Raw genomic sequence first — 144179 nt, forward strand, 5'->3', positions numbered from 1 at the left:
TCCACATCTTCAAGGGAAGAAGAAGTGGAATCATCCACATCTTCAAGTGAAGAGGAAGAAGAGCAATCCAAGGAAGAGGAGATCTTGGAAGCTCAACCCTCCACCTCAACTACCAAGAAGAGCAAAAAGGACCACATCAAATGCTTTGAGTGTGGTAAGATGGGGCACTACAAGAGTAGGTGTCCTTCGCTCAAGAAGGTAAAGGAGGTAAACCCTAAACTCACTAAAGTTAATTTAGAAACTAATGTGAGTTGTAGGAAGAAGAAGGAGAAGAAGCACATTAGGTGCTTTACATGTGGTGAGTGGGGTCACTACCACACAAAGTGCCCAAGGAGAGGAGAGCTCAAGAAATTGGCGCACTTGAAGAAATGGGAAAAGAAGAGGAGCACAAGTCAAGGGGGAGCTTCAAAGGTAAAAGGGAAGGTAATTCCTATTTTGAAGCTTGATCCAAGCTCTAATTCTTATATGCTTGTTAGAAATAATGTAGATTATTTACCCAAGCATAATCATGGATTTAGGTATAATGATAGGAATAGGGTTAACACGGTAGATAACCCTAAGAAATCATACACTAAGGGTAGACCTATTAAGACCCAAACCACTTTGCCTAAGGGAAGGAAAGTGGGTGAAAACCTAAGCATTAATCCCAAGAAAGGGAGACATATGCCTAGGAAGGTGGGTAGGTCTAGGCATGTCCAAGGTGGACATGTTGACTTTAGGGTTAGAACCCTAGAATTAGAAAATCAAGTCTTGAAGGCAAAGCTTGAGGAAATGGAGAAAGTCCTAGAGAGGTTCATTATTGGACCTAAAGGACTTGACATGTATTTGGGTAGTCAAAAACCTAAAAATGTCAAATTAGGTCCCTCCAAGACCAAAAAGAGGTCAAGTGCTAAGGTAGCACATGACATTGGTAAGGGAGGTGTGACCAAGGATAAGGGAGAGTCATCTAAGGCCAATAAGAAGGAATATGCTAGGGTGGCATATAATTATGGCAAGGATGGGATGTCCAAGGTTAAGGACAAGAAGAAATTAACCAAAGACAATGTGTCTAAGGTTAAGAAGGTGAGTTTTGTAGGCCAAGTGTCACCCGAGGTGCACCGAAGTGGCCTAGCCATAGTGGATGAATCACCAAGGGAGGTGACTAAGGTTAAGATTCCTAAGGTTAGGAAGAGCCTTTGGGACCCATGGTAGATGGGTTATCAAATGTGCCAAGTGGTTAGGAGACGGACTTAAGTCTCTAACATAGTGGGTTGGCACAATTGAGTTGAGTTTCATGCATAGAAATATGAATTGGGTTCATATTGCATGAAAATTAGTTTTTGATGTAGAGATGCCATATAAACTAATGCTAGTAATGCATTATGGTTTAGTATGGGCAGATACATCAAGAGGAAGCCAAAACTAGGACTTTAGGTCAAGGTTTAATTGAACCATTTAGCTAGTTTTGAATTTTGTGTCAATCTTGGGATCTGTGATAAATATATTTTTATATATATTTTCCCAAGTAGACATGGGTACAATAGACCTCTCCACAAAATTTGGAATTTTTGGAGATCTGTGGAATTTCTGGTGCATTTCTGAAGGTGGCTGAAAAGGCTGATTTTTCAAATAGGGTACCAGTCGACTGGTACAGATACCAATCGACTGGTAACAGTGTTTTGAGCACAGAATTTTCTGTAAGCTCATTTTATCGATACAGTCGACTGGGCCGATACCAGTGGTAACAGTAGATTTCGACCACAGAATGTTTCTGTGAGGTTCTGTCGAAGGGGGCAGTCGACTGGTACCTAGTTCAGTCGACTGATACCAGCCTAAAAGTGTTTTTCGACATTGTTCTTGACCGTGTTAACTCGTTTAAATGTATGAGATCAATGGGGGATAAATACATGAGTTTAGGGTCAATTTGGATGACATGTTTTCAACAATTGGGATATTGTTGGAGCTCTTTTTGATGTATGGCAAAGGGGGAGAAGTCTAGGTTTAAGTGGGAAACCTATACACCTTTGCAAGAAATCCTAACTCAAGGGGGAGCTCAGGTAAAGGGGGAGCGATTGTTTAGGCAAAGGGGGAGAAGTTTACCTTTGCGAGAAATCCTAGCTAAGGGGGAGCTTAGGTGAAGGGGGAGCCTAGGGATTTAGGTTCCCTTATTTATGCATGAGTTGATTTGCATATTTATTTGCATATGTATTGCATTTATGTTTCCCTAACTTAAACAGGTTGCCAAACATCAAAAAGGGGGAGATTGTTGGAGCAATCTAGGTGCCCTAGGTTTTGATGTTTGGGCAAAGGTTTAAGTTAGGTTTATTGTTGTATTTGATATGCATTGTGAGTGTGCAGGATACAAGTACAACAAGAAAAGTCCAAGTGTGATCTTGGCAAAGGAGGAAAGTCCAAGAATGAGTCTTGGCGGTGTAAGTCCAAGCATGTAGTCTTGGCAACGTAAGTCCAAGTGTGACTTGGCAATGGATGAAGCCCCGGAGGTGAGGAGCCTCTTGGCAAAGGAAGACCCGACAATATGGACAAGGCCGAAGGAAGCTCCAGAAGGCAAGACGTGAAGGATGGGGAGACATCCGAGGGACGCGAGGCTGATGGAGGAGGCTAGAAGGCTAGGTCTAGGTTGGTCGGGCGAGGACGAGTGCATGAGAGATTGTACTCGGAGTAAAATCTTAGTTTTAGGGTTTTACTGTAGCGCACTGTAGCAGTTACTGCAGCGTTACTGTAGCAGTCGACTGGTGCATAGACCAGTCGACTAATGCACTGTAGCAGAGAGTCGTTGAGATAGCCGTTGGCACCAGTCGACTGGTGCATTGACCAGTCGACTGGTAACGGGCAAATCAGCTTTCTGATTTGCTCCAAGCTCTATAAGAAGGAGCTTGGGATGGCCGGCCAAGGTGACGAAATTAGACTTGGTTAAAGCCTAATTAGTAGTCACCAAAGTGCTCAAGAGATCTTTGTGTGCCAAGAGGTCTTGGTTGGAGTTGTGGTGAGGTTTCTCCACCCACAAGGAGGTTGAGCTAGCCGGAGTTTGCCGGGGACTAATCCACCGACGGATTGAGGGATCATCCACCTTACGGACACGCCGTGGAGTAGGAGCAAGTTATCTCCGAACCACGTACACGCCTTGTGTTAGGGTTTGTGTTTGGTTTGTTGTCTTCTTCCTTCTTGTTTTAGGTTAACTTTCGTATTTGTTAGTTTGCTTTTGTATTCCGCTGTGCACTAACATTATAGGAAGTAAAGTTTTGGGTGAGACGCTATTCACCCCCCCTCTAGCGGCCACTGATCCTCCAACAATCCTGACTGAAGACCTTGTTGGTCAGAGTGGCAGGGATATGACCACCGCCCTTTAGCTGGTCGAGAGTTCCATCGATGGTGAGGTTGAAAAGGCCCTCCAGGTCGGTGGGCCGATCATTGAAAGGGTCCGAGCGGAGGTAGTCCCGCTTCATAAGCTCAAACCAGCTTGACTCGGTACCTTGATAAACCTCTAAAGCCATTCGGGAGGCCTCTAGTTCGGCATTCATTGAAGCTAGCGCGACATCCTTAGCGTCTAGCTTTTCTTGCGTCGCTGCTTGTTCAGTGGATTGGCTCTCCCACTCAGTGTTTAGTGCCGCCTCCGCCTCCTTCAGACTCTAAGCCAGGATGCGAGCTTCTTTGTTCTTGATCTATAAATCCTCGATGGCTCGGAGCTTTCTAGTGTTGGCCGAGTGGATCTTCGCTTCGAAAGAGGTAGCCTGCTTGTTGAGCCTCGCCAGCTGCGTTGTCTGCTCGGCGCGCTTTCCCTTTTCTGCCTCCAGTAGCTCGGAGATCCTCTACAAATTGGCCTTTAACTTGGCCACCTCGATGCTCATCTGCTCTAAGCGCGCCTGTGAAGTAGCAGGTTGGCCACTCGGAGCACGCAGCTGCTAGACTTTATGCTCTAAATAGGCGTGCCTATGGCACATGGTCAGACTCTCTACCCAAAACTATAGCAACAAGAAAATTGTAAGGGTCGAACGGATAAAAAGTAAATACAAAAGTAGCATACATAACCCAGTGGACATCTGGGTGTGACTGTTAGCAAGCTCTCCCGGAGAGATGATCGCCACACGGACCCGGGTATCGACCCATATTTGTGCGAACAATCCTTGGATCCTTATCTGGTGCTTAGGGGTGCAGGACGCCGGGTCATCCACATCGCGATACTCATTGGTCGGAAAATGGATAATCACCATAATTTGCGTCTTGTTGCTCAGGCCAGAGGGGTCTGAGGTCACCCTGCCCTTAGACCAGGATGTGGGAACTAGTCGAATATGGGACACTTGGGCCGTCGGCAAAGATTGAGGCGACATGAAGGCGACCGACGGTGCACAAATGGTCCCTTACAACAGTCCGGACAAGGACGGTCTCCGGTCGGATGAAAGGGGGGGGGTGTGAAGCGCTGCCTCTGCTTGTTCGAGAGGAGCGGGCGTAGATGTCTCGCCCAGCTCAGAGGAGGGTTTCAAACCGCCTCGTGTTGGAGTCTTCAAGGCGGAAGTGGCAGAATGGGAGGACGCTTTCGCGCGACGTCTCTTGCGCTGTCGCAGGGGTTCATCGGAAGTGGCTGACTCTGAAGCCATCGTGATCGGAATCATCGACGGTCGTTTAAGAGGAAGGTCCGCTGTAGCAGCCGCTCCACTAATAGCTGTCTGACTGGCACCTGAAGGCGCTGGAATTCCGTTCTATTTAAATTTCCCTGTACAAAAATTATACAAGTACAGAACTATTTTTAGCAACCCACATGTTTGATCAGACATGTGTTTGATCAATCAAGCAAGTTCTTGAATGATCAAAGAACACCTTGATCGAAGTACAAGATTGCTGGCCTCTTGTATTGGTATTCCAAAAACGATACAAAGAAAACTAACTAATTATGTAGCCGAATTAAAGAACTAGTTGTACCTTTTCTTTGTAGCTAAAGACCTCTTGATCATCTGCCGTATTCCTCTCCTCTTCTTGGACGTCGTGTGGGCGACGATCTACCAAGACAACACCACCCTCCTTCTCTTCTCGGTTTACAAACTGCTAGCTACAAAAGGAGGCTCTAGGATGGTGCACCTTCTAATCTTCTTCCTCTTCTTCAAGTCGTTGACCACCAATGGATTGCTAGGAAGGGGCGCCGACCCTAGCTAGGAGATGAAGGGGGAAAGGGGCGCCGACCCTAAGCAAGGAGGAGGGGGAAAGGGGCGCCGACCCTAGAGGGAGAGAGAGGAGCCGCCGACCACAAGCAAGGGAAAAGAGAATTAGGAAAATTAGGTTTTAGGAGCCACCACCTACTTCTTTTTATAGGCTTGCCGTCGGTTACAAAGAAAGAAAAAAAATAACAGAATTCTATTTAGAAAAAAATCTCTCTTTCTATAACCAAATTCTGTTTAGAAAAAATCTCTCTTTCTATAACCAAGTTAAACCAAACCAAGTTAAGTTAAACCAAACCAAGTTTAGTTAAACCAAACCAAGTTTAGTTAAACTAAACGAAGTTTAGTTAAACTAAATCAAGTTAAACCAAACTCAGTTAATGATGGGTGGATGCGAGGTTTTATATAAAGGCTACAACAGGGACTTAGAGGAGGAATTGGTTTAAGCCTCCCTATGGGGTTGGGCTTCCTATGTTCGTCCCGAACACCCAACCCAAGTCCATCAATAATAACACATACCACTAAAGGGTTATTATTGAACTACCGCACCAATCCCATATTACATATGAGCTCCTTCTTATCATGAGTGCATTAATCTCCCCGTGTTTAAGATATCGTATGTCTGTTAATTAAATGAGTTACTGACAACTCAATTAATTAACATCTGATTCCAAAAGTAGTACCACTCAACTTTATTATCATGTCGGACTAAGTCCACCTGCAAGGTTTACATGATAATCCTTATGAGCTCTTCAAGGGGGCATCATCAGCTTAAATAACTAGGACACGGATTCTTTCTATAATCAACAACACACCATATAAATAATACTATCTCCCAACTCATCGGGCCTATTGATTTAACGAATAAATCTCACCCATTGATAAGTTAAAGAAATAAATACTAAGAATGCGTGCTTGTTATTATATAGGGATTAAGAGGATGCACACCCATAATAACAGAGGTTCTGTTCTTTTATGTAGTCAATATAAATCGAACAACCTCAAATGGTCCTGCTCAATACACACATAGTGTACTAGTGTAATTTTATAGTCAAGACAGACTAATATCAAATTACACTACAACCATACCAATTGTTTGCCCCAATCCATCTTGGTTGTGAGCTACTATTTATAATTTATAAGGAATCGATAACATGATCTTTTGTGTGGCACCACACACCATATTATCTACAATATAAATTAAATGGACAACTGCATTGACATATATATAAATATAAAATACAGACATTTGACTAAAGTGATTCTCATTTCAAAATATTTCAAAATAGATGTTTATACAAAAACTAGGCTTATAGTATACATCCCAACAATCTCCCACTTATACTAAAAGACTATGCTGCAATACATCTGATTCTCATCTCCTTAACATGCCTATCCAAAGCTCTTGCCAGAAGGGCCTTAGGGAAAGGATCTGCCAGGTTATCTGCTGATGTAATCTTGGCGACAACAACCTCTCCTCGTTTTACGATGTCTCGTATCAGGCGGTACTTGCGCTCAATGTGTTTACTTATCTTATGGGCTCGTGGTTCCTTCGAGTTTGCTACTGCACCACTGTTGTCACACTAAATTGTGATAACTTTGAGCAAATCAGGAATCACATCTAAGTCTATCAAGAAGTTTCTGAGCCATACAACTTCTTTGGCTGCCTCAAAGGCTGCCACATACTCAACTTCCATGGTGGAGTCTGAAACACATTTCTGCTTAACACTCCTCCATGCTATAGCTCCACCTCTCAAAGTAAACACATATCCTGAGGTTGATTTACTGCTGTCCCTATCTGATTAGAAGTCCGAATCTGTGTAACCCATAGGGAGCAAATCATCTGCCTGGTAAATCAGCATATAATCTCTAGTCCTTCTCAGGTACTTTAATATATGCTTTACGACAGTCCAATATCCCTATCCTGGATTACTTTGATATCTGCTAACTATGCCCACGACAAAACAGATATCCGATCTCGTACATAGCATCACATACATTAGGCTTCCTACTGTTGGTTGCTACTCGGAAAACCTAGAGGTTCCACTGTATAAAAATTTTGTACAAAGGTCTGAACCTTTTCCTAGCTACCATGTGTTCTTTTAAATTAAATTTTGGATCGCCTGCGGAACTTAACACGTTTGATCCAAAACTTAATCTATTTGTTCTTTTAGGTTTTGACTTGGATCTCCTGCGGAACTTAACACGTTCGACCCAAATCACCTTAAGTTATTAATTCCATTAAATATTAATTTTCCCAGTACTGACGTGGCGAGGCACATGGCCTTCTTGGATATGGGAGCAACCACCACCGACTAGACAAAACCTTTTATAGAAATCTAATATTTAATTTCCTAAAATAACTTTAGGTTAACCGAAAAGAACAATCAAATCACAAGGAAAAATAAAATAAAAGAACACAACTTCGAAAAACATATTCGAAATACTAGAATCGTAAGCCTCTTGTATTTGGTATTATTTCCATAAATAACTAGCATGATGCGGAAAGAAAAATTACTAGTTATACCTTTTAGAAAGACCTCTTGATCTTCTACCGTATTCCTCTTCTAACCTCGGACGTTGTATGGGCAACGATCTTCCGAGATGAGAACCACCAAGCACCTTCTTCTTCCTTGCAAGTTTCGGCCATCAAAACATCTTCTAGGATGAAGAGGTTTGGCCACCACCACCATGCTCCAAGGGATGCTAGAAACGAGGCTTGCTTTCTCTCCTTCTTCTCCTTCCTTGATCCGGCCACTAACAAAAGCTCCACCAAGAGATAAGTTTCGGCCAACAAGAGGAGAGGAGAGAAATAGGGCCGGCCACACCAAAGAAGAAAAGAGAGGAAGAAAAAGAATAGAGTTGTTCCCCATGAAGCCTCCTCTATCCCCTCTTTTATAATCCTTGGTCTTGGCAAATAAGGAAAAATTAATAAAACCTTCCTTAATTCTTTTGCCATGAAAAAGAAAAATTAATTAATTAAAAATTAATTTCCTTTTTCCAACTTATTTGGCCGGCCACCTTCAATCCACAAATCAAGGAAAGTTTTAATTAAAACAAAAATTAAAACTTCCTAATTTGTTTCTAGAAATTTATAAAAATTTCTCCAATAATTTTATCCCTTCATGATTGGTTAATAAAAAGGAAATTTTATAATTTAAAATTTTTCTTTTAAACATGTGGATAAAAAGAAAGTTATCTCTAAAAATTAAAATCTCTTTTAATCTACAAATAAGGAAAGATATCAAATCTTTTCTTAATTTTTTGTAGAAACTTATAAAAGAGAATATTTAATTTTTAAACTCTCTTTTAAATCATGAACATGGTTAAAAAGGAAAGTTTTCTTAAAATTTAAAATCCACCTTTTAATCAACAAATAAGGAAAGATTTCAAATTTTAAACTCTCTTTTAAACATGTAGATGATTTACAAATAAGGAAAGTTTTTACCAAAATTAAAACCATCCTTTTAAACTACAAATAAGGAAAGAGATTAATCTCTTCTCTTAATCTTTGTAGAAAGTTATAAAAGGAAATTTTAATTTTTAAACTTTCTTTTAAAATCATGATATCCACATAAGAAATAATTTTAATAAAAATCCTTTTAATATTCTAGTGGTCGGCCACCCAAGCTTGGCTCATCCACTTGGTCTTGGCCGGCCCTAGCTTGGGTTCCAAGCTAGCTTGGTCGGCCCCATTGGATGGGTAAGAAGGTGGGTATGCGGTGGGTATAAATCTCTATATACTAGAGGCTACGATAGGGACCGAGAGGAGGAATTGGTTTTGGTCTCCCGATGAAATTAAGCATCCCGTGTTCGCCCCGAACACACAACTTAATTTCATCAATAATAATTCATTCCACTAAAGAACTATTATTGAACTACCGCACCAATCCCAAATTACATTTTGGGCTCCTTCTTATTATGAGTGTGTTAGTCTCCCTGTGTTTAAGATAACAAATGTCCACTAATTAAGTAAGTTACTGACAACTCACTTAATTAATATCTAGCTCCAAGAGTAGTACCACTCAACTTCATCGTCATGTCGAACTAAGTCCACCTGCAGGGTTTAACATGACAATCCTTTTGAGCTCCTCTTGGGGACATTCTCAACCTAGTATCTCTAGGACACAGTTTCCTTCTATAATCAACAACACACACTATAAGTGATACCATTTCCCAACTTATCGGGCTTATTGATTCATCGAACTAAATCTCACCCATTGATAAATTAAAGAAATAAATATCAAATATATGTGCTTGTTATTATATCAGGATTAAGAGCACACACTTCCATAATAACCGAGGTCTTTGTTTCTTTATAAAGTCAGTATAAAAGGAACGACCTCAAATGGTCCTACTCAATACACTCTAAGTGTACTAGTGTAATTATATAGTTAAGATAAACTAATACCTAATTACACTACGACCTTCCAATGGTTTGTTCCTTTCCATCTTGGTCGTGAGCCACTGTTTATAATTTATAAGGAACCGATAACATGATCTTCTGTGTGTGACACCACACACCATGTTATCTACAATATAAATTAATTGAGCAACTACATGTAGACATTTGACCAATGTGATTCTTATTTCTAGATAAATGTTCATACCAAAAGCTAGGCTTTTAGTATACATTCTAACAATCTCCCACTTATACTAAAAGACTAAGCTGCCATATTTGCTGCCATACATCTGATTCCCAAGCCTTTCAAAAAGCTCTTGCCTTAAGGACCTTAGGTTATTATCTGATGCAATCTAGGCGGCAACAACTTCTCCTCGTTATACAATTTCTTGTATTGGGTAGTACTTGCGCTCTATTGTGTTTTCTTGCCTTATAGACTCATGGTTTCTTCGAGTTTGTTACTGCACCATTATTATTACAATAAATTGTAATAATCTTTGGACAAACTAGAAATCATATCTAAGTCTATCTTGAGGTAATTAAGTCATTCAACTTTTATGGCTACCTCGAGGCTTACCATATACTCAGCTTCTATGGTGGAGTCCAGAAAAACACCTGTGCTTATCACTCTTCCATAGTTATGACTTTTCCTCCTAAAGTAAACACAAAACCCCGAGGTCGACTTATTATTGTCCCTATCCGATTGAAGTCAAAATGTGTAACCCAGAGGGACCAAATCGCCTAAGCTAGCATATAATCTCTAGTGCCTCTAAGGTACTTCAATATATGCTTTATCGCAATCCACCGTCCTTGTCTAGGTTACTTTGATATTCGCTAACTATGCCCTTGGCAAAACAGATTGATCTCGTGCATAGCATACATTAGGCTTCCGACACCGAAGCATAAAGAACGCTTTATTTCCTTTATCTCCTTTGATGTCTATAGAGACATATCTTTAGATAAAGTTACTCCATCCTGAAAAGGTAAGAAACCTTTCTTGGAGTTTTGTATGCTTAAAACGAGCAAGGATTTTTCCGATGTATGAAGCTTGGGATAAGTAAAATATTCTTTTCTTGCGATCCCTTATTACTTTGATCTCAAGAATATATTCATTCTCCCAAGTCCTTTATATCGAATTGTTTGGACAACCATACCCTTACTTTGACAACATTTTGATATTGTTTCCAACTACCAAAATGTTGTCTACGTATAGTACAAGAAATACCACCACGCTTCCATCACACCTTTTGTATACACAAGACTTACCCGGTTACTAAATAAATCCATAGGTCTGAATTACTTTGATAAACCGGATGTTCCAAGACCTTGAAGCTTTGCCTCAGTCCATAGACTGATTGAGCTTTACACAAGATGCTCTTAGCCCTTTACAATGAACCCTTCTGGTTGCTTTATATGGATGCTTTCTTCAAGACTTCCATTAAGGAATGCTGTCTTGACATCCACTTGCCAAATAGATAAAAGAATCCGGATAGACTTAAGCATGGCTACCAGTGAAAAAAGTTTCCTTTTTCATCAAGCCTTGCTTTGAAGGTTTCTACCTCCCTGTCTATCCCTCTTTTTTCCTATTATGGACCTTTTACACCCAAAGGCTTTTACACCACTTGGTGGTTCTACAAGCTTCCAGATTTTATTAGAATACATATATTCTAATTCTATTATTCATTACTCTTTGCCAAGATGCTGCATATTTATCTTCGTCATATGTCCGGAGATCAGGTTCATGTTCTTCAGGGATCAAGTTCAAAAACTCTCCCAAAACATGAATCTTTTAAGGTTGCTTAACAACCCTCCCACTACGACAAGGCATTTTCTGCAATTGTGTATCATTTGTGATACGTGTTGCAGTTTTCTTGTGGTATCTCATCTTGTACAGTTGGTACTAGATTAGACATGTCTTTATTATTTCCTTAAGAACAAATTTACTTATGAGCACGTGGTTCATTATATAGTCCTTTTAAAATCAGTCATTGATGCTAACAATGACCTTCTGATTTTAAGACTATAAACCTACTTTTGTTTATCTAGGATAACTTACAAACAAGTGAACTCCTATCCAACTTATTATTATCTCTCTTTAACATATGTGCTGGATTACCTGAATCCGAATATGCTTCAAAATAGGCTTACGCCTATTCAGCAATTCTATATGAGTAGAGAGTTCTAACTTGGAAGGTACTATGTTCACTTTCGTTTTCAGAGTTTTATCCTTAAAACAAATTTGGTAATTTTCTGAATAACTCATCATCTATCTAATTATTCCATAAGAGTTAGTCCTTTACCTTCTTTCTACTACACCATTCTGTTGGGGTGTACCAGATGCAATTAGTTGGGATTGAAATCCAACTACTGATAAGTGACTCCTAAAATCTCTCAAGAGGTACTTGCCACTACGATCTTCCATAGTGACTTTTTACTTTAACATTTCTCCGCATCAACCTTGTACTCTTTGAACTAATCAAAGTACTTAGTCTTGCGGTACATTAAGTAAATTTATTTGTATCTTGAATAGTTGTCTATAAAATAGACAAAATATTCAATACTACCTCTTGTCCGGATAGTTATAGGATCACATAAATCAGAATGAACCAATTTCAACATATCTTTGACTCCATACCCCTTGGACTTAAAAGCTTCTTGGTTATTTTCCTTCCAAGTAAGACTCGCAGGTTGGAAATATTTCCACTACCAATGAACCCAAAAGTTCATTAGCCACCACTGAATCCTACTCAAGTATAACCTAGCTTTTAGATGCCAAAGATACAATTGGTTCATTTTCGAAGGTTGCTTTCTCTTAAAATTAGAAGATGTGTTACTAATTTCCATTTGTTGCATCGTGGGAGTTATTGGATTATAAATTGTCAACCATCATACCGTAATAGATAACTTTCCTATTTTCTTGATAACAACTTTATTATCAAAATAGACACAATATCTATAATAGTTTAGAAACCGAAATCAGGTTCTAAACTTGGTACGAAAGACAATTACTTAAAATCCAAATTTTATTCTTATCAAAGATAAACATCTCCCACTGCAACAACCACTTTTACAGAAGTGCCCATGTGGATGGTGATTTACCTTTCATTTAGTTGTCGGTTTCCTGGAACCCCAATGAATTGCATACATGATTAATGGCATCTTGTATCTACACTCGTGTTCCGTAGATAACACCACTAGACATGTTTCAACTAATGAATTAAATACACCTAAATTGTTCTTAGTTCTAAGAAGACAGTCTACCTTAATGTCCAAGTCCTATTTCCAATCATTACAATTGGGACTACTATGTCTTTTCTATAGTATGACTACTAGGGATTGATAAACATCCTAAGAATCACAAAATATTTGGTCAAGATCAACTCCTTAAAATCTCCATAAATTTTGCGTATACAAAATCAAAGAGGAGATTTTATTCATTAATTTTATTATCTCGCCAACTTTACTTTATGACGAATAAAATTAATAGTTGATCTCTTTGATCAAATATTTGGTCAAAACTTTGAATTTAAAATAACATTGATTCCTCAAACAATATTATTTAAATTGACCAACACCTAAAACCGTGAATTTTGCATGCCACGTTAGTGTGGACGATGCAAAATTTAAACATTTATAAGAGGAGGGTTTTACCCATTAATTATCTTGTCAATAAATTTTTATGACAAAATAAAATTACCTCAAACACCGTGAATTTTGTATGCCACGACAGTGTGGACGTATACAAAATCAAACATTTGTAAGAGGAGTTTTTAATTTTATTATCTTGTCAACCTATTTATTTGACAAATTAATAGTTGGTTTTCTTCGGTCATACAAATAATAGCAGTGATTCCGATGGGGAGGATACTATTAGACGTGTCTAAGTGTATACCATTACTTGACACTAAGTCCATTAATAAGATTGTGCCCCTTCCGATGGGGAAGATCACACGCTATTAATTAACTTCCTATAGTCATTCAAAATTGGAAGTCTGCTCTAGTGATCCACAAACAAGCTCATCCATTATGGAGGAAGGCACTCAGAGCCAACGCGCAAGCTTGTTTGCATCACTTACAAACCAGTAATGGAGACCATGGGATTTACTTAAAAATCCCTCTCCCACTTAGTTATTTATAAATGAGGAATTTTAAATATGCTTGCCTACTAAATATGTAAACTAACATGCACATACAACATAATATAAAAGCAATAAATAGAAAATCTAATTTTCAACTATTATGGCTTTTATCTCTAGTTGTCCTCCGTGTTGTCATCCCAAGTCACTGCCATATTTGGCCACCGCCATCGGGTCTAGTCGCATCCATCTTGCTCCTAGTTCCGCCACGCCTCGGTCCTCGAAGGTTCCACGCTTTGCAAGATTCGATCCATGACATAAATAGAATTTTACATTTTTCGATCCTATATTCCTCGAAGGAATGTACATGTATCTAGATCAAAAATAAAATCCTAATAAAACTAAATACGCTCCTGCTGTATTTTAATACAATCATGCACACACATATAAATGCCCTTGACATGTCCAAGGGTCCAATCACACACATAAAACTATAAGCCATAATAGTTGGATCCTGCATCCACAAAGTTAGCACATCCTACTATTATCCCGCCTAAATTATGTATGACATGTGCATAATTAAACTAATACCAAATACACAGGCAAAACCCTAGCTCGATACCAATTGTTGGTTGCTACTCTGAAAACCTAGAGGTTCCACTGTAAAAATTTTGTACAAAGGTTCGAACCTTTTCCTAGCTACCATGTGTTCTTTTAAATTAAATTTTGGATCGCTCGAACTTAACACGCTTGATCCAAAACTTAATCTATTTGTTCTTTTAGGTTTTGACTTGGATCTCCTGCGAACTTAACACGTTCGACCTAAATCACCTTAAGTTATTAATTCCATTAAATATTAATTTCCATAATTGGTTCCCAAGACTGACGTGGCGAGGCACATGGCCTTCTTGGATATGGGAGCAACCACCACCGACTAGACAAAACCTTTATAGAAATCTAATATTTAATTTCCTAAAATAACTTTAGGTTAACCGAAAAGAACAATCAAATCACAAGGAAAATAAAATAAAGAACACAACTAAAAACATATTCGAAATACTAGAATCGTAAGCCTCTTGTATTTGGTATTATTTCCATAAATAACTAGCATGATGCGGAAAGAAAAATTACTAGTTATACCTTTTAGAAAGACCTCTTGATCTTCTACCGTATTCCTCTTCTAACCTCGGACGTTTTGTGGGCAACGATCTTCCGAGATGAGAACCACCAAGCACCTTCTTCTTCCTTGCAAGTTTCGCCATCAAAACATCTTCTAGGATGAAGAGGTTCGCCACCACCACCATGCTCCAAGGATGCTAGAACGAGGCTTGCTTTCTCTCCTTCTTCTCCTTCCTTGATCCGCCACTAACAAAAGCTCCACCAAGAGATAAGTTTCGCCAACAAGAGGAGAGGAGAGAAATAGGGCCGCCACACCAAAGAAGAAAGAGAGGAAGAAAAGAATAGAGTTGTTCCCATGAAGCCTCCTCTATCCCTCTTTATAATCCTTGGTCTTGGCAAATAAGGAAAATTAATAAAACCTTCCTTAATTCTTTTGCCATGAAAAGAAAAATTAATTAATTAAAATTAATTTCCTTTTTCCAACTTATTTGGCCAACCACTCCTAATCAAGGAAAGTTTTAATTAAAACAAAATTAAAACTTCCTAATTTGTTTCTAGAAATTTATAAAATTTCTCCAATAATTTTATCCCTTCATGATTGGTTTATAAAAAGGAAATTTAATAAATTAAAATCTTTCTTTTAAACATGTGGATAAAAAGAAAGTTATCTCTATAAATTAAAATCTCTTTTAATCTACAAATAAGGAAAGATATCAAATCTTTTCTTAATCTTTTGTAGAAACTTATAAAAGAGAATATTTAATTTTAAACTCTCTTTTAAATCATGAACATGATTAAAAAGGAAAGTTTTCTTAAAATTTAAAATCCTCCTTTAATCAACAAATAAGGAAAGATTTCAAATTTTAAACTCTCTTTTAAACATGTAGATGATTTACAAATAAGGAAAGTTTTTACCAAAAATTAAAACCATCCTTTTAAACTATAAATAAGGAAAGAGATTAATCTCTTCTCTTAATCTTTTGTAGAAAGTTATAAAAGGAAATTTTTAATTTTTAAACTCTCTTTTAAAATCATGATATCCACATAAGAAATAATTTTAATAAAAATCCTTTTAATATTCTAGTGGTCGGCCACCTAAGCTTGGGACCCAAGCTTTGGCCGGCCACCTACATGGCTCATCCACTTGGTCTTGGCCGGCCCTAGCTTGGGTTCCAAGCTAGCTTGGCCGGCCCCATTGGATGGGTAAGAAGGTGGGTATGCGGTGGGTATAAATCTCTATATACTAGAGGCTACGATAGGGACCGAGATGAGGAATTGGTTTTGGTCTCCCGATGAAATTAATCCCGTGTTCGCCAACACACAACTTAATTTCATCAATAATAATTCATTCCACTAAAGAACTATTATTGAACTCCGCACCGATCCCAAATTACATTTTGGGCTCCTTCTTATTATGAGTGTGTTAGTCTCCTGTGTTTAAGATAACAATGTCCACTAATTAAGTAAGTTACTAATCTTAATTTATCTAGCCACGAAATACCACTTCATCGCGTCGCGGACTAAGTCCCCGCAGGTTTAACATGACAATCCTTTTGAGCTCCTCTGGGGGACATTCTCAACCTAGTAGCTCTAGGACACAGTTTCCTTCTATAATCAACAACACACACTATAAGTGATACCATTTCCCAACTTATCGGGCTTATTGATTCATCGAACTAAATCTCACCCATTGATAAATTAAAGAAATAAATATCAAATATATGTGCTTGTTATTATATTAGGATTAAGAGCACACACTTCCATAATAACTGAGGTCTTTGTTCCTTCATAAAGTCAGTATAAAAGGAACGACCTCAAATGGTCCTACTCAATACACTCTAAGTGTACTAGTGTAATTATATAGTTAAGATAAACTAATACCTAATTACACTACGACCTTCCAATGGTTTGTTCCTTTCCATCTTGGTCGTGAGCCACTGTTTATAATTTATAAGGAACCGATAACATGATCTTCTGTGTGTGACACCACACACCATGTTATCTACAATATAAATTAATTGAGCAACTACATGTAGACATTTGACCAATGTGATTCTTATTTCTAGATAAATGTTCATACCAAAAGCTAGGCTTTTAGTATACATTCTAACAATCTCCCACTTATACTAAAAGACTAAGCTGCCATATTTGCTGCCATACATCTGATTCCCAAGCCTTTCAAAAAGCTCTTGCCTTAAGGACCTTAGGTTATTATCTGATGCAATCTAGGCGGCAACAACTTCTCCTCGTTATACAATTTCTTGTATTGGGTAGTACTTGCGCTCTATTGTGTTTTCTTGCCTTATAGACTCATGGTTTCTTCGAGTTTGTTACTGCACCATTATTATTACAATAAATTGTAATAATCTTTGGACAAACTAGAAATCATATCTAAGTCTATCTTGAGGTAATTAAGTCATTCAGCTTTTATGGCTACCTCAGAGGCTTACCATATACTCAGCTTCTATGGTGGAGTCCAGAAAAAACACCTGTGCTTATCACTCTTCCATAGTTATGACTTTTCCTCCTAAAGTAAACACAAAACCCCGAGGTCGACTTATTATTGTCCCTATCCGATTGGAAGTCAAAATTGAACCCACAGGGACCAAATTAACTGCCTTGTAAGCTAGCATATAATCTCTAGTGCCTCTAAGGTACTTCAATATATGCTTTACTGCAATCCACTGTCCTTGTCTAGGGTTACTTTGATATCTGCTAACTATGCCCTTGGCAAAACAGATTTCTGATCTCGTGCATAGCATACATTAGGCTTCCGACAGCCGAAGCATAAAGAACTGCCTTTATTTCCTTTATCTCCTTTGATATCTATAGAGACATATCTTTAGATAAAGTTACTCCATCCTGAAAAGGTAAGAAACCTTTCTTGGAGTTTTGCATGCTTTAAAACGAGCAAGAATTTTTCCGATGTATGAAGCTTGGGATAAGTAAAATATTCTTTTCTTGCGATCCCTTATTACTTTGATCTCAAGAATATATTCATTCTCCCAAGTCCTTTATATCGAATTGTTTGGACAACCATACCCTTACTTCTGACAACATTTTGATATTGTTTCCAACTACCAAAAATGTTATCTACGTATAGTACAAGAAATACCACCACGCTTCCATCACACCTTTTGTATACACAAGACTTACCCGGTTACTAAATAAATCCATAGGTCTGAATTACTTTGATAAACCGGATGTTCCAAGACCTTGAAGCTTTGCCTCACTCCAGACTGATTGAGCTTTACACAAGATGCTCTTAGCCCTTTACAATGAACCCTTCGGTTGCTTTATATGGATGCTTTCTTCAAGACTTCCATTAAGGAATGTCTTGACATCCACTTGCCAAATAGATAAAGAACTGGATAGACTTAAGCATGGCTACCAGTGAAAAAGTTTCCTTTTCATCAAGCCTTGCTTTGAAAGGTTCTACCTCCCTGTCTATCCCTCTTTTTCCCTATTATGGACCTTTTACACCAAAGGCTTTTACACCACTTGGTGGTTCTACAAGCTTCAGATTTTATTAGAATACATATATTCTAATTCTATTATTCATTACTCTTTGCCAAGATGCTGCATATTTATCTTGGAGTGCTTCGTCATATGTCCGGAGATCAGGTTCATGTTCTTCAGGGATCAAGTTCAAAAACTCTCCCAAAACATGAATCTTTTAGGTTGCTTAACAACCCTCCCACTACGACAAGGCATTTTCGCAATTGTGTATCATTTGTGATACGTGTTGCAGTTTTCTTGTGGTATCTCATCTTGTACAGTTGGTACTAGATTAGACATGTCTTTTATTATTTCCTTAAGAACAAATTTACTTATGAGCACGTGGTTCATTATATAGTCCTTTTAAAATCAGTCATTGATGCTAACAATGATCTTCTGATTTTTAAGACTATAAACCTACTTTTGTTTATCTAGGATAACTTACAAACAAGTGAACTCCTATCCAACTTATTATTATCTCTCTTTAACATATGTGCTGGATTACCCGAATCTGAATATGCTTCAAAATAGGCTTACGCCTATTCAGCAATTCTATATGAGTAAAGAGTTCTAACTTGGAAGGTACTATGTTCACTTTCGTTTTCAGAGTTTTATCCTTAAAACAAATTTGGTAATTTTCTGAATAACTCATCATCTATCTAATTATTCCATAAGAGTCCTTTACCTTCTTTCTACTACACCATTCTGTTGGGGTGTACCAGATGCAGTTAGTTGGGATTGAAATCCAACTACTGATAAGTGACTCCTAAAATCTCTCAAGAGGTACTTGCCACTACGATCTTCCATAGTGACTTTTTACTTTAACATTTCTCCGCATCAACCTTGTACTCTTTGAACTAATCAAAGTACTTAGTCTTGCGGTACATTAAGTAAATTTATTTGTATCTTGAATAGTTGTCTATAAAATAGACAAAATATTCAATACTACCTCTTGTCTGGATAGTTATAGGATCACACAAATCAGAATGAACCAATTTCAACATATCTTTGACTCCATACCCCTTGGACTTAAAAGCTTCTTGGTTATTTTCCTTCCAAGTAAGACTCGCAGGTTGGAAATATTTCCACTACCAATGAACCCAAAAGTTCATTAGCCACCACTGAATCCTACTCAAGTATAACCTAGCTTTTAGATGCCAAAGATACAATTGGTTCATTTTCGAAGGTTGCTTTCTCTTAAAATTAGAAGATGTGTTACTAATTTCCATTTGTTGCATCGTGGGAGTTATTGGATTATAAATTGTCAACCATCATACCAGAATAGATAACTTTCCTATTTTTCTTGATAACAACTTTATTATCAAAATAGACACAATATCTATAATAGTTTAGAAACTGAAATCAGGTTCTTTCTAAACTTGGTACGTAAAGACAATTACTTAAAATCCAAATTTTATTCTTATCAAAGATAAACATCTCCCACTGCAACAGCTACCACTTTTACAGTAGTGCCCATGTGGATGGTGATTTACCTTTCATTTAGTTGTCGGGTTTCCTGGAACCCTGCAATGAATTGCAGACATGATTAATGGCATCTTGTATCTACACTCCAGGTTCTGGTAGATAACACCACTAGACATGTTTCAACTAATGAATTAAATACACCTAAATTGTTCTTAGTTCTAAGAAGACAGTCTACCTTAATGTCCAAGTCCTATTTCCAATCATTACAATTGGGACTACTATGTCTTTTTCTATAGTATGACTACTAGGGATTGATAAACATCCTAAGAATCACAAAAATATTTGGTCAAGATCAACTCCTTAAAATCTCCATAAATTTTGCGTATACAAAATCAAAGAGGAGATTTTATTCATTAATTTTATTATCTCGTCAACTTTACTTTATGACGAATAAAATTAATAGTTGATCTGTCTTTGATCAAATATTTGGTCAAAACTCTTTGAATTTAAAATAACATTGATTCCTCAAACAATATTATTTAAATTGACCAACACCTCAAAAACCGTGAATTTTGCATGCCACGTTAGTGTGGACGTATACAAAATTTAAACATTTGTAAGAGGAGGGTTTTACCCATTAATTATCTTGTCAATAAATCTTTATGACAAATAAAATTACCTCAAACACCGTGAATTTTGTATGCCACGTTAGTGTGGACGTATACAAAATCAAACATTTGTAAGAGGGGTTTTTAATTTTATTATCTTGTCAACCTATTTATTTGACAAATTAATAGTTGGTTTTCTTCGGTCACACAAATAATAGCAGTGACTCCGTTGGGGAGGATACTATTAGACGTGCCTAAGTGTATACCATTACTTGACACTAAGTCCATTAATAAGATTATGCCCCTTCCGTTGGGGAAGATCACACGCTCTTAATTAACTTTCTATAGTCATTCAAAATTGGAAGTCTGTTCTAGTGATCCACAAACAAGCTCATCCGTTATGGAGGAAGGCACTCAGAGCCAACGCGCAAGCTTGTTTGCATCACTTACAAACCAGTAATGGAGACCATGGGATTTACTTAAAAATCCCTCTCCCACTTAGTTATTTATAAATGAGGAATTTTAAATATGCTTGCCTACTAAATATGTAAACTAACATGCACACACAACATAATATAAAAGCAATAAATAGAAAATCTAATTTTCAACTATTATGGCTTTTATCTCTAGTTGTCCTCCGTGTGTTGTCATCCCAAGCTGCTGCCATATTTGGCCACCGCCACCGGGTCTAGCTGTCGCATCCATCTTGCTCCTAGTTCCGCTACGCCTCTGGTCCTCAGAAGGTTCCACGTTTTGCAAGATTCGATCCGCGACATAAATAGAATTTTACATTTTTCGATCCTATATTCCTCGAAGGAATGTACATGTATCTAGATCAAAAAATAAAATCCTAATAAAACTAAATACAGCTCCTGCTGTATTTTAATACAATCATGCACACACATATAAATGCCCTTGACATGTCCAAGGGTCCAATCACACACATAAAACTATAAGCCATAATAGTTGGATCCTGCATCCACAAAGTTAGCACATCCTACTATTATCCTGCCTAAATTATGTATGACATGTGCATAATTAAACTAATACCAAATACACAGAGGCAAAACCCTAGCTCTGATACCAATTGTTGGTTGCTACTCGGAAAACCTAGAGGTTCCACTGTATAAAAATTTTGTACAAAGGTCTGAACCTTTTCCTAGCTACCATGTGTTCTTTTAAATTAAATTTTGGATCGCCTGCGGAACTTAACACGTTTGATCCAAAACTTAATCTATTTGTTCTTTTAGGTTTTGACTTGGATCTCCTGCGGAACTTAACACGTTCGACCCAAATCACCTTAAGTTATTAATTCCATTAAATATTAATTTCCATAATTGGTTCCCAGTACTGACGTGGCGAGGCACATGGCCTTCTTGGATATGGGAGCAACCACCACCGACTAGACAAAACCTTTTATAGAAATCTAATATTTAATTTCCTAAAATAACTTTAGGTTAACCGAAAAGAACAATCAAATCACAAGGAAAAATAAAACAAAAGAACACAACTTCGAAAAACATATTCGAAATACTAGAATCGTAAGCCTCTTGTATTTGGTATTATTTCCATAAATAACTAGCATGATGCGGAAAGAAAAATTACTAGTTATACCTTTTAGAAAGACCTCTTGATCTTCTACCGTATTCCTCTTCTAACCTCGGACGTTGTGTGGGCAACGATCTTCCGAGATGAGAACCACCAAGCACCTTCTTCTTCCTTGCAAGTTTCGGCCATCAAAACATCTTCTAGGATGAAGAGGTTCGGCCACCACCACCATGCTCCAAGGGATGCTAGAAACGAGGCTTGCTTTCTCTCCTTCTTCTCCACCATCAAAAGCTCCACCAAGAGATAAGTTTCGCCAACAAGAGGAGAAGAGGAAGAAATAGGGCGGCCACCAAAGAAGAAAAGAGAGGAAGAAAAGAATAGAGTTGTTCCCCATGAAGCCTCCTCTATCCCCTCTTTTATAATCCTTGGTCTTGGCAAATAAGGAAAAATTAATAAAACCTTCCTTAATTCTTTTGCCATGAAAAAGAAAAATTAATTAATTAAAAATTAATTTCCTTTTTCCAACTTATTTGGTCGGCCACCTTCAATCCACAAATCAAGGAAAGTTTTAATTAAAACAAAATTAAAACTTCCTAATTTGTTTCTAGAAATTTATAAAATTTCTCCAATAATTTTATCCCTTCATGATTGGTTAATAAAAAGGAAATTTTATAATTTAAAATTTTTCTTTTAAACATGTGGATAAAAGAAAGTTATCTCTAAAATTAAAATCTCTTTTAATCTACAAATAAGGAAAGATATCAAATCTTTTCTTAATCTTTTGTAGAAACTTATAAAGAGAATATTTAATTTTAAACTCTCTTTTAAATCATGAACATGATTAAAAGGAAAGTTTTCTTAAAATTTAAAATCCACCTTTAATCAACAAATAAGGAAAGATTTCAAATTTTAAACTCTCTTTAAACATGTAGATGATTTACAAATAAGGAAAGTTTTACCAAAATTAAAACCATCCTTTTAAACTACAAATAAGGAAAGAGATTAATCTCTTCTCTTAATCTTTTGTAGAAAGTTATAAAAGGAAATTTTAATTTTAAACTTTCTTTTAAAATCATGATATCCACATAAGAAATAATTTTAATAAAATCCTTTTAATATTCTAGTGGTCGGCCACCTAAGCTTGGGACCCAAGCTTTGGCCGGCCACCTACATGGCTCATCCATTTGGTCTTGGCCGGCCCTAGCTTGGGTTCCAAGCTAGCTTGGCCGGCCCCAGTGGATGGGTAAGAAGGGGGGTAGTCGGTGGGTATAAATCTCTATATACTAGAGCCTACGATAGGGACCGAGATGAGGAATTGGTTTTGGTCTCCCGATGAAATTACGTGTTCGCCTCGAAACACAACTTAATTTCATCAATAATAATTCATTCCACTAAAGAACTATTATTGAACTACCGCACCGATCCCAAATTACATTTGGGCTCCTTCTTATTATGAGTGTTAGTCTCCCTGTGTTTAAGATAACAAATGTCCACTAATTAAGTAAGTTACTGACAACTCACTTAATTAATATCTAGCTCCAAGAGTAGTACCACTCAACTTCATCGTCATGTCGGACTAAGTCCACCTGCAGGGTTTAACATGACAATCCTTTTGAGCTCCTCTTGGGGACATTCTCAACCTAGTATCTCTAGGACACAGTTTCCTTCTATAATCAACAACACACACTATAAGTGATACCATTTCCCAACTTATCGGGCTTATTGATTCATCGAACTAAATCTCACCCATTGATAAATTAAAGAAATAAATATCAAATATATGTGCTTGTTATTATATCAGGATTAAGAGCACACACTTCCATAATAACCGAGGTCTTTGTTTCTTTATAAAGTCAGTATAAAAGGAACGACCTCAAATGGTCCTACTCAATACACTCTAAGTGTACTAGTGTAATTATATAGTTAAGATAAACTAATACCTAATTACACTACGACCTTCCAATGGTTTGTTCCTTTCCATCTTGGTCGTGAGCCACTGTTTATAATTTATAAGGAACCGATAACATGATCTTCTGTGTGTGACACCACACACCATGTTATCTACAATATAAATTAATTGAGCAACTACATGTAGACATTTGACCAATGTGATTCTTATTTCTAGATAAATGTTCATACCAAAAGCTAGGCTTTTAGTATACATTCTAACACCTACAGCCGAAGCATAGAGAACTGCCTTCATCTCCTCTATCTCTTTTGATGTTTTAGGACACATCTCTTTAGATAAAGGTACTCCATGCCAAAAAGGTAGAAAACCTTTCTTGGAGTTTTGCATGCTAAAACGAGCTAGGATAGTATCGATGTATGAAGCTTGGGATAAGCACAACCTCCGTTTCTTGCGATCCCTTATTACTTTGATTCCAAGAATATGTCCACATTCTCCCAAGTCCTTTATATCAAATTGCTTGGACATCCATACCCATACGTCTGACAACACTTTGACATTGTTGTCAATTAACAAAATATCATCTACGTATAGTACAAGAAATACCACCATGTTTCCGTCACTTTTCTTGTATACACATGACTCATCCGGACACTGAATGAATCCATAAGACTAAATCACTTCATCAAACCGGATGTTTCAAGATCTCGAAGCTTGCTTCAGTCCATAAATGGATCGATTGAGCTTATATACTAGATGCTCTTTGCCCTTCGCAATGAATTCTTCTGGTTGCTTCATATAGATGTTTTCTTCAAGACTTCTGTTAAGGAAAACTGTCTTGACATCTATTTGCCAAACCTCATAATCCATATGTACAACAATAGATAAAAGAATCTGGATAAACTTAAGCATGACTACCGGCGAAAAAGTTTCCTCATAATTGATTCCTTCTTTCTGAGTATACCCCTTCGTAACAAGTCTCGCTTTAAAGGTTTCCACCTTCCCGCCTGTTCCCCTTTTTCTTTTGTAGACCCATTTACATCCAATGACTTTTACACCATTTGGTGGTTCTACAAGCTCCCAGACCGGATTAGAATGCATAGATTATATTTCAGAGTTTATCACACTTTGTCAAGATGCTGCATCTTTATCTTGGAGTGCTTCATCATATGTCCAGGGATCAACTTCATGTTCACGAAGGATCAAATCCGAAAATTCTCACAAAAACATGAATCTTTCAGGTTGTTTAACAACTCTCTCATTACGATGAGGCACTACCTGTAATTGTGTATCATTTGTGACACGTGTTGCAGTTACTTGTGGTATCTCATCTTGTACCATTGGTACTAAAGTAGAAGTGTCTTCTCTTATTTCCTTAAGAACAATTTTACTCATGAGTTTGTGGTTCATTACATAGTCTTCTTCTAAAAATCGGGCATTGGTGCTAACAATGACCTTTTGATCTTTAGGACTATAAAACAAACAACCTTTGTAAAATATGGTACCCAAATAAGCACTAAATAATAGAATCATTGAGAAATAATCTTATCGAGATTTTTAGAAACTTTTTTGGATTTAATCGGAGTCCATATGACGAGTTTAAGAGGGGCGGATTGGTTAAGTTAGATAAAGCCTAATTGGAATACCCCTTAAGTAGGAGTTAATAAATTTCATTGAGGCTGAATTAACCTAAGTGTTAAATAAAACCCTAAGTTCCTCCCAAATCCCCGCTGAACTCCCTTTTTCCCCGAGCCCTCTCCCCTCACGAGTTCTCGCATGCAATCAGCGATCTCCTCCCCCTCCTTCGCCGAGCCTCTTCTCCCCAAGCCATCGCCGGATTCTCTCCTCCATCGAGCAACAACCGCCGAGTTCGTGCACCTGAGCCGACCTTTCTTCCTTGCTCGAGCACCACACACAGCCGTCGGCCTCTCCTCACATGAGCACCGCAACCGGCGATCTTCCTCCTCTTCTCCCTCGAGTCACGACCGCGACTCTCTTTTCCTCAAGCGAGCACCAGAATCGTAACCCTTCCCTCTCCTCCCATATCTCTCGGGTCAGCCCAAACAGAGCCCTGCCGCCAACCCAGTCATGCACTAACCGATCCGACAGGTATAATCTCTCCTGTAGGTATGTGTTTCGGGAATAAGGGATAGGAGTAGGTGTATAAACGGTTTCCGTTGATGTCCTTGTTTTTTTTTCCTGTGGTTTCTTTCGGTTCTTCTTGGTGCTATGATGTCTAGAAATAGGAATAAGTTGCAAGTTATTTTCCTTTGACGTTATTGCTTCACCTGGTGAGTTATTCGGTTTTCAACTACGGATTGAGGTATTTGTAATCGAGTTTGGTGTTGCCCTGTTTCCCTTGGTTGGGTTGAGTTCTGGATAAGATTCTTGTGAATTCGTTTGGGTTTGGGAAGATGGTGTTTTTCCTATTACCAGTCCGATTTTAGTAGATTAATCTTGATTGATGATGCTTTTGCTCCTCTTTATGGCTTCTAGAATTTATGTACAGATTATGGGTAGATTAAGCTTCGATGATTAGAGGTTTTGTTCTTTTGGTACCTTCCAAAATCTTGGATATATTCGGTCAGTGGATTTAGCTTGATGATTAGTATTTTGCTTCTCCCTAATCCTTCCCTAAATTTCTGGGCATATTAGTTTTGATAGGTTGGGCTTCGATTGATAACACTCATACTTCTCCCTGTTGTGTTTCTAAAATTCTAGTAAGATCGTTGGTACATTAGTTTATGGATGATAGTGTTCTTGCTTCTCCACGTTGTTTCAGAGTTTTGGATATATTTATGGGTAATTAAGCTTTGAATGAGGCTGCTCTTATTTCTTTTTATCGTTTTCGAAATCCTGGACAGATTTGATTTGAGAGTTAGTAGTTTATATTCGATGTTAAACTAGGTTTCTTTTGATAGTGAACTGTTGGAACAGAAGATAGCTGATTTGTGTGCGCTAACGCAGGACGTTGATTGAAACAGTTGACATGACGGGGCATGATTTGGTTCAGACTACCTAGTAAAGACGGGTACTTCTTGCTTTATTTCTTTTAGTACTTTGACCTTGGTGCATGAACTATTTTGGATAAGTAACTGTTTTTACCTTAACTCCACTTTTATTTTCCTACGCTTGATACTTCCACTCAAACCTTTGAGTTATTCGTTTCTATACCCATATAGTCTCTTGTTGTCATCTATGATATTTAGCAGATATTAGATATCAACCTTATATGCTTCGATTGTCATTTATTTATGTACCGTATTGAGCATGCTAGTTTCATGTATCATACCTGATTCCAGTTTATATTTATATGATGACTGTTGCATTTGGCGCATCATATCATGACATGCATTTCAACGACCAATTCTCCCTTGCGGTTGAGAGAGTCATTGACCAGGGCCGCATCCTCGGCCACTCGAGAGAGTGGTAGCTGGAGTTGATGTCGCTTGTCCTGTCATGCTTCTACTCGGTCACTCATAGGTAGTGATAGTTGGAGTTGCGAGCAGCAGGGACCCCTGTTGCAGATGTAGCTAGTTAGCTACTATGAAACTGTCCACTCGGTCACTCGTGGGAGTGGTAGCTGGAGTGTTGTAAGTCTGTCACTGACCCGACCTCTCGATCATACAGGGGTCACGGTGTAGAGAGGTGGGCGGGAGTGACCATCAATGCATGCGCTGTTATTATACTTGCTTTGGCTGCTGCTGTTTACATATGCTATTATTGCTTACTTATGCTGCTGTGGTATACTTATACTGCCATCGCTTACTACTGTTGTTCACTTATGTTGATATGCCTACTTATGTTGAGATATACATCTCACATGTTACCCTTATAGTTATGAGTAGCTCTGTAGCATAGTTGTATTACTCCTGATCTTTTATTACCTAGCCTAGGATATGGTTTCAGGTATAAGCACATATTATGATTTTATTTTAGTATATGCTATTTCCTTTATGAGACTGTATACTCTTGGCTCACTTTCTACTTGGATATTATGTTCATGCACTATCTTTCCTTACTCGCTGAGTCCTAGTACTCACCACCCCGCAAAATGGTTTTTCTTTCGTCAAGTAGCAGGTAGATAAGTCATGGATGCTTGGAGAGTCTCGGCTGCCAGTCCCACGTCACCCTTGAGGATAGTCTTCTTTTTGTTTTGTTACTGTTTGGGTGGTATGTTGATTTTGCGCATTTTGTTTTCCAATAAGTCGATGTGGATTTTGGAGTCTAGTTTGGTTGTTGCAGGTATTTTAGTTAGTGACTTTGTTGGTTTTACATTCGTATTATTTTTTGATTTTCTGCTGTGTTTACTTTCACCCGTGTGGGCTATTATTATACTGCATGGTTGTGTGTTTACTATTAGCCGTGTGGGCTTATTATATTGTGTGGTCGTGTGTTTACTTTTGGGTGCGGGCTTATTATACTGCGTGATTGTGCTTATATCTAGCCGTGTGGGCTGTTGAATATATATTATGTTATTTGTGTATGTATATTGCTTCATATTGTCACCGGTATAGAGGAGACGCTGTCGAAATTTTGTCGGTAGAAACTCCTCTGGGGGCGTGACAATTTTTGGTATCAGAGCGGGTTTGTGATGCTTGTTTTTCATAATTTGGATTTTCAAGTTAATCTGATACCAAATTATTGGTATCAGAGCAAGGTCCGAGTCAAATGTTGGGTTTTGTGTTTGGGATTTCGATCTTATTGTGATTTATGACTTTCGAATTAATCTGATACCAATTTTTGGTATCAGAGCAAAGTGTTAGGATGTCTATTTTCGGTATTTCAGTTGTTTTATTTTCCCTTTGTAATTTGATTCCTCGATGTGACTTTCGAGTTTTGGGACCAGACAGCGGTAAGGTATCTCCGAGCTATAGGATGTAAGTTGTCTACTGCTAAATCATTTTCCTAATGACACTTATATACACAGGAATGACACGAAGAAGGTCAACTGCTATGCGCAATCGTGGACAAGGTCGACCATGAAAACAACCCACGGTGTCGATAGGTCCCGAACCTACTGCCCAAGAGATGGAGTTTATCAGAAACCCGAATGAGGTTGATTCAGGTAGTAGCGATCGGAATCCTCCAACCTCTACTAGGGAGCATGAGTTACAGACCCCGGGAGTACCATCCTCTATACCTGCTCCAGGCACTACTGGTTGGGTGATGGATAGAGCCCGAATACCCTTGTTGGCGAAGTCTGTAAAAGATCGAATTACTCTATTCCATGGTGCTGCTAATCCTTGGGTGGCTCGTAGCTGGTTGAAGAACTTGGAGGGCACATTTGGGTACATGAAGTGCACAGATGAAGAGAAGGTGGAGTTGGCTGCATATCATCTTCGGGATTAGGCCGTCACTTGGTGGGACATGCAGAAGACGATCTTTAGGGAACAACACATCACGTGGCAGATGTATGGGGAGGCGTTTGAAAGGCAGTATTTTCCGGCTACATTTTGTCTAGCTCGTCGTTAGGAGTTTCTGAACCTCAAATAGGGCGACCGTTCTGTGATGGAGTATAATACAGAATTTGTTGGCGCAATGGAGACCGAGAAGAGGGGGGTGAATTGCTGAAAACAAAAATAAAAATACCCTCCTCGGATTTCAACTCAGAATAAACGCAGTAGTAAAATAATAAAGACAGAAAATTAAAAACAGAAACAGGAATTTAACCTGGTTACAACCAAGGAGGTTGTTAATCCAAGGCAGTGAAAAGCGCACTAAGAAAATTCTCCTTCTCTGAAGGCGGAGAAGCCTTTTACACTCTAATTGCTCAGAACTACTGCTAGGAATTGCTTACAGATTGATTGCTTGAGTTGTTGTTCAATTCCTAGCTCCAGGGGCCTTTATATAGCTCCTGGAAAGTCTATCTCGAGGGTCCAAGGCGCCTCCAACAAGGTTCAAGGCGCCTCCAGCTCGGTCAGCGGATAAAACTTTATCCGCAACGCAAACGGTCAAATCTGACCTGTTGAAGGCGCCTTCATGATGGAGGCGCCTCTAAGCCTGCTGGAGGCGCCTCCAAGCTGGTAGCACAGATTCCAGCTCGGTTTTTCCAGCTTCCGACGCTCCGTTCTTTTGGGTGATTTCGGCCAACCAGAATAGGGCTCACCCAAACCCAATTCCCGGCCTTTTCCTCGAGCAGCCTTCCGTCCCGGCTTCACGTCCCTTGAACGCCGCGCACGCTCTTCACGCCCACCGGAGTACTCTTCCGCAGCACTCTCGTCCTTCGGACGCACCGAGCCCGTCGGCTCCCTTCCCGTGTCGTCCTTCTCGCTAGCTGCGTCTTCCGCTTGACTTCCTGTGTTCCTAAGCTCCTGCACACTCAAACACAGGGATCAAACACAGCAGGACCTAACCAACTTGGTTGATCACATCAAAACTACCATTGGATCCAACAATCTCTCCCTTTTTGATGTGCATCAATCCAAGTTCAAGTTAGGGTTAAAAATAGACATAAACAGTAATTTTAAAGAAAAATTACTAAACTAACAAGTTAAAAATAATTTTTGCAATTAGTAAAATTGCAACACTTTAAAAAAAAATTAAGTTTTCTCTAACTCCCCCTAAACTTGTACTTTTATCTCCCCCTTTGATCACAGCAAAAATGGAGTCTTAAGAGTTTTCAAGTAAGATTGAAGTTTTTGAAAATTTTCTAAGTTAAAAATGAATTTTTGAAAAAAAATTGCTAAGTTAAAATAAATTTTCCAAAATAAAAAAATTTCTAAGAAAAAAAATCCAAAGTAAATGTTCAAATGTTCCCAAAAAAAATTTCTAAGTCAAGTGAATGAACTTTTAGAATTTTCCAGAAGAAAATTTCTAACCCAAAAAAAAATTAAGTTAGAATTTTAAGGAATTTTTGTTTATTTTAACAAATATTTGATGAACTTTCAAAGCATTATTTAATTCTTGTTTAATGCTTTTTCAGAAAGTTAATTAAACATTTTCTTTAAATATTTTAGCTTCCAGGTCATGGCGAGGCACTAGGCCTTCTTGGTTATTGGAGCAACAACCACTTCCTTAGACAAAGCTTCCATAAAGAATTTCAATGTTTAATTTTCTTATTGTAAGCTTTTAATTTTTGAAAAATTAATTAAGCACAGATTTTGGAACCCAATAGAGGTTCCTTCCTACAGGATTATTCAAAAATCTAGGGGGTATATAGTTTCTTGGTATTTTCCTAAGTTGACCTTGATGCTTCCTTATGTACCAATTTAATTTACCATAAATTCTTAATTTTGAATTTGGAAATTGATTTAAGCATGCATCAGATTTCAGTTTTTCAATTTCTAATTTCAAATTTTCATTTTCTGATTTTAGATGATCATACATTTCTAACGGGCATGCTCTTGCTAGGTTCAACTTTAGTTTTGCATTCTCTTTTTCTAATTGATCTAACTCTTTAGAAAGAGACTTGATAAATTTAAAAGATTGAGTTGGGGTTAGATTGCGTACCTGACTTACCTGGTCTGGTGACGCTCCCCCTTCACTGCTGCTTTCTTCTTCTGATGTTCCTCCCCCTTCATCGATGCTCATCTCTGAGCTTGAATCTTCTTCCGGTTGATGGTTCACCAATAGCGCTAACCCTGAGAATTCTTCGATGTCCGACTCAGAGGTTGACGAATCTGACCAAGTAGCCTTCAGATTCTTGTACTTGGAGGGTTCTGGTTTCTTGTATTTTGGTTTTTCCTTTTCTTTCTCCTTTCTCTTCAATTTTGGGCAGTCCTCCTTGATGTGCCCTTCTTCGTTGCAGTTGTAGCAACGAACCGTCCTCTTCTTTCGATGATGCCTCTGTGATTTAAATTTATTAGAACTGAAAAACTTATTAAAGCGTCTTACCAGTAGTGCCGCTTCGGATTCGTCGACTGAGGCTTCGGAGTCAGAATTGTTCATCTTTGCCTTTAAGGCAATGTTCTGACTTGTCTTCTCTGCTCCATTGGGTTCTGAAACTCGAGATTCGTGAAGTTCAAAAGTCGAAAATAATTGTTCTAACGTACTTACCTCGAGGTCCTTAGAGATGTAGTACGCATTTACTAAGGAGGCCCACTCTGGAGTTCTCGAGAAGGCATTGAGCGCGTATCGAATAGAATTCCGGTTGGTTACCTCTTCTCCAAGGTTCGTTAGTTGCGTTATCAGCTCCTTGATTCTCGCTTGGAGTTGCGCTACCTTCTCGCCTTGGTTCATCCGGAGGTTCGTTAACTGGTTTCGCGCTTCGGAAGTACCTTCGTGAAGCTCCAGGAATTTCTCCCAGAGATCTTTCGCTGAGTCGTAGCTTCCAATCCGATTTACCTCCTGCGGCGGCAGCACACTGAGCAGGTGGAACTCTGCCTTTCCGTTGGCGACGAAATCGGCTTTCTCCTTCTTGCTCCATGTGTTTTCTTCTTTGTCTTTCGGCGCTGCAAAACCATATTTCATTGTAATAAGAATATCAAAATCCGTTTTAAAAAATACCTCCATTTTGCCCTTCCAAGTGGCGAAGTCTCCGTCGAACTTCGAGGGATGGATGTTCGCTCTGGCCATCGTCTTGATCGTAGTGCTTCAGTTGGCGGTTAGTCCTTCTGAGGCGATCAGGCTCTGATACCACTTATTGGCGCAGTGGAGACCGACAAGAGGGGGGTGAATTGCTGAAAACAAAAATAAAAATACTCTCCTTGGATTTCAACTCAGAATAAACGCAGTAGTAAAATAATAAAGACAGAAAATTAAAAACAGAAACAGAAATTTAACCTGGTTACAACCAAGGAGGTTGTTAATCCAGGGCAATGAAAAGCGCACTAAGAAAATTCTCCTTCTCTGAAGGCGGAGAAGCCTTTTACACTCTAATTGCTCAGAACTACTGCTAGGAATTGCTTACAGATTTATTGCTTGAGTTGTTGTTCAATTCCTAGCTCCAGGGGCCTTTATATAGCTCCTGGAAAGTCTATCCCGAGGGTCCAAGGCGCCTCCAACAAGGTTCAAGGCGCCTCCAGCTCGGTCAGCGGATAAAAATTTATCCGCAACGTAAACGGTCAAATCTGACCTGTTGAAGGCGCCTTCAACAGGGTTGAAGGCGCCTTCATGATGGAGGCGCCTCCAAGCCTGCTGGAGGCGTCTCCAAGCTGGCAGCACAGATTCCAGCTCGGTTTTTCCAGCTTCCAACGCTCCGTTCTTTTGGGTGATTTCGGCCAACCGGAATAGGGCTCACCCAAACCCAATTCCCTGCCTTTTCCTCGAGCAGCCTTCCGTCCCGGCTTCACGTCCCTCGAACGCCACACACGCTCTTCACGCCCACCGGAGTACTCTTCCGCAGCTCTCTCGTCCTTCGGACGCATCGAGCCCGTCGGCTCCCTTCCCGTGCCGTCCTTCTCGCTAGCTGCGTCTTCCGCTCGACTTCCTGTGTTCCTAAGCTCCTGCACACTCAGACACAGGGATCAAACACAGCAGGACCTAACCAACTTGGTTGATTACATTAAAACTACCATGGGGTCTAACAGAATTCAATAGATTGACTGAGTTTTGCCCTCATCTGGTGGCTTAGGATTATGATCGGATGCATCAGTTTACTCAAGGACTTGCGACATACATACGACTCAAGATGTCAGGATTTCCAGGTAGTTCTTATCGAGAGGTTTTAGATCGGGCGTTATTCATTAAGATGACTCAACAACAGGTGAATCTGAAAAAAAGTAATAATAAACAAGTGACATAGAAGAAAGAAAAAAGAGGTCAGAGCTCACAGGATACTTCTGGAGGGTCCTCTCCACCTCAAAAGATGAGGCGAACCTCGGAGCTCACTAGAATCCTTATCAGGCACGCTAGGACAGACCTTAAGAAGTACAAACTTGTATTCTTCAACAGTTAAGACAATGTCCAAGTTCCGTTTCTAATCAATATAATTTGGACCAGTAAGTATATTTTCTTTTAAAATAACAGTAAGAGGATTGAAAACCATTTTGAAATTCTGAGAATCACAAAATAAAATATTTGGTCAAAACTTTAGAATTTAAAATATATTGATTTCTCAAATAATATAATTTAAATTCACCAACACTTCAAAACACCGTGAATTTCGTATGTCACGATAGTGTGGACGTATACTAATTCAAACATTTGTAAGAGGATGTTTTACCCATTAATTTTATTATCTTGTCAACCTAACTTTATGACAAATAAAATTAATAGTTGGTTCATCTTCGGTCACACAAATAATAGCAGTGACTCCGATGGGGAGGATACTATTAAATGCGCTTAAGTGTATACCATTACTTGATACTTAGTCCATTAATTAGGATTGTACCCCTTCATATGGAGAAGATCACACATACCTAAATAATTTCCTATAATCATTTATAGAGGAAGTTTGATCTAATGATCCGCAAGCAAACTCATCCTATATGGAGGAAGGCACTCAAAGCCAACGCACAAGTTTGAATGCATCACTTACAAACTAGTAATGGAGACCGTGGAATTTAAATAATCCCTCTCCCACTTAGTTATTTAAATTGAGGATTTTTTTAGCATGCACACACATCACAACACATAGCATCACAACACATAAAACAACATATAAAGGCAATAAATATGAAAATAAAATTTTCCAACTATTATGACCTCATCCAACGCTGTCCTTCAATATGCCGCCAATGGATCGCTGTCCTCCAATGTGCCGCTAATGGATCAAGCCGTCGCGTCTATCTCGCTTCCTTCTCTGTTGCGCCTCCGGTCCTCAAAATAGCATCACGCATAGCAAGGATACAAGCCGTAAAAAAAAATTACATTTATCGATCCTATATTCCACAAAAAATTTACATGTAATTTAGATCGAACAGAATATAAAAATAATAATAATACGGCAACCGGTCATATTTAATTATTACAATCATGCACACAAAACAACCTCGACATGCTTGAGGGTTCAAATCATATACAAACACACAAAGCCATAATAGTTGGACTTAAGACGTCTGCAACTACAGAGTTAATCTATCTTGCACATCCTACTATTATCTAACCTAAACTTATGCACGAGCAATGCATAATTTAATCGAAAACCAATCACACAGAACCAGAAAACTTGCTCTGATACCACTTGAAGGCGCTGGAATTCCGTTCTATTTAAATTTCCCTATACAAAAATTGTACAAGTACAAAACTATTCCTAGCAACCCGCATGTTCGATCAGACATGTGTTTGATCAATCAAGCAAGTTCTTGAATGATCAAAGCACACCTTGATCAAAGTACAAGATCGTTGGCCTCTTGTGTTGGTATTCCAAAAATGATACAAAGAAAACTAACTAATTACGCAGTGGAATTAAAAAACTAGTTGTACCTTTTCTTTGTAGCTAAAGACCTCTTGATCTTCTGCCGTATTCCTCTCCTCTTCTTGGACATCGTGTGGGCAACGATCTACCAAGACAACACCACCCTCCTTCTCTTCTCGGTTTGCATGCCGCTAGCTACAAAAGGAGGCTCTAGGATGAGACACCTTCTAATCTTCTTCCTCTTCTTCAAGGCGCTGACCACCAATGGATTGCTAGGAAGGGGCGTCGACCCTAGCTAGGAGAGGAAGGGGGAAAGGGGCGGATGTTAGGCTCTCAACGTCGTCCCTATCGAATCTAGACTGGGTGGAAGTATATCAGAGCCCAAGGATGAGGACGGGGGGTTGCGAGGAACTGACCATTGAAAACGGGGTCGAGGAAGAACAACGAACAGATTCAAATGAGAAAAAGTGAAAGAGCTTACAGGAAAGATCGTCGGAGAAGAAGAAGAAGCAAAGCGTCGCGGAGAAAGCTTGAAGACGAAAACCTGAGAAAAGAAGAAGACGACGACGCAAGTGAGGTTTTATAAACCTCATAACTGGTAAACCTGAATCATTCGATCTAAGGTTGCAAAAAACTAGAAGAAGATCTTGTTGTTGAATTTAAAAAGGCACCTGTCACATCGCTAGTGGATATCCGCATGTCACATCAAACATGCGGCGACAAAAAGTGGAGCACGTGGCATTCAGCTAGCGAAAGACATTAATGAAGCTTAATAAAAAGGTATGATCGCGTGCTCGGCCATAATGTCAGAGATTTGCATAGTCTTTAAGAAATTTAGATGATGTTAGGACGCTCAGTCGGGGGAGCGCAAGGAAAGGAGAAAATTCGCCAAGTATTGTCACTCATCGTCCTGACCGGGCACAGATAATAGATTATCACACAGCTGAATGGCGAAGACGTGTGCCGATCATAAACTAGGGAACATATGTAGGGTCCGATCGACCATGTAAGACGCCGGAGAAGCTACTTGTTCAGTCAGTTGGACTTGTAGCCTCCTTTGATTAGACTTGAGAGGGGAGACTTGTGAAGCGGTGATATAGGGAGGCCCACCTGGTCAACTTCCAAGGTGGAGGTCAAAGTCAGGGTGGTCAATGCTAGGGTGTCAAAGGGTCAAACTGAGGACAATTGCAACGGCCGGTCGGGGCATTCAGTGCCCAACCGGTGGGAAACATGTCCGAGTGGACCACCTGCCCAACTCAGCGATAATATGATAAAATGATCCGACGTTTAGTGTGGAGCAGTAGGACGTTGAGGAGACCGGATAGCTTGTTCGAATGGGGGAGGACATGTTACTACAAAGTTACCGCAGGGAAGAGCAACTAAGGCCGACAGAGCAAAGGAGTCCCGGACCCGTTCGGCCAAGCAACGGGACCACTGTAGTATCTCTCAACATCTTTTTGGGAAATAGTGCCACTGACACGAGGCATGATCAACAGGCGGATCATATGAAAAAAACTTCTACTGTCTTGTCAGAGATATGCATGCCCTGTTAAGGTATGGTGTCAGAGGTACTTTCCTGACAGGTTGTTGGATCGAAAGCGCTAGAGGGGGGAGGGGTGAATAGTGCTCGTGGCTATTTCGTTCATTTCGGAAAACTCAGAATAATGCAGCGGAATAAAGAAAAGAAACCAACGCAATCGTTAACAAGTTCTTTTACTTGGTTCAGAGCCTGTGGCGACTCCTACTCCAAGGCTCATGATCGTGGAACGTTTACTTTGGACAATCACTATAAGCTCGGAAATTTACACTTTGAAATACAATCAAAGCAGTAATGAAATTATATCGACAATGGAAAACACTGAATTTTAAAGCTCCGAGTTGTCGGTGTTTTGTTATAACTTTATCATATCGTCCTTTGAGTAGCACACGGAAAAATGGTTGTGAGTTCTTGTTGTATCTTTGCTGCTGCTTGAACTGGGCTTAAGTAGCCTGTGGAGGGCGCCTCCAACACCATGGAGGGCACCCTCAATCCTGCCAAAAACGCAACGTTGATAAACTTTGACTCCTTTATCGCTTATTTACTTGAGGGTGCCTCCAACCGCATGGAGGGCACCCTCCACCAGCGTCTAGGGTGCCCTCTGCCCCACATCCAAGGCGCCCTCAGCTCCATAGAGGGTGACCTCTGCCCTGCTGCACGGAGGTGTTCGGATAGTGCACCCGAGGCGCCTCCAAGCTCTATGGAGGGCGCCTCGGGTACTGTTCATCCGAGACTTTACATCTTTTTTGCTCCTTGCAAGATGTGTTAGTCCAAAATACAAAATATATCCTGCAAAACAGATTTAGGCATAATTTAATAAGGTTAAGATAAATATTTGACAAACATCGGACTGTCCGGTTTTGACTTCAGATTTCTAACTAAAAACCCTAGGTCAAACCAACGCCTACTGTTCCCTCACAGGGGAATGCGTCCTCACCTACTCCACTTAGGAGAGTTTACCTGTTGCAAGTTGATCCTCCAGACCAACTGGACTTTTGCTCAGCGTCCGAAGCTTTCGGTCTTCATGCTGGACATCCGCTCCACGACCCGTCTAGTCTTCCACCCGATTCGCGACACCAGGATTTCAACCTAAGGTTACCACCTCCTAGGATTTTTCCCAAAGCTCACAACCCTCCAAGACTTTCCGCTTAGGGTTACCACCCTCTAGGACCTAGGGTTTTCTCCTCCTAGGGTTTTCCTTTTGCCTAACCGCAGATAGGACTTTTGTCTAAGTACATTTAGGGCTTTCCTGCAATCTCATCAAACTTGTTAGATAACAAAAAAACTTAACTTTGGACCCTTTGACATAATCAAAACATAGGTTCGACTGTCGGATACTTCCCGCACCAACAGTCCTTTCATAGGATATATTGGAGAACGTGCCTATACCTCGAGAAGTATGCACGTCGTCCACCAGGACTCTATATAAAGGGGGGGGTTCATCACCAGTGAAGGTACGCATTATTCATTGTTTGCGCTAGAGTAACTATTGCTTCGCTTTCTTCCACTGTTCCGGTGATTGACTTGAGCGTCGAAGGACTAATACCAGAGACATCTTCCCTAGCTCGGCACTGACATTACCTATTTTATAGAGCAGAGCGAGGTCTATAGCCGGATAGTGAAACCACTACATCCCCAGCTTTCCACTTTCTCACTCTCGGACAAGATCAAATGCCATAGTCGAATAATCGGAAGGTCTGATCGATCATTATCTGGTTGAAAGCCTCTAACGAAGGTACTCAACTCTGAAGACCTCTAGTCGACTGGGCTCCTCCTCCTTGAACTTAGTAAATTGGGCCTTCTACACATCCAGCTTGGCCTTCAATGATTGCAGCTGAGCATCTTGTTCAGTGATTTCCCTTTGGTGTTCCTCGATCTAGAGCTCGCTAGCCATCTGTTCCACCATGTGGCTAACTTGCTCTATAGCCAGAGCTGCCTCCGCCTCTTCAAGATTTTTTGCTAGAAGCTGGGCCTCTTTATTTTTGATATTTAGGTCTTCGATGGTTTGAAGCTTCCTAGTATTGGTAGAGTTAATTTTCAACTCAAAATTATGAGCCTGCTTGGTTAGCCGGCCAAGCTGAAGGGCCTGCTCATGATTCTTGTTCTTTTCCACCGTCAATGCTTGCTCAGACCCAAGGAGTTGTTCAGAGGTCTTCTCCAAGTCTTCTTTTAGCTAAGTCACCTCAGCAGTGAGCCGATCGACCATGTTTTGCTAGGCGCTCGACTTCCCAGTCGGAGCTTGCAGCTGCTTGTTTTCATGTTCGAGGAAGGACAGTCTTTGGCATATAGTCAAGCTTTCCACCCAAAACTACAAGTAAAAGAAGTCAGTTACAGTCCATCGAAAAAATGAATAAGAAATTCCAGATAAGCTTATCCCAGTGGATTTCTAACTAAAGATGTCAGAAAGCTCCCCAGGCTGAATTGTTGCCGCCTTGGCCCTAGCATCTACTTAGGTCTGGGCTAGGGGACCTTGTATCCTAATATAGTGTTTTGGGGAGTGCAACTCGACATCATCTGGATGGCGTCAGTCATCAGTTGGTAATCTGATGATGGCCATAATATGTCTACGACCGCTTGGATCTGAAGGCTTCGAAGTAGCCTTGCCCTCGGACTTAGACATTGGGGAGAAATGGATAATTGAAGTAGGGGCCACTAGGTCGGCTGGTAGCGGCATTAGGTAGGAAATCAGCTGTGCTTTTGTCATCCTAGCTAGTAGTTTAGACAAGGAAAGGGTCTGATCGGATGATGGAGGTGTCGACAGGTCGATCATTCTCTCAAGGATGGCGGATGAAGAGCTCTCGCCCTGCTTTGATGGAGGTCAAGGAGACAACACGACCACAGATTAGAGACCTCCGAGCGGGAGGAAGCCTCTAATCGGAGCCTCTTCCGGCATTAGCATTGGATCAGGGGCCTCCAATCGGAGCCTCTTCCGGTATTAGCCCTGGATCAGGGGCTTGCCAGAGGAGGTCGACTCGAAAGGAACTATTACTCGGACTATGGAGGGTCGGGTGAGTGGAAACTCACCTGTGGTAGCCGCGGCGTCGCTTCTTGCCACTCGGCTTGCTTCTCCGGTCTACTCCTCTGATGTGCCGACCGGTAAGCGTCCACGACTTTCTAGCTCGGCAACCCCCTAGTGTTGATCTCGACAGCGGTTAGGTTGCCCCTGCTACTCAGCAATTCCTTAAACATGACTTGGGCTGCAAAAGAGAAAAGAAAATCAGTTAGATTCAAAAACAACAGAGAGAGAAATGGCTTACCAAAGGAGTCAGGTAGCCGGGCTCAGATGCGACTCAGCTCAAACATATACAGAACACTCTCCAATAATAACTTATGGATGTGATATTTCTAACCTGTCAGGTGCGCGGTTGCTTGGAGGTAGGTTGGCTCCCATCGATATTTTTCCCAACGAGGGGGATTTTGGCAACTCCATTTGCCAATCGATCGCAAAAGCTGGCCAGTCGAGAAGTCATACGAAGAAGTAGTGATCCTTCTAGCCTTGATTAGATGTGAGCATCTTTTCAAAGTAAACATCACCCACTCGAGCTTGAAAAAGGAATGTGTCCAGCTTATACAGTATGGGATAGTAAAGATAATAGAAAATATTGGATCGAGACATATGCGGGAGGGGTGGGGGGTGAAACTTGTTCTTTTTTGGTTTAGAAAATAAAGTGTGACAGCTGAAAACTAAGTAAGAAAGTGAAATAGAAAAGCAAGTAAAAGAGCACGCGTTCAGTTTTACTTTGTTCGGAGCATTTGATGATTCATACTCTAAGACCCAAATCCCGCGGACCTATCGATGGATAATCCACTAAATGCCTCTTATGAAACCGTCAGAAGAGGAGATCAAGTACAATGAAAAAATAAGAAAGAGTGTAACACACTACACTTTGCTTTATGCAATAATTAAGTACAATATTAAAATTTCGTTACCCAACACCCTTGAAGATGATCGGATCAAGCTTAGTGTTGGATGGCTCCTCAGCAGTAGTCGGGTGTAGTAGCGTCATAGTAGAGTAGCAGCAGGAAGCTGGGGTATTCGGAACTCCAAACGAACGCGTATAAGCTTATAGAAGAGTTGTATTTTGAATACTGCTCAAATAGGGCTTATATAGGCTATGGAAGGTGTCTTCAACCTCCTCTAAGGCGCCTCCACAAGTAAATTTTATCCCATATCTTCGATGATGATAAAATCTACAAATTTCAGGTTTTATCCTCTGGAATGCGCTTTCAAAGCTCTTCAAGGCGCCTTCTAGCAAGCTCAAGATGCCTCCAACTGTTGGTTTGATACAATAATCTTCCAGAGGCTATAACTTTTGATTTCGAATTTGGAATTAAGCTATGTTAGTTGCCATACATGCAAAATTCGAAGGTCTACGTTTGTCTCTACGGTTTATATAAATTTATGAGTTAGATCTTACCTTTCTAAGATCAGAATCTAGTTAGGGTCTTAATTTAGATTTTTGAAATGAACCTAAATTGGACCGATGCCTACTGTCCCCTCAAACGGGACGCGTCTTCACAAAGTCACTATCCTTTAGTGACTCACCTCTACTTACCAAATGTCTTACCTCCATGACGTCCAATCTGTCCCACCAGGTCTTCCTGCTAGAATCACACATCCAGACTTCGCCCATAGGGAATCGAACATCTCAACCTCCTGTCGAAATTGCACATTCGGACTTTAATCCATCAGGAATCGAATATTCTGACCTCCTACTAGAATCTCACATTTGGACTTCACCAATCAGGAATCATACATTCCGACTGGACTTCTTACCTGATATCTAGTTCTCTTGACTCGTCAAGTTAGTCAACCCTGCGCACTCGGTAACAAGGTTAGATCAACAACACATCTAACATTAATCCACTTTTCATTCATCAAAACTCAGTTTGATCATCAGTGCCAAATGCACTAACAGAAAATGCAGGGTAAAAGAGGAATTCTGTGCACATGGAATACTATCACAACCTCGCATAATAACCGAAATGAATTAGGTACCAACTATTGCAAGGGAATGTGAAAATACCTATGACTTCAGAAAAAAGGGATGAATAGGAAATCACTTACCAACATAGAGATGGTCTTTGAAGAAAGAGAGAAAGTCATCTGGAGGTGTATGAGAGCGAGCATAAGTGGAAGGGATTGTGATTTGATAGTCGTCGGAATATGATAGGTCATCTTCATTTGATCGACCTCGTCGCCGTTAAAATCGGACATGGTGGAGGTATAACTCTGGGACAACCGAGGGTGGAGAAGGAGAATGCACCATGAGACAGAAGATGGAAATTGAAGATCGAAAGGGAGAAAGGCAAAGAACTTACTAGAAAAAGATTGCCGGTGAGGAGAAAAGGGAAGGAAGCACTGGAGACGAAGATGAGAGCGAAGGAGACGATAAGGCGAAGGAAGAAATTAAGGGTTTAAAAAACCCTGTTGACGATTGCCCTAAACCATCCGATCAAGAGCTTTGAAAAATAGGATTTAATCTTGGCTTTTGAATTTGAAAAGGCAGCCATCTCATCAGATCCCAACAGTCACCTATCACATCACACATTCGGTGGCTGCGAATCACGACATGTGGCATTCAATCACAGGTGGCATTAATGAGGAATGGGAGCGTATGATTAAAAAGCGTGGTCAGCGTGCTTTACATTAATGGTTAGGGATTTGAATGATTTTCAAGAAATTATGGTGACGTCAACAGCAATTAAAAGACACTGAGTGGGGGTAGCCACTCTGAAAAGAAATCAGAAAGAAGTTTAAAAAACGACTAAGTGTCGTTCATGTCAGATCCAAGCGGCATCAATCTCGGAGTATGAATGGTCGCTCGGAAAAGAGATAAGAAAGAAATTAAAAAATGACTAAGTGTCATTCATGTCGGATTCGAGTGGCATCAACCTCGGAGTATGAGTAGCCGCTCAGAAAAGAGATCAGAAAGAAGTTAACAAGTGGCTAAGTGTCATTCGTGTCATAGCTGAGACGCGTCTCTAAATCCTAGTATGTCCGGTTGGGGAGAAGTCAACTTCTTGATGAGTAACAGGAACAATGAATGCATAGCCGAGCGACATCTTTAAATCCTAAAACACCCGATCGGGAAGAAGAGTTGTAGAGCATACTAATTGTCAGTCAGTCAGACTTGTAACCTCCTTCGACTAGACTCGAGAGGAAGGCTTGTGATACGGTGATGAAGAGGGACCTCACCAAAGATGAGCAAAGCAGGGAATAGCGTGTAGTACCGGAAAGATACTAGAGGAGGGGGGAGGGGGGGGGGGGGGGAATAACGTTCGTTGAAAAAATCACGACTAAAAATAGGTACGTAGTGGAAGAATAAAAGACAACGCTAACAGAGCCAAGTTTTACTTGGTTCGGAGCCTTCGACAACTCCTACTCCAAGGCCCACACTCGTCGAGTATTTTCGTTGGGCAATCCATTAATAGCTCGAATGATTACAAAAGTTAAGTACAAGAATTAACAAACAATGTTACCGACAATAGAGAAAGTAAGAAAATCTTGATCGCAGGTTGCCAGAGGAGCGTCATAACGTCGCAAGAGCTTTTTCAAAGCACCAAGTAAGAGTGAAAGTAGTAGCAGTTGTTGTTCCTGTTGGTCCCTTTGGAGGCCGGCAAGAGGGGAGGGGTGAATTGCCCTACAAAATAAAACCAAAAAACCCTTCTCGGATATTCAACTAACTTAAAAGAACTTGTAATTAAAAAGGCAGAGACTAATTAAAACAGAAAATAGACACAGAGGAATTACTTGGTTTGCAATCAGAGGATTGCTAATTACAGCGTTGAAAGCACAGAAAGAAATAACACAAATGAAAGCACTGGATTACAAGTAGTTGTTCTTTTTTAATAATTGCTTATGGACCAAGGCTATATTTATAGTCTTGGTCCGGGCGCCTGGAAGGGTTCCGGGCGCCCTGGGGGGATAAATTTTATCCCCCAACGGTCGGATCGAGTCAAAACTCGATCCTGTTGAGAAGTCGATTCCGGGCGCCCCGGTCGGTTCCGGGCGCCCGGAGCCCTAAGGTCAACTTAAATTGACTTTTCGACTCCGGTTCAGCTCGTCTCGATCCAGCTCATCTCGGTCCGGGTTTGTTGGCTCCGGCTCCGTTTGCTTGGGTGATCTCGGCCTTCCGGAATAGGGCTCACCCGAACCCATGTTCCGGCCTTCTCCTCGAGCAGCCTTCCTTCCCGGTTTCTCGTCCCTCGAACGCCGCGCACGTTCTTCTCGTCCGCCGGTGTACTCTTCTGCGGTCACCTCGTCCCTCGGACGCACCGAGCCCGTCGGCTCTCTCCCCGTGCCGTCCTTCTCGTTAGCCGCGTCTTCCGCTCGACTTCCTGTGTTCCTAAGCTCCTGCACACTTAGACACAAGGGTTAAACAACGCAGGACCTAGCTTAACTTGTTTGATCACATTAAAATACCTCGGGGTTCCAACAATCTCCCCCTTTTTGATGTGAGCAACCCAAGTTAAGCTAGGGAAAAACAGATGCAATAAAAATAATTTATTTGCAATTAAGTCCAAAGATATTTCATAAAAAAATTTATATACCTCCCCCTAGACTTAACATTCTTCTCCCTCTTTGATCACATTAAAAATAGGGGTTCTTTAAACAAGTCTAAGGTAAACAAAATTTTAAGTGTATTTTCATAAAAAATTTCTAAGGCAATTAAAGAAATATCTAGTTTTATTAATTTGTAAGGCAATGTTTCAAAAGAGAATATCTAGTTTTTAAAAAAAAATTCTAAGTCAATATTCAGAAAAAATTTTAAGTTATTTTTTATAAAAGATTTCTAAGGCGATTTTTTTTAAAAAATATATAAGACAATATTCATAGAAAAACATTTCTAAGTTAATTAAAAAATATCTAAGTCAATAATTTTCAGAAATTTTCTAAAAATTTATTTTCCAAAAAAAATTATTATATCAATTAATTTTAAGTATTTTCTAACACAAATTGAATAACTCTTTTAAAGCATTAAGTAATTTAAATTAATGCTTTTTCAGTTAGTCAATTAAACTCTTCATTTCAATACTTGGCTTCCAGGTCGTGGCGAGGCACTAGACCTTCTTGGTTATTGGAGCAACAACCACTTCCTTAGACAAAGCCTCATAAAGAAATTAGTTGTTTAATTTCCTTGCTGAAAATGCTAAGTCTGATTTTAATTTTAAATTAAATAGGTTTTTGGAACCCAGTAGAGGTTCCTTCCTACAGGATTAACCAAGTATTTTTTTGGTATATAGATTTTTGATATATTTCTAATTTGACTTTGATGAAATCTATAATACTAATTTAAGCCTCTATAATTTCTAAAAGTTGAAATATTTGAACCATTGGATTTTTTTAATCTTTCTATTTCTTCTTTTAGTTTTTCATTTTCAATTTTCAATTTTTCAAAATCCTCTATAAGACATGATTTTGCCAAAATTCTCTTTGTTTCTAAAATTTCATTTTCTAATTTGGCATTTTTATTTTCTAATTTATACATGGATTTAGTCATAGCTTTGATACCAAAGTAAAGTTCATCAGGGGGTAAGAGGCATACCTCACTTACCATATCAGACTTGAAGCCTGAATCTCCCCCTGCTTCGCTACTTCCATCTGACGTCGCTCCCCCTTCATCGATGCTGGGTTCTGATGTGCTTTGTCCTTCGTGGCTTGCCATCAGTGCAATCCCCGCATATTCTTGAGCTTCTGATTTAGATGAAGAAGTGTCATCCCAAGTTGCTTTTAGGTTGTGTTTCTTGGGTGTCTTCATTTTGACCTTCTTGAGTTCTGGGCACTCTTCCCTTAGGTGTCCCTCCTTCTGACACTGGTAGCACCGTACCTTTCTTCTACCTTTTTGATTCTTTTGATTCTGCATTTTAAATTTATTAGATCTAAAAAACTTTTTAAAATTTCTTACCATGTATGCTTCTTGATCGTCTTCGGAGTCTGACTCGAGTTCATCCTTCTGGGTTGCGTTCAGCGCCATAGTCTGGGTTGTATCCTTTGTCGTTCCTGCACACCTGGTTTCATGCAATTCAAGAGTAGAAAACAACTCTTCTAAAGTACTTACCTCCAGGTCTTTTGAGATGTAGTAGGCGTCGACGATTGATGTCCACTCCGGAGTTCTTGGAAACGCGTTGAGCGCGTAGTGTCCCGGTTTGTTACTGTTTCACCAAGGTTTTCGAGACAAGTAACTAGTTCTTTTACCTTCGCATGTAGACCAACTACTTTCTCACCTTTCTCCAGACGGATGTTCATCAGTTTGTTGCGGAGGATGTCCCTTCTAGCGAGTTTTGCTTCGGACGTGCCTTCGTGGAGTTCCAAGAACTTCTCCCAAAGTTCTTTAGCAGATAGATAGTTTCCGATGCGGTTGACCTCTTGAGGCGGTAACACACTCAGCAGGTGATGTTCCGCACGGCTGTTTGCTACCGACTCATTCTGCTCCTTCTTTGTCCAATCGCTCTCTTCTTTTTCTTTTCCATCCTTATCTATTGGAGCTACAAAACCATATTTCATGATAAACCGAATTTCAAAATATGTTTTTAGGAATACCTCCATACGACACTTCCGGTCTGCGAAGTTCCCCTCGAATTTTGGTGGGACAATGCTTGGTCCGGCCATCTTGTTGCTTCGATCGGCGGTTAGTCCTCCTGAAGCGCCCTCGCTCTGATACCACTTGTTGGTCCCTTTGGAGGCCGGCAAGAGGGGAGGGGTGAATTTCCCTACAAAATAAAACCAAAAAACCCTTCTCGGATATTCAACTAACTTAAAAGAACTTGTAATTAAAAAGACATAGACTAATTAAAACAGAAAATAGACATAGAGGAATTACTTGGTTTGCAATCGAGGATTGCTAATCCAAGGCAAAGAAGGCGCACTAATTGATTCTCCTCTGGGCGGAGTAGCCTCTTACAGCGTTGAAAGCACGGAAAGAAATAACACAAATGAAAGCATTGGATTACAAGTAGTTGTTCTTTTTTAATAATTGCTTATGGACCAAGGCTATATTTATAGTCTTGGTCCGGGCGCCTGGAAAGGTTCCGGGCGCCCTGGGGGGATAAATTTTATCCCTCATAATCATTCAGAATCAAGTCATGTTGACTATCTTTGTATCGGAGGTCGGCCCCTCGTGTAATTCGATTAGTTTCCTAGAGGTTCTTTACACTTGTCAACAAATCGACTCGGTTCAGCTCGTCTCTGGTTAGTCCACATTACAGGTCTGGGTTGCCTTCGCTCGGCCTCGATCTTTTTCCTTGTTGGGGTGCCCCACTTGTTCTACCGCCTTCCTTCCCGGTTTCTCGTCCCTCGAACGTCGCGCACGTTCTTCTCGTCCGCCGGTGTACTCTTCCGCGGTCACCTCGTCCCTCGGACGCACCGAGCCCGTCGGCTCTCTCCCCGTGCCGTCCTTCTCGTTAGCCGCGTCTTCCGCTCGACTTCCTGTGTTCCTAAGCTCCTGCACACTTAGACACAAGGGTTAAACAACGCAGGACCTAGCTTAACTTGTTTGATCACATCAAAACACCTCGGGGTTCCAACAGTTTCGAAACTCCTGGTCGAAGGCCTTTACATAGGCCCATTTCGGGAGGATGGAACCCCTCTGGCACCTGGACTATGTGGCTCGGATAGTCGACATGCTCCACATCAGCTTTTAGATGAATTTTTGGGCCCGACCGCCTGAACCGACTCCAGGCGCCCGCAGCACTCGCTCGAACGAGCCTGGTCTGAGCGCCCGGACCAACTCTAGGAGCCCGGACTCTCCTTTTTTCAGCAACTTCTTCCCTACAAATAGATTAGTCTGGGCAATAGAAAATATATTTACCCTGCAAAACAGAGTTAGCACAATATAATAAAACAGTAATAGTAATTAGATCCGATCTCCTCGAGACCAGGATCTAATAAAGGTCTCAACTTAAGTTTCCCAAATGGACCTAAGCTGGACCGACGCCTACAGTTCCTTAACGAGGAATACGTGCTCACTGGATCTCTCATCCAGTTGCTTACCTCCACTTACTAACTGCAGTAAGTTGACTTGACTTTGACCCATCAGATATTTTCGTCAGTTGTCAAGTCCACAGACCCAACTGGATTTTGGCCGGTTGTCAAGTCTCGTAAACTCAATCGGACTTCCATCCTGATATCGGGCCCTGCAGACCTATCTGGACTTCCCACCAGTTATCGGGTCTCATGGATCTAGCTGGATTTCAGCCTGTTGTCAGGTCTTTCAGACCAGTTAACTCCTACACACTTAGTAGAAAGGTTAGACAAACATCACATCTAATTTTAATTTATTTGTCATACATCAAAATCAAATTATTAGTGCAATCTGCACTAACAGAACGGTTGGCGTGGAGGTCAAAGTCAAAATAATCAAAAGTCAAGACCCACAAGATCAGGCGAAATTGGCCAATCGGGCCTTCAATGCTGGTTGGGTGTGACCGTCGGACGACCATGCTCTGAAAACTCGCAACTAGGGTTAATAGACAAACAATAAATCTCCCGGACCACCGTCCTTGTCGATCAGACGGCATGTCCTGTCGAACAAAAGGCATCCCTTTGACAACAGGAAGGCCAAGTGAAGGAAAATAGCTCCATTCAGTACAACCAATCTAGGACATCCTTGCCGAGCAGCCTCCGGTCGGCTTACAATAGGAACCACTTACATATCTCATCATACCCATTTGGAAGTTTGTGTCACTGACAATAGAACATGTCTAATAAGTAAATTATACTTTAGAAACTTCCAGTTTGTCATATCATAGATTTGTATGCTCGCTTAAGGAAAGGTGTCGGTGATATTTTTCTAAGACATTTTAAAAAATATGCATACGCTTTGAGATGCATACTATAAAAAGGGATTTCTATCCATAGACGACGGTATACATTATCTTATTATTTTACACACTCTAATTACTATTCATACTGTTCCTCTTCATTGTGTTGAAGAATGATTAAGCATTGGAGGAACGTCGAAAATTCTTTTCAAACCTAATTCTAATGCTTCTAATTTTACAAGACAGTATGGAGTCTCTATCAAATTAAACAGAGTCACTTCTCTGTTTTCGGATAAGTTCGTCCCCCGTAAAAGATACTTTTAACGAATCATTTTCCCTCCGATTGGTTTGATTTTATTTAATTTTTTTATTAAAATGATAGATAGAAACTCCATTTCCTAGGCATTTTGCACTTTGATTTGGAAGAATGAAGGCTACGGTGTGATAATTTTGGTTACCTCGCCTCCGCCGACTCTGCATATCTCTCACTGCATGCTTGAATTAGAATACGTAACGGTGAACACCCTCTTACGCGTGTGATCTCTGCCCTTTAATCCACGCTCCACAGTTGTAGTTAATTAATAAAGATTTAGTAAAAAGGCACAGAGTTTACACGTTAATAGCCGATTCATCAAGCAAAGGAGAAATTAGCAGGTGGAGTACATAATTAGAGGAGGCGTCTGATACGAGAGCAAAATTAGGAAGCTTCCTTAAAGTAATTAATGCCACTGCCGTCGATCGGCAAGCTATTAGTTGAACTCCCTCGCCGGAAAGCCGCCTCGACAGGCTGGAGTGGACATGGCACGACCAAGGTCCGGCCACGCCAAGTTCCCGCCGGTGCCGGCGCTCCCCACTCGCCACGCGTCTTCTGGTTCGTCGAGAAGTGGGTGGGACCACAGCATTGCATGGTGGCCCAGGCTGCCAAAGCCCATCTCCTCCGCCGTCTCCCTGGCCGCGCCGCACCCGAGCCCGAGCCCGAGACCCAGCGCGAACCTACCCCGGCTGGGGAGGAAAGCCTCGTCCATCCCGAGAAGCCCAGCGGCGGCGCCGGGGAACAGCGAGCTGCTGCGGCAGGCCGGTAAATCGGAGGTTGCCACTGTGTCTGCCGAGGGCGGCTGCTGCTGCGAAGGCGGCGGGGGGAGGGGTCGGAACTCTGAAGCCGGCGTGGGACGGAGGCGCTTGCGGGTGGCGCCGCCTATGGGGACGTTGCGCAGCGTGCCGCCGAGCGTCCAGTAGCGGCGGCACGACTTGCAGAAGTGCCGGGGCTGCGACATGTTGTAGTTGTTGTAGTAACAAAACTTGGTGTCCCGCGACTCGCACCGCGGGCACCGCTCCCTTCCGCCTCCCGCGGCCGGCGCTGGATCTCCCTGCGCCGTCCGCCGCCGCCGCGACTCGCCCGTCTCCATCCCCATCCCACTCCCTTTTCCAAACTCACAATCAATCGATCAATCTTCTCCCTCTCGAGCTTTCTTTCACTCCTCAACAGCTGAAGTAGCTCAATCAGCCACACGCAAGGAGGATCAAATCGAACAAAGCAGCAAGAAAGAAAGCCGGAGGATTTATACAAGGCAGAATAAAGAAGAGGGGGGAGTGGTCTCGGGATGCGTGGTGGAAAAAAATAGTCCAACGTATTCGACGTCGTTGTCTCGGTCTGTACGGCTCGGAAGCAAAAGCTGAGCCATGGAAAGAAGAAAGAAGAGGCGGAGGAGGTACGTACGCTGCAGGGCTTAATTTTCCAGATGAGCGCAAGGCAATGAGAAGCTGCGCCTGTCTTCGGCTCCCGTGGAGCTTCCGCCCAATCCACGCCATCGATTGGCATGCTCGCATTGCATGGGGCGCAGAGCAGACCTGCGCATCAGAGGACGACAGCGGGAGAGGGGCATATATCTGCTGGCTGAAGCCATGGCAAGTTGGCCGCGTGCAGGATTCTTCGACAGGTCTTGAGTAGGCGCCACCGCGGTCGGCCGATAGCTAGCTTCAGCTGCTGCGATTTGGCCGGTAGCATTTGGAATTTGCTGACTTGATGGCCATTGCAGGGCGGATGCCTGTCACTGTTCGACATGCAGCAATTGTGAGGCAACACTGACTCGACATTATGCCACTCGAATCTTTTTTGTGTGCGTCCCAAGGCGACGAGTCGAGGAAGTGGATGGAATCGGGAGGAGCAGCGGATGTGCTCGCCGAGGGCGGAAAATAACTGAGGGTTCTGGGAAAGGAGATGGTGATCAAGCGAGTTGAGATCGAGATGCCAAGTGCCTATGTGCTCGTCGTATATACTCGCCGTGTGTTTACTGTTTGATTCAGACAGATTGGTCATGGAGATGGAGGGAGGAGGAGAAGGAGGAGATGGTGGCTCGCTGCTGCTTCAACAATCAACAAGTCGTACCATGGTGCCTACGAGATGGGACACAGTAGCTGTTCTTGACCTCCCTGCCACGGGACCATAATTGTAGGGAACTGTGATCCGGCCTTGCATTGTCCTGCCATGAAAACAATAACAGGAGTAACAATGCTATAGTTCGAGTGGAGTTTTGCATAGTTTAGCTACGCGTTTGAGGTTCTTGCAAGATGAACGATCCCCCTTTTGATCTGCTTTCTGCTTCCGCGCTTTCATTTCGGTCCATCTTCTGATGGATCTCTGTTCATTTGCTTGATTTCCTCCATTTGAGCTTTGCGGATTTGATTCAACCTCAATGGAAGTGAGAAAGGAGTTTTTTTTTTTGTTGTTGTTGTTGTTTCCTTCTGTGCTCATCTCCCTCTCCGTCGCCGGCGATCGAGGTAAGTCTTCCAAAAGTTGACATCTTGTTTGATCCTCTTGGGATTCAGTGTTTCAGAAAGGAAAGGATAGCAGCTCCGGGAGGCACTGGATGAAACCTCAGAGGAGATAGACGCCGATGACTTCGGCAATCTCAGGGCTCCATCAGCAGTTCCAAGTCGCTGGCCTGCCTCCGAGCCCAGCAAGAGTTTCTCCGCGCCACCGCCCTTGCCGCCGACCGCACCTTTCTCTCCTCCGACTCCATCCCAGCCCTTGAGGAGGCTTTCGCCGAGTTCGTCACCATGTACCCAAAGTACCAGTCTTCCAACAGGGTCTACAGGCTTAGGCTCGACGAGTACTCCCACCTCAGTGGCGCTGGTGCCAGGGTCTGCCTCGACTACTGCGACTTCGGCCTCTTCTCGTACCTCCAGAGCTTTCAGCGCTGGGAATCTTCAGCCATTAGCTTATCGGAGATCACCGCCAACTTGAGCTATATTGATAGTGAATTCACTGCAACAAACGTTCAAATGCCAAATTCCTCGAGTAGTATTTGATTCATTATCAATGCAAAATGTACATTAATTGTCAGGTGAGATTTTGAGCTGCAGAGGAGAATATAGAGACTGATGGCGGAGGTCCAAGCTCGATCACCAGTAATCTCTGCAGGAGCAGGCGCCGTCCCTGAAGTGGTGGAAGCGCTTGTTGTCCCGCACGATGATCTCCCTTCCCTCCAGCTTCGAGATGAGCTTCACCGCGGTATGGCAGTCGCCGCAGATGCGGAGGTTCTTCATCACGCGTAGCGTCGTGCCCGGCGGTGTGCAGACAAGGCCGTAGGCGATGGCCAGGCGCTCGCTGTGGTACATCAGGGCCTGCGCCTTCGCCTCCTCGTCGACGTCGTGGAGCACGAACCGGGTGTCCGGCACGTACCCTGCCGCCCTCATCTCCTCGTGCAGCCGCCGCACTTTCTCGTACGCCTCCCGCCTCTTGGGATCCGCCTCGCCGCCGCCGCCGCCGCTTCCGCCCCTGCTGCCCCTCCGGCGACGGCTTCTTCTCACAGGCATTTCGTCGAACACGATGCGAGCCTCCTCGGCGCCGCCGAGCTTGCAGCACAAGGCGGCGACTTGGTCGACGAAGGGTTTGGTGGATCCCAAGGGAGTGCTCATCGCTCTACGACGGGCACGCCTGAGGAGGTCGATCGACCGCGTGTCCGCGCATGAGCGAAGGAGCAGGAGGAGGGTCGCGGGTGGAATTGGGGCGCCTCTTCTGGCCGTTTCGTCGAGAAGTTGGAAGGCGGACTCGATGCTCCCTTCTTTGCACAAGCTTTCAAGTTCGGAGTTGGTGGCGATCGCATCTGGCGACGCAGCAATCTCGGCGAGAGCGGCGGCGCGAACATTTGGTCGAGGCGCAGGTAGAAAAGCCGAGATCTTTACCGCAATTTGAAGTTTGGGAAGGGAGGAGAGATGCGATTGGAGAGGTTCTGGATGGGAGAAGGCGGAATTGGAGAGGGAGTGGAAGCTGAGAAGAGCAGCCATCGCCATCGATCAGAAGAACAACGCGAAGCAAAATCTGATATTTCAAGGGACGTAGCAGATAAGGTAAAATAGGAAAAAATATCATCCTAACGTATTTTAAAATAATTTAAAATATATAACATTTATATTTAACAAAGCTTTCATAGCTCAGTTGGTTAGAGCACCCGTTTAGTAAGCGGGAGGTCTTGAGTTCAACTCTCAATGAAAGCATATTTATTTTGTTTTTTTTTTAAACAGGTTTGTAGATTCAGCTCTCATACATATATATATTTTAAAAATCCTGATTTTTACATTTTGTATTATAGGTTGCAGATTCAATTCTCATATATGTTTTTTAAAAATCCTGAGGTGACGTTGATATTCCGTCGTAGCAGGGTTGTTAATCAAATAATTTAATCATCGGTGTGTTTGTATAAAAATTAAATCTTAATTATTTTTGCTTAGCAAATACTCTTGCTATCACGTTCTATCCACCAAGTAAATATTAGAAATGTAAATAGAATAAAGAGGCAAAGGTGAAAAAACTCTATTATACATAGATTGTTAGTCTAATATTAGAAGTCTCTTAGTTTTATTGTTAGTTTAAATTATGATACATACATTGATATTGTACATATATGTATGGGAAGAGACTCTCTCATGCGTGCGTGCATAGGGCTAGGTGCAAATCCAGTGTTTGAATTGTACTAAATCAAGATTGACTTGTGTGCGAGCATGACCTGCGCACGTCGAATGCCGAACTGGTCGAGACAAGATTTACCTAAGTAAATAAACCAACAGTTTGCCACCGAATCTCTTTTTACTACTTGCTCAAGAGGATAACGGAAACATTAATATGAAATTAATGACGATTCCGTAACGTCTTGACATTAATGGTGACTTCATAATGTCTCAGTATTAATGGCGACATTAAACCCATTAATAATGATTTCGTAACGTCTCGCCATTAATGAAGACATTAAATCTATTAATGACGATATTAAATCCAAATAAATAAACCAACAATTTGCCACCGAATCTCTTTTACTACCTGCTCAAGAGGGTAAGGGAAGTATTAATATGAAATTAATGTCAATTTCGTAACGTCTTGACATTAATGACGATATTAAATTCATTAATGGTGACTTCGTAATGTCTTGACATTAATGACGATATTAAATTTATTAATGATGACTTCGTAACGCCTCAGTATTAATGGCGACATTAAACATATAATAATGATTCCGTAATGTCTCGACATTAATGAAGACATTAAATCTATTAATGGCGATATTAAATCTAATTTAACTATAATTTGGTTATTCATTGCAGATAAGGTGAGAGCTCCTATATAAGTAGGCTGAATCTTGAGCTAAAGATAAAGTAGATGAAGATAAACGAAAGAGAAAGCGAGAAGAAGAGCAGAAAACGAACCTCTATCCAGCCGTGTTCTCCCACAAAACTCTCTTAGTCGTGCATCCGTTCGGCTAAATTACTCGTGATAGTATTCGGGTACATTCTCAGTTGGTCACGAGTAACCAGTGCTTGGTTGCGTGCGTAGTTTTACCGTTATATACTGGGAAACATACGACCTGAGAGAACATCAAAGCACAGCCGAAGGTGGGACGAATTTGTTTCAAGAAAACTGCATAGAACATAGTGCTTAATATCTTAATCAGCGAATTCTCTTCCCGACTCGACGATCAACTTTCAATTCTGCTACGCACCGCATCAACTCTGCAATTTGGACCACCGAAAGTTTAGCAGAACCAACCCCGCTGACAACCTGAGATTATCCACTTAGGTCATCTCAACAGATAAGTTAGAATTAATTTTGTGTAATTTCAATTTAGTAATTTTTCAAATATCTCCGGTAACAGATTGTCCAATAGTAAATTCATATTCCTTCCTCCATATTCATAAAATCGACTCTAAGGGCTTTCCTCCATATTCATAAAATCGACTCTAAGGGGGTCGCTGATGTGACGATTCCACATTTTGTAAATTCATATTTCGCCCATAGAGTAAATTTAGAAAGCATGGTTGCTACTGAGATGATGCTCCAATTTCACCAATAGTTTAATCATTATAGGTGTCTTTGCATGAAAATTAAATTTTTTTACTTAGGGCGAAAGAAATGAAGTGGGTACCTATGGTTCAATCGTCATAGGTACCCACTCATTATGAACCATATAGCTTAAATAGTCTGCAACCTCAATTTTATTGCAACTAACAATAGTAAAATATTTTCAGTTACAATAACAAGTTAACTTGAGCACAATTCTTGTAGTCACTGAAATATCCCACTGCATTCCTTTCGCCCTTATTTTTTTAAATGAATAACAACCATCTTTTCTTCAAATTTTATTATTAAAAAAATGTCATTAAAAGTACTGATAAATGTTCATTTTTATTTTAAATTCTATTTTCTAAAAAATAAAAATTGGAAATAGTAAACTCTGAGTACGGGAATGGAGCAGTAGCAACAACAATAAAATCTTAGCCAGTGATTGGGATCTTGGAGCGAAGATAGAAAATTCTTTTCAAAATTTAATATTTTTTTTCTTCAACTCATTGTTCAAAAGCAACAGGCGTTATTAGCCTCAGAGAGGATAACGGCAAATGAGATTTACACACGGGGGAGAAATTACAACATGAAGAAATTCATATCTAACTGGAAGCAAGGAGATCCCTCAACTCTGACACTGGAGGCATGCCCTCGTTGGGGTAAATCTTGGCCACTGTCTGAACAAAGCTTTCATATTTCTCCAAGAAGTCTTTCTGCGATATTCAAATGACAGACGTAATGGAAATTTTAAACTCACTTGTGTAATAATTTCTTGCAAAACCCAATTTTCTTAAATTTTCATATATTCTTTGAAAATGAACACCATAAGAAGCATAAAGCGAAAGTAGATACAATGAACAGAGTTCAACCAACTATTTGGAATAAACTCAAGGAAAATCACTTTTACCAGTAGATTTTGATTAAGCAAATCTGACACGATTGGTTTAGCAACTATTTGAATTAGTTAAGGCTAATTAATTCATCGGACAATTAAATTCTATATTGCCTATATGGCCAAAAGCTTTATTTGTGATCAGTTGGTGCCAAATGGAGAAGAGCAATGTAATATATTTTGAGTTAGCAAAATTTTAACCTAAGAATCTTTTGAACTTAAATGGTAGATGAGAAAATTTAGAGAAGATATTTTTTTAAAAAAAGTACCTTGCACTTATCCCATAAAGGTGGCAACAACTCCTCAGAGCTTAAAGTCTTCTGCAGTCTCCTATACATCACATTTATGGATCTATCAACCTGGTAACAAGAAAATAACCATAAGAACATTGTATATGACTTATCACTTCCAGATAGGTCATATACTCCTTAGTTAATAACCTAATAGTTTTTGAGGATTGAGGCGATAGGAAAATAGTTGAGGAAAATGTGCCATGTGAATCAAACAAACAGCAAAGGGAAGAATTTACAATTAATTTTATTGGGGAAACTTGAGGTTCTGAAGAATTGTTTTGGCTAGTAACTTCGTTGACAATAAAGTAACACGTGGTGTTGCTCATAGTCGTCATACCTGGGATAAGCTGGATTTTAACACCTTCCTAAGATCTGTTTTTGATAGCCCAAGCTGGAAAGGAATCTGTGTGCATTAGAACAAATGTTAGAGAATTTTGATCAAATGAGACGGATCAACATTTGTACTGTGGAACATTGGCAGACACAATTTACTCTGTTCATTTCACAGTAGACAAGAAAGCCAAGATTGAAAGGAGATGAACAACAGACTTAGCAACTTCGTGACTTGAAAATTGAGTCTGACAAAAATCCCCTTGGGATGCATTTGTAAAAGAGAAACTAATTTACTATTATTGTATGTTTCTGAATGAAGCCTAGAAACGAATATGTGATAACAGAGAAACCTCATATGACTAGGTCAACTCAATTTGGGATGTACAACGAACTATATTTGTTGAGCAGAGCATAATATCGTACATATCCAACCTATTTAATGATATTGATTAGGATGTCATGGGTAATATAACTCACCTCCTCAGAAGGCACTGTGTACATTAGATCCTCAATTCTTCGGAAAAACAGAAATAGCTTGTCAAATTGCTGAGAAAGAAGACAACAGTTTGCAACATCAGTAAGAACAAATACCTGCTAAATATTTGAAGAAAAGAAAATTAGGGGAAAAAAAATGTAGTAATGAGTAAAAGAATTACATTCTCAATGATTATGGTGATATGACGCGTGCAAGCTTGTTCATAAGCTTCACTAGCCTGATGATAGAATTTTGCTAGTGTTGGAACAACATTGGCCAACTCAAATAAACTGCAACAATCAGATATAGTTTTCAATAAGCAGATTCAACTAAAAGCTTTGGCAACTATGTTGAAATTAGTAAAATGGGTACACAATGTATTTATTCTTGAAAACCTGTTCTGGAAAGCTGCATAATTCTCCAAAAGTATGATATCAGTGTACTTTGAGTCACTTTGTGCAATCTTCTCAAGGGTTACAAACATAGTGTTAACCTGACAAACAAGACAAAAACAAATCATGCTTTCACAGTTATAAACAATGTCCATATGCTACATCTTAAGTTACCTCAACCAAATTATTATAAGCTTCAGATGGAAACCTTTTTAACAAGCATTATAGTATTTTTAATAAGTTCCATTAAGGATGAGCATAAGATAAGCACAAAGTGATTAATTAACAATATCTTATGACTTACCAATCTTGTGTATGCCTTGTCAACTAAATCCCTTGATTGCCCCTGAATATACTGCTCCATTCGCGTCGCAAGGGTAGCAAACCTACACAAAAATAACTAGTTATGTAATGAGAACATAATTAAAAAAAAGTCAAAATCTCATATTTAAGACATCCAAAGTCTATATTTGTTTCACGGTAACATACTAGAAAATAGTCATATGAAGGCAATATCTTTGTGCAAATTTTATCGCACTTTAAGAGATGAAATTGCAAAATCCATCAAGACTAGACCCATATATTTAACTGAGAAAAAAAAAACCCACAGAATTTGGCCCCTTCAAGCTAAAACAAATTAGTTGCATAATTTACTCAAAATAATAATAAAAAAAACACCGAGCCCTCGATTATCATCATCATCATAATCAAAGTTGTACAAGTCCCAAATTCTTGAGTGTTTACAAAGACCTTATTTGTCCATTGAACTTTATTACTAATAATATTGAAATCAATTAAATCATTTTGTCTTACAAATTAGTTTTAGTTTGTCTCTCTCTTCCCCTACACCTTCAACTCAAATGGATTCTACTTGATAATTCGTTGGCTGCTTTTGAACATGTCCACCATCAACCTATATTCTCTCATTTTTATTATCTATAGGAGACATTGGAGCTAAACCTAATTGCTCTTGAATAGTATTTTATCTTTCCTAATGTACCCATACCATCCATCTGGTAATCTTGTCTCTTCTACATTAATCTTTCTGTGTGTTTATTCCCAAATGTCAACACTCTAACCATAAAAGATGGCAGGTTGTACCATAATATATATATTATTTTAGCTTAAGCGACACAATGATCACATGACTGATTTCATGACATCAATTGATTTCTTTTTGAAATTGGCTATTTCCGAAGTCCAATTTCATTCTACTAAGAACCTTTATGAAGAGTGGATCCGATCTAATGCATATCTGACTCAAACTCGATACAACCCAAAAAAGTAAATTATTATATTTCGATCACCTAGTCAAAAAAATATAATATATTTGGACCACAGATCGGATATGGATATCTAATTCAAAATACCAATTAATCCAAATGACCCCAGATTAATGAAAGATAAAATTTACACAACCTTTAGTTACACAAAGTAAATTATCCATCCACATAGCTAATAGGAGTTGGTGCAACGGTAAAGTTGTTGTTTTGTAACCTAAAGGTCACGGGTTCAAATCCTAAAAACAGCCTCTTGCAAAAAGCAGGGTAGAGCTGCGTACAATGGATCCTTCCCCGAGACCCCACATGGCGGGAGCTTCGTGCACCGAGTTGCCCTTTTATATCTAATAGGAGTAATTTACTCCATGAAAATTGTACGTATAAACAGTGGATGGAATTTCAATCTGTGCCATACCAAAATCACCCATTAGCCATCCGACCAATTCAAGTTAAATCAATTAACATGATTGATTTACTCAAATATAATCAACCAAAATTAAAGCATACACATCAAACCCATGTAAGAATATGATACCATACAACAATCATATCTTTCCAGTAAAGGAACAAAATTACTTGAGATTTTAAACTCTAAATACAAATAAATTAGAATAGCTTTACAAAAAATTAATGAGTACTAATAAAAAACTGAATCCTATAGTTTCAAGTCTAGGAGACTCTTTCGATTGCATGACTATCATGTTTATATGTTATTCATCTGCATTTAGTTCTTTGTTGAATATTCATTCTGCTGTTTGGATTAAATTCATTGCCTAGTGTCTACTATTTCTATTTCCTTCATACTTCAACTTTTCCATTTTTAATCAGTTCATTGTATCTTAATCTGGAATATATTCCTTAGCAAACATCTAAATTTGGGCAAATGCCAAAGGTTATTAGGATCTAAAAGCAAATAGGAAGACACTAGTGCGTTAGCATGCAATAAACTTCATGGGACCTGCTGAAGTTATCTTTCTTTATTAATTTCCAAATTACAATTTCAATATGTACCTTGGAATATAGGATAAAACTCCTATTTGCCTCACATTACGTTCATTTCTCTCAATTTGATGGCATGCTTCATCAACAAACTGCAAATTTAATGATTGCAAAAGAGAGTTAGAAACAAATACTGGGTGGAAAGTATATGCCACAATATTTAATAAAGAAACTGCCACCGCTTGTTACCCCAAGCGATTTGGCATCTAGATGTATATTCTTAATGTCAGGGATTGATCCGCATCTATGACCAAGAACAGCCATTTAATATCCTAGGTTAAGATATCTGGTATATATTTTTATGTTGTTCGTTATCCTACGTTAAACAGTTGAAAGATGCATAAATTTTCACAGCATGGGCGAACACTGACCCTGCTAAATTGTGTTGATATTTTAGTCTGCAGGTCTTTTAGAAGCTCTCTTACAAATCCAGCAGCATCAGCTTTCTGTGCAGAAAGATACCGCTCTGTAATCCCATACATTGATATACAACGGAGAGGATCAATCCTGTAGGCCCAATCAACTACTGCATAGAAGTCTTCCTAGAAATAGAGTAACATATCTTGTTATTGATAATGAACGAGTCTATAGTTTTCTGAACTTAGCACAGTTATGTAACCTACAAATGAAAAATGCAAGTCAAAAGGATAAGGTAATTAGGAAAATAGAAGCTTAAACTCTTTTTTTTGGTGCATTTCCATCAAAAGGAGCTTATGGTACATCAAAATGAAAATAATAATAATAATAATAATAATAAAAAGACAATTGGAGAACAAGTTGTCTTCTAATCAATCAAATACACTGATATGGCAGAAGTTAAGAAATATGATTGTATAAGATTGACGGCTAACATAAAAGACAAACTAAACTTTCTGACTATGAGAGTTTCAGAAGCTCTAAAACCATAAGATTATTTCAAAAATCAAAAATAAATAATCAGGTCATCATACTCATCAATCATCAATAACACACACAGAAGCATCATCTATATGATGACATGAAATTCCCCATGAATGAAGTCTACTAATGGCTACTGAATTATGGGTACCAACATTAATCATAACCACTAAACATTCATGGTTGGATGATAATGCTTTTTGTGACTAGCAAAGCTCGCACCATGTAGTAAAAAACTTATTCCTTCTAAGTTTGAAAGGAGATTTACCTGGATTCCATCAAGTAAATCATGGAGAGCGTCATTTAGTGCCCCTAACTCAGAGTGATTACCTGTATATAAGCATATAACATCAAAAGATATTGACGAACATCTGCCAATGAATAATATTGATAACAGTTCTAGTGTTCTACTAAAAAAATCAACAATGAAAACCTTAAACATGGAAAAGGGAGAAAAAGGAAACAGAATACTCACTTTGTTTCACATCGTTTCCATCAGCATCCATCATGCTCAAATCATCGTCACTTTCACCATTTCCATCAGATTCCCTTTTCTTTCCATTAGGGGCACTAGGTGGAACAAGCGCAGAAACTTCGAAACACATAAAATGTGCAAAAAAGGAACTCTACAGAAAAAGTGTGAAGAAGGTAAACACTTTCAACAATCAGAAAGATAGTAGTTTATGATGCATCACCACAAAAGGATCTACAACCTCATCCACGAGAAGAGGAATAAATATTGTAAGCATCTTGGAGTATGCTTCAGAAACAGTGGATGTATCTGAACCACTTGCTGTCTGATTGGAGCCTGTGGAAGCTTCAAGCCAACCAGTAGGATTCCTTGATGCCTTTGTACTCGCACGAAGTTCATTTGCAAATTCACGGGCCTGTGAAGTGTAAATGAAGAGGTATTATATATACACTTCTTATTTACACAAATCCCTGTAACAAACAGAGCATTAAAGGAGCATGTAAGAGGCATCCTGCATCTGGGCTGCTTAGTTATTATTTCTTCGATAGGATATTAGAAATTCAACACTCCACATTGTAGATATATGATGCCCAAACTATGAAATATCAAGTTATAAACTGTAGAAAAGTATGACTTAGTTTCAATTATGCAACATGATATACCTAGATAGCTAGGTGTACGAATTACAAACTATGACAAACCAAATGTGATTCTCAAGAAAATATGAATTATCACATGTCAAACCATAGATATAGGTGCTTTCTTTCCTTAGCTTCAATGAAAAGGTACCAATATCTATTTTCTCCACTCTATGTACTGCTAAAATAAGGAAGATAGTTTCCAAATAACATTAAAGAAATCCTCCTACCTCTCGTCGAAGAAGCAAATTAAGGGACTGACAGTATGCCTTCCTCAAAGGGACAAGGCAATTCTTGTCAAGATTCTGAAGCAACATAAGATAAAAAAACATAAGAGATATACACAAACATTTCTGATTCAAACTGTAGTTCTTAGGATGCTTGAACCTTTAAGTGCTGCAGAAGTCGAGCATAAGTTCTACATTTGTATCTTAGATCAGCATGATCAGGCCTTTTCAGATGTCCACGCTACATGTAATGAAACAGCAGCTCAGGTGGAAAGTTTAACAAGAAAACAAAAAAGAGAAGCTACTTTAATGGTTATAACTGCAAAATGGTAAACTCGCATCCATACCTGCGAAAAATAACTCCTATCACTTATCATAAAATCCACTAAACTAGAGAAATAATTTCTCAGGAATTCTGTTGCCCGCCGAACAAATGTATTCTTCAACTTTTCTAACTCTGTTTGTTTATCTTTAACCTGCACAATTTACTCTCCTACAGTATGAGTTCCCACTGACAGGCAGAACAATCACTATTTATGCTAGAATAAGGTATAGAACACATACAGCTTGCATATCCACATAAGCTGGTTCCAAGTTTGGAACTTCAAGAGCATGAATTGCGCCAGTTAACCATTCACACGCTTCAACATTTTTGAGCATGCGTGCTTCCTCGAATGATCCCGCAGTTAAAGATGCAGCAAACTGAAACAAATTCAGTTGATTAAAATTAGCAGGACCGAAACAAACTGGCTCTTTTAATGTTGGTTTGCCCAATATCCTATTTGCAAGCAAATAGCAAAATGCAAATATGAGCAATATGAATCTCTAAATATTTCATTTAATTCCGCAAATGAACTTTGTTGCAATAATAACCAGTTTTTCCTGGTGTTGATGATAGCAGCAGCAACTAAGGCAGTTAACAATATATTTACAGATGACCTGTAAATGATCTTAATTGATTTAGAATGAAAACACTAGAATAGAGTTGCTAAATACACTAGATAGACTTAGTTCCTGAAGATAACTCAACTAGATATACATATTTTTCATTGTATTTAAGAATGAACCTACCTAGTTACAACCACAACCTGGATGACTGAGCAGAGAAAACAATTACTACGAGGTAGAGTTCTTTTATACTTAGAAAAGAACTGATATACAGTATCTATTTTGCAATTAAGTATAGCTAGTACATGCTCACAAAAAATTCATAAATGGCAGGGGGATTACAGAAAATGCTATTCAGAAACCTAGAACGCAAAGAACATCAAGCATTTCTATGCAATTGTTTCTTGCAAAGTAAGTCATATCTACAGATCAAAATGCATTGAAATAGGAAAACACATTTGTTAAAAGCCAATGGTGCTAGAATGTGTAGCTTGAGCAAGGATCCTAGTAAAGATACAAAGACAAAAACTTGCACAAATAATGAACAACTCTGTGCAGCTTCTGAAAATATTGAGCCTCCTAGGGAACTTAAAATATGTTCTTTGTCAAGGAATATTGATCTAAGAACATTCTGATGAACATAATAGAGAAACTAAAAAATGATGAAATGCAAAACTGCTTTTAGTTTGGTTACAGTTGCCCTAAATAAAGCTGAATGGAATGAAAATATTATTGCAAATATCTATATCTATATCTATCCCACTCTCTCTACATAGCTTCTGATTATGGTTGTTAGATTTAAACACATACTTGTCACTAATGAATACATAATAGTATAACTTTGCGAATAGCTTAAATAATTGTAAAATTTATGCTACTGAATTCATTTGATTTCATAATATTAAATCGCCATTTACAATTGTTTCCTGTTTTAAAGATAGAGAATTAAACCAAACCTCAGAAGGAATACGCAAACGTTCAAGGAGCTTATCTAGCTCCTCAATAAGTGCTTCACTACACATAGACTGCATCTCCAGTTTGTTATTCCGCAATTCAATCTGTAGATAAGTTCAGTAAATAAAGTAATGCTAGAATCAGGAGTCAAGATAAAAGGTATTTGCTAGAATCAGTGAACATAGATGAACAGACAATAGACAACAATGTTGCACATCCATCCATTATCGAATAAGTAGTTAAAACATTGTGTGCAGTATGAGAGAATTCAAATCATAATTCTGAGATAATAAGTAGTGACAAAACTAACCTTTATATTTTAAAACAAAGAATCTTACATTATGTTGAATTCCCCAAAAAAAACTTAAAACAATCTGAATAAAACTTTTTTAAAACCCATGCCATAGATAGCTAACAAATATTATGACACGCCATAAGTTATCACATTTCAAGCTACCCTTATATACCTCTCCTTGTTTCACTCAATGATCATAGAAAGAGGCCTAGAGTTGGAGAAGCAATATTAACTTGAACAATATACATGAGTCTAGTTCTTCTTAGAGTATGATTATAAGCAATAGGTAATACATAGAGTAGAAAACATATTTCTGATAATATCCATTATATAGTAGGAAAAATTGACATCATTATGAGATATTACCGATGCAATATCCTCCCGCATATGCCTGAGCTTAACATTGAAAATTCGCAACCGAATATCAATATCATCGACACACAGTGTAGCTGCTTCTAATCCCTGCAATACCTGGAGGCATATAGTTTCATGAGTTAGTTCACAAAATTCCATAAATATTCAGAGAACTCTGTGGTCTAATATTTTTGCAAAAACCAAAGTTGGAAAACAGCTAAGATAAAGTTGGAAAACTAATGTATACCACCATCACATAATTGTCATCAAGGATACAACCATATCAATCCAGAAGAGTTCGTGATTACCTCCTGAATCAGTGGTTCACTTTCCAGTAGAGCATAGACATTTGTTGCTTCGAGAGCAAGAAGTTCCCGCTTCATCCTCTCAGAAAAAGCCTCTGCTTCACCAATGCCCATAACATACCTGCATTAGTAGATGCAATTGAATACAATCGATGAATCATAAATGCTAGCTACAAATACACGTAAATAAAATTGGTAAATAACCAGTAAATAAGAGATGAAAATATATCAATCTGACTGACGAGACTATAAAAAAAAAAGACATCCCGGTGCACGAAACTCCCGCTATGCGGGATCCCAGAGAAGGATTCAATTCGAACCCGTGACCTTTTGGTTACAAAGCAACAACTTTACCGTTGCGCCAAGGTTCCCCTTCCCCGGGGCTATGTAGTTGAAAAAACAAACTTGACAAAATGATTTACATTTGAGATATATCTAGTTTTATCAACCAACAAAACTAATTAATTATGAGAACGACTATCAAAAGGAGGCAAAAAATTAGTTAGCTTAAAATCTCATCAGAATGCAAAAAAGTATCATTGAATGCTCTAAAGCAAATGAAAGATAAGACATACGCGCCAAGAAGAGCTTCCATATCTTCCTCTTCAGCTTGTGAAACAAGGTCTTTTTCAACGGTAACCTTCATGTCATTTTGTTCCATAACATATGTAGCTGGTCCATCTTGTGTGTTCACTTGCTTAGTAATTGATGGTGTATTTTCCTGGGTAAAACATATGAAATAACATGACTGACTCCTTCACATGGGCTTCAAATCAATCTTCAGAAAGAATAAGAAGACATAAAGGATATTCTCTTAAAGAATCCCACATCAAAAAATAAATACCACACATCATCCAAACATCTGGATTAAAAGAATAAACACACAAATAGATCACCTAGGCATCCCTCATTTTGTACAACAATCATCCTCAGCCAAAGAAATCAGTTTTCAATTTTAATTTGGCCTAGATTAGACTATCATGGAAGAATATTTACAAAATTAGATCACAACTGATAATTGAATTCACAACTATCTCTATATTACCCTGTCGTAATTTGTAGCTGTGTTAATATGTTATATAGAAACATATTCAAATCACTTAAGCCATCTAGAAGTTTCCATTAGTTCACCTTGTTGAATACGGTAGCTTAATTATAGGGATTGTGATTGATTAGCTCGATTGTGATTGATTGTAATTAGCAATTGTAGGGAGTCTTATGTATATAAATACGAGTGTATTTGATAGAAAAGTTAATCAAGAAATATTTTTCCTCTTTTACATGGTATCAAAGCAAGGTTAATCCTTCTCTGACCTAATTTTCTTTTCTCCTGCTGCCACTACCAGAAACCCCAATACTGTTATGCCACCTGTTGCTACGCCACTACCAGCCCTCTCCTTTCGGCCTCATCTCATCTACTGAATCTCGCACAGTTGGAGTAAGCAGTAGATTAGAATTTCTCTATTCAACTGGATCTCAAGTGTTGCTGGATCACCGCCGACATTGTTCTAATCTACTACTACTCACGTTTCTATCCTAAATTCCTCCTGCGATGAAGTCTTCAGATTCTAAACCCAATTTGACTACCACTATTAAATTGAATGAGACCAACTATCTCTCGTGGTCATGTTCGTTTAAACTATTCCGAGGTTTCCCAAGAAGAAGGAACATATTATATCTAGCCCTCCTAACCTTAAAGACCCGAAATATTCAAATTGGATTTTGGATGCAAGACCTTGCTTGGGCGCCCATGCCACGCCCCTATGCGCAAGGCATGCCGAATAGTGGAGACTTGTGACAGTACGTGGGGTGCTGTCCAATGGACCAGACATGCAGGAGAAGACTTGGTGATCACGCAAGCAAGGCATACGTGTTGGGCATGCCAAGCAGCAAAGGAGCAGACAGATGGACTTGTCCGTGTTGCCGAAGGAGCGGACAGATGGACTTGTCTATGGCAATAAAGGTGCAGGCAGATGGCCTTGTCCGTGGTGCCAAAGATACGGAGCCATTGTGCGAACACTGGGCGGGCAGACGAACTTGTGTGTGGGGCCAATGAAGTTAGATCGTGGTTAAGCACAAGGTGTGCAGATTGACACTTGGCGTAGACCAAAGCAGTGAAGCCATGGGGCGAAGCACAAACGGTGCATGCTGACACTTAGCATGGGCCAATGCAGCATGATGATGGGACAAAGCACAAGGTGTGCAGGCTACCACTTAGCATGGAGCCAATGCAACCAAGACATGTGGACAAAACGGTTTTGTAGAAGTTGAGTTAGTTTTGTATGTGGCATTGGTAGTAAGGGCAACCACCACGTAACTTCCTTGTAACCGCTTGCCTATGCATGATAAATAGGCAATGTGGGTCATTGGCAAGAGGGTGCCAAGAGTGGTGCCAAGGAATGCCAAAGGGGAGAGGCATTGAGGCAAGTCTTGGGCGAGATTCTAGGCAAGTGCCATGTGGGCTTTGTCTAGGTGAATCGTGAAGAATTGTGAGCAAAATCATGAAGGATTTGTATGAGCGGATGATGAGCAATTTGTAAACAATTCTGTATTGTTCCACTTGTATTCTTTTGTTATAGGGATAATAAAGGTTGGGAGTTTTCTCGTACTTGTTGTTGATGGTTTGCTTGAGGCTTTTGTTGTGCCCTTTTATTGGGCGTTCTTCGTACCACGGTGATGCATTCGTTGGTAGGTTGAATCAAGTGCGGTCTTGATTGTTGTGCAAGAAATTTTCTAAGGTGAAAATTTACCCCTATGACAACTGATATCAAAGCCAGAGTTTGGGTGAAATTCAACAAAAGATGGCTAGAAGCAACAACGAAATCAAAGAACAGATGGCATTGCTCGAAATCTTAATCAATTCTTTTGAAGAGAAAGTTGTTGATTACAATCTGATGGAAAAGATTGCTAAGGGGGAGGCGTCAAAGGAGCAAATTCGTGGCTTTTTGATGGAGGAAAGTGTTCAGATTCGCAAAAAAGTGCCGATTTAGCCTCCGTTGGCGAGGTTCTCACCGAAGGATTCCAACAAGTTCGTAGGAACAATACTAGAGCGGGAGGCCTGCCTTTGGAAGCGTTCGACGAGGGCGTCAAATTCTTCTGGTGGAGGTGGTTTGTTAACCCCTTAACTTTGGGCAGCGCAGGGCTGTCCAAGCCAAGTTTTGCAGGAAGGAGACTTGGCATTCCAACGAGTGTGGCATGGCGCTAGCCATGCCAACCAACGGACTGGCACAGCACTATCCAAGCCCAAGTCTGCAAGGGGCAGACTTGGCATTCCAGCGGGCCTGACATGGGTGTAAGTCATGCCACGCAACGGAGCATTTGGGTGGCGCGAGACTGTCCAGGCTCAAGTTTGGCAGGAGGTTGACTTGGCATTCCAGAAGGTGTGGCATGGGTGCAAGCCATGCCAAGCAGTGAACCGGCGGTGCACGGGGAATTGTCCATGCCCAAGTCTACAGGAGGAAGACTTGGCATACATCCGAGTCGAGCATGCTAAGCCGCGGCGAGGATTCTGACAGCACGCGGGCTGTTGTCCAAAGTCCAAGTCTTGCAAGAGGCAGACTTGGCAAATGTTCAAGGCGTGGCATGCGTGCAAGGCATTCCAAGCGAAGCGGTAGCGTGAAGCTATCCAAGCCCAAGTCTACAAGAGGAAGACTGCGCAAATGTTCGAGCCGAGCATGCTTAGATGCGGTAAAGGATTCTGGCAGTGCGTAGGGCATTGTCCAAGCCCAAGTCTGTAAGAGGCAAACTTGACAATGAAGCAAGCATGGCATGTGCGCAAGACATGCCAAGCAGCCAGTGGATCATGGATCGACAGCGCGGGGCTGCCAATGCCCAAGTCATGCAGAAGGAAAGACTTGGCAATCCAACGGGCATGGCATGCGCGCAAGGCATGCCAAGCATTGGAGCGGTGTGCGGGTATGCAGGAGGCATACTTGGCAATCTCACGAGCATGGCCTATGCGCAAGGCATGCTGAATAGTGGAGACTTGTGACAGTACGCGGAGTGTTGTCCAATGCACTAGACATGAAGGAGCAAACATGGTGATCAAGCGAGCAAGGCATGTGTGTTGGGCATGCCAAGCAGCAAAGGAGCGGACAGATGGACTTGTTCGTGATGCGGACAGATGGACTTGTCTGTGTTGCCAAAGGAGCGGACACATGGACTTGTCCGTGGTGCCAAAGATGAGGAGTCGTCGTGCGAACACTGGGCGGACAGATGAATTTATTCATGAGGCCAACGAAGCCAGATCGTGGTCAAGCACAAGGTGTGCAAGCTGCCACTTGGCATGGAGCCAATGCAGCCAAGTCAGGTGGACAAAACGGTTTTGTAGAAGTTGAGTCGATTTTGTACATGTGGTATTAGTAGTTGGGCCAACTACCATGTAACTTCCTTGTAACCGCTTGCCTATGCATGATAAATAGGCAAGGTGGGTCATTGGCAAGAGGGTGCCAAGGAGTGACAAAGGGGAGAGGCATTGAGGCAAATCTTGGGCGACATTCTAGGCAAGTGCCAAAGGGGCTTTGTCTAGGAGAATCGTGAAGAATTGTGAGCAAGATCGTGAAGAATTTGTATGGACGGATCATGAGCGATTTGTAAGCAATTCTGTATTGTTCCAATTGAATTCCTTTGTTATAGGGATAATAAAGGTTGAGAGGTTTGTCGTGCTCGTTGGTGTTGGTTGCTTGCTTGAGGCTTTTTTGTGCCTTTGAATTGGGTGTTCTTCGTACCTCGGTGGTGCATTTATTGGTAGGTTGAGTCAAGTTTGGGACTTGATTGTCGCACAAGGAATTTTCTAAGGTGAAAATTTACCTCTGTAACAACTACTATCAAAGCCAAAGTTTGGCCAAAAGGTGCCAAAGAAGCAAAATTCAACAAAAGATGGCTAGAAGCAACAACTAAATCTGAGAACAGATGGCATTGCTTCTTTCAAGGAGAAAGTTGTTGATTACAATCTGATGGGAAAGATTGCCAAGGGGGAGGCTTCAAAGGAGCAAATTCGTGGGTTACTGATGGAGGAATATGTTCAGATTCGCAGGAAAGTGTCGATTTATCCTCCGTTGGCGAGGTTCTCACCGAAGGATTCCAACAAGTTTGCAGGAACAATATTAGAGCAGGAGGCCTGCCTTTGGAAGCGTTCGACAAAGGCGTCGAATTCTTCTGGTAGGGGTGGTTTGTTAGCCCCTTAACTTTACACAACGCGGGGCTGTCCAAGCCAAGTCGTGCAAGAAGGAGACTTGGCATTCTAGCTGGAGTGGTATGGGCGCTAGCCATGTTAAGCAGCGGATTGGCAGTGCGCCGGGCATTCTCCAAGCCTAAGTCTGTAAGAAGCAGACTTAGCATTCCAGCAGGCGTGGGATAGGCGCAAGCCATGCCAAGCAACGGAGCATTTGGGAGGCCCGGCGCTGTCCAGGCCCAAGTCACGCCAAGCAGTAGATCGGCGGTGCACAGGGCACTGTCCATGGTCAAGTTCATGTCCATGGCCAAGTCTGCCTCTTGCCAGTCTTGGGCCTGGACAGTCCCGTGCCACCCAAATACTCAACTGCTTGGCAAGGCTTGAGCCCATGCCACGCTCGTTGGAATGCTAAGTCTGCCTCCTGCAAATTTGGGCTTGGACAGTGCCCCATGCACTACCAGTCCGCTGCTTGGCATGGCTAGCGCCCATGCCACGCCCGTTGGAATGCCAAGTCTCCTTCCCGCGCTGTCCAAAGTTGTCAAAGGGGTAAATTTTCACCTTAGAAAATTGTCTGCGCGGCAATCAAGTCCCGCACTTAACTCAGCCTACCAACGAATGCACCACCGAGGTACGAAGAACGCCCAATTCAAAGGCACAACAAAAGTCTCAAGCAAACAAGCAACATCGAGTACGGGAAAACTCCCAACCTTTATTATCCCTATAACAAATACAAGTGGAACAATACAGAATTGCTTACAAATCGTTCATGATCCGTCCATAGAATCTCGTCCAAGATTTGCCTCAATGCCTCTCCTCTTTGGCACTCCTTGGCACCACTCTTGGCACCCTCTTACCAATGACCCACCTTGCCTATTTATCATGCATAGGCAAGCAATTACAAGAAAGTTACATGGTAGTTGCCCCAAGTACCAATGCCACATGTACAAGACCGACTCAACTTCTACAAAACTATTTTATCCACATGTCTTGGTTGCATTGACTCCATGCTAAGTGGCAACCTGCACACCTTGTGCTTTGCCCCATCATCATGCTGCATTGGCCTATGCCAAGTGTCAGCATGCACTACTTGTACTTCGCCCCCATGGCTTCACTACAATCGGCTCACGCCAAGTGTCAATTTGCACACCTTGTGCTTGACCACGATCTGGCTTCGTTGGCACCACGAACAAGTTTAGTGTGGACACAACGACACCGTATCTTTAGCACCACGAACAAGTCTATCTGTCCGCCTTTGGCACCACGAACAGTTCATCTGTCCGCTCAGTCCATGGCTCCGCTTCTTTGGCCCCGTGCCAAAGTCTGTATGCACACCAAGTGCTCGGCCCACGGCTCTATTTCTTTAGCACCACGGACAAGTCCATCTGTCAGCTCCCTTGGTGCCACGGACAAGTCAATCTGTCTGAACCTTTGTTGCCATAGACAAGTTCATCTGTCCGCACCTTTGTTGCCACAGACAAGTCCATCTGTCCGCTCCTTCGGCAACACGGGCAAGTCCATCTGTCCACATCACGGACAATTCCATCTATCTACTCCTTTGTTGCTTGGCATGCCCAACACACATGCCTTGCTCGCGTGATCACCAAGTTTTCTCTTGCATGTCTAGTGTATTGGACAGCACCCCGCGTGCTATCATAAGTCTCCACTATTCGGCATGCCATGCGCATAGGCCATGCTTGGGAGATTGCCAAGTCGACCTCCTGCATACTTGGGCTTGAGCAGCACCCCGCGCACCACTCCAATGCTTAGCATGCCTTGCGCGCATGCCACGCTCACTGGATTGCCAAGTCTTTGTCTTCTGCATAACTTGGGCTTTGGCAGCCACGCACTGCCGCTCCACTGGCTGCTAGCCATGTCTTGCATATATGCCACACCCGCTTCTCTGCTAAGTCTGGCACCTGCAGACCTAGGCTTGGACAGTGCCCTGCACACTGCCAGAATCCTTTACCGCATCTAAGCATGCCTTGCGTGCATGCCGACTTGGATATTGCCAAGTCTTCCTCTTGTAGACTTGGGCTTGGACAGCCTCGCATTGCCGCTTGGCATTCCTTACGCACATACTACGCTTTGAAAATTTTCCAAGTCTACCTCTTGCAAAACTTGGGCTTTAAACAATACCTTGCGTGCTGTCAGAATCCTCGCTGCTACTTAGCATGCCTTGCGCGCATGCCCGGCTCAGATGTATGCCAAGTCTGCCTCTTGCAGACTTGGGCATGGACAGTGGCCCACACATTGCCGGTCTGCTGCTTGGCATTGCTTGCGCCCATGCCATGCTCGCTGGAATGCCAAGTCTGCTTCCTGCCAGACTTGGGCTTGGACAGCCCCGCGCCGCCCAAATGCTCCGCTGCTTGGCATGGCTTGCGCCCATGCCACACCCGCTGGAATGCCAAGTCCGCGTTCTATAGACTTGGGCTTAGACAGTGCCTCATGCATTGCCAGCCCACTGCTTGGCATGGCTAGCGCCCATGTCATGCCTGCTGGAATGTCAAGTCTCCTTCCTGCAAGACCTGGCTTAGGCAGCCCCGAGCAGTTGCCCAAGTCTCTGATACCCCTGTGACAACTGGTATCAGAGCCAAAGTTTGAGCAAAATTTAATAAAAGATGGCTAGAAGCAACAACGAAATCAGAGAACATATGGCATTGCTTGAAGTCTTAATCAATTCTTTCTAGGACAAAGTTGCTTATTACAATCTGAATGGAAAGATCGCCAAGGGGGAGGCTTCAAAGGAGCAAATTTGTGGGTCTCTAATGGAGGAACTTGTTCAGATTTGCAGAAAAGTGTCGATTTATCTTTCGTTGACGAGGTTCTCACCGAAGGATTCCAGGAAGTTCGCATAAACAATACTGGAGCGGGAGGCCTGCCTTTGGAAGTGTTTGACGAGGGCATCGAATTCTTCTGGTGGGGGTGGTTTGTTAGCCCCCTAACTTTAGACAGCACAGGGTTATCCAAGCCAAGTCTTGCAGGAATGAGACTTGGCATTTTAGCGGTCGTGGCATGGGCGCTAGCCATGCCAAGCAGGGGACTGGCAGTGCGCGAGGCACTGTCCAAGCCCAAGTCTCGGGAGGCAAACTTGGCATTCTAGCAGATGTGGCATGGGCACAAGCCATGCCAAACAGCAGAGCATTTGGGCAGTGTGGGGATGTCCAGGCCTAAGTATGGTAGAAGGCAGACTTGGCATTCTAGCAGGCGTAGCATGAGCGCAAGTCATACCAAGTAGCGGACCGGCGGTGCACTGTCCATGCCCAAGTCTACAGGAGGAAGACTTGGCATACATTCGAGCCGGGTATGCGCGCAAAGCATGCTAAGCAGCGGCGACGATTCTGAGCACGTGGGGTGCTGTCCAAATTTCAAGTCTTGCAGGAGGCAGACTTGGCAAATGTTCAAGGCATGACATGTGTGCACGACATGCCAAGTGAATCGGCAGCGCGGGGCTGTCCAAACCCAAGTCTACAAGAGGAAGACTTGGCAAATGTCCGAGCCGGGAATGCTTAAATGCGGCAAAGGATTCTGGCAGTGCGTGGGGCAGGAGGCAAACTTGGCAATGAAGCGGGTGTGGCATGTGCGCAAGACATGCCAAGCAGCCAGTGAATTGGCAGCGCAAGGCTGCCAAGCCTAAGTCATGCAGAAGGCAAGGGCTTGACAATCCAGCGAGCATGGCATGTGGGAAAGGCCTGCCAAGCATTGGAGCGGTGCGCGGGGCGCTGCTCAAGTCCAAGTATGCAGGAGGCAGACTTGGCAATCTCCCGAGCATGACCTATGCGCAAGGCATGTCGAATAGTAGAGATGTGACAGTACGCGGGGTGTTGTCTAATGTACCAGACATGCAGGAGCAAACTTGGTGATCACGCGAGCAAGGCATGTGTGCTGGGCATGTCTGGTGCATTGGACAACACCCCACGTACTGTCATAAGTCTCCACTATTTAGATGCTTTGCGCATAAGCCATGCTCAGGAGATTGTCAAGTCTTCCTCCTGCATACTTGGGCTTGAGCAGCGCCCCGTGCATCGCTCCAATGCTTGGCATGTCTTGCGCACATGCCATGCTCGTTGGATTTCCAAGTCTTTGCATTTTGCATGACTTGGGCTTTGGCAACCCTGCACTGCCGATCCACTGGCTGTTTGGCATATCTTGCACACATGCCACGCTCGCTTCTTTGCCAAGTCTGCCTCCTGCAAACCTGGGCTTGGATAGTGTCCCGCACACTGCCAGAATCCTTTGCCGCATCTAAGCATGCCTTGCGCGCGTGCCAACTCAGATATTGCCAAGTCTTTCTCCTATAGAATTGGGCTTGGACAGCCCCGCATTGCCACTTCGCTCGGTATACCTAGCGCGCATGCCACACCTTAAACATTTGCCAAGTCTGCCTCCTGGCTTTGGACAGCACCACGCGTGTTGTCCGAATCCTCGCCGCTGCTTAGCATGCCTTGCGTGTATGCCCAGCTCGGATGTATGTCAAGTCTGCCTCTTGCACACTTGGGCATGGACAGTGCCCCGCGCACTGCCGGTCTGTTGCTTAGCATGGCTTGCGCCCATGCCACGCCCGTTGGAATACCAAATCTGCCTCTTGCCAGACTTAGGCTTAGACATCCCCGCGCCGCCCAAATGCTCCGCTACTTGGAATGGCTTGCGCCCAGCCACATCCGTTGAAATGCCAACCGCCTCTTGCAAACTTGAGCTTGGACATTGACTCGCGCACTGCCTGTCTGCTGCTTGGCATGGCTAGTGCACGTCATACCCACTGGAATGCTAAGTCTCCTTCCTGCAAGACCTGGCTTGGGTAGCCCCGCGCTACCCAAAGTCAGGGGGTTAACAAACCACCCCCACCAGAAGAATTAGACGCCCTCGTCGAACGCTTCCAAAGGCAGGCCTCCCACTCTAGTATTGTTCCCACGAACTTGCTGGAATCATTCGGTGAGAACCTAGAGGACAAATCAGCAATTTTATGCAAATCAGAACACGTTCCTCAATCAGAGACCCCACGAATTTGCTCCTTTGAAGCCTCCCCCTTGGCAATCTTTTCCATTAGATTGTAATCAGTAACTTTCTCCTTGAAAGAATTGATTAAGACTTTGAGCAATGTCATCCGTTCTCTGATTTCGTTGTTGCTTCTAGCCATCTTTTGTTGAATTTTCGCCCAAACTTTGGCTCCTTTTGGCCAAACTCATGCCAAACAGTAAAGGAGTGGACAGATGGACTTGTTCGTGGTGCGGGGGCGGATGGACTTGTCTGTATTGCCAAAGGAGCGGACAGATGGACTTGTTTGTGGCAACGAAGGTGCAGACAGATAGACTTGTCCGTAGCGCCAAGGGAGCGAACAGATGGACTTGTTTGTGGTGCCTAAGAAATGGAGTCGTGGGTCAAGCACTTGGCGTGCATACAGACTTTGGTGCGGGGCCAAAGAAACGGAGCCATGGACTAATGTTTTATTCGTTGAAACTGACAAAGAGATGTGGGATGCAGTACAGGACATGTATTCGAATGAAAAGCATGTTTCTCGTGTTTTCAAATTATATGAAAATTTTTTCACTCTTCGCCAAGACAGCCAGTCTGTTAATAACTATTTTGCTACCCTTAAGGAAGCTGTCAGTGAAATTCTATTATGCCATCCTCTCTCCTGTGACGCTCAGACTCGAAAGAATCGATGGGAAGAATTCTTGGTCGCAAAGTTCCTATCGGTTTAGATTCTACTCTACGGCCGATTAGGGATAATCTACTGGAAAGTGATAAGATTCCCACGCTATCGAATGCTCTATCTCGGGTTCTTTGTGTGACCACAGGCCATTTTAACGTTGGTTCTTCCCCATCTTTCGACAATTCGGCTATGACTACTCGTGGTTGGGGGTCCTCGCGGGGTCGTAATGGATGTCGCAATCATGGTCGCGAATCAAATGCCACCAAGGGGGTCGTTCCAACCATGTCTCCGAGAAGTGTTGGGCGAACTTTGGTAAGCATGATTGGGCTAATAGTGCTTCTACCGAACCATCACCAAACGATGATATGGTCTATGTTTCTCGTACTTTTTATGAGAAATTGCTTCGTTCGGCAGGTGCATTTGCTATATCTCATGATAAGTCTTGGATTTGGATCCGGTGCTTCTACCCATATTACTTGTAACAAGTCTGTCCTCTCTTCCTCTTTTGTTTCCTCAACTTTACCTTCTATTCATCTAGCCAATGGTACCTATTCTCCAATTACGAAAATAAATGTTGTCAGGCCCACTACAAATATCACTCTTGATAATATTCTTTTCGAGCCGACCCATAAAAACTCACAACTGTTCTATATCGTTTTATCCATTCAATTGTATTTTTCAGACCTGCAAACAAAGAGGATGATTGGTAGAGGGCATGAGCGGGATGACCTATACTATCTGAATTCTGTTACACCTGCATGTTCCATGCACTCTCAGCAATTGTTTCTCCTTATCAATAGCATTGTCATCTAGGTCACTCTTCTCCTTCCTCTCTTAAAAATTTAGTCCAGGTTCAATCTACTGATTTCCAATCATGTGAGTTTGGCAAACATCAAAGCACGTCTTTTCCTTACAGAGTTGATAAACGTGGTTCTTTTGCTTTTGAACTTGTTCATTATGATGTCTAGGGACCTAGTAGATTTGAGTCTAAAGGGGACTTCCAATATTTTATAATTTTTGTTGATGATTATTCCCGCATGACATAGTTATATCTATTCAAAAATATAAGTGAGGTTCATAATGTACTAAAATCATTTTATAATGAAATAAACACCCAATATTCCGTTGACTTACGCACTCTCTGTACTGATAATGCACTCGATTTTACTCATAAAACTATTTCTACATTCTGTGATTCTCATGGCATAATTCATGAAACGTCTTACTCATGTACGCCCCAACAAAATGGTATTGCTGAACACAAACACCATAATATTTTAGATATAGCTCGTACACTTCTTAGCTTACTTTCTCATAAATAGGATGTCATCTATTGTGTTACATGGAGATATCCCATTCTCGTGTCTTCATCTAACAAACCTAATTTCTCTGTGCCTCCTCGCATATTTGGTTGTGTTTGTTTTGTTCATGATTTTACTCCTGGCTTGGATAAATTGTCTCCTCGCTCTATTAAATGTATTTGCTTGGATACTCTCGTATACAAAAAGGATATCGTTGTTTTAATTCACTCACAAAATGCAGTTACACCTATGCTGATGTTACTTTTTTTTGAGTCACAACCATACTTTTCCCCCATCTTGCTCAGTCACCGGATACATCAGCTTCTCCATTACCAATCCCATCATCTACATCTCCCACTACAGATGCTCTATCTTCCAAACCATTGCAAGTGTATACGAGGCGTTCTCGATCAGAATCTATCTCATGTCCCACACCTCCTCTTCATGCAGCTCATGGTGATCCTCGCCCCTCCAATAATGATCTTCCCATTACTCTTCATAAAGGTCTTTGTTCTTGCACTACCCTTCCTTTGTTTAACCATATCTCGTTTGATTACCTGGTCTGCTTTCTGCGCTTTTGTTGTTTCTCTCTCATCTACAGAAGTTTTGACTTCCTACTTTGAGGCTTATCAACACTCTGCTTGGCTGACTGCAATGGATGAAGAAATGTCCACTCTTATCTCTCCTGGTACTTGGGAGCTAGTAATTGTACTATCGTCCGCTGTTATTGTCCTTGTCATTGGGTGTTTACTCTAAAGCATAGAGTTGACGGTAGTATTGATCGATATAAAGCTAGCCAAAGGATTTACACAAATTTATGGCGTTCACTATTTTTAGACATTTTCTCCTACTGCACGTCTAAATTCTATTAAAGTTTTGTTCCCCCTGGCTGTCAATCAATTTTGGCCAATGTATCAACTAGATATGAAAAATGCATTCCTTTATGGCGATTTGCACGAGACCATTTTTATGGAGCAACCTGGTATGTTGCTAGGGGGAGAATGCTTCTATGATTTGTAGACTTGAAAAGACTATTTATGGTCTTAAACAAAGCCCAGAGCTTAGTTTGATAAATTCAGTAATGTAATCAGAGTTGTTGGCTTCAGACAATGTAAATCTGATCATTCTATATTTATACGACATAGCACGAATGAGATTATCATTCTTATCATTTATGTTGATGACATCCTAATATCTGGTAGTGATATACATGGGAACGAAACTAAGAAGTATTTGCAGCAACACTTTATCACTAAGGATATAGGACGTCCTAAGTATTTCTTGAGAATTGAAATTGCTAAGTCTGGAGTTTCATTATGCCAACAGAAATTTGCTATAGATTTACTCAAAGAAACTGGATTGCTTGGAATGAAGCCAGGATATCAATCCAAGTATTTGGGATGATAATGGGAAATTCTTTGAGGCCAAGGCAAAATATAAACAGCTTGTTAAGAAACTCATTACTTAACACTAACGAGACCTGACATTTCTTATGGGAATGGTGAGTCGTTTTATAGATAAGCCTAAACAAGTTCATTGATGCTGCAATCAGGATTCTTAAGAACATCAAGAATTTTTTTTTTTTTTGGAAAAAGTTGTTATTTAAGAGAAATGGGCACCTAAAAAATTGAAGCCTATTCTGATACCGACTATGCTGCTGGATCAAAGACCAACAAACGGTCTACTTCTGAATATTACACTTATGTAGGGGGGAAATCTAGTAATATGACGAAGTAAGAAACAAACTACTGATGCTAGGTCAATTGCTGAAGTTGAGTACAGAGCCCTGACTCACATATAACTGAGTTGTTATGGCAAAAGAATTTACTTGAAGAATTAGGATTCACCTATAATGAACCATTGCCTATGTATTGTGATAATCAAGTAGCTATTCACATCGCCAGTAACCTAGTTTTGCATGAAAGGACTTAAACATATTGAGGTAGATTGTCACTTTGTTTGCAAGTGTGTAATGAGCCAGAAATTGCTACTCCATTCACATCGTTGTCCAACCAAGTTGTTGACGTCTTCACTAAAGCATTAGGAGCAAAACGATTCTCCGAACTTTGTGACAAGCTGGATATGATTGACATATATGCTCCAATTTGAGGGGGAATGTTGAATACGGTGGCTTAATTATAAGGATTGTGATTGATTGTAATTAGCAATTGATAGGCATAATTATAGGGAGTTTTATCTATATAAGTACGGTTGTATTTGATAGAAAAGATAATCGAGATATATTTTTTCCTCTTCTACACACCTAAGCCACATTATTGTGAGATTCCTTTCATAAATATACTAAGTCGTGAATCAGTGGGATAGGGTTAACTTGTTGAATCTATAATTCAACAAAATTTTCTTGATAGCAAACAAGTATGAAAAAATCAGATAAGCTATCTAGTTATAGGATAATCTGTCAAAGCTTGAACAAAAAGACAGAAGTAATTTGATTCAGTTTGTACCTTAGCCCAGAGAGCAAGCTCCACTATATCTATCCCGATAAGCTTAGGAAGACGCTGTGATATCTCCTTGCACATGTTCAAAATGCAAAGAAGAAGTTGATTCCTATGAATGAATCAAAAATCAATCGAATTTCAGATGTCATGTGACCATTTGAGCCATTTCTTCTTTCAGATGAATAACATACATGCAAGTTTGAAAGAGATTATATAGAGAAGTTATGTAGTGTTTAGCATCTTCAATAATTACCTCTCATCAATGTTACGCATAGTCCATTGTGGAGGAGCAACACTCTGGCTCCTAAGATTATCAAAGCCCTGCAAGGTTAACTCACTTGTCTAAGTAGAATACTTCAAAAAAATTCCTGTGACCTTGTAATAAATTCCTTCATAGATGCAGAGTATAAGAAACAAGCAAACAGGTGGAAGCAAGCGAATTACCAGAATAAATGTACATCCAGTAGAATCATTTGAGATAACCTCCACCTTTGCAAGATGCTTCAGCTTGTAAAGTTTAGCTGGCTACAAGCAAAAAATAAATTATGTAAATTAGTGCTTTACTTTAACATTGTAGTTGCTGCTCTTACTGGTAGCAGTTAAGGAATTAGTATTTATTAGCAGTTCGTGAGTGGTGCAGTCAGTAAGTAGCTCAGGATAGTTGACATTTCTGTCTTCATTGGCAGTAGTGGCATTGTAGTTGGTGTTCTTACTCATTCCTTTGCTTTCCTATTGTATCCGGTTTAATCAAACAACATAAAAGGCTAACGTGAAAGACCTTTTGGATTTGATAATAGCAAGTCCATACCAGGTTTAGGAGCTCATGAAATGCAGCAAAGTCAGGATAAACAAGACATTATATCACAAGTCGTTCCCATCATAAAAAAAGCAACACTATTAAAACCCATGCAAGATACAAAAGACAAGCTATTCTCTTTTGGTCATACTGTTGATCAAGAGGGTTGAAATTCAATAAGCTTGCATCATATTTTATTGACAAATGACTCTTATAACCTTCAATAGGAAGTTGGCCAACTTATGGGACCTTCAAAGTTTTGCCTATATTAAAGTCAGATTCCCCTCCACTTTGGTCTCCTCCCCAACGGAGAAGATAGAGTAAGTGAAAAAAGGACTCTTTCCCCCAAAACCCCCTTGGGGAATTATTGTATTTCTTTCAAAAAACATTCACATTTTCCTCAGGTTAAATTTCAACTACCTTTCACGTCCTTTGGTTAAAGATAAGCTACCTTTCTGTTTTTGCAGAAGGAATACCCTATCATTCCTTTCCTTCATTGCACTATGAAATTCAGTCAATTCCCTTCTCCATCCTTGGGCCCAGAAAGAGTAAATATATTTTAGTTCCCTCACACTCCAGAAACAAATACTACATGTGATCTTGTCTGAAAGCGTAACGAGATGAAGAGCTGGGGACGGCAGGCGATGACTCCGGAGAAAAGATAGGCGACGACTCCGAGGAAGGTGAATAACAATGGATCTGAGAAAACTAAAGCAAATCCCGAAGAAATTCAGTCAAGAATATCTCCCCGCGACAAGAATAGCAGGTTGAAGCTAGATTTGTGAAGACCAAAGCAGATCTACGAGGACTCCGATACAGAATGCCCCCGACGTCCTCACTCATGCGCACTATGAAACCAATCAACAAACCGTTAGTGACCTAAGACCGGGGCAGGAATCCCTGGTCAGGCCCTCCGACGCTCAAGTAAGGCTCCTCTATTCCCAGCGGGAAGAAGAAGAAGAAAATACCGTCAAACTTATGTGGAACTAGGGTTTTAGTGGTGGCGTTGCACGTACTTTGCCAACGGAAAGGATTCCCCTTTTTATACCACCTCATATAACCTCCGCGATAATGAGGTGGGCCCCAGTTTGTTAGAGTTTGTTATGAGATGACATAAGCACCTGCAATAACAGTTTAAGGAATCTTTTTTTACCCCAGATGTGCCTTCTTTGTCTTCTATCACCCCCACGGAAGCTTCTGGAAACTGTTTCCCGCTAAATTAAACAAATTGTCATACGATCATATATTATTCTCATATTGTTCATATATCACACATATTTAGTCATACTAATCCTTACTAGCTATGTTTACGAGATTTAGTAAGTGCGAATGTCTTCATGCCCGGTCAGATTTTGTCAGGTCGATCTTATACTAATAGCCTTATAAAAGTGTGTGTTTATATGCCCTTCCGAGATTGTATTACCGAGGGAGTTATGTTTATGCTCGGATCGGATATTTCCCAGCCAAGCGCCTTCTATCCACTTTAGTTTGTATATCTGCTCGCTCGCCCGAGATTATATTACCGAGCGAGTTATGTTTATGCTCGACCGGATACTTCCCAGCCGAGTGTCTTCTATCCGCCTTAGTTTGTATATCTGCTCGCTCGCCCGAGATTATATTACCGAGCGAGTTATGTTTATGCTCGACCGGATACTTCCCAGCCGAGTGCCTTCTATCCACCTTAGTTTGTATATCTGCTCGCTCGCCCGAGATTATATTACCGAGCGAGTTATGTTTATGCTCGATCGGATACTTCCCAGCCGAGTGCCTTCTATCCACCTTAGTTTGTATATCTGCTCTCGCCCGAAATTATATTACCGAGCGAGTTATGTTTATGCTCGATCGGATACTTTCCAGCCAAGTGGGAGAAATTCACGGAGATCAGTTATTGGCGCGAAAATGTTACGTGGAGAACATCAGAATAGAAGCCAACACTGCTCACAAAACTCAAAGAATGGAGGTCAATGCTATTCAGGAGAAGTCGCTCGTTCTAATGTATGAAGAAAAAGAAGAAATACAAATACAGGTCGGGCGACCGGAAGCCATGACTTATGTAGTTGCTGATATGGATCCCCCGCTCAGATCCGTGTTGATGCAATGTTTGATACGAAATAATGATGTATTTGCATGGACAACCACGGAAGTCACAAGTGTTTCCCCCTGGTGATGGAGCACTCATTACACATATACCCAGATACTCGACCTGTCAAACAAAAGAAGAGAGATTTTGGAGTTGAGCAAAACCCAAATTATCAAGGAGGAGGTGGACAAATTAATAGAAGCAGGTTATATTCGAGAGGTGCAATTCCCTAATTGGTTGGCAAATGTTGTCTTGGTCTCCAAACCAGGAAACAAACGGCGAATGTGTATCGATTTTAGGGATCTCAACAAAGCTTGCCCGAAAGATTATTATCCCCTGTCTCGCATTGATCAAGTGGTGGATTCTACAGCCGGTTGTGAATATATTTGCATGTTGGATGCCTATCAAGACTATCATCAGGTTCCTTTAGCCAAGGATGATCAAGAGAAGGTTAGTTTTATAAGAGGGTACTTATTGTTATAATGTCATGCCTTTTGGATTAAAGAATGCAAGGACAACCTACCAGAGGCTTATGAATAAAATCTTCCGAAAATAGATTAGAAGAAACATAGAGGTATATGTAGATGACATATTAATTAAATCCCTTCAGGCAGAAGACTTATGCAAGGATGTAGAAGAAACATGCAAGACTTTACGGCAGTATGGACTCAAGCTTAACCCTTGCAAGTGTTTATTTGGGGCTAAAAGTGGTAAGTTTCTTGATTATATGGTTACAGAACGAGGAATAGAAGCGAACCCTAGCAAAGTTCGAGCAATTCAAGACATGGAGCCCCCACGCAACATGAAAGAAGCCTAAAGGTTGACTGGCCGAATTACTGCTTTATTTCGCTTCATTTCTCGATCAGTCGATCGAAGTTTCCATTTCTTCAAGATATCGGGAAGGCTAGTAAATTTCAATGGGATGAGGAATGTGACAAGGCATTTCAAGAGTTAAAAGATTATTTGTCAACCCTCCCGGTCTTAGCTAAACCTGTAGTAGGAGAGACTATGGATTTATCTTTCAGCAAATGAGCATGTTATAGGCTCGGTGTTGGTAAGGCAGGAGGGTAAAAAGCAACAGCCAGTGTACTTTTCAAGTCATTTATTGAAGGGAGCTGAGTGTAGATATACTACACTCGAAAAATTAACTTACGCATTAGTGTTAACAGCAAGAAGGTTGCGTCCTTACTTTTTGTCACATGCGATTATAGTACTAACTGATAGCACTCTCGACCGAGTACTTCTCAATCCAGAAACATCTAGACGATTAATCAAATGGACAACCGAAATGAATATGATATACAATACCAACCCCGCCCGGCCATCAAAGCACAAGCTCTAGCAGACTTTATAATAGAAGTACAAGGTCCAGAAGAGGAAGGAACTTGGAAAATCTATGTAGATGGGTCTTCAACTAGACAGGGCAGCGGAATTGGAATCCTCCTTATATCTCCAAGAGAGGACCGGGTTCAGCTTTCAGTCCGATTGAATTAGAGGGTCACTAATAATGAAGCAGAATATGAAACACTGATAGCTGGTTTGCAAGTTGCTTGCCATGTGGGGGCCGCTCGAGTATGGATTTATTCTGATTCTCAGTTGGCAGCGCAACAGTTAACAGGTAGCTTTGAAATTAGCAATGACCGACTCAAGCTATATGCAGAAGCATTCGATAAATTAAAAGTTGGATTTCAAGAAGTGAATATATAAAAGATACCTCGATCGGAAAACCAAGTGGTTGATGAGTTAGCTAAACTAGCTTCAACAATAATACCTTGAAACCTGGATCGCCCTGTGGAACAAACAGTGTTGGTATCCTGTATTGAGAGACAAGCTGATATAGAAATACAGGGTGACTGGAGGACACTCATTATATTATTCTTGCAACAAGGCATTCTACCAGCCGGAGAAGAGCAAGCGAGAGTTTTCAAGAAAAGCGCTGCTCGGTATACGCTGGTGGGTGATCACCTTTATAAGAGGGTCTTCTTTAGTCCTTTTCTCAAATGTATTGGACCAAAAGACATAATATATTCTACAAGAAGTTCATCAAGGTTCATGTGGGAGCCATATCGGAGGAAGATCCTTAGCTCGTAAAATAGTATTGGCCGGATATTTCTGGCCTACTCTACAAGAAGACGCAGCACAACTCGTAAGAACATGCATATCTTGTCAGAAATATCAGAATCTGTCACATCATCCTACTCAGTTATTGAACACTTCTATAGTTTCTTGCCCTTTTGATCAAAGAGGCATGGATATAGTAGGTCCATTTCCCTTGGCGACTGCACAGAGAATGTTCCTATTGGTAGATGTAGATTATTTCTTAAAATGGGTGGAAGCTGAGCCATTGGCAAGGATAACTAAAAACGCAGTCATTAAATTCTTATGGCAGCACATCATTTGCAGATTCGGTATTCTACATAAATTGGTTTCCGACCATGGAAGACAATTTTAAGGACAAAGAATCAAAGAATGGTGTGTAGGGTATGGTATTACGCAAGCATTCACTTCTGTGGCATATCCACAAAGCAATGGGCAAGCAGAAGTAACTAATAGGGAGATTATCAGAGGGCTTAAAACTAAATTGGATCATGTTGGTGGTAGCTGGGTGAACGAGTTACCTAGTGTGTTATGGACATATCGTACTACTCCTAGAGGGGCTACGGGAATAACACCATTTCAATTAGTATACGGAGGTGAAGCAGTAGTTCGCATTGAAGTTGGAGTGGAATATGATCGAAGACAACTATATGATGAGGATAATGCAGATCGACGTCTTATGGAGCTCGATTTAATAGAAGAAGTTCGGAACAAAGCAGCAACTCGCCTTATATCATATCGACAACGGATGTGGCAAAATTATAACAAAAGGGTTATTCCCCGATTCTTCCAGATAGGGGACCGATCTAGTATGGAAGCGCATCAAACCCGTAGGAGATGTTAGCAAATTAGCACCACAATGGGGAGGACCATACAAAAAAAAATGTGGAACCACCACATCAGCGGCCCCCCTAGAGCCGGTCCCACGGATATGGAGGGAGGTAAATGCAGGTACACAGCTGAAAGCGCATAGCCGGGACGCTAACCCCAGGCAATGACACCCCGAGGATCGAACCCTGGACCTTGTATGGGGTGGACCATATAAGGTCATACAGAAGATTGCTTCGGGCTCTTATTATCTACAGGATGCAGAAGGAAAGAATCTCGAACGACCTTGGAGTTCAAATCATTTACAACCATACAGAGCTTAACAAGTACGCCTGTAATTTACCCATGTATTTCATTTGATTTTTGAATATAGTGGGACAATGCAGACATCTATCCTTCAAACACATATGTCTTCTTGGATGGATAAACCAATTCCCCTACCCTCTTCCGAGCGTGTTTCCTCCGCTCAGCACTAGTCGATCGGGGACTTTAAGGAGTGATCGGCCTGGCTTCCTTAAGGGGAACCGAAGATTTTAAACCCTTAATAGTCAAACAGCGACTATAAACTTCCGAGCGTGTTTCTTCCGCTCAGTACTAGTCGATCGGGGACTTTAAGGAGTGACCGGCCTGGCTTCCTTAAGGGGAACCGGAGACTTTAAACCCTTAACAGTCGAGCAGCGACTATAAACTGCCGAGCGTGTTTCCTCCGCTCAGCACTAGTCGATCGGAAACTTTAAGGAGTGACTCCTTAAGGGGAACCAGAGACTTTAAACCCTTAACAGTCGAACAGCAACTCTAAACTACCGAGCGTGTTTCTTCCGCTCAGCACTAGTCGATCGGGGACTTTAAGGAGTGACCGGCCTGACTTCCTTAAGGGGAACCAGAGACTTTAAACCCTTAACAGTCGAGCAGCGACTCTAAACTTCCGAGCGTGTTTCCTCCGCTCAGCACTAGTTGATTGGGGACTTTAAGGAGTGACCGGCCTGGCTTCCTTAAAGGGAACCGGAGACGTTAAACCTCGAATTGATAAGCGGCAATTTCAAGCTTCTTGATATGCTCCTAGCACAGCTCAAGTTCGCTCGGAAGTTCAATTCCGACCGAAATACAGCAGCGCTTGAATATTCACGGGTCAGCTCAAGCTCGCTCGGAAGTTCAATCCCTACCGAAATATAACAGCACTTGGATACTCACTTGACAGCTCAAGCTCGCTCGGAAGTTCAATCCCGACCGAAATACAGCAACACTTGGATACTCACTTGACAGCTCAAGCTCGCTCGGAAGCCCAAATCTGACCGAAATATGATAAGCGTTTTGGTTTTCACCCATCCGTTCAAAGTCGCTAAGGAGTAAGTTCCCAACTGAAGTGTAATAAGCACTTGGGATTCATTCATCAATTCAGACTCGCTCGGGAGCAATATCCCAGCTAAGATATATTGTCACCTTGGCCTTCACACATCATCTCAAATCTGTCCGGCAATTCAATCCTGATCGAGATACAAGAGCGTGCTACAGCTTACAGATCTTCTCAGTCCACTTAGAATATGAAGCTAAGCCGAGACATAATAACGGATAAAGTTCTTTATATCAAGGTAACCCGCCTACAAAATTCTCAAAGCGATATAATCGGCAAAAAACAAGTACCGATTTTTACAAGTATATTCTCAGTTTTAGCAAACAAGAAGTGCATATATTTGATTATTCAAGATCAGGCTATCCCATGACTGCTCCACATAGCTGCTTATTCACTATATCTGTTATAAGTGTAACAGAAATAGCTCTGAAGATATACAAATATCGGAAAACGATGAACAAGTAAGTATCAGATATTCGTTTATAATTCAAGAATAAAATACATACATGCAACTACCTACTTTACATGTTTATTCATAATATCATGATTATCACATGCTCTTTTTTAAATACTCATTTGCGAGTTCACTTAAAATAATTTGGAAAACATGCAAATATTAGTCAACAAAATAGTAGTATCTCTTATAGATACAAGTTTAGGAAAATAAGCACAATTGGCCTAACCCTTGGTCAACCCATCCACCAAATGTTCACTTAAAACTACTAAGGAATTTCTTGGGTAATTCTTTGTCAAGCCGCCGACCATCTATAAATCGAGGAGAAGGCTCTTGAGGTAAATACCCTCCTTCTCGTAGTTGTTTAAGGACCCATCAGCAGAATGAGTTAAGGTCCCTATAATGCGTTCAGCAAATTCATTCCCAAATTCAGGGGAGTCTAAATATTGTCAACGTTGGCTCTCCCAACGCTCTTCTTCACCCGCCCTATAAGATTGTAGCTCTGACTCCAATTGGTCCACTTTGCCTTTGAGATCGTCTCAAGCTGTTTTAGCCTGCTCTAAATCCTTGGTAAGGAAATCTACTTGAGAGTCTTGAACTTTTAACCGCTCTTGTAATTGTAATAAACCAAAGTCTCAGGAGGCTAATTCTTGAGCTACATCCCGGGATTTGGAATGAGAAGTTTAAAAATTTTCCAAAAGAGAAGATCTAAGAGTGGCATCTCCAATAGCCTTATCCTTCAGGGCTGCTTCAATGTTCAATTTAGAATTCAAATCCCTTATCTGCAATTCCAGTGTACTCTTCTCTCCTTCTCGAACCTGTAGCAATTGTCGATGATTCTGAAGATCTTTCTCCAAAAGGGTCATATGTTGAGCTTGAGAACCTAGCTTCTCTCGTAATTGAATGATCTCGTCGCTGGGAAGAGGGGGAGCTGCCCTCAAAGCTGTTATCTGATTCTTCAAGATATTGTTTTCCCTCTCTAATTCGGCGGCCAGGTGACCCATATGTAGACTTGAGACAAAAAACTGAATGTGATAATAACACATTTATAATCTAAAACCACAAGCTAAGAAAATTAAGAAAACTAGGCAGACACATTCCAAATACTTATAGCGACAGCTTGACGATTGTGATCATCAGCTCGATCAATAATGTTTTTCCTTTCATAAAAGTCTGGCATTGTAACCAAGACTCAGCTAAGGGACCTTTCAATTGAAGAAGCCCGTAAGAAATAGGAGAGGGATATGGTTGTCCCAATAAAGAAGGTAAGCTTATTTAAAAAGAACTTGAGGAGGGACAGAGGTGGAAGGCCTCGCAGAAGGGGTAGACAAAGATTCAAGGAGGGGCGGGGATGCCCTAACACTAGACGTGGTAGGAATATTATGTACAGGAGTAGGGATTGGTGGTGGTAAAGCAGAAGGTAGAGAGCCAGAATTTGGTTCAATAGAAATACCTTGCGAGGTAGAGCCAAAAGATCTCCTACAAGGAGTTCTCCTGGCCCTCGCTCTAGGTGGAGAAGAAGAAGAAATTGTTGGAGGTTGGGGGGATACAGGCACATTCGAAATCGTCCCAGGAGCAGGGATAACTGGGAGAACAGTAGAAATAAGTAAGCCGGGTCGTATCATATTAAGAGATAAATTATAACGAATACGAGTATAAGGCATAGACTCCTTACCTTTCTTATAAGAAATCTCAGAAGGGACAATGGGGATTTGTTCAAGCGTGGGGATGGTAAGCCCAAGAGGAGTGTGTTTGTCAATATTTGGTCTTTTTCGTCGGACGATGAAGGGACAGTCTTCCTCAGAAGATTCAGATTTCTCTGCAGACACTTCATTAGGAGGAAGTAGTCCAAGGGTGGAAGAAACGCGATTAAGGTGATGATTTTTTAATAAATCCTCTCCAAACTTAGCTAAAAACGATCTAGACAATTCTGCACTTTTGTACATGAGAGCTGGGAGAACGGGGTCAGCTAAAAGAAACAAAAAATCATAAATTTAAGGGAGGACCAATTTGAAGGTAACAAATAAGCAGAACATTTAACTTACCAAAAGAAACATCCAATTCTGTATCAATAGAACTTATTCCAAAGGCAAATAGTAGACCTTTAGCTATTAACGCCGACAAACTAAACTTGGCACCCTTTAGTTTTAACATTGAAATATGGAAGGTCGGATCAACAGATATATTTTTTGGATTAGAGAGGGTAAGAAGATTCCGCTGCCAAGTTATAGGATAAGGAGGAGGAGAAGGAAGGCGTAAAAAGAAGAATTTATGCCTCCACTCTTCCTGTGTTGGGATTCTATTAAACAAAATGACCTTAGGACGACTCTGGAATTTGAATAGGCTATCTTTCACTTGACGAGGAATGAAGAAATGGTGGAACAAGCGAGGAGATAACGGAAAGTTAAGCAATCGAGAAACAGCAATGAAACCAGCTAAAATAAAGAAAGATTGAGGGATAAATTGATTTAGTGGTATGTTGAAATACACGCTAACCTCAACAATAAAGGGATGGAGAGGGAACCGGAAGCCAGACAAAGCTTATTCCCAGAAAATAGCAACGCTCCTTGAGGGTGGAAGATGGGGATGATCCTCAGGGGTAGGAAGAGTCAGGTATGAAGGGAAGCCATAGTTTACTTGAAGTTCATACGCTTCTGATTCGTTAAAATCAGAAGAGCAACAGGTAAACCATTCGGTAGAAGAGGAAGAAGCCATTGTGAGGGGAGGGGTTGACAGAAGGCGAGAATCGTGAATCAGACAGGAAGAAGAAAAATCTTTAAGAGGAAGAAGACGATAAAGTAAAACCCTTGTTTGCCCCCTTTTTCCCCTTTTTCTATAACCCGTATCAACATGTATCAAACTTCTTATCGAAAGAGGCGATACACAAGAATTCAAAATTTTCAAGTCTACAAAATGAAAACTAGTTACTTGTTGATACTTTCTTCTCTTCCTTTTTCTCATTTGTCCACCTACATAAAGATCTTGCCATCTATCTCATCACCATAGTAACTTTTTTTAGCCTACAAATGATATCAAGTTCCTCTTGATCTTTTCAGTTGCCTAATCTAAAAAATCTGAATTCCATGAGTTGGGACTCTAAACAAATACTAAAAGGCATTTGCCAAATCTTTCTGCACTCCATGATTGTCCAGCTTCTGCCAAGGTAAATTAGGAGGAAACCACAACTTGGATGAACAAACAAAAATGGACAATGACAACTCTAAAAATCACCTCAAGAACTCCTCCGGAAGAATATTTCAGGACTCGAAGGAAAGCTTTTGTTTTTTCACCTTTGGGTGACTGTTTAGCTGCATAAAACAGGTACCAGTTATAACATCATCAGAAAGGTTGTAAAGATCAATAATAGCAAAATTTATGATTGTAATCACATATTTAGGTGATTGAGAAAAATAAAAAATCATTAAAATCAGATATTAATTGATAGATTGATTAAATAAATTGATACATCATCAAATGATGCAGTTTAACTAGCTTTCTTCCATTTTTTTACTAATTCTTTTGACCAGAAGTTTTGAAATTAAATTGCAGAGGTATTTCTATTTTATTTTCTAATGCTCCTCTTTGTTTGATTTTATTCTTGCTTGAGGCACCGCTCAACGCGATCATGTCAATCCTAAACATTCTTATTAGTTCATCAAGAGCAGACAACACAACCACTGGAGAGCACAAAGAGAGAGAAGACAAAGTGGTTCACCTAGAAGTAGGGGAGTGAAAAAACAATGGGTTTATCCTTAAAATTTGGACAGCAAAGATCACTTAGTTTATCCTTAGAGATATCTCAATCTCATAAGTTATTTTTATTCTTAAATTTATCCATAGAATTTGGACAGCTAAGATCACTTAGTTTATCCTTAGATATCTCAACTCATAAGTTACTTTTATTCTTAAACATGTATATCCTTTCAAGTTTCTCTTAGTGGTATGTCGTCATTTCCAGAAACTTCCTCTTCAGAGTAATTGAGCTTCAGAAAGCATTTGAACCCCAACAAGCCCGCTGTTTTTATACCAACAGGTGGGTGCAGGTGCACTGGATGGCCAAGCCAGATCTTAATCTGCCCGGTTGAACTGGGCCAAAATCTAATCAGTCAAACAATCGTCTACTAAACGAACTGTACCAGTTAGGCTTCCAGTGCCCAGATGAACAAGGAGGTCCATTCAATCTGGTTTTCAAAACACTGATCTACGCTTTATGAAACCACTTGGAAGCAAATAAACACAGAAAACTTTTTTTGATTTAATTGCTAACCAAACAATACAAATCATTCTATAAACAAAATAAATATGAATACACCAAACTTCAACGAGATTTACTATTTATTCTTTACCAACAATGACTTAGGTATAGGTAGCTCACTCTGCTCCAACCAAGAAGTTACCTTTCTTAGGATCTAGTTCGCTAGTTGGCACACATTAGCGCCATTCCAAGTACAATCAGTCCAATTATGCAAGTTCATAACCATGACCTGATTGTACGCAACCTTAGTCAATATACACAGGCCAGTAGTCAACGAGGCAGATTTAACCAATAACCTGAACATTCTCAAAACGTAGGGGAGAATAATAAAGTCTCTAGATCGAAGTCATTAACGCTTGAGATTACTTTTCAAACTGTTATACCGACTAATCAACGTGACAGGATGGTCTCTGATCACGGATCAATGCTGCTATTTGAGAATGTAGCCTGCTGGCGACCGATTCCAAATATTCCAAAAATACCAAGATCAGATCCCGATAAAAGCAACAGGAAACAAAAGGGGCATCGAACCACAGTGCCACCGGGCCAGGTTCCACGTCCGGCAACAAAGACTAAGACAAGCGGCTTGGCAAAGAAGGTAGGAAAAGTAGGGGAGGAAACGTTAGATCTTACTGGTAAGTACGAGAACTCGAGGGGACGCCATGCGGCCAAGCTTCTCCAAGATGCCCCGGCCCTTGGCGACGCGGATCGCGAGCACGATGTCCCCGGCGCTTCCCCCGGCACCGATGGCAGCCGCGCAGGCGCGCCGGAGCTCCGGGTCTTCGGCGTTCGTCCTCGCCATCGCCGGTCGCACTTCGCCTGCCGAATCGGCAGGGGAGATCGATCCGTGCGGATAGAGAGCGAGAGGGAGAGGGGGAGGGGAAGAAGAATGGTTTACTTGGTGGGGAAACAGAAGGACTAAGGAGTTAACTTGTGACGTGGGCGTAGGCCGCCCGATCCGTTGGCGTGTGATATCATAAAACACGGAAGGATGTCTTAACCGCGGCTGTATGGATTCGGATCATCTACTAACCCGCGTCCATCGTTCCCTTGCAAAAGATATATGTCATATGATAAAATAACAGACATAGATAGAAGAAATTAAATGCAACTATGCTAAAATTAGAATAATAAGAAAAATAGAATAATTTCATATAATGTAAATTATTCTTCACAAATTAAAACAACAGCGATTATATTTTTGAAAAAAATTTGGACAATTTATTAGCTACCAAAGTATTTCAGTAAATTAAAATCAGACTAATTTTGTGACTTAAAATATCAAAAATACTTATTTACCATTGAACATAGTTAAGTTTCAATAAATAAGAGAGACAAACTCAACCGTCGACCAAACTATATATTGACCATTTTCTGGCTGCACTTGAACTTTTAATAAATGAGGGTGTTAAGAATTCAATGAAGTAAGCAATAATGCATGCCCATTGGCAAACAGATTGTTCTTATAACTTGAATAAATAAACAAGGTAGAAGAATTAGCAGCTAAGAATTCAAGAATTGACACTTTACAGAACCATGCTCTTGCCACACTCAAGCATAAAAGAATATTCGTCTCTAAAAAGTGAATGAAAATATGTCAGAAACTGCTCATCTTCAAGCAGAGAGGAAAGGAATGGGTCTTCCAACTGTTGCTGACTGCCATTGGCTTGCTTCATTCTCTGTAGAAGTGAATGATTTCAAAGCTTGGAGACAAGCAGAATGTTGCTTTACTCGCTCACTTGAAGCATCTTCTTGGGTTCCACTTGAGCAATTTATGGTGCCTCTGATAGAAAGAATCCAATATAAAGGCCAAAGTTGGATCATTGGGGGTTAATTATTATTCTTATTCCTCAATTATTCTATTGTGCAATTATTTGATACAACTTACTCTCCTAACGACATCTCAAAACCATTCCGCATACTCCAGAACCTGTTCTCTTGGATTGCTGAGAACATGGAATAACATGATGTGTAGCGCACAGGACTGATGCCAAGATGCAGATAGATAGTCATTATGGTACACAGATCTGCCATTACACTTGACTGATGCTCTTCAGTCTTCACTGTGGTGCTTGTCAGCTGAGTTCCAGAAGAAGATTGAAGGAAACTTGTTTAAGGTTTAAGAAAGAATAATGACGATAACAAAAAAGATTAGGCCAGTAGTCAATTATCATCTCATCGTCATCTAATTACTCTCTCAGTGTTCAATTTGAGATGAAACTTTCATATTAAGAAACTTGGAGAGTCGAGCAGAATTCCTACTAACTTCAAGCAGAATAAAAGCTAAGGAAAAAGGAAAAGGCAGGGCAAATCAACCGACATCAATGGCATCAAATTACTGGTTCAGTAGATGAAGGAAAAAACAGCAAGAATATGCCAACAAATGTATGTTTCTAAGAATTACAAGCATAAAACCATAAAAAGAGTGAACATGATATCTCTTGCTACAAAAACAAATCATGACAACATATCAACAATCATCACTTTAATCCAAAGCAAATTACTGTTCTAACCAATTCTTTTCAAAAGAAGGATTCTCAGGCATTTAAGAGAAAAAAAATTCCTAATGCTTCAATAACAAAGATTAAAACGAACAGATAAACTTAGCTATGGTATTTAACAAACATAAGAAAAGAGCTAGGAATAATTCCTATCCAATCCTCTTTTAACCATTAGCCATTAGTGTTATGATGGAGAATATGTTCTCTCAATATGAATAATATTAATGGATCTTCTTTTGATCAAAACGATACAAAATGTGCACACTTACGATAAATATGCATCTATGTAGGTTCCAACGTTATCTATATTATAATGTATTATTCCATATGACAACTTCAAGCTTCAAAAAAACCTAGTATCTATGAATATTGCATCATTATCCCCTGCCCTATACAGTCTTTTCCACCATATGCAATTTTTAGCAGCTTCATTATCAACCATCAGATCTTTAACTATCTACAAGGAAAATACATACTTGTGTTTGAAAAAATAGGATTTTGCAGTATGAATGCTAGTTCTTGATGTTTGTATGTGTAGCAAACATGAGAAGATGGATCCTACATAACTGTTTGACGAGGAACCTACCAATTTGATGTCCCCTGGTACTGTCTCAAATTAAGCACACTCTCATCACCTAGAATATGTTCCTGCTATCCTCCAACAGACCCAACTGCACGCAAACTTGTTTACACTCTCCATGATCAAGAATATATTCGAAGAACTTCTTCTTCAAGCCATACCATCTTTTTCTGATTTATATAAGTCTCTAAACCTACCTCTTTAGAACTGTAACCTTGGCCTAAACCTCCAAACCTCTGAATTTCTGTGTACATATCTTCCAATCCATGGTCGTTTAGCTACAATTAGTGCATTAATCTGTTAAAAAAAAGGAGGCAGAGATGAAGTATGGGGAGATCACTCACTCCAGCCACCCACAGCACAAGCTGCGGTTTGAGTATGCAGAGGTGCCGTTCAAGTGCGACGGTTGCAAGGAAGTGGGCATCGGATCCCGCTTCAAGTGCGGCATCTGCGACTACGACCTCCACCGGCAGTGTGCGCTGCCGTCGGTGGCGCCGCTCCGCCACCAATTCTACCCGAAGTGCGCCTTCCAGTTTCTGGCGCAGCCACCAGGCGATGGCCCGCGCTACTGCAACGCCTGCGAGCGCGACGTAGCTGGATTCGTCCTCCACTGCTACTCCTGCGGCTTCGACCTCCACCCCTGCTGCGCCGCCTTGCCCCCTGTCATCGAGGCCGCTGCCTCGGGCGGAAGCGTCAGCAGCAGAGGGGTGCGGCTCTACCTCTACAAGAAGGTGAGCGCGGAATGCCACCGCTGCGGGCGGAAGGGGCGGAGCTGGAGCTACCGGAGTTCGTGCAAGAAGTACAACCTGCACGTGGCGTGCGTGATGGAGATGCTGGTAGAGAGCTGGCACGAGATCTACTACGGTGGGGGCGCGAAGCGAGGATTGATGGGCGTGGGCGGCGGAGGGTACGGCAGGATCCCAAGCATCAAGGGATGGGAGAAGAACCACCATCGAGGGAAGGGGAAGATGAAGCGGTGCTGCGAGGTGGCGGCGCTGGCGGTGCAGTTCATCATATCGGCGGTGCTGGGGGATCCAACGGCGATGATCGCCGGCATCGTGGGATCCTTCCTCTCCAAATGATGGCCTCGCCTTTGCTTAAAGAGCAGCGTTAATAAGTTTAACAGAGATATCTGTGCAACTTTTCTTAATTAATCTCTACCTAGCAAAATTAAGCTTGGCTAAAGCTTGATTTATTAGCTATGCACGATTAAGATTGTAAATGAATCAAATCTTGATTAGCAAATTTAATACTCCTTTAACATAAAAAAAACCAATTAAATCAGTAAATTTAAATAATTCATAATGAATTAAGCTGACAGCCTCTCACGTGGGGAGGTGCCTCCAATTATTGGAGGGGCCTCGCGTATCGCCAAGGCTAATAATCTCATGTGCATGTGTGTATATATATATATATATAATATAATTTTTTTTTCTTTTAACTTTACTACTCAACACAAGATTATGTACCAACACTATAAAAAATATATATATAAAATGGATAGGAAAAAAAACAATCAGCTCAACCAAATGTGATACAACATATTTAGAGGGCCAAAACAGAGATGATACTCAGGCCCAGGCCACTAACTCCAGAGCCCCATCACTAGATTTCATTGGAGAACAAAACTTGGACAGTATGCTGGAACCTTGAAGAAGGCGTAAGCAATGACGACATGATACTAAAAACGTAAGCGGTGATGACATGAAGCATTATTTTCCACTGACAACTTTACTCACAGGTAACAACTTTATTCTCCACTATCTCACTTCATTCTTCATTTTCCTGACACCTCATCTCCACTAAAATTGCCCCCCCCCCAACTCTTCCTAAAACTAACGCCTCATATTTCTTCACCTGAAGCAAATTCTCCCTCTTCTTCTATAATTACCTCTCTTCTTCATACGTGGAGGGCATCCAAGAAGTGTGTAAATGTGTAAGAGTGCAAGTGTCCAAGTGTGTTTTCCAATTTTTCTATAAGTATCTCCTATAATGTCCTTATAATTTTCCTATGTAAGTGTAAAAAACCTAAGTGAGTTTGTAACTAGCTAAGTTAGCTCTTATGCTTTCAATTTCCTAGTTTGTATAATTTTTTATAAAATTTCTATGGCAAGTTAATAAAAAAAGGCTTTGTTTTCATCTCTTTGTCTTCAAAAGTTAGAAATGTTGGAGCAATCAGTGTGACCCTAGACTTTGATATTTGTGTAAAGGTTTTAAGTTAGGTTATTGTTGTATTTGACATGCACTTGTGAGTGTGCTCCTGGATGTAAGTACAATAAGGCAAAGTCTAAGTATGATTTTGGCAGTGTATAGTCTTGGCAACGTAAGTCCAAGTGTGACTTGGCAAAGATGAAGTCTCAGAGCGGGAGATCTTGTCAAGGATGAAATCCTGGAACGAGGAGATCTTGGCAAGGATGAAGTCCTGGAGTGAGGAACTCTTGACAAGGTTGAAATCCCGAAGGTGAGGAGCCTCTTGGCAATGGAAGACTCGACAACAAAAGACAAGGCCGAATGAAGCTCTTGAAGGCAAAGCGTGAAAGATAGGAAAACATCTGAGAGATGCAAGACTGATGAAAGAGGCTAGAAGGCAAGGTAAAAGCTATACGGGTGAGGCGAATGTTGAGAGATTGTACTCGGGGTAAAATCCTAGGTTTATGGTTTACCAGTATACTGGTGTATGTCCCAATCAACTGGTGGTTAAGAAATAGCAAGTTCAATAGCTTTTGTTTACTCAACTAAGGTGATCAATCGATTGGTCCCAATTAACTCGTCAGTCGACTGGGAGAGAATAGAATGTTTATGTTCTCTCAATCGAAGTGGACTAGTAAACTAGTCTTGACACCAATCGACTGTTATCAAGTCGTTGGGGTGTAACGGTCAATTTTCCACAGAGGCCAATTGACTGGTAGCAGGAAAATAACTTTGATGTTTTCCCTCAAGGTCTATATAATAGATCTTGGGATGACTGTCTTGGTTGACGAAATTAGAGGTGATTAATCCCTAATTAGAGTCTTCAAGCTCTCGTTGATCCAAGTATTCGTAATCAAGATTGTGCCGAAGTTTCTCCAACGAGAAGGAGTCGTTCACTAGCTGAAGTTTGTTGGGGATTGATCCACTGATAGATTGAAGGAGCATCTATCTTACGAATACGCCGTATAGTAGGAGCATCATCTTCGAGCCATATTAAACAAATGTATTAGGGTTTGTTTTCCTTTGTGTCTTCTTAGTATTTAGGCTTAGCTTCTGTTTATACTTGTTGTTTGTATTTTCCTTGTGATAATAAGTGTAAGAAAGCAAACGAAGTAGGTGATTGTCTATTGACCCCCCTCTAGCTGGTGATTAAGGTCCCAACAATTAGTATCAAAGTGGGATAACTCTTCATTGGACTAATCGTCGGGAGGAGCAAGTGCTAGAGGAAGAAGATGGAGGCGGAAGGATCATTAGGATGGGATATCAGAATCTCACCTCTATATGATAAAGAAGATTTTGAGTATTAGGGGAAGTAGTGTTGGTTGGTCCTAGGAAGATCGTACTGGTTCCACTGTACAAAAATTTTGTACAAGGGTCGAACCTTTTCCTAAACAACCTATTGTGTTCTTTAGAAGTTAAATTAGGAATCGCAAATGGAACTTAACATTATTGATTCCAAATTTAACTTATCAGTTCTTAATGGTTTAGATTTGGATCACAAGCGAAACTTAATACTATTATTGATCCAAATCAACTTATGTTATAAATTCAATTAAATATTAATTTTCAAAATTGGCTTCCAGGACTGCATGGCGAGGCACATGGCCTTCTTGGGTATGGGAGCATCCACCACCGCCTACACAAAGTCTTTTAAAGAAAGCTAATATTTAATTTCCTTATATAACTCTAGGTTTAACCAAAATGAATAATTGAATCAGAAATTCGAAAAAAAAAAAAACACAAACTCGAATAACAAATTCGGAAAACTAGAATCTAATGTCTCTTGTGTTTGGAATTCATACAAAGAAAAATAACTAGTATGATGCGGAAGAAAAATACTAGTTATACCTTTTCTTTGTATGCTAATAACCTCGAGATCTTCTGCCGTATTCCTCGCATCGCCTTGGACGTCGTGTGGACAACGATCCTCCAAGATTAACACCACCCAAAAGCCTTCTTCCTCCTTCTCTAAAATACGGCCACCACTACAAGAGAACAAAAGAGAGCAAGGGGAAAGGAAAGGGAGAGAGGGTCGACTACAAGAGGGAGCACCAACTTGAGAATAAGAATTGATAATACATGAAGCCTCCTCTCCCCTTCTTTTATATTACTTGCCCAAGGTAAATAAGGAAAGACTTTTTACAAAAATTAAAATCTTTCTCTTGTTTTTCTTTTTCCCTTTTATTTTTCCTTTTCTTTCCTCTTGGTTGATTCAATCATCAATCTTTGATTGGTTAATTGATTGGCCGGCCCCGTGCTTGGGCACCAAGCAAGGGTGGTCGGCCACTTAAAGAGGAATAAAAACTTTGTAAAAATTTTATAAGCAAAGAAGGAAAGCTCTTATAAAATTTTATAAGCTCTCTTTTAATTTCTTAATGTGGATGTTAAAAAAGGAAAGTTTTAAAAATTAAAACCAAGTTTTAAAATTTAAAACTCCTCTTCTAAAATTTTCTTTTTTAACATGGTTACAAAAATAGAAAGTTTCAAATTTAAAACTCCCTTCCTTTTTTCCAACAACCGTGAGGATGGTTAAAAAAGAAAAGTTTTAAAACTTTTAAACTTTCTTTTAAACCATGTGGCCTAATTCAAATAAGGAAAGTTTTGTAAATTTAAAATCCTTCTTTTAAACTTGTAGTTATCTATAAAAAGAAGATTTTAAAAATTCAAAACACCCCTCCTAATTTGAAATATAGTGGCCGACCCCTCCTTTGCTTGGGCACCAAGCATAGGGTCGACCCTCTTGAGGAGATGGTGGTCGGCCCTTGGTTTGGTCACCAAGCCTTGGGTCGGCCCCCTTCTTGGACACCAAGATGGGCTTATATTTAGATGGACTTGAGGCTTTAATGAGGCTACGACAGGGACCTAGAGGAGAAATTGGTTTTGGCCTTCCGATGAGCTTGAGTATCCCGTGTTCGCCCCGAACACACAACTCAAGTTCATCAATAATAACTCATTCTACTAGAGAGTTATTATTGCACTACCTCACCAATCCCAAATTACATTATGGGCTCCTTCTTATCATGAGTGTGCTAGTCTCCCTGTGTTTAAGATATCGAATGTCCATTAATTAATTGAGTTATTGACAACTCATTTTAATTAATGTTTTAGTCCAAGAGTAGTACCACTCAACCTCATTGTCATGTCGGACTAAGTCCACCTGCAGGGTTTAACATGACAATCTTTATGAGCTCCTCTTGGAGGCATTCTCAACCTAGATGACTAGGACGCAGTTTCTTTCTATAATCAATAACACACACTATAATTAATATCATTTTCCAATTTATCGAGCCTTTTGATTTATCGAGCTAAATCTCACCCTTTGATAAGTCAAAGAAATAAATACTAAATATATGTGCTTGTTATTATATTAGGATTAAAAGTACACACTTCCATAATAACTAAGGTTTTGTTCTTTTATTAAGTCAGTATAAAAAGAACTTACCTTAAATGATCCTACTCAATACACTTAGAGTGTATTCGTGTAATTTATTAGTCAAGATACACTAATAACTAATTACACTACGACTATTCTAACGGTTTGTTCCTTTCCATCTTAGTCGTGAGCAACTGTTTATAATTTATAATGAACTGATAACATGATCTTCTGTGTGTGACACCACACACCATGTTATCTACAATATAAATTAATTGAACAACTACACTTAACAAATAAATGTAGACATTTGACCAATGTGCTTATTTTATTTCAAAAATAAATGTTTACAAAAACTAGGCTTTTAGTATACACTCTAACAAGTGGTTGGAGACTTGGTTCCAAATGGATTGAGACCATTAAACCGCATTAGAAGTTCCTTTTGAAGCTCCAATGGACAAAAAGGGAAAGTGCCTCCAACCACAGTATTGGACCGAGGAGCAAAGTCTACAATTGAAGGCGGACAAGAATGTAATCAGAATTGTATTGAATTTATTACCTTCTAATATTGTGTTGCATGTAGGTGAGTACAAGTGTACTCATGAGCTATGGAGTAAAGTGATTGCTCTTCATGAAGGTCCTACACAAGCACGTGAAGTGGAGGAGTCCAAGGAGAAAGATCCATTGGTCTAAGAGGAGGAGAAGGACTAATCGGATGTGGAGACATGTTCAACACCCGATGAGGAGGAAGAGGTGGAATCAACCACATCTTCAAAGGGGGAAGAAGTGGAACCGTCCACGTCTTCGAAGGAGGAAGAAGAACCCAAGATGGGTAAAGAAGTCTTGGAAGTTTAACCCTCAACCACATCTACTGAGAAGAGCATTAAAGCCAACATCAAGTGCTTTGAGTGCAAGGAGATAGGACACTACAAATGATTTTGTAGTTCTAAGGATCAACAAGGAGAAGATAAAGAAGAAAATCTATGGAAAAAAAGAATAAAGTGACTTCATAGCCAATAGTAGAGCAGAATATCACTTACTAAGTGTATTACTGTCTTAAAAAATCAATAGCATCAGGAGATACACCTCGCCCAAAGAACTCTGGGAGAAATTCCTGGAGCTCCATGAAGGCACGTTCGAAGCAAAGCTTGCACGACGGGATATTCTTTGAAGCAAGCTAATGAACCTCCGCTTGGAAAAAGGTAAGAAGATGACTCAACTACATACAAAGATCAAGGGGCAGATCACCAAATTGATCAATCTTGGCGAAACGATAACCAACCGGGACTCGATCCACTACACGCTCAACGCATTTCCTAGAACCACAGAGTGGCCCCTGATAATAGACACCTGTTACATCTCTAAGGACCTGGATGTAAGTATCTTAGAAGAACTCTTATCAACATTAGAATTATATGAAACTAGATGTGCAGATACAACAAAAAAAGTCAAGTCAGAATCTAGCACTGAAAGCCAACAAGAAGGACAAACTCGAGTCAAACTCAAATCTGAAAGCAAACCAAGAAGCTTATATGGTAAGGAAGTTTAATTTTTGTTTAAATCTAACAAGTTTAAAGAAATGTAGACAAGGAAAAATCCAAGAAACAAAAGAAAGGTTAGATGCTACCATTGCCAAAAGGAAGGACACATAAAGGAGGATTATCTAAAGCTCAAGAAGAAAAAGGGCAAAAGGCTAAAGCTAAACAAGCACAAGAATCTTAAGATCACTTGGGATGAAAATTCGTCATCCGAGTCTTAAATGGAAGCATATGCTAGACTTGCACTTATGGCTAGTCACGAAGAACCAAGTAACTCGGAAGCTAGCATCGATGAAGGAGGTGCCACATCAGATGAATACAACGATGCAAGGGGAGAATCTAGCTTCAGATTCGACATGGTAAGTGAGGTATGTCTCTTACCTTCTAATCAATTATACTTTAGAATAAAATTCATGTCTAAATTAATGTGTAAACTCATGAAAAAATGAAAAATTGAAAAAGAAAAATTAAGAAATAAAAATATTTTTAGCAAAATCATGTTTATTAGAGGATTTCGATAAATTGGAAATTGAAAATGCTAAGTAGAAAGAAGCGATAGAAAATTTAAAAATTCTACGTGTTTAAATTTTGCTACTTCAAATTTAAGAAGTTATCAAAGGCTAAATTAATATTATAGATTTTATCAGAGTCAAATCATAAAAGTAACAATAAAATTTATACCAAGAAAATTTCTAATTAATCCAGTAGGTAGGAACCTATATTGGGTTTCAAAATCATACTTAAATTAAATTTTCATGCATGCTCTAATTTTTATTTGCTTAAATATTTTTGTTGCATTGTCTAACTTTTTCAAATAATTTTTTTCAAATCCTTTCTATTCAAAATTAATTAAATCTTATTTGTGAAAAAGGATTATATTACTTATCTGTAGAAAAAATTTTAAAATTTTTTGACATACATTATTTTTTATGAATTTTTTAACAAAAAATATATTTTTGAAATTAAAATTATTTCACAGAGTTATTTTTGAAAAATTTTATTTTTCTATGATAGAACTTCATGTTCTCTATTAATTTTTTTTTTCAAAATTTGTTAACCGTTATTTAATTTTCTATAAAATTTTTTATCAAAATTCTAATTTTTAATATTAAAAAATCTCAAATATTCTCTTTTGAAATTTTATTTTTTTTAGAAATACTTTCTATTTTACATACTCAGAAAATCTTACAAGATTTTTGACTTTTTTTATGAAAATATATCTCTCTATATAGAATAATTAATTATGTTAATGTTGTTAATTCATGAAAATTTTATGAATGTTTTGGATAAGTATGTTTAACTGTTACAAAAAATTTTAAATTTTTTTAACAATTAAAATACTTTTTAAAATATATTTTTTTAAAACTAACTTTTAAGTCACAAAAATTCAGTTTTTCAAAAAATAATTTTTAGGATTTTTCTAAGTGTTAGTCACTGTTTGTATAACCCTTAGTATTTTTTTAAAATTTTTCCTTGTATTTTTAATGTGATCAATGGGGGAGAATTATAATTTAAGTATGGGGGTACATATTTGCATATTAAATGTTTTAATTTTATAAATTTATTAATTGGATATCATGCTTATAAATTACTGTATTCAAATTATGTCAATTTATTTCAGTTAGATTTTTTTTGTCTATTTAACTCTAACTTTAACTTGGGTTGATGTACATCAAAAAGGGGGAGATTGTAAGTACCCTGCAGTAGTTTTGATATGGTCAACCAAGTTAAGTTATGTCATGTTTGTCTTTGATGCCTTGTGTCTAAGTGTGCAGAAACTTAAGAGCACAAGAAGTCTAGCAAATGACGTAGCTAGCGAGAAGGATGACACGGGAAATGGGTCGACGGACTCGGTGCATTCGAGGGACGAAGTGCTGCAGAAGAGTACACCGGCCGATGAGAAGGATGTGTGCGAGGTTCGACAGACGCGAAGTCGGGAAGGAAACTTGCTCGAGGGGAACGTCAGAGTTAGGTTCGGGTGAGTTCAACTCTGGTTAACCAGAGCATCACCCACGCTAAGAAGATCAGCTAAGGAGCTGATCTACTTCATGGAAGGCACCTTCAATGGATTAGAAGGTGTCTTCCATGAATAGTGTCAAAGGTGTCTTCCAGCCTGCTGGAGGTGCATTCCATAGCCGTTAGTTGAAAATACAACTTTATCTTCGGCGGATAAACCTTAGCCTATTGAAAGTGCCTTGGACCCACTTGAATGTGCATTTAAGCTATGAATAGAGTTTTTCAAGGGCTATAAAAAGACCTCTGGAGATAGAAAATTAATAACAACTTCAGTATTCAATTCCTAGTTTATTTTTGAGCTGTCAAAGAGTGTAAGAAACTTCTCCGCCTTTAACGAAGGAGATTTTTCTAGTGTTTTCATTTGCCTTAAATTAACAACCACATAGATTGTAACCAAGTAAATTTTATCCTTCTTACTTATTTTTTAAGTTGTTATTATTTTCATTAATGTTAATTGTCTTTAATTGCTACATTTAATTATATATCCTTGCTAAGCAAAAGCAAGAGATTATTTTTTTTTAACTTTGCTTTTAAGCAATTCATCCCCTCTTACTGGCCACCCAGGGCCAACACAAGTGTCACCCAAGATGCATCATTGTGGCCTCGTATTTTTATATGAGTCACTTAGGGAGGTGACTAGGGTTAAGAGTTCTAGGTGGATCTCAATGAGTCAACAAGTGTCACCCAAGATGCATCGTTGTGGCCTCATATTTTTAAATGAGTCACCTAGGGAGGTGACTTAGGGTTAAGAGCTCTAGGTGGATCTCAATGAGTCAAATTCGGACTCATAGTCAATGGATCTCAAGTGAACCTTGCTTGAAATTCTAGATGAGTCATGGAATGTGCTAAAGGGGTTAGAGATAGACTTGAGTCGCTAATCTAGTTAATTGACACATAGGAATATAAGATTCATGTATGAGAATATGAATGAAGTTCATATTGCATGATAATTAATTTTAGATATATATATGTCATATAAACTAATGCTAGGGATGCATTATAGTTTAGTATGAGCAAATACATCAAGAGAGAACTAGAACTAGCACTTTAGGTAAAAATTCAATTGAATCATTTTGATGGTTTTGAATTTTTATGTCAATCTTGGGATCCATGATGAATATATTTTTAACTATATTTTCCCAAGTAGATATGGATAAAATAGACATTTCTATAAAATTTAGGAATTTTTGGTGATCTGTAAAATTATTGGTGTATTTTTGAAATTGGGTTCAAAAATATATTTTGGGTTGAAATAAGGTGTCAGTCAACTGTATTAGAGACCAGTCAACTAGTAACAATGTTCATTAAACATAGAATAGTTCTATGAGATTATTTCAATGAGAGCAATCGACTGGGGCATAGGACAGTCGACTGATACAGTCTAAAATTGTTTTTCAGCATTTGGAAATGACCAAAAGGATTATATAAATGTATGTAATCTTATGGGAAATTAATACATGATGATTAATGGTCATTAGAGGCTAAAAGAGTCTAATAATTGGGATATTGTTGGAGCTCTTATTGATATATGACAAAGGGGGGAGAAGTTTATATTTATGTGGAAAACCTAAATACCTTTATAAGAAATCCTAACTCAAGGAGGAGTTTAGGTGAAGGGGGAGTCTGGGATTAGGTTCCATGATATATGCATGAGTAGATTATATATTTATTTGTATGTTATTGCATTATATGCTTCCCTAACTTAAATGTATTATCAAACATCAAAAGGAGGGAGATTGTTGAAGCAATCAGTGTGATCCTAGGTTTTGATGTTTGTGCAAATGTTTAAGTTAGGTTATTATTGTATTTAACATGTGCTTGTGAGTATGCAGGATGTAGATACAACAAGGTAAAGTCCAAGTGTGATGTAAGTCCAAGTATGTAGTCTTGACAATATAAGTCCAAGTGTAATTTGGCAAGGATGAAATCCCATAGCGAGGATCTCTTGGCAAAGATAAAGTTCCAGAGTGAGGAGCTCTTGGCAAGGATGAAGTCCCGGAGTGAGGAGCTCGTGGCAAGGTTAAAGTCCTAGAGTTGAGGAGCTTCTTGACATTAGAAGACCAGACAACAAAGGACAAGACCAAAGGAAGCTCTTGAAGGTAAAGCGTGAAGGATGGGAAAGCATTTAAAGGACTCAAAGCTGATGGAGGAGGCTAGAAGGCAAGGTCTAAGCTGTGCATGCGAGGACGAATGCTGAGAGATTGTATTCAGGGTAAAATCCTAGGTTTAAGGTTTACCAGTCTACTAGTGTATGCCCCAATCGATTGGTGGTTGAGAAATAGCAAGTTCAGTAGTCGAGCTGTTGTTTGCTCAGCCAAGGTGATCAGTCGACTGATGTCTTCATCGGTCAACTAATCCCAGTCGACTGAGAGAGAACATAATGTTTTTGTTCTCTCAACCGAAGTGGACTAGTCAATTGGTCTTGGCACCAATCAATTGATATCGAGTTGTTAGGGTGTAACGGTCAATTTTTTATAGAGGCTAGTCAACTGATGACTTTACCGATCGACTGGTAGTGGGAAAATACCTTGGATATTTTCCTTCAAGGTATATGATCCTGTCCGAGAATCGAGTCGACGCGCGCTGGGGACGTGGCACTCTATATCGTCCTCGAATAACCTCCCAGATGACGTGGACCTCCGACGAACCTGCAACAAAGCCGGGCCGGGAAGGGGTTCCCGGCGACGACCCTCCGACGCTCAAGTCAGGCAATGACGAGATGAGCAGAAACAGAGTAACGAGACTATAGCTACAGTGAAGAAAATCGCATCCCTCCGTTGAAGTCTAGGGGTCCTTATATAGGATCCCAAGGAGGTGAGTGTGCGCTCGTCGAGGCGTGCACACTCCCCCAAGCATACCTCAAAATGGGTGTGTCAGAAAAGTGCATCTGATGCCATACCGCAACCATCTGAGCATAACTTTGACATGACAGTGGAAACTTCCACCGTGCGATCTTCTATTCGGTCTGGTCGCCAACCATGCTGTCTGTCGGCGGCGCATGTCTCGAGAAGGATATCGCTAGCTGTCCATTTTGTCCTCTTTCATTTCTTGTCCGTTACTAGGTCGAGCGGGAGAGCCGCTCAGTCGCGTACTCGGACAGGCATGCAGCCTTAGTCGTTCGGTAGCTCGGCCGAGCGGACGTATCGCTCGGCGCATCAACTCTTTTATACGAGAACCCCTGAGCATCGAAAACCTGACCTACGATCGAGCTGTCTACGCGCCGGTCTTGGCGCTATCCCGGCCGATCGGCGAGGTGACCTCCCTGTTCGACGAGACCATTGGGCTGACCATCTTGACTTTGACTTCCACGTGTTGTTGACAACTGTACGACTGGGCCCCCTCCTTCACCACCGGATCACGTGTCTTCCCCTCAAGTCTAGTCGAAGGAGGCTGAAAGTCCGACTGACTGGACTACTAGTTTGGTGGTGTAGCGGCCGCTCGGCCACTGAGGTAAGTGCTTCTCCGTTCAGGCACTGTGAGGGTTCCAGGCAACCGCTCGGCGGCCTACCCGCTGGGTGTTGAAAAGTTTTGCTTGCCACTGAGTGCCTTATCGACTCGAGGGCAATTAACGCTGACGTCTTCAGGATCTCCTCAGAATTCTTGTAAATCCCTGCCATTAAGATCGAGCATACGCCCACGCCCGCGTAATGACGTTCATTAAATGCCGCCCTCTAACCTGTCGCCACGTGGCTCCACTGCAGTCATCATACGGCGAGGGCGTAAGCTCTGATGGAACAAGCGACGGTTTGAATTCAACGGTCGGATGTCAACTTCGATCCCTGTGACCTGGATCGGACGGCTGAGGTAGACCGAGCCCCATGTTTATAAAGCATCGGCGTTGACTTCTATTCCATCGTTACTGCCTCCGCGTGCTTCGTCGTCTTCCTTGGCCCCCAGCATTCCGACGATCCTCTATCCTCCTCCCAGGTTTCCTTTTGTAAGCTCTTTGATCCCCTTCGCGTGTTTTCGCGTTTGCTTCTTTGCTCTCCTTGGCGTCGCCTCTAGCGTTGCTCTCTCCGTCAAACTTTTCGATGAACTTTCTGTGTTTTCATTTTTCGACCATGGCCAGTTCTTCTGCCCCCTCTCCCGACCTTTGATATCACGCCATGGAGAGTCGGTTCGACTCGGGAGATGCCTTTAATCTGATCAACGCATATGACATCCCTGCTGACCACGAGCTCACCCTGGCTGAGCCGTCCGACCGGCCTCATGACCCGTCGGCCGGCACTGTTACCTTCTTCCGCGACCAATTCATAGCTGGCCTTAGGTTTCCAATCCACTCATTCATCATAGAAGTGTGTAACTACTTTCGCATTCCGCTCGGCCAATTCGTGCCCAACTCCTTTAGGCTGTTGTGCGGCGTAGTTGTGCTCTTCCGAGTGCACAACATCCCCCTTAAGCCTTAGATTTTTCATTATTTTTATTATCCCAACCAGTCCGAGCTGGGCACCTTCTTGTTTCAATCTCGGATCGGCTTGGTTTTCTTTGATAAAATGCCTACCTCTAACAAGCACTGGAAGGACTATTTTTTCTTTTTGAGTTTTCCTAAGCCGCCACCTTTCCGAACCCAATGGCAAACTTCGCTGTCGCCTCCCCCCGACCTGAAAAGGTATAGGACCGAGCCCGCTTTTCTCCACGATGCTAACTTGTTGGCCGACCTGAAATTAGACATCCACAAGCTGCTGCCCGAGGGGATGTTGTACCTGTTCGGCTTAAGTCCGGTCCGAACGCGGCTTCAGAACGACCCTGGTAAGAAATATATTTCTCTCCTTTTCTTTAGGTCTAACTGATTTCTTTTCTCTTTCTTGCAGCTACGACCATGATGAAATCGGTGGTGCTCGGCATGTTGAAGCGCAAGGCTGCCGGATAGAGACGGCTGTCGCACAGGAGGCGGAGAGACTCGACATCACCCCAGTCGGCTCTCATGAAGGCGAGAGCGAAGAGGTGCAGGCGGCGGGCGATGCGTCTGCCGCTCGGACTGCCACTACTGAGACAGCAGGAGAGACCGCTCCTTCGGGTACTCAACCGGCCACTCGGCCCGAGGAAGTCGGGTCTTCCGGTGACGAACTTCCATTGATTGGACACAAACACCGTTGAACGGGCACACCCACCCGCTCGGCCACCTCAGCCGTACATGTGTCCGAGCAGATGGACGATCCCCCTCTATTGGCTCCGGCGACTGTGGAAGCGCTATCTTCTGACCGGACCCCATCTCAAGGGGATTGGCCTTCCGACCCCATCGCGGCTCAGCCCCTCAGCTCACTTCCTCCTGCTCAACGGACAAGCAGGCGATCTATCATTCGCTCTGAGCCAATCGGCCAGTCCCCTGCCCCTTCAGCGCCTGCTCAGTCTACACCGGGCGGGTGCAGGATGATTAAGGCCATACTCCACCTACCGATGGAGGAATATCTGCAGGTGGTCGAACGAACGATGAGCCCCGAGCACCAAATAACCATCCGGGGACCGCTGGCAAAAGTCTGGGAGGATGCTCGGGAGGGTATTGCCCTGATGCCCCCGGGGCTGCTCAACAACAGCCATCTGCAACAAGCCACCAGGGTAACTCTTACCGTAACCTTCATTTTTTCCTCTCCGTTCGGTACTGACTTTTTCCCTTCTGACCTGGTTGCAGTACTGGGTGGAGAGCATAGCAGTATGCGACCACTTGGCGTCTTTGGAGGAGGAGTTCAAGAAACTCAAGTTTCTGGTGGGGCTCCCCCTCAGGGCCCCTCTTACACCAAGTTGAAGGCGGATCTGGACAAGACTAAGAAACTGCTGGAGGCCGAGCAGCACAAATCTTCGGGCCTGCAAACTATAGTAGACCGGATCGAGCCCTAAGTGAAGACTTATGACAAAAAGATCGACTTGGCCACCTCCAGGAAGAATAGTGCCGTCACCGACCTGGAGGCGAAGAATGTTGAGGCTCGAGCACTCGAGCTGAAGGTCAAGGAGTTGACTGATCTACTTACCGCCGAGAAGGCTGGCCGCTCGGCAGAGGTGATCGCTTTCCAGGCTGACCTGAAGACCTTTCAAGACGCACTAGAGGCTTCCCGAGCTACCCTCAAAGAATATCAGGAGGCCGAGCCTAGTCGATTTACTGTCATGCAACAGAACTTCATCCGCTCGGAGAAATTTGTTGAGAAAGTTTGCGGTCGGCTCGTCCATGCGTTAGAGTTGGCCATCACTACCACGGCTGACTATCTGAAGACAAAGGGCCGACTCCCTGAGGATTTCACCATCCCCATCCGTGACCATGCCGAGCTGCTTACCACGATTCCAGATGAGATTTTTAGTTATTTAGAGTGAAGTCGTGGATATGTACTGGCCGTTCGACCTCTTTCCCTGCATGTACTTGACGTTCGACCTATTTTGGTTAATGAATTTTTGGCCTTTCACTATTTGCTTCTATCGTTGTGTATATCTGAGCGAGTTATTTGTTCCCTTGATCGCTATTGAATTCGTGAGAGCCTCGTCTTTTGATGTCCGAGCCGCTGCTCGACAATCTAGTACAGGACCACCTCTTTTCTGTAGGACCTGTCAAATTGAAATGATGCCAAGGCGGAGTTTTATAGTAGCCGTTCGATTCTGGCGTTTAATGTCGTCGTTCGACGGTCTTCAGGCCGGGGTTTATAGTCGCCGGTCCGACTCTAGAGTTTAACGTCACCGCCCGACGGTTTTCGGGTTGGAGGGTTTATAGTCGCCGGTCTGACTCTAGAGTTTAATGTCGCCGCTCGACGGTTTGATGGAGCTTGGCCGTTCCGCACATACGTTGTTTTTGATTTCATTCCTCCATTCAAAGGGAGCCGAAGAATGGAAAGTACATATAATGAATTACATTGGCGCACCTTTCATCCAACTTGGTACGGCTGGAGATGGTTAGCGCTCCATGGTCGTTCTAGATGTCGTCCGTCTTCATCTTTAAGGTAATATGCGCCCGATCGGAGCTTCTTGATGATCCTGAAGGGCCCGGCCCAGGGAGCCTCCAGCTTGCTTACATCGCCGACCGACCTCACCTTCTTCCATACTAGGTCGCCGACCTGGAATGCTCTGGGAACTACTCGCCTATTGTAATTTTGCTTCATTCTTTGTCGGTACGCCAATAACCGGATGACTGCTTTGGCTCGCGCCTCGTCTATCAAGTCCAGCTCCAGCTGCCTCTGCTCGGTGTTATCCGCGTCGTACTGTTGCACCCGATTGGATTCTATTCCGACCTCCACAGGAACGACGGTCTTCCCTCCGTACACCAAGTGGAAAGGAGTGACCCCCATTCCCTCCTTAGGGGTCGTGCGGATCACCCATAATATGCCTGGGAGTTCGTCCACCCAGCTGCCTTCAACATGGTCGAGCCGAACTCGAAGAATCCTAAGGATCTCCCGATTAGCGACTTCGGCTTGTCCGTTGCTTTGCGGGTAGGCCACGGAGGTGAAGTGCTGTTGAATGCCGTACCCTTCACGCCATTCTCGGAGATGCTGGCCGACAAATTGCCACCCATTGTCGGACACGAGCCAACATGGGAAGCCGAACCGACATATTATGTGATGCCAGATGAACTTCTTGACCATCTGCTCGATTATTTTGCTAGTGGCTCGGTTTTGACCCATTTGGAGAAATAGTCCACAGCCACGAGTAAAAACCTCCGTTGCCCGACCGCTATAGGGAACAGTCCCACAATGTCCATGCCCCACTGGTCGAACGGGCAGGATACTATAGACGCCTTCATTTCCTCCGTTGGCTGATGGGAGAAATTGTGATATTTTTGACAGGAAAGGCAGGTGGCGACGGTCCGAGCGACATCTTCCTAGAGGGTCGGCCAAAAGTACATGGCTAGCAGAATCTTCCTTGCCAACGAACGACCGCCCGGATGCCCTCCGCAGGATCCTTGATGCACTTCCTGTAAAATGTACTCCGCGTCTTCCGAGCTGACACATTTTAGCAGCGGTCTGGAAAAAGCCTTTTTGTAAAGCTGATCCCCGATGAGGGTGAACCGACCAGCTCTCTTCCTCAGCAACTAAGCTTCTTCCCGATCAGACGGCATAACTCCAGATCGCAAAAATTCCACTATAGTCGTCCTCCAATCGCTCGGAAACGCGAGGCCCTCCATACTGTCAATGTGAGCCACTAAGGATACCTGCTCGATCGGTTGTTGGATGATGATCGGTGAGATCGAACTCGCAAGTTTAGCCAATTCATCCGCCGCCTGGTTATCCGCTCGGGGAAGTTTCTGCAGACTGACTTGTTCGAAGCCGGTCTTGAGCTTTTCGAAGGCCTTCATGTACAGCTTCAGCCTCGCATTGTTTATCTCGAAGGCTCCCGAAAGCTGCTGAGCGGCTAACTGTGAGTATGAATAAATTAGAACTTTACTAGCTCCTAGGTGCTGAGCGGCTTACAGACCAACTATGAGGGCCTCATACTCTGCCTCATTGTTAGTTGCACGGTAATCCAGCCGAACAGACATATGCATACGATCTTCTTGTAGTGAAATTAACAGAATGTCGATGCCGCTCCCCTGCCGCGTGGACGACCCACCCACATACACCTTCCAAGTGGCTCCGGGCTCGGGATTTTGTACCTCGGTGACGAAGTCCGCCAATGATTGTGCTTTAATGGCCATCCGAGGCTGGTATTGTATGTCGAACTCACTGAGCTCTGTTGTCCATTTGATCAATCATCCAGACGCCTCGGGATTAAGAAGTACTCTTCCTAGAGGGTTGTTCGTCATGACGACGATTGTGTGTGTTAGAAAGTAAGGCCAGAGTCTCTGGGCGGCAAGGACCAACGCGAAGGAAAGCTTCTCGAGGCCAGTGTAGCGGGATTCAACATCCTTTAAAATGTGACTTAGAAAATACACTGGTTGTTCTTCGTTGTCCGGACGTACTAACGCTGAGCCAACAACATGTTTGGTCGAGGATAAGTAGATGCGTAGCGGCTCGCCGATAGTCGGCTTAGCTAATACAGGTAAATAGTTTAGATAAACCTTCAACTCTTCGAACGCCTGGTCACATTCTTCATCCCAATGGAACTTGGTGGCTTGGCGCAGAATTTTGAAGAAAGGCAAGCTCCGATCGGCCGTTTTGGAGATGACCCGCGATAAGGCTGTTATCCGACTGGTAAGGTGTTGCACTTCCCTTAAGTTTCTGGGAGGCGGCATCTCCTGTAGCGCTTTCACTTTGCCGGGATTCGCCTCTATGCCCCGCTCGGTAACGATGTACCCCAGAAAGCGACCGCTCTTTGCTCCGAACAGACACTTCTGGGGATTTAGCTTGACTTCGTATGTCCTCAGTATCCGGAAGGTTTCCTCTATATCTGCATAAAGGTTGGCCGCTCGACTTGATTTAATAAGTATGTCATCAACATATACCTCCAGGTTTCGCTCGATTTGCTGTCGGAACACCTTGTTCACGAGCCGTAGGTATGTGGCATCGGCGTTCTTTAGTCCGAATGACATCACATTGTAGCAGTAGGTACCGCCCGCCATGATGAAGCTTACTTTCTCCTGATCTGCTCGGGCGAGCGGGCCTTGGTGGTATCCTTGATAGGCATCCAACATGCATATTAGTTCGCACCCAGCGGTGGAATCCACCATTTGATCGATTCGGGGTAGAGGATAAAAGTCCTTTGGGCACGCCTTGTTCAGATCTCGGAAGTCGATGCAGACCCTCCACTTGTTGTCTGGCTTGGAGACTAACACCACATTCGCAAGCCAGCTCGAGAAATGCACCTCTCATATATGGCCGGCTTCTAGGAGCTTCTAGACTTCCGCTCAGATGATGACGTTCTGCTCAGCACTGAAGTCTCTTTTCCTCTGCTTTATGGGTCGTGCGTCCGGCCGGACATGAAGCTCATGTTGCGTGACGCTAGGCAAGATGCCCGGTAGCTCGTGTGTCGACCATGCAAAGACGTCGTGGTTGCGCCACAAGCACTTGATCAGCTCTTCCTTCCGGCCTGCTTCCAGGTCGGATGCAACGAATGTGGTGGCCTCCGGTCGGCTCGCCTAGATTTGCACTTCCTCTTTTTCCTCATAAACTAAAATTGGAGGCTTTTCGTTTATAGTGTTTACCTCCAGGCACGGCGCTTTCCGAGCGGACCTCGATTCTGCTCTGATCATTTCCACATAGCATCGTCGAGCGGCCAACCGATCTCCTTGGACTTCTCCCACCTCATCCTCCACAGGGAACTTGACCTTTTGACAAAAGGTGGAGACGACCGCCCGGTACTCATTGAGAGCCGGTCGCCCCAGTATCACATTGTAGGCGGAGGAAGCGTCGACCATAATGAAGTTTGTGGTCCGCGTTCTCCGCAGCGGCTCCTCTCCTAGCGAGATGGCCAACCGGGTTTGCCCCACCAGCAGAACCTCATTGCCAGTAAATCCGTACAGCGGGGTTGTCATGGGCAGTAGCTTGGCTCGGTCAATTTGCAGTTGATCGAAGACATTCTTAAAAATAATGTGCACCGAGCTACCTGTATCAATGAATATGCGATGAATGGTGTAATTTGCTATTACCGCTCGGATGATAAGTGCGTCGTTATGTGGTTCTTCAACTCCTTCAAGGTCTCTGGGCCCGAAGCTGATCTCAGGGCCCTGTGCCCGCTCCTGGCTGCAGCTTACTGCATGGATCCTTAGCTACCGAGCGTGTAACTTTATGGCCCAGTTTGAGTCACCACCCGTTGGTCCACCAGCAATGATGTTGATCTCGCCCCGAGCAGTGTTGTTCCTATTTTCTTCCTCCCGAGCGGACGGTCTCATTTGTTCCTGTGAGACCTGGGGATTGACCCTCGGTTGATGATGATGTTGCCGCTCAGGGGACTCCCTGGCCACCCGTCGTCCGGTACTCTAGTGTTGATGGCGTCGATCGGGCGAAGGTGATCGGCGTCGATAGCTTCTCGGCGCCGGGTGAGCAATCGGGTCGAGACTCCGACAATCACGGGTGTTGTGGGTTGCTGATTGGTGAAATGAACAAAACATGGGAGTCCATACCTTTCCTTTTTGCTTGGGTCGATCGGCTACCACATGTTGGACAGCGTGCAGCCTTGTTTCCTGATGAGGGCGCGTTCCCTCAGTGCGGGGTCCACTTGGTGGCTGATGGCTGATCGACAGCCTCGGCTCGGCCGGTGCTGAAGGCTCGGATGGGGCTTCTTTCCTCCTGGCCGCCTGAGCTTTTTCTACGTTGATATATTCGTTTGCCTTCTTCATCATGTAGTTGTAGTCGCAGGGCGACTTTCGGATGAGCAAGCGGAAGAAATCCTCGTCGACTAAGCCCTGAGTGAAGGCGTGCATCATTGTCTCGGATGAGACTTGGGGATATCCATGGCTGTCTGGTTGAAACGCTGGATGTAGGCTCGGAGGCTTTCTCTCGACCCTTGCTTTATGGAAAATAAGCTGACGCTGGTCTTCTGATAGCGTCGACTGTTGGCGAAGTGGTGGAGGAATGCCATTCGGAAGTCTTTGAAGCTCCGAATTGACCCGTCTGCCAGTCTTCGGAACCAACGTTGGGCTGAGCCGGATAGGGTGGTAAGGAAGACCCTGCATTTAACTCCGTCGGTGTATTGATGGAGAGTAGCGGCATTGTCAAACTTATCGAGATGGTCGTCCGGGTCGGTTGTGCCACTGTACTCCCTGATCGCCAGTGGGGCGTAGTGCCTCGAGAGCGGGTCTTGCAAGATTGCTTCGGAAAATTGGCAGTTAATCTGCTCGGGAGATGACCCGATCTGAGGTGTCTTGCCCTTTTTAACATCCCGGGCGGGGGCTTCATCAGATGACCCTTGGTTGGCTTGAGCTAGCTTGGACGGAGTCTGGAACAGGGCTCGATGGAATGGAATAGGGGTGGGCGTCGCGTCTCCTAGTGTGTCGGTCTGACCTTTATTCTGTGCCCAAGAGGAGTACTGCTCCGGTCGATCTTCTTGAGCCGCTCGGCCGCCCGATGCTGAGGTCGCCTGCTGCGCCATCCGCTTGGCTAATGCTTTTTACTGTTGCTGCTCCACTATCTTTGCTGCTCTTGCCTCGATAAGAGCGTCGAACTCCTCTTGAGAGAGCATCACGTCATGCGTTCGTCCAGCTCCTTCCATCTTCTCTGCTCGGATTCAGGTGCGTTCCTACAGATGACGCCAATTTGATCCTGTCTAAGAATCGAGTCGACGGACGTTGGGGACGTGACACTCTATATTATCCTCGGATGACCTCCCAGATGACGTAGACTTCCGACGAATCTGCAACAAAGCCGGGCTGGGAAGGGGTTCCCGGCGACGACCCTCCGACGCTCAAGTCAGGCAATGGCGAGATGAGCAGAAACAGAGTAACGAGACTGTAGCTACAGTGAAGAAAATCGCATCCCTCCGTCGAAGTCTAGGGGTCCTTATATAAGATCCCGGGGAGGTGAGTGCGCGCTCATCAAGGCGTGCACGCTCCCCCAAGCATACCTCAAAATGAGCGTGTCAGAAAAGTGCGTCTGATGCCATACCGCAACCGTCCGAGCATATCTTTGACATGACAGTGGAAACTTCCACCGTACGATCTTCTATTCGGTCTGGTCGCCGACCATGCTACCTGTCGGCGGCGCATGTCTCGAGAAGGAAATCGCCAGCTGTCCATTTTGTCCTCTTCCATCTCTTGTCCGTTACTTGGCCGAGCGGGAGAGCCGCTTGGTCGCATACTCAGACAGGCATGCAGCCTTAGTCGTTCGGTAAGTCGACCGAGCGGACATGTCGCTCGGCGTATCGACTCTTTTATATGAGAACCCCTGAGCATCGGAAACCCGACTTGCGATCGAGCTGTCTACGCGCCGGCCTGGGCCCTATCCCGGTTGATCGGCGAGGTGACCTCCCCATTCGGCGAGACCATTGGGGTGACCATCTTGACTTTAACTTCCACGTGTCGTTGACCACTGTACGGTCGGGCCCCCTCCTTCACCAGCGAATCAGTATATATAATGGAGCTTGGGATGACTAGCTTGGGTAACGAAATTAGAGGAGATTAACCCCTAATTAGAGTTTACAAGCTCTCGTTGATCCAAGTGTTCATGATCAAGATTGTGGCAAGGTTTCTCCACTGAGAAGGAATAGTTCACTAGCCAAAGTTTGTCAATGATTGATCCATCGACAGATTGAGGGATCGTCCACCTTACGGACACACCGTGGAATAGGAGCATTATCTCCGAACTACGTTAAACGAACATGTTAGGGTTTGTTTTCCTTTGTGTCTTCTTAGTCTTTAGGTTTAACTTTCGTTTATACTGTTGTTTATATTTTTGTTGCGCTAACAAGTGTAGGAAAGCAAACAAAGTGGGTGATCGTCTATTTACCCCCCTCTAACTGACGATCAAGGTCCCAACAAGAAATTATCTCATGGTTTAAACTTGTAAAGCCTATGCTGACTAAGTTGGGTAGCAAGAGCTACAAAAAATACTCATTTTAAGACTCATAAAAGTCGGGATAAAGCTTAAATAATAAGACATAACTAACAAGAAGTAAAAATGAGAGAAATATCCTAGTTTTAGTAATTAGCATTTCACAATCACTGTTTAAAATTACTGTTCACAATTATTATTCATTTTTTAATATTCACAATTACTGTTCACTTCACAATCATTATTCTTTTTTTTTTTACTGTTCACAATCATTGTTTAAGATTATTGTTCACATTTGAAAAACACAACTCTTTGACATGAACTATTCACTTTTATGAACCACGTAAAAATTTTGTATCAGAGTCATAAGATCTTCGGACCATCATGAATGACTTCTAATTCTAGAGATTTTTCAGACTTTCAGAGATTAGATTTTTTAGATCTTGCCTTTCAAGTCCTAGCTCAAAAAATTATTATTTTAGATCAACATGAACACAATTGTTATTTTAGATCTAGAGCACATAATCATTGTCTTCATCATACTGATAGTGCACACTTAAATATAATCACATATCTACTACTTAGTATAAGAACCAACTTAGAGTCTCAACAAAGTCAAACTAAAATCCTATTGCAAAAAATAGCTATCCCTTTAAATCAACAAACACAAATACTAAGTGATTTAAAAGAAATCTTGATTTCCTAAAAGACGTTCAAGACTCATGAATAGAAGATTTAGCCAACTCAATTTACTCAGTATTCATACTAAGAAAGAAATTTTAAGCCTTTTAAAATTGATCGTAGAAAATAAACCTAAAAATTGAAAACTTCAATCTAAACATTTCGAGCTCTAATCTAAAACTATTTTACTTCAAATTAAAGAACTAATTGAAATACATAAAACTCAAATAATAGACAAATTGAACAATATACATACTACACTTGAGGAGATCAAATATAAATGAATAAATTGAACTTTGAAAATACATATTATGAAGAAGTCTTGGAATTTTCTAAACACTTTTCAAAAACCCAAGAGAACGGCTATTGTAAGATTAAGATAATTGGACAAGGAGACCAAGTGTTAGTTCAACAAAATAATACTATACTAGCCTTTCTAGCATTCTTACACCATCGATTCACTTTATTAGAAAATAAACTACTTCAAGTTGAAACACAAATTTTGAAAACCACTAAAGCTACCGATGGAGAGAAAGTATAGAAACTTTAACAAAGGACTTGAACAAGCTATCTATAGGAAATATTATCCCTAGAAGATAACCCAGAACATATTCCTTCTTAACTTATACCAAGCAACACAATGAATCTAGCACGAACACAGACCGAGCCATTCATAGGCCCCTTACAGATAGTAAGAAGACAAATAGAGTCAAATACAACATCTTGGTTAGACAATATCATAACCAGACAATGTAGTATTTCCACTTATCTATTAGAAGACCTGATAGATGTAGAAAGAAACTTAACAACTTTCTCAAATAAACGGTTTAATTCTTTAAATCCTAAGAGATTATACAATCAAGGAATATTATCCTTACTACATCACTCTATCATCATCATAGAACACGTACAACCGCTTCATCTTCCAAATGGAGAAAAAGAAAGGCTGAATCTTATGACTGATGAATCAACAAGAGCACTTTTACAATGAAAACATAATTATATACATTTATGATTAATAGTATTTGGCCTTAGAGGCTTAACAAGAAAGAGCATAGAAGTCAAAATCTTTCTAATACTATACGACACTAGATTTTCAGATGATGAAAAACAGTCATAAGACTTATTGAAGTAGACATGAATTCTCAAGTTCGGTTATTTCTTTTGGGGTTAAATAAGTTGTCATTTCTAGATGCATGTATAATAATTCATTTAAATCATCAAAAAAAAAATGTTGTGGCTCTTGTTAAAATATACAATTCATATCACTGTTTGAATATAAGAGTTGGTTAGTTAATTATAGATATTTCTTTCCTAGTTGTTGCAATATTTGTCTAGTTTATTCAATTTCTAGGAAAGTTTCATCATCAATTTTTTCTATGCACATTAAGTTAAAATTTCATTTTCTTCATTTTGTGAAGTTGATGGTTTATAGTCATTAAACCTAATAGTCAGGGCATCATGCCGATCTTTATATATAATGATACCTGCGAGACTCATCTCTATGCGCCGTGTGCGAGGGGGTGCTCGAGGCACTTGAAATGAATCTAGGCGTCTCGATGGTATGTGAGTTAACATTTTTTTAATTTTGTAAATAAAAAATTTCTTAAATCCTAAACCCTAAATACATATATTATACCCCGTAAGCATCTAAAATTTTTTAGCTTTAATTTCTTTTAGCTTAAATACTATAACCTAACTCCTAAACTATAAAGGTAAAATCTAATTGGCTTAACTCCGGAGTAAAAAAAAAAAAAAAATGCTATTAGGCACCCTAAATATATACCTCATGAGCACTTAGATTTTTTTTGTTTTAATTTTTTTTAGCTTGAATATTATAATCTAATCTCTAAACCCTAAAGGTAAAATTTAATTGGCTTACCTCATTAAAAATAAAAAATTTGTATATGTATTGAAGCGCCTAGATTTAGGGGTGTAAATGAGCTAAGTCGCTCGTGAGCTATTTGAAGCTCGATTCGATAAAAGCTCATTTGAGCTCGTTTAATTAGGCTCGTTAAGATAAACAAACCAAACTCAAGCTTCACAATATTCAGCTCGTTAGCTCGTGAACATGTTCGTTAAGCTTATGAATCAATTTTTAAATAAAAAAATAATAGTTTTGATATTAAATTTATAGATTTTACACTCTACTTATGAAAAACATAGACAAATATATTAAATTTATTGATTAAAATAAAATTATAAATTTTAACAAGAATATTATAATTTTTTAAAATATATAATTTAGTTTTTAATGAATATTTAAATTTATAATTTATAATTTATATTTATTAAGCTCGTTTATGCTCGATAAAAGTTTGAATAAGCTCGTGAGCCATGAATATATTTGTTAAATAAAACTCGAGCTCGGCTCGATTATAAACGAGCCAAACTCAAACATCCAAGAGTTTGACTTGACTCAGCTCGATTACACCCCTACCGGGATCTATTCTAGATGTTTGGATCAATTCTTGGTGCCTCATTAAAAAATTAAAAAAAAATAATTTTACAATTGAGGCGCTTGGATATATTCTAGACGCCTTAGTCACACATAGGCGTGTAGAAAGACGCCTTAGTCACACATAGGCGTGTAGAAAGAAGCATGCAGTGTATATCAAAATCATGTATATATATATATATAATAGATCTACATAAATAATTTCTTCGTGCAAGACGACACACCCTCTATGAGCCTTACTCGATGACTCTCTCCTTGCCCATCGTGCATATCATGCAACTCCGATACACGGAAGGATCCCTATCAACTCCGATTACACCCTCTTTGACAATTTTTGATAGGCGAAGCACCAACCTTAGCGAAATAGCTTGCGTAAGGCAATAGTACATGACTAACGACCTGACCATGTCAGATGTACAACCCATCTGTTGTCGCCTTTGACGACCTATATTCTTCTGTGCGGCCAGCCGATTGATGGTGCTTTGCTCGTGCAGTCTTCTACGTGGCTCACCTAGTCGTCGACAAGCTCACGTGACAGTCTACGTGACTAACTTCCTTTGTTGACTATATATAAGTTCATCAATGGTAGGTACAATTTTCTCTTACGAGCAAAGACCTTTCTTCTCACTCAAGCTCTCAATTCTCTTTTCTTGCACCTGCGATCTCAACTCTCAGTCCAACACTAACTTGATTGTTGGAGTCACACTACCCCCACTGACATGTGTTGAGCTAGGCACAAGATCCTAGATCCGATTGATCGAAAGGAGGACAGAGCAAGAAGAGGAGAGGAGAGGCCCAAGTGCGAAAGAGAACACCGTCAATACCTGTAAAAAAAAAAAAGTAATCACAGCAACATAAACAAAACAAAATATACAACCACAATTTTCCCCTGCTACACATCTATCACTCTATTTTTCTTTCAATTTACTTGAGGAAACACAAACTCTCTTGACAGAAGATATCTAAACTGGGGATTGTGAGGAATCCATTCGATTGGCTTGTTGAATCTTTGGCATCTTTGCAAGGCCAACTTAAGATTTTGAGGGAGGTTATTTTGAAGCATCTCCACTAATTTCTGTGAGCTCAATTTTGAGTCCTTGGCATACAAATCTATCAACTTTGGAAGAAGGATCTTTTGGTCCTTCCATATCTCCACATTGCTTCTTATATATTCTTCCTTTGCCACTTCCAATTGCTTCAATATTCTACTGGAATTGTATATTCGAACCTGCAAATTATATATGCATGCTAAAATTAGTCCAAAACTTTAAGGTCCAACTCAAGAAGTCTACTCGTTTTACCGGGGGATCAGAATGACTTCCTGAACTGAGTGCAAAATATAAAAGAGGTTCCGAGTGTTCAATCGCATAGTTTCGCCGTTTATCGACATCTTTGTACTTCGACCTTGGATTAAGGAGCATCCTTCGAAGCCACTACAAAAGTGCCAATGACTATAAATATTTCATTTTTAAGATCAGATATGCCTATTGCTCATGAACAAGAGATCTCTACATTACCTGTGTAGTACTTTTTGTCTTGCCCTCGAAAATAAAACTTTGTATCATGAATGCATTTATAGAACGACCACCTATAGTGCACATAGCCTTGATGAGCAGAGAAGTTTTCTTCGCACCTCCCTCAGGAATTCCATGTTCAATGTATGCCTAGGAATTCAAAATCAATATCTGCTAGAAACATCAAATAAATTAAGAATAATAATAAGCTTCGCTGAGAACATTTACATGCATGATTATGGCATTGTAGACATTTATCCAAAAAGCAAGCTTTTGATCATTCTTCAACTTGCTTGGATCAACCTTATCCAACTGGTGAAGGATTAACCTGTCAAACAACTTCATTTCAGCACTAATAATACTCGAGATTTCTCAGTCAAGACAATATCACGACTCACTTGAAGTTGCATAGCAAGTCTTCGACATCCTTGTGATTTTCAGAAATATGAGGGATCTCCACTGTTGTGCTGAATTCTTTGAGCTCTTCGGTTTTGGAAGGACTCCATGGTTCTCCCAGATGTTGAGGAGAGAATCCAGGAATGGTGGAAGTGGTAGTAGAAGAGGAAGAAGAAGAGAAAAAGGTTTGAGAGATCAGAGGAGGGTCTGCAAGCTTGCAATATACAGTAGCCATGCATCTAACCATGTCTTCTGAGAGTTTATTAGGAGTGTCAGGAATTTGATCGGCGGTAGGACTTCCCAAGTATTCTGCTAAGCTCATCATTCCTGAATCAGCATCCTGTTTCAGTAACAATTCACAAGTAAAATTAGTCGAAAAGAGCATAAACTCTGTAGTGTACACATAATTTGGGAATAGTATTGGAATGAATCACAATTTGGAGCTTGCCTCAAGGAAAGACGCATGTTGAGAATGGAATGAGTGAAGAGCTCTAGCCAGGCTTTGTTCCGAAGGCGAAATCCTAGCCGAACCAACTCCGCGACAAGAAAGGGAAGAGTGACTCCGATGAGCACCAGGCCGAAGCAGCCTCTCTTGCCTCTTGATTTCACGGCCTTCTTCAATCGGAGTCCATCTGTTAGACCATGTTTTATGTTTTGGAGATGCTTGTGGCAATAATTCAGACTTGGAATGCTGCAACTTCTGTAATTTGTGTTCATTGCAACATCGAGATGGTGTTGCTGTTTGCTGCTGAAAAGCTTTTCGGTAAAGCATGAGTAGATATTGTTCGAGATGCATGACCTCTAACTCCAATATCGCTATCTCCCTTATCAGATCATACGTTGGCTGACAACAAAGCAAAGTAAAAACATTGAATTAGATCACTAAACAACGAATGGAAGAAAGAGGTGTCAAGGCCATTAATTTGACCACTTACCTTTGGCATCGAACTGTCATTTGATGAGCACATTGCAGAAGAACTGTGTCCCAATGCCTTTTCCAAAGCACACCTAATGGTTAACTGATCCTTCAATCTCTTCTCGAGTTGTAGAATCTGGAGTATGTTATACAAGTTGCAGTTTGCTTTACCGCGTGAATCTATAGCAAGTCTCCGAGAGACTTTGTTTTGATTCCAAAAAACAGATCTAAGTACCTCATGCTTCAAGGATCCTTGGCCATCAGCTTCCGGGGAGGACTTACTTGCCATCTCCTTGTTGTCCGTGGGCTGTTCAGTAACCTTTAATTCACAAAGAAGAAGATCAGGATGATGGTCTTTCAAAGCAAGTTAGATAAAAAAACAATGAATTAAATTATTATAAGAAGCTGAAGTTTAAAGTTTTATAACAAACAAAAATGATTGGAGAAGGCACACTTACCAGTTTAGCATGACGAACTGATCCAGGCAATGGATCCAGCTTATCTCCTTTGTTTCTTCTATTTACAGAATCGCTGACACGGAATCGCAGTAGTTTGGTATCAATTTCCACAATCATCTACTTCAAGAACTACTTCAGTGGAAAAAGCTAAGAAAAATGAACAGGTGTAGAAGCATATGAGTACCTGTCGGAGCGGCTGTGTCTTGAATGAATTCGGTCGTCGGGCTTCTCCTCGAATTCCATGGGCACAGAGTGAAACCAAATCTTTGGAATGCGAAAACGACGATGAAGGACGAGACGAATTGCCAATGGAGTTTGATTGGGTGGCTGCGTCAAAAATGGAGATACAACCAGGCACTGCGGAATGTATCATGCACTACGATCCAAATAAACAGACAAGCAACATGGAAGGTCGAAGCACAAGACAGGAAGAGTACAAGTTCTCGAGAGTATAGTTCCTAAAGGACCTCCACAACACACACCGCACACAATCAAAGACCTTTGCTCAAGGATTCCATTTTCCTTTTGGAATATGTTATATTTTCTGCAACCTCAACTCATACCAAAACTCATTTCGCTTTGCTTAAACCTGACCTGTCTGAGATCATCCACGGGGTTATAATATCAATTATAGCCAGCTACTCCTGTCTTCGAGTCTGCTGGTTTCACAATTTCATAATTATTGGCTGATAAAAACAAATGGATTAGGCACATGAGAGGGATGGCTTAAGCATGATTTCTCACCAAAAAGGAGAAGAGGCGAGTTGTTCAGAGAAGGTAAACCAACCAACCCTATTGGGATTCTGCCCTTGGCTCTGGACTGTGAGCTTAAATGCATGTCAGAGCATGAAGCTTTTCCCTTAATATCCAGGATTGGTTTTGGCAGTTTGCCGCACCAACAACATTGCATGAGACAACATGAGCAGGACGGTCAGCAGTCGGCACCACATGTCTGCCTCCTTTCTGTATTTGTGACAGGCAAAAAGCTTTCGCCTTTCTTCATGTACTGTTGGAGTGGCAGATGGAAGAAGGCAAAAGGGTTAGTGTAACAAGCCTATGAACTGGAGAAACGATCAATTGAATGCTTTTACTACCATGAATTAGTCGCTTTCACAACTTGGGTTGACTACTGGTCCAAGCTTAGGGATCAAATATTCAAAGTATAGTAAAAGTTTGGCGAGTTGGGTAGTTTCTAGTTGTCCTAATCGAAGAAAAACGCATTGGATTAGTTATCCAAATCCTTCTTTTAACCTTGTTTTCGAGATTGAGATTGAGATTGCTGAAAGAAATAAAAAGGGTACGAGATCCAAAGAGATATGATCATGGAGGATGTACTTTTCAGATCAGCAGGGACTTCTCTGCACAAACAACATGATGGATCAAAACAATTAATTAATTAGTAGAGAAGAAGAATATGCTGAAGGGGTTTCAATTAAAAAAACTCTTCTTTCATACTTTGCCACCATGTGAGCAAGAGTTTCCATTCACTTTAGCATGATCTAACAAAGTCAATTGGAATCTAAATTTTTCTGATTTATTATGAATGTTTTGTAACGCTTAGTTTTTGAGGTTGAGATTTCTGAAAATCTAGAGAAGACATGAGATCTGGCAAAAGATACGATGATCATGGAGGGTGCTGGGACTTCCTCAGATCTGCATCGGCTTCTGCAGTAATTTTTTGTTTCTTTGTCAGAAGGTCAAAATGTCAAGTCAGGCTCTCCGATTTAAAACAAATGTTGGAGTTTGCTTACGCTAGAAAACAACTCAAACATATGAAGTTGTCCTTTCATTTTAATTTCTTTTTAAGTTTTTGAGAAAAAAATAATTTTTTCTACGTGAAAACCACATGGCAGAGAGAACCTTAATTAATTTAATAAGTTGATTTTTTTAGAAATAAAAATAAAATTGAAGATTAGTCAATGGTCGTTGAAAAAGTAGAGTTCAAGTAAGAGAAGAGCACATGGGTTGCCTATGGACACCAACCCATATATATTTAAAGAGGATATAATAATTCTTCATCAGTAAAATAGTGAATTATAAAAGACTTAAATATTATTATTGTGATCAATCAAATATAATAATTTTTAAATATCATAATACTAAGATTGCTAAGGGTGCTAGATAGATTTTTTTGATAAAAATGAGAAGGGCTGTGTAAATTATTGAAAAGGTGTCTCTGTTTTTAAAAATTAAATAAATCAAAAGGACGCTCTATTAAAAATTTTATTTCTAAAATATTCTTTATCTAATGTTATTACAGTATTGATGGTTACTATAAGGTATAGAAATTACGAGCAACTATTGTAATTATTTTTAAGTAATTTTAAATTTCATGATTTATAATTTAGGAACTAACTCTGACTATTTTCAAGTGATTTTAATTAAGATAAAGTGATTTTTGATGAATTTTAAATCATTTTGACCAAATTGATAGAGAGAATTTTGATATAATAATAATTGGTATGTAATATTTTTTTTATTAAAGTGAAAAATTATTTTTTAGGGTGTAGTAACTAGTACTACCAATTAATTTTTATATATCAATTGTAATTAAAACATTGAATCATAAACTTTAAAGTCTAAATATCATTATATCAAAATACTATTTACTTAAAATTATTTAAATTTTTTTAAAATTATTTTAAATCATTTTAGAACAATTATACTACTTATAGCTCATTGATAAAGGGTATCCTGAGAATAAAATTTTTGATGGGATTTGTTTTTAAAAGAGGAGCTCTTTTAATAATTTATATAACTTCAGATGCCCTTAGTTTTTTTCCTTGTATAAAAAGTATTTCGAGTCTAACGTGGAGGAAGGCTGTTGGCATGGACCCGCGACTCCCAAACTCAACGTGTCCGAGTGTCGGGCTTTCAATCCGGCCCAATCGACCTGAACCGTGCCATGCCTTTAGGATTTTATTAATTCATGCGGAAATATTAATATGGAAAATACATAAATTGCGTTATACGTCGTACGATGAGTCTAAATTGTTGACCCACCGTCCATTCTTATGATAGGAGTCCCTCCCAATTCGTCAGCAAATTACCGATTCGTTCCCGTTTGTTGTCTCGCCTCGTTACCTTGCGCAGAGCTAAAACCCTAGCTAGCAGGAAAGGAGATGTCGCGTCCGCCTGCAGCGGCCGTCGGTGCACGGTCGTGGGAGCCGGATCGGGGGAAACTCTTCGTCGGTGGCCTGGCTTCGGATACGAGGGAGGAGGTGCTGGCGGACTATTTCGCGAGGTATGGCGAAGTGAAGGAGGCGGTGGTGATTAGGGACCGAGTCACCGGGAATGCGAGAGGGTTCGGGTTCGTAAAGTTCGCTGACCCGCAGGTCTCCGAGAGTGCGCTCAAGGAGGACAAGAAGCATGTCATTCGAGGAAGAACGGTGAATGCTCTCCTTGTTTCTCTTTCTCGGTTTTCGGCATCTTTGAAGTTTTGAATCTTCGTTATTGCTGTACGTTGAGTTTGCATTCCTCTAAAAATGACGAATTTTTTTTTTACTTGTTGATGAGTTTTTGTCAAGTTTTTAATCTTCCTTTTTTTTCGATGTAAAAATGAATTGATGTACGCATTATTTTGTAGCGAGCTACAGTCGGTATGCGTTTAGTTGATAGTTTGTAGTCTCTTTTTTTATATGTTTAGGTCACAGTGAGAAGAGCCGCTCTGCGCCGTCAGCTGCATCAAAACCGTGAATTCATGAATCCAGATCAGAATGGTCAATTCATTAGATCGGTCGAGGAGAATGGTGATAGAGGGTTCTACAATGTCCATAGCACTAGCACAAAAAAGATTTTCATTGGAGGTTTGCCAGACAATGTGGATCAACATGACCTCAGGAGCTATTTTGAGAAGTTTGGTGCTGTTGTTGATGCGGTAGTAATGTTCGATGGTATAACCCGACGATCAAGAGGTTTTGGTTTCATCACATTTTCTTCTGAGGAATCCGTAGCAATGGTGTTGCAGAACAGCCACCATGAGTTGAATGGGAAACTCGTGGAGGTTAAGATTGCCACTCCTAAGGATGACAGAAAAAATGCTATTAACAGACATGATCATGATTATCATATAGCGAGAGAGGATCAAAGAGGTGCAAGAGGGCCCTTTTATGGTCCTCATCCGGGCTATCTTTATCCCAACTATGGATACTATGGATATGTTAATTATGTAGCACAGCCTTTTCCTCCTTATGCATATGGAGGACAAGTTGGAGGAGTATATAGCCCCACTGGTTTACATGCGATTCAATATGGTGGCCTGATGAGCATTCCGCCCAACTCTTGGAACAATTCAAAGAGAATTTCTGGGCAGATTATGCATCCTGATGTTGTCAAGAGAAGCGGCGAAGATAGCATGTCAATTATTGATAATGAGAACCAAAACAACCTTGATGTTGAAGACCAAATTGGGGCTATGGCAGGGTTAGATTTAGAAGATGTGCAATGTGATGCACACTGAATTTAGATCGGTGCGAATTTCTTCTACTTAGTTTAACTTTTTAGTTGGTTAGGTTTCTCATGATTGTGCAGTTATGCATTGCGCTCTCTGATGACAAAAGAAGCAATGATAATGTGGAGTTGTGGAGTCTTTAGTTAGTCAAATTTTTTTATTGGAATTTGTCCTTTAATTTTGTTGGGTTTTGTTCATTTTCCAAGGTTCTACACTGCCAGAAGAAACTGGAACTTGTTTAGGGGTACTAACGTTCTGTTTGCTGTAGTTGTGCCTTGATATTAGAACGCAACAATCTACTCACCTGTAGTGACAACTTACCTGTTAACCTGTGTTGTTCTTAATTGATGACCAACTAGTTCCATTGACTAACTGCAACATGACATGCCTTTCTCGAAGATTGAACATCACGCTCGAGTTACACTGCTGGTCTTTCTGATCGTCATTTCTAGAAACTTCGCTGCCTGTCTGCCTTCAGCACGCAAACAATTGATCAAAATAGTTGATGAATACTACCTGTCTTCAGAGCAGAGCAGTGTAAAGATCACCTTTGACCATGTAACAGCATGAATACTAATAGACTACTTCTCACTACGTCAATGGCAGGTACCTGAACCTATTGTTCGTAATGGTTTGGCATTGGTGTTGTGTTCCAACATGTCCAAACCAAAATTTCCATTGTTCCGAGATAAAGCACCGATCTTGTCTTCGTGAATGGGCACGAGTGGCCAAAACCCACTCTCAATCTTTTAATCGAAACATTCATAGTCATCAGTAGGCACACTAACTCGTATTCCTCCCACTGATAATATAGCAGCAACTTCTGTTTCTAAATTTTCAGTGAATTGAGTCCAAGCAACTCATACAACTCAGTTGAAATACCCCACTTGAAGCTTCTGCCAAAGTAGGAACTGCCCCCAAGCAAATTGGATCATCCATGGATAGCATGGCAAAGCAATTTCCATCCGTTTCATGAAGCAATATCAGCACAGTGGCTTCCTGGAGCCAACCATTTCAGAGATTTGATCTCATGCTTTCTTCCTCGTTTGCTTGTTTGGCTTATGAGGAGCAGTTTCCTTGGTTCTTTTCTTGCCCAAAAGTTGCTTCTTTAACTTGGCGCTCTAGTAGTCCTTGATTTCATTGTCAGTCCTTCCAAGCAATTGCGAGGCAATTGTAGATAGCATGCTGACTGTTTAAGTGGCTATTCAATAAAATCTTTAGACTTGACAGAGTCTTTCTCACAACAAAACGTCACTTGCTTCTTGTGCTAATGTACAATTTGCAAATGATGTTGCCCTTTTCCTTCCAGAACAATCCCTGCTTTACGTTCAGCCGGAGGTAGCTCAGCTATTGAAGACCGCAACCCTTACCGTGTGTTTCATACCTGTTAATTTAACACAACAAAACTAACATAAAAATGGGATCCTCATGATTTGTACTCATCGTAGTAATCAAATCATGTTTGCTTCAAGTATTTAGAACGGTAAATTTACAAAGGGCACACTTAAGGTGCATCTAAATTATATTTTTTCCGGCGCTCTTATTTCAATTTTACCCTTACAAGTATTCATTTTTTTTCTTTTCTCTTCACTCTCTACATGCAACATTTAATTAATCCCTTATCTTTCTCCTCTCCTAACTTTACTCCTCTAAAATTAATTTAAACACTCTAAATTTATTTATTCTTAATATTAAAATTTTAATAACAATTTTTAAAATATAAAAAAATTAATAAAACATCAAAAATATTTTTTTTTCTATTTTTTAATATCTTCTATTTTTAATATCTAATTATAAAAGAATAATAAAATAAAATTAATAAAGTTGATTTTATTAATAAAATAATAATAATAAAATAAAATAAAAATTATTAAAGTGTTGGTTTTCAAAAACTAACACCATAACTTAAATATCAACATCGTTGTGGTGTTGGTTTTTGAAGACCAGCACCATATTGTCATGAAAGTTTCAAATCGTTTTGAGTATTGTTAGGAATGACTTAAAATAGTAAAAGAGGGCTTATTTAGACTCAGATTTATCTAATAAACACATATGAGCTAGAATGAGTCCAATTAGAGTTTTTTAGGTTTATCAATCAGTTTTGACCAAAACTCATTGATAGATCAAGGAGACTCAAATTTCTAAAAACTTGACATGCGATGGAAAATGTGAGTGTGTAGAAGGGAGATATGGTGAAAAATCATGGTCCTGAGTCCCCTACATGAAATTATAGACTTGTGCTAATTGGACAAAACCAACACTATAATGCTGGTTTTTGAAGACCAACGCCACTATGGTGTTGGTCTTCGGAAACCAATACCATAATCTATGCTAGTTGACACGCGATCATAACTTCGCCTATGTGTATTAGGACCAGGATTGGACATCATATATACCTTCCACACACTCCACACTTCCATCTCATTTAACAATTTGAAAAATCCAAGTCGTCTAGGTCTATTAATGAGTTTCGGTTAAAACTCAGTGATGAACTTATAAAGCTCTAATCAGACTTATTCCAACTCCTGTAGGTTTCTACAGTTCCCTCGAGTCCAAGGGTATCCTTTGTTATCATCGTAAAATATCTTAGCATTGCTCAGAAGGTTTAGAAAATTTCAAACTTTATGTTAATTGATACGAGCCTATAACTTCATGTATGAAACTCAGAACTAAGATTTCTCACCATATTTACCTTCTACATATTCCACACTTCCATCTCATTATAAAAATTCAGAAATCCAAGTCATCTAGGTCTATTAATGGATTTTGGTTAAAACTCATTGAGAGACCTAGAGAGCTTTGATCAGACTCATTCCAACTCCCATAGGTTTTTGCAATGCCCTAGAGTCCAAGGGTGTCCTCTGTTATCATAGTAAAAGATTCCCAACATTGCTCAGAAGGTTTAGAAAATTTCAGACTTTGTGCCAAGTGACACGGGTCTATAACTTCGTGTAGGAGATTTAGGACCATGATTTCTCACCATATCTCCTTTCTACACACCCACCTCTTCCATCTCATTTCAAGTTTTTAGAAATCCGAGTCCCTTAGGTGCATCAATGTATTTTGGTCAAAACTTATTGATGAACCTAGGGAGCTCTGATTGGACTCATTCCAACTCCTATGTGTTTGTTAGGTGAATCTGAGTCCAAATAAGCTCCCATTTACTATTTTAAGGTACTCCCAACAATACTCAAAATGATTTGAAACTTTCATGAGATTGTGGTGCTGATCTTCGGAAACCAGCAACACAATGATGTTGGAATTTAAACTATGTTGCTAATTTTTTAGGACAAGAACTAAAGTAATTTTTATTATTTTAATTAATAAAATCGGATTTATTTATTTTATTTTATTATTCTTTTATAATTAGATATTAAAAATAGAAGATATTAAAAAATATAAAAATATTTTTGATGTTTTATTAATTTTCTTTTATATATTTGTTGATTTTTTATTAAATATTAAAAATAAAAATAAACAAATTTAGAGTGTTTAAATTAATTTTAGAGGAAAGAGAAGAGAAGAAAATTAGGAGAAAGGGAATCGATGAAATTAAGTAAATGTTTCATGTAAATGAAATGAGAGTGGAAAGAGTTGGAGGAAAAATGAGTTGTTAGAGGGGTAAAATTGGAATGTGTGCCTTTTGGAAAAAATGAAATTTGGGTTTACCTTTTGGGCAAAATCTTGAAGCGTGCGGTTTAGGAATTTGCCACATTTAGAATGTGACTACATGAATCGTAATTCTCTATTTAAATCTATGCCAAAGTATATCATTATAGATTGAACAGGCTACTGGTCTATCATTATAAATTGAATAGAGTGTGCTCTTCTTCTGAGGGAAGGAGATTCAGTCCTTTTTTATGAGCATTCCCTAATTGCAATCACTTGAAAACATGCCAATCAAAAGTGCTATGAACGAAGAGGCGACCATGACAAGCATAAAGACAAATCAAAGGACATTTGGTTCTCCATGACAGTTAACATGAGAGAAAAAACTACAATTTGTTTTTATTCAAAGATCTTCACGTCAGCACTCAAAGGACAGGGGTTACAATTACATATCTGCATAATTACTTCTTTTCCTTTTTCGCATAATCAATTGAGCTCCTACTTTGGAATATTGAGCAAAGGCAAATAAATGGAAAAATAAAAGAAAAATTCTACTTGTGCTCGACAAAATGCCACTCAGAATCTGGAAAGCGATCACCAGAAATCTTGAAAGAGGAAAAGGACCCTACCTAGGTGCACCAAAAACTAGAGTTCTCTGAAAATCGCAGTCACTTGGAAAGTAAAAGAAGAAACAACCTATCCATAGCAAACTTTATATGCATATGAGCTTTGGAAGGATGAAGACAAACAATAATGTGATTTGTTGAAAATTTCCATATGATACTGAATTAAGAGTTTGAAACTTTTTAGGACAAGCAACAACGCATGGAAGCAGTCCAAACTGGGACTGCGGTTGGCTCTGTGCTGGAGCAGTAGTGGTATGTAGTAGATGAACTAGTGGGTCCAACACTGTTTGATCTTTGAGGTCTTGCTACATACTGAATGCATTGTTAGAATGGCAACCATAAGGCTTTGTTTGCTTGTTAACATTTGATTTTGTGTGCCTGTATATTATATACTCATATAGAGAGATTCCTTGTTTCCTTCTAGCTTTAGTCTCAAAAGTGATGTGATCAATCAAATGTTTCTAGGGCATTTGCTTTCAAATATCATCTACTAACTCTCTTTTCCTTTTCTTTTATTATTGTATGTTTCTTTAATGCACAATGTGTGATTAACTATTGCTGAAAGTTGATGTCTATTAACCGAAAAGACAAACTCTAACAGGATACTCCCATACAATTGTAAACTTGAAACTCAATAACAAAACTAACTTGGTTCAATACTCGTGTGGAACAGAGTATTAACAACTATACAATTTCAATGACTACTCAATCAGATTTGTCACTGTCTAATTTGATTCCTATATTATTGTTTCAATTTTGAATTATTATCATAAGTACTAAGAATGACTTAGGTAGCATTTTTTTTTTGTGTTTTGTTTTTTTAGGTTTTATGAAGAAGAAATTTCCAATTTTGTGTAAAGAACGAATGATATTTACACGGATAAATAATTAAAAAGGAAGGAAAAAGGACGAGTGAAATAGTAGTCAAGCAAAGCTGATAAGCAACGCATACCAAACAAGCTGACTGCATCCGGCGATGGAGGCCTCTGCGCTGCTACAACCGCCGTTGTCCTCTCCGATAGCCTCCGGCTCCGTCAAATACAACTTCTTGATTGCTTCGGCCGTCATCGCCTCCATCTTCGTGGCCTCCGCCTTCGTCTATCTACTCGTTCGACTGCTTTCCTCCTGCCGCCTTGCCATGTCCATTGCCGCGGCGCCCCGGCTCCACCACGGTCAATCTGAATCTTCTTCTTCTTCCTTTGCCGCCTATGCAGGCGAAGACAGCGCGGCACTCGTCGACTCGCTCCCTCTGTTCTCCTTGGCCTCCCTCGCCGTCATCCCCAGTTATTCTCCCGATTGCGCCGTCTGCCTCTGCCCCTTCCTTCCTCACGACGAGCTCCGTCTCCTCCCCGCCTGCCGCCACGCTTTCCATTCCCAATGCGTCGACCCCTGGCTCCGATCCACCCCCTTCTGCCCTCTCTGCCGTGCCTCCATCGCTATCCCTGCCCCGCCCTTGACGCAGCCTGGAGCGACGACCGCAGATCCGTCGACGATCGGCAGCTACCGAGTGGAAATAGGAATCGTCAGCCAGAGACGCGCAATGTCTGAGCCGATCTCATCGAGGAACCCTCTGTCGCATCTGCAGACGTTCTCGTTAGGATCTTCGTTCGAGTACATCGTGAACGACGAAGAGGCGGTGTTGGCGCGGATCGGGACGGAAAATAGGAAGGAGGAGAAGAGTGAAGAATCTTACAGGCAGGATCCTGGGGCAGAGGCGGCGGAGGTAGCAGGTGGAGGAGGGAGGGGGTGGCTGCGGGATCACCTGGACCGGCTGGCCTCCTCGGCTTCCTCCACTTTCTCGTCGATCCACTTCTCCGGGAGGTGGAGCCACCGGTACGACGGAGGCGGCTGAGGAACGTGGTCGTGGGATTTGGAAGGGAGCGCCCGGCGGGAGGCGGAGGATGGTGGCTACTACAACTTTTACCGGTGGCTGATGGGGGCATAACCGTCATTTACTTTTACATTTATAATTATCACATAGTATATATAATCCGTGAAATCTGATATTTGTATTGGTTATTATTTAAATATATTCTGAAACTCAAATTAATTCTCTATCACAAATAAGTGAAAAACTAATAATTGTTTTTACAAAAGAGATATTAACAAAATATTAATTACTAAATTTGTTTTGCGATTTAAAAGTTATTTGTTTGTCATATATTTTAATAAATCTTTTGAAAAAATAAATTCAATTTTAAAAAAAATCCTAAACTAATGTTTTTTTTTTTGCGATGTGCATAAATTAGCGTGGGACAAAATAATATGTTGGAGATATTTAAGATTTTATTAAATTTAAATTATATAAAATTAAATTTAACTTATTTGTCATAATAACTTAAGCTGATAATCTCAGGCTACGACACAGAGAGTAAATCACGATAGTCAAAAAGGCAAGTGGAGGGTAGGATGAGGTACACATGATTCAAAGATTTATGTCCCGACATCCTTATAATTCAACCCTACGTTCTCAACTACAAACGTAGCCATTAGTTACCATCAACGTAATCATTGGTTATCATCTCGGATAATCCCGTCGGGTTGAGAATAGTTAAAGCCATGATCCAACTGTCGATGACATGCTTGATAAATCATCCAATAAAGTCTCAACCTGCAATACACAGCATCGGTTAGTTAAAGATCCCACAAAATAAACTATATTGATTGTATATTATATGTCGTTGCATAAGCTGACTTAGGTTGTTGTCATCCGCAATTTTAGGGAAATAAATTAATGTCGAAAACTATAACATTGCATACAAAACATATCTATAACCTATGCGAATTAGCAAACCAAAATGTTTAATATGTGAAGCATAAATGAATTTGAGTTGATGGAGTAGCTAGCGCTCTTCTTGAATTGTCTGGTGTGCTACTAGATATGGTAGTTCTTATTCCCTATAAATTTCTGAATTAAAGAATATTACTGGGCTTTTCAAAAATTCGTAGGTTAATTTGCGGTTATTCGGAACATGACTTGTTTTTGAATATTAACACAAGATGGCTAGCTAGTTTAAATCTACAGAGGTTCTTTAATTTGAAAATTGTAAGGAATAAAAATACATGTCTAAAAGCACGCCAGACAATTCAAGTAGCAATTCTCTCACTAAAACTCTCAGTAATTACCAGAAAAGAAATTTTAAAGAGGTATTGTATGAACCAAGGAAATGCTTATACCACAATTGAAAAATGTAATCCATACTAGCAAACCAAATGGATCCATCAACTAAGCCAAGACAACCAAAAATATGACCTATAAATACATATTCAGCAATTATCATATAATGAGCAAGAGGGAATCAAGTACTTAAAGAAACATCAATGATATTCACTTGTAACTTGTAGTGGCACACGGTCCACTTTGATGTGGCCCATAAACATCTTAATTTAGAGTTTAACATGTTAGGCCACTTAGAGAGTTAAGGCTGGAGATAGAGAAACCTCATACAAACACAAATACACATGAATACAATAAGAACAAGAAAATGAAAACACACTACAATGAATAGTTTGTTTGCTTGATCTCTTGTTGATTGAAATATCTCTTGATCGGTTAGAAATGCAACAACACTTCTTTCTTAACGTCCCAAGAACCAGCACTGAAGAATCGTGTAAGTGTTATGCTTCAATCCTTCACGAAAAACCCTTTTCTAGGGTTCACTCGACGCCTCTAATTGATTAGGCTTTTCCCTAATCGATTGTCACATCATCCGGCCGTCCAACACCTGTAGAACGACTCTTTTTTCGAACCCTAATCGATTGGTGAGTCATCTCAATCGATTCTGAGAGCCTTAATCGATTCTGTAACTCTCTGTTCACTCACGAGAAGGGCATAATTGATTAGCCCAATCGATTGCCTCAATTGATTCCCTCTTCTCGCGACAAAACACTGCCTAATCGATTGACCCAATCGATTAGCAGTGGATGAATTGATTGAGTTAATCGATTTAGTCTTGTTTTCACGAATTCCTCTTTACAAATCTCCTGACCCTAATCGATTCGTCCAATTGATTAGGTTCAGCCCAATCGATTGACCAATCGATTCGAGTCCTTTCTGTGTTCTCTCAAGAATCTCCTAATCAATTAGCTTAGGGCCAATCGATTGCTCCAATTGATTGCTCAACCCTAACTTGTTTAATCCAAGTTTAGAGTTTCCATACCCAACCTCCAGTCAATCGTGACCTGTTGGAATTTCTTTACTAAGTGTCTGGTTAACATTTTGATTCACATGGACTTTCTTTTGTGCCAATTTTTTGTTGGACTTTCGATCACCAAGTGCGGTCCTCCTTGACTCACTTATATTTTTCTCTTTCCTAACCGCAGTTAAGACCTTCCTCTTGGCAACATGCGACCCTCCTTGACCTCCTTGGAATTCCCTTTGCCAATGTGCGACCTTCCTTAACCCACTTGGACTTTTTTTTGTCTAACCATAGTCAGGACTTTCTTTTGTCAACGTACGGTCCTCCTTGACTCACTTGGACTTTCCTTTTCCTAATACTTGAGTTAGGACTTACCTTGCCTAACCTTCAGTTAAGACTTTCCCAGTCAAGTATCTAGTCCTCCATGACCTACTTGATTTCTTCTCATATATTGTCCCACATATTATCCAAGCATTGAAACTCAAACTTGAATCTACTCGAGCTTAGTCAAATTGATCAATCTTGACCTGAGGATAATTGCACCAACAATCTCCCCACATATCTGAATCTAAAGTTTAACTCTAAACTTATTACATCATTAAATATATCATAATGAAAGTGATGCTCAACCATGATGGTATCCTTTTGCTGGCATAAACAACTAAAATACTTATAACGATCACTTATCTTCAATATATCAACATTAATCTGGTGCAAAATGATTTGATATATGAAAGAAGAATATCAAAACCATCATTTTTCAATGTCAGGAGAAGTGCTTTAGTTGTAGATGTTGGGACCCCAATGTTGTTTTAATGTGATCAAACAAGTTAAGTTAGGTCCTGTTATGTTTAACCTTGTGTCAAAGTGTGCAGGAGCTTAGGAGCATAGGAAGTCGAGCAAAAGACGCAGCTAGCGAGAAGGACGACACGGGAGAGAGCCAACAGGCTCGTTGCGTCTAAGGGACAAGGTGCTGCGGAAGAGTACGCGGGCGGACAAGAAGTAGGTGCGCGGTGTTTCCGAGGGACGAGAAGTCGGAGTGGAAGGTTGTTCGAGAAGGCCGGAAGTTGGGTTATGGTGAACTCTATTCCGGATGGTTGAAATGATCCAAGCAAGCGAAGCCGAAGTGAAAGACCCAAACTGAGCCGAGTAGCACTGGAGCAGAGGGCCTGGACCCAAAAAGTCAACCCTGTTGACTTTTAGGATCCGAGCGCCCGGAACCTTATTTTATCTACATTGACGTGGTGATAACCGTTGCGTCAGGGATAGAGTTCTATCCCACTCTAGGCACCTAGAACGCTTCCAGGCGCCTCGACTAAGACTATAAATACAGCCTTGGTCCAGAAGCTGAAGAACAACAATCATTTTGATAAACAACACTTGTGCGCTTCTCTTTGTTAATTTAACTTCTTATTTTCTGTGCTTACACTGCTATAAAGAGGCTTCTTTGCCTGAAGAAGAAAGTAGTACGATTCATTTCCTTATATTAACAACCTCCCCGGTTGTAACCAAGTAAAAACTCTCTGAATCTTTGTCTGTTTGATTTCTTTGTTATTTTATGCAAGTGTTCGTTATTTAAGTTAGTTGTCCGAGAAGGGTTCGCTTATTTATTTGTGCAGGGCTATTCAACCCCCCTTCTAGCCGGCCAACGGTCCTAACAAGTGGTATCAGAGCTAGGATGCTTCAGGAGGACTAACCGCCGATCGAAGCATCGAATCAATGGTCAGATTGAGTATATACCCACCGAAGTTCGAGAGGGAGTTCGCTAGCTGGAAAAAGTGAATGCAAGTATTCTTTAAAACTGACTTTAAATTACTGTTAATAATGAAATTCAGTTTTGTAGCACCCGAAGGTAAGGAAGAATACAGTGGATGAAAAAGGAGCAGGCTGACTACATGACAAATGGCAAAGCAGAGTTCCATCTGCTGAGCATCCTTCCGCCACAAGAAGTCAACTGGATTGACACCTACAACTCAGCAAAGGAGGTTTGGGAGAAGTTCCTTGAGCTATACGAAGGGACGTCCGAAGTCAAGCTCGCGAGAAGGGACTTACTTCGCAACCAGCTCACCAACCTACAATTTGACGAAGACGAAACGATTGCACAACTTCACTCGAGGATTAAAGAGCTCATCACCGAACTTTCGAATCTCGAAAAAAAAAGATAAGCAATAGAGATTCGCTAAGGTACGCTCTTAATGTATTCCCTAGAAATACAAAATGGACATCACTAATAGAGATTCGCTAATCTATTATCTTAGAAGAATTATTTTCAACTTTTGAAGTCCATGAGTCGAGATGCGCAGATACGAAGGAGCCGAAGCACAACATCACATTCAAAGCAACGAGAGACGAACATGAGTCAGAATCCTCTCTCAATGACGATGAAATGGTAATGATGGTAAGACGTTTTAAAAAGTTATTTAAATCAAGAAAAACTAACTATCCGCAGGGTAGAAAGAAAAGAACAATCAAATACTACCACTGCAACGAAGAAGGGAACATTAAGGACAACTGCCCTAAGTTAAGGAACAAGGATAAGGACAAAGGAAAGAAGTCTGTCCAAATGAACAAGTACAAGACTTTAAAGGCGACGTGGGACGAAACGTCTTCCGAATCGGAAGTTGAGGCTTTCTTCGGACTTGCATTAATGACAAGTCATCAAGAAGATGAATATAAAGCAAGCTCATCTGAAATGAGCATCGAGAGCATTGATGAAGGGGGAGCTACATCGGAAGAAAGTAGCAGTTCAAGGGGAGCTACGGACAACGAGATCGACAAGGTAAGTCAGGTACGATCTCTTCCTCCCGATAAGTTATTTAAATTTATTAAATTGTTAACTAAAGATTGTTTCAAATTAGAAAAAGAAATTAAAGAATGAAAAGTAATTCTATTAAAATCTTGTCCATTAGAAGATTTTGATAAATTAAAACTAGAAAATGACAATTTACAAAATGAAATAAAAAACTTGAAAAGTCATACGTGTACATATAGTACAAGAAGATATAATTTGAATTAGTATTTTAAATATCATAAAGGACAAATTAGAAATATTTTAAAGAAATATGTTCCTAAGAAATTCCTAATTAACCCAGTGGGCTGGAACCTATATTGGTATCCAAAGTCTTATCTAACCTAAACTTTAATTAGACTTAGCGCTTTCAGCGAGAAAATTAAACGTTTTAATTTCCTTATGAGGATTTATCTAGAAAGTGGTTGTTACTCCAATAACCAAGAAGGCGTAGTGCCTCGCCACAGCCTAGAAGCCAAATATTAAAATAAAATGTTTAATTGACTAACTGATAGAATATTAAAATCGAAATTAGATAATGCTTTGAATAGTTACTCAATTTTTTTTTTGGAAATTCTTAAATTTTTCTATGCAAATTTGTTTAACTTAGAAAAAAATTCTCATTTTTTTAACTTAATGTTTTTTCAAGTTATTTTATAAACTTTTGCTTTACCAAAATATATTTTATATGTTACACAATTTTTTTTAAACATAGAAAAAAAATTTCTTAGATAATTTTTTTTACTTAATTTTTTTTTACTTAAAGTTTTTTTTAAGTATCAGATTTGCTTTACCAAAATTTCTACAAAATTAGTTTTTAAAAATTTGTTTAACTAAGAAAATAATTAATTGTTTCACAAATTTTTTTTTACTTAGAAAATTTTCTAAAATTATTACATTTTTAGTGCTATCAAAATTATTTTCATTATTTTCAAAAACTTGATAGATTTTTCAAAATTATTTGAAAATCATAGTTTTATAAAAGTTACCCTTAGATTTTTTTTTTGATACCCTATTTTTTATGTGATCAAAGGGGGAGAATGGAAAATTAAGTTTAGGGAGAGTTAGATTTTTTAGATTTTTTTTAAAATTTTTGCACTTGAATTGCAAATTTATTGCTTTTCTTTTATATTTGTTTACCCTAACTTAACCAGGGTTGCTCACATCAAAAAGGGGGAGATTGTTGGTACCCCAAGGTTATTTTGATGTGATCAAACAAGTTAAGTTAGATCATGTTGTGTTTAACCTTGTGTCTAAGTGTGTGGGAGCTTAGGAGCACAGGAAGTCGAGCAAAAGACGCAGCTAGTAAGAAGGATGACACGAGAGAGAGCCGACGGGCTCAGTGCGTCTGAGGGACGAGGTACTGCGGAAGAGTAAGCGAGCGGATGAGAAGGAGGCACGCAGCGTTTCCGAGGGACGAGAAGCCGAAGCGAAAGGTTGCTCGAGAAGGCCGAAAGTTGGGTTCGGGTGAGCCCTATTCCGAATGGCCGAAATCACCCAAGTGAGCGAGGCCGGAACGGAAGACCCGAACCGAGGCGAGCAACACCGGAGCAGAGGGTCCGAACCGAAAAAGCAAACCCTGTTGACTTTTAGGGTCCGAGCGCCTGGAACCTTATTTTATCCACTTCGACGTGGATGTTGACCGTTGCGTCAGGGATAGAGTTCTATTCCACTCTAGGCGCTTGGAACGCTTCCAGGCGCCCCGACCAAGGCTATAAATACAACCTTGGTCCAGAAGCTGAAGAACAACAATCATTTTGATAAACAACACTTGTGTGCTTCTCTTTGTTAGTTTAGCTTCTCATTTTCTGTGCTTACACTGCTATAAAGAGGCTTTTCCGCCTGAAGGAGAAAGTAGTGCGATTCATTTCCTTGGATTAGCAACCTCCCTAGTTGGAACCAAGTAAAAACTCTCTGAGCCTTTGTCTGTTTGATTTCTTTGTTATTTATGCAAATGTTCGTTATTTAAGTTAGTTGTTCGAGAAGGGTTCATTTATTTATTTGTGCAGGGCTATTCAACCCTCCTTCTAGCCGGCCAACGGTCCTAACAGTAGAGACCAAATTCATTACATGTATGATATCAAGAGATTTTTGTTGCAAGACACAACAAAGTAAATATGTGATTCTCATAATTTTACGCATCAAATGCAAAATAAAAATGAAATAAAAAAATTTTCATCACTATTAAGGAACCACCAACTTTCTCACATATCGAAGTAGAGGAACCATAAGTGATAATGCTTTCAAACAAATAATAGTTGCATCATATATATCTATTAAGTCACAAATAAAATCAAAATGGGAGTTCCAACAAGTAGTTCATGCTTGATTCAAAGTACCAATCTGATTAGCTTCTCGTCCATCTCACGTTCACCACCAACAACAAAACATGCAATTTCATTAACTTGGGCAGATTGTAACTCAGTATTTGATGCAAGAGAAAAAACTCTGGGTGCGACAATCCAATTAGAAGTTTGCAAAGAAAGGCATAAGAAGATAATTCGCAAACAATGAGAAGTTGTCTCTAGGTTTAAACATAAATAATTTTTTATTCAAATCAAAATCATACTTAACATGTTTTTACAAGAGCTCTAACTCTTGTTTAAATAACCTAAGAAATAAGAAAAAATCGCAATAGACAAAAAAAAAGTAAAAGAAAACTCATCAAAGGAGATGATAAAATCTAAAATAATTTTTTTAAAAAAAAATAATCCTAAAATTTAAAAATAAATAAATTAATTAATTAAAAGACCAAATCTAAAGTTAATCAAAAGACATAGCATAACATGCTCATGCCAGGGGGGCACGAGATGGTTGTGTTGGTCATTAGAAAGATGATTCCGTGTCGTCCAGACTTTGAATAGAGTGCAACCAAGTCAGGAGACCACGGGTTGGTCTTCTTCCTCATCGATAGTCTCGATCATCCTTCTCCAAGATCCAAAAAGGAGGCTGGTAGCCTTATTTTCTTCTCGTCACAACTTGAAGGGGAACATAATCATATCGGAGGAAATAAATTGGTTGTGCTACTAGATGCTCCTGCATTAGACATCCCGAGTTGAAAAGAACCGATCCTCGAGTTCAAGGTAGTGTCCTCAAGATCAAAAGTCCTTGAGTGCTGATAAATCAAAAGTTGTCTCGTAAGTGTTAGAATGGAAAGAAGAGAAAAAATATCTCCATTGGAATGAGACATTTTGAGTAAAGTCCAAGAGCAAAATCATGAGGACTTAGACCCAAAGTGGACAATATCATGCTATTGTGGAGATATCTAAATTCTTTTCGATCCTACAATTAATCCAATAGGTCAATGAGTCTAACCCATTCATCCAATGAGTCTAATCTGAATTCATTTGAGTCTAACTCAATGTGTCTAATTCGGATTAGACTTAACCCTATAATCCATCTCTAAATCAATATGTTCTTTATGTGTGATCCAATAGACTCTCGAAATATTGACAATGTATCTAAAATCACTTTAGATACATAAGTAACAAGCGACATCTAATAATGCATTATTGCTATCCAAATGACAAAAATGTCGAGATCCGACCTAACTTTTCTGTGTCTATTATCTCGTATGAATTAGTCCTTCTATCTTTGATATCTAGATTGATCAATGAAGCATAGACCATGTCATCTTCTAATCAATCTTTATATTTTTTTGATCCCTAAGTAGAGGCACACACTCAATCAAATAAGCTTAATATCTCATATTGACTAATTTGAGTATGACCATACATTCTTGTGTCCTACTTAATCAAGAGGCCTATAAATATCACTTCCATTATATGGAAGGGATAAATCTCATCTATATTACTCACATCCCTCCACATAACTTATTACATATCCAGTGGTCGACTTTATGATCCATCTTGTTACAAGTGACATTTACCGATACTAAAGTACACAACTCCTTATGTAGGAAACCGTAGTAACTTCAGGTCTAACAACTATTCATACCAATAGTCATTATAAGAATATTATGACAATCATATAATAATCCATGAAATATTCTCATGATAGGTCAATTCAGTATATATTTTCTAATATATACTCACGTGTCAACTTAAAATATCATATCCATGACTTGTGAGATTAAGTCATCAATTAACCTATATTTTAGTTTCAATGCATTAATATTGTCCTTGCATATTATTATTTGACTAGGAAAAATTAAGAGTAGTGTCTATATATATTTACAAGCTCCCACTATCAATTCAAACAATTGATATGCTGTAGACTAGAATCTACTATCCTAGGATATTATTATATCTATTCATCTGGCATAGATCTGAAATAAATATAATAATCATTGCCTTTTATTAATGAAATATGATATACTATGTCCCAAGTCAATCAACTCTTGATTGACTCTTAAGGCTTACACTAACACTTGTCTCTGTAGATCTTCAAATATCTCATCTTTGGTGCTATAATCACGGTGTGAGACTTCCTCAATCAAAACCTGCCTATCAACCATGATGACAATTCATGGGATCTAAGGCTCTGATACCAACTGACATAAGGAAGAAACTCCGGGTGTGATGTTTGAGTTAGAGGTTTGTAAAGAAAGACATAAGAAAATAATTCGTAAATAAAGAAGAGCTATCTCTAGGTTTAAATGAAAATAATATTTTATCCAAATCAAGATCAAACTCAACAAATTTTTACAAAAGTCCTAACTCTTATTTAAATAACCTAAGAAATAAGAAAAAATCACAACAAGCAATAACAAAAGTTAAAAAAAATTGATCAAATGAGATAAAATCTAAACTAATTTTTAGAAATGAAAAATAATCCTAAAAAGTTAAAATAAATAAAAAATAAAAGTTAAAAGATCAAATCTAGAGCTCATCAAAAGACATAGCTAACACGCTCATGCCAGAGAACATAAGTTGGTCATATTGGCCACTAGAAAGATAGTTCCACTTTGACCAGACTCAGAATAACGTGCAACCAAGTCAGGAGACTACAAGCTAATCATTTTCCTTGTCGGTAATCTCGATCGTCTTTCTCGAAGACCCAAAAGGGAGGCTGGTAGCCTTGTTTTCTTCTCATCACATCTTGAAGGGGAACATAACCATATCGAAGGAAATAAATTGGCCGTGCTGCTGGATGCTCCTACATCAGTATTGTGTTTGGAAGAAGATGTAGTAAGATTAACAACAGTCATCATATTCGAAAAGAAATGTCATATAAGGCTCTCTTTTTCAACAGCTGCAACTAACACTAGCCGGAGTTGATGGGTAAAGCAATGCACATAATATGCATAGAACAATCTTTAAGAAATAAAACTTGCAATCCATTAAAAGTACCACACATGTTACTAGCACCATCATACCTTGACCTCGCATATTATGAATTTCTAGATTATATCTAGTGATGACATCACAAATTTCTTTCTTCAGTGTTGCAATTGCGATGTCATGAACATGGGAAAAAAACATTCCTGCAAAAAACCATGGACATCAACAAATTGTAAAATTTTAGCCATCTATCCTTTGTTAGATATATCATTCGCTTCATCTACCAAAATACAAAACTTAGAATCTTCAATTTCATCACAGATTTTATTTTGACTCTATTAGCAATAATATGCAAGAGTTCTTTTCTAACTTCTAGTGAGCTATACTTTACATTTTTTTTGTACTTTCTCTCAAATAACATCGCCAATACTAACATTCCATTTTCTCAAAGGTTTTATCATCTCAATGAAATTACCATTGATCCTGCTCCGAGAAACTTGAGGACGACTTCGCTGGTACACTTGCAAGAGGGTTCACATGATTATAGCGATGCCTTAACAAACAATGATGAAGAAGAAGAAGAAGACACAAAGAGTAGATTAATTATTTCCAAAATTCGGATCCCC

The 144179-nt window shown here is 40.5% G+C and overlaps 6 protein-coding genes, 1 non-coding gene and 1 pseudogene across 11 annotated transcripts; 4 read left to right on the plus strand and 4 right to left on the minus strand.

Annotated features, from left to right (window-relative positions):
- Positions 1-48856: 48856 nt before the first annotated feature.
- On the minus strand, positions 48857-51406 carry LOC122024755 (dof zinc finger protein DOF1.6-like). Its single transcript, XM_042583442.1, has one exon. It carries the CDS (start codon positions 49678-49680, stop codon positions 49018-49020), a length of 663 nt encoding a protein of 220 aa, XP_042439376.1. The 5' UTR covers positions 49681-51406; the 3' UTR covers positions 48857-49017.
- Positions 51407-51551: 145 nt separating this feature from the next.
- Positions 51552-52597, minus strand: LOC122024754 (pentatricopeptide repeat-containing protein At2g22070-like). Its single transcript, XM_042583441.1, has one exon. The coding sequence runs from the start codon at positions 52559-52561 to the stop codon at positions 51671-51673; it is 891 nt and encodes a 296-aa protein (XP_042439375.1). The 5' UTR covers positions 52562-52597; the 3' UTR covers positions 51552-51670.
- Positions 52598-52691: 94 nt separating this feature from the next.
- On the plus strand, positions 52692-52765 carry TRNAT-AGU. The gene has a single exon. It is a non-coding gene; the product is annotated as a tRNA-Thr (tRNA).
- Positions 52766-55044: 2279 nt separating this feature from the next.
- On the minus strand, positions 55045-91722 carry LOC122024164 (exocyst complex component SEC3A-like). Its single transcript, XM_042582722.1, has 25 exons — positions 91374-91722; positions 89717-89793; positions 79324-79404; positions 79133-79200; positions 78886-78988; positions 64872-65017; positions 64300-64417; positions 64004-64108; positions 63345-63446; positions 62065-62202; positions 61848-61976; positions 61661-61741; positions 61504-61578; positions 60877-61050; positions 60639-60789; positions 60432-60493; positions 59638-59808; positions 59279-59358; positions 57292-57373; positions 56991-57088; positions 56777-56885; positions 56598-56666; positions 56125-56190; positions 55764-55853; positions 55045-55315 (listed from the first exon to the last, which is right to left on the minus strand). Exons 1-25 carry the CDS (start codon positions 91540-91542, stop codon positions 55205-55207), a joined length of 2655 nt encoding a protein of 884 aa, XP_042438656.1. The 5' UTR covers positions 91543-91722; the 3' UTR covers positions 55045-55204.
- Positions 91723-93792: 2070 nt separating this feature from the next.
- Positions 93793-95071, plus strand: LOC122024165. The gene has a single exon (XM_042582723.1). It carries the CDS (start codon positions 94142-94144, stop codon positions 94901-94903), a length of 762 nt encoding a protein of 253 aa, XP_042438657.1. The 5' UTR covers positions 93793-94141; the 3' UTR covers positions 94904-95071.
- A 25173-nt stretch (positions 95072-120244) lies between these two features.
- Positions 120245-123722, minus strand: LOC122025249. 5 transcript variants are annotated; one of them, XM_042584020.1, is made up of 11 exons: positions 123443-123722; positions 122883-123354; positions 122699-122815; positions 122476-122559; positions 122260-122376; positions 121773-122168; positions 121327-121664; positions 121157-121256; positions 120932-121078; positions 120716-120847; positions 120245-120642 (listed from the first exon to the last, which is right to left on the minus strand). In XM_042584020.1, the coding sequence occupies exons 2-11, from the start codon at positions 123069-123071 to the stop codon at positions 120334-120336; spliced, it is 1929 nt and encodes a 642-aa protein (XP_042439954.1). In that variant the 5' UTR covers positions 123072-123354; positions 123443-123722; the 3' UTR covers positions 120245-120333. The 5 variants fall into 5 exon arrangements, with proteins under 5 accessions (XP_042439954.1, XP_042439958.1, XP_042439956.1 ...); XM_042584024.1 differs by having other exon boundaries at positions 122699-122771; positions 123443-123704; XM_042584022.1 differs by having other exon boundaries at positions 122883-123357; positions 123443-123704.
- Positions 123723-125708: 1986 nt separating this feature from the next.
- On the plus strand, positions 125709-127308 carry LOC122024813 (RNA-binding protein 1-like). Its single transcript, XM_042583528.1, has 2 exons — positions 125709-126087; positions 126345-127308. Exons 1-2 carry the CDS (start codon positions 125821-125823, stop codon positions 127155-127157), a joined length of 1080 nt encoding a protein of 359 aa, XP_042439462.1. The 5' UTR covers positions 125709-125820; the 3' UTR covers positions 127158-127308.
- Positions 127309-132275: 4967 nt separating this feature from the next.
- On the plus strand, positions 132276-133433 carry LOC122024814 (annotated as a pseudogene).
- The last annotated feature ends 10746 nt before the right edge of the window (positions 133434-144179 follow it).

The sequence above is a fragment of the Zingiber officinale genome, chromosome 9B (assembly GCF_018446385.1).
Source record: "Zingiber officinale cultivar Zhangliang chromosome 9B, Zo_v1.1, whole genome shotgun sequence".
Taxonomy (NCBI): Eukaryota; Viridiplantae; Streptophyta; class Magnoliopsida; order Zingiberales; family Zingiberaceae; genus Zingiber; species Zingiber officinale.

Excerpts from the sequence above, each read along its gene's own strand:
- LOC122025249 (XM_042584020.1), bottom strand. The coding sequence starts at position 123,071 with ATGATACATTCCGCAGTGCCTGGTTGTATCTCCATTTTTGACGCAGCC. Across the intron at positions 121,665-121,772 it reads AACATGCGTCTTTCCTTGAG|GATGCTGATTCAGGAATGAT; the intron begins GCAAGCTCCAAA and ends TTACTGAAACAG. Across the intron at positions 121,079-121,156 it reads ACAATGCCATAATCATGCAT|GCATACATTGAACATGGAAT; the intron begins GTAAATGTTCTC and ends TTGAATTCCTAG.
- LOC122024813 (XM_042583528.1), top strand. The coding sequence starts at position 125,821 with ATGTCGCGTCCGCCTGCAGCGGCCGTCGGTGCACGGTCGTGGGAGCCG. Across the intron at positions 126,088-126,344 it reads ATGTCATTCGAGGAAGAACG|GTCACAGTGAGAAGAGCCGC; the intron begins GTGAATGCTCTC and ends TTATATGTTTAG.
- LOC122024165 (XM_042582723.1), top strand. The coding sequence starts at position 94,142 with ATGAAGTATGGGGAGATCACTCACTCCAGCCACCCACAGCACAAGCTG.
- LOC122024164 (XM_042582722.1), bottom strand. The coding sequence starts at position 91,542 with ATGGCGAGGACGAACGCCGAAGACCCGGAGCTCCGGCGCGCCTGCGCG. Across the intron at positions 56,667-56,776 it reads TCACCATAATCATTGAGAAT|CAATTTGACAAGCTATTTCT; the intron begins GTAATTCTTTTA and ends CTTCTTTCTCAG. Across the intron at positions 55,316-55,763 it reads CTTTATGGGATAAGTGCAAG|AAAGACTTCTTGGAGAAATA; the intron begins GTACTTTTTTTA and ends TGAATATCGCAG.
- LOC122024755 (XM_042583442.1), bottom strand. The coding sequence starts at position 49,680 with ATGGGGATGGAGACGGGCGAGTCGCGGCGGCGGCGGACGGCGCAGGGA.
- LOC122024754 (XM_042583441.1), bottom strand. The coding sequence starts at position 52,561 with ATGGCGATGGCTGCTCTTCTCAGCTTCCACTCCCTCTCCAATTCCGCC.